The following is a 122236-nucleotide window of genomic DNA, read 5'->3' as shown; positions in this document are numbered from 1 at the left end:
CTTTAAAAAACGGTTGCTCCATATTTTATTATTGCAAGCAAATAGCAGAAAAAGAGCCTTTGTATTGCAAAATACAAAATTTAGTGCCTTCCCAAATATAAGGGGGAATCTAACAGTTCAAATGTTTATTGGGGTTGGGGGGGAGGGTGGAGGAGAGCTTAATATTCTTTCTCAGCCTTGCATACTAAACTGTATATAATCGTTATATTTAATAAGTAAACGCAATAAAATGTCAGCCCCTAAATTAACATGCATTTTTGGATTGCTAATTGTGTTCATTGCAAATTTGGGTCATTTTGCATGAGTGACTCTAATGTAGGGCTGAGATTGCCATATAGCGTAGTGGATTCCTGATTCCCTGTGCTAATCCTGAACTCAGTGATTGTGTCAGGTGCAGTTCTGTATGCTCCAGCAGCTGGCTCATCCTCATCAATGCAAATAAGGCAACTCCTACAATCAAAGCCTCGTGAGTCTAAAGCCTGATTGCTGAGGGCAGGCTAAAGCACTACACAGGCTCGCTTTCGAATCATACTGAACTGACAAGACAACTGTAATGTCCCTCCCGTTCAAAATCAGCCTTTATCAAACAAAACAAAAAAGAGATCCATCAATTTATGTGTGTACAAAATGCGGCTAGATTTTCTATGGATGTTAGCTGAAGGTGGGTAAAAATCCCCTGAACTATAATGAAGTCCACTTTGTCACAGGCATTAGCAATAATTAATGTAATATTCGAATGCCTAGCAAGAGAACAGGCAGCAAAAGGTTATAAACAGAATAGTTGCTTCCCACTTTTTCCAGGGAATTTTCTTAGGGACTAGTTCAAAGTGTGGGTCCATATCCATAGATATCTGTAGGTGTAAATACACAGGCAGAGTGAAAGAGTGCAATAAACGACTGCACTTTAAGGGGCGGTTTCTCTTTGGTCTAGACTCTGAATACACAACTTTAAAAGTTATGGGATTACTCTGCTCCATAACAGGCAAAATGCCAGTCAGACCCAAAGGGAAGAAAAAAAATAAAAACCCAAACGCACACAAACTAGCCACTCAGTCCCCAAATAGCGAACGCTGGTACACGTTCTTGTGCGAAAATGTAAGGGCAGATTCTGCCACTTTGACTCCCCCAGTAGAGCTTTACTCTGCAAATAACCACACTGATGGCATCGGAACAATTGGGCAAATATGGGGTGAGGGAGAGGGCTCGGGTCCTTAATCTCTAATTTCAATTTCCAAAAAGATCAGCGGATTGGGTTTTAAAATTAAACACCCCTGGTCCCTCTCTCCTTTTCTCTCTTTGCCTTAACCTCATAAATGAGTTATCGCACCACTTCGAAGAGCTGTGTGTGAGGCTACCTAATGGTGCACTAATTTGTATATTACACACTGGAGGAGTCTACGTTGTCCCTATTGGCCTGGCTTTTATTTTTAAATGTACAGCGTTTGAACAGTACAGTCCACGTTGGAATGGCAGGCTGGGGGCATGTATTTGACCGCTCTTTAAACATCGAGCCGATATCGGGACGTTTGAAAAGAAATATCCGGCTGTTTTGCTCCTTTTATTATTTAGTCCAATAGTGCAAAACAACACAAAACACAACAACAACTTTGAGAATTGGCCCTAAGCATGTCCCGACAAAGCCCCAAAGACAAACAACTCGTTGGCTAAGCCATTAAGGGGTCAGGAGACATGTAAAAACCTAAAGGCCACGCTGCTCTATCAGAATCAACACACATAAATACCAAACAGGCTAATGCAGGGGAAGTATTAGCCTCCCCAGTAGGATCCTATAAATCATCATAGCCAGGGCAAAGCTCCAGCCTGCAACCCCAGCGCTGTTGACTCCACGTTGAAAGTCAGCTGTAGATAACATCTGATGCTGAAAACTGGCCTTAAGTGGGGTAAAATGCATCCCATCCCCCTGCGGGTATAGAAATAAACATGTACATTAGAACTAATGTGTCTCCATCTCAAGTCATAGCAGGGGCTCTAAGGCAGTCCTTGCCGGTGGAACAGCCGTACACTGGGGAAGAAGGGTTACAACAAACGTTTCCCAGGCGCGCAAAGGGAAAGAGGTCCTCTTTCCCTCTCCTCTAGGCTAAGAAGGTGAAGAATGCTGTTTCTCTTCAGCTGGAGCAGACATCTCCTGCGTGAGTGGCTGGCTGTACACAACTCCTGCACCTGCTGGAGAAGTTCAGAGGAACCGATTCTTTGATCGGACACCTGAAATTACAGGGACTTTGACTAATAGCATCGGAAGACCAAAAAAACCAACCAACCAACCAAACAAACAAACAAAAAAAAACAAACACACGCGTGAAAATAAATCAGATCCACCTGTGATCCGAACTTTTCTAGCTGCTCCAAGTAACTGACTTTCACTTGCTCTGTCTCTCCCTCCCTAATAGGATTAACAGACATTTTCCTACAAGCAAATCAGAATTTGTCAAATCATCTGTGACAGTCGATTTGCTCATCTCCACATTCTTCTGGTACTGACACAGCACCATCCTCACACTGTTTAATCTTGGCTGATGCGGGGCATGTGCGAGGCAAACATTTGTCTTGTTAAAGCACTGTCACTCTCCTTAATTCTTTATATTTCTTTAAAACACCTCTTGGCAGACTGAGATCACTAGAGACCTAAGGTCTCCAGGATCTTGATGATGCAATGCCTATACTGTATTACTGCCATGAAAGGCTTCTTAATGTTCCTTGTAATCTGCTTTCTACTATGTCACAGGTCCAATAATCCTTTTGGTACGTCATATCCAAAGTAAATCCTCCTCCTACTCCCCCTGCGTCACGTGCTCTGTAATCGCCTCTCCCCTACATAGGCAACAGGATTTTTTTGAGTTGTAAATTCAATAGCCGTTCCCTCCAGGTTCAATAACTCATCCCTGCCCCCCCTCCCTGAGGCACAGCCATTACCGTTAGTAAGAAAAACTCCTCCACCAAACCCTCCTCTAGCCTTCATGTGATGTTTCAATAAGCTTTCTTCTCCTGCCTTAGCACCTACAAGGAAAACTGTTCTTCCCTAGTGGTTTCATGAGTCTGCCATTCTTACTGTACAGCTGCGGACGAAAGTGTGCTAATAAATAAATAAATAAATATAATAAATAAATATAAAATGACAACATAATGGTGAAATGGTGCAAACTCAGTGACATATTTAACATTTTTATTAAAGCTAATGTTAATATATATATATATATATATATATGTTGGTGAAAGAGTGTATGTACATCTGGGTATAGTGCTTAGATTATCCACAAATAGAAAGTTAGTTTTTAAAAGTCATATGATACATAGAGTACATAATCAGCAATAACCCAAATTTAGGTGAATAGATTTAACAATGCAGTTTAGATATTAGAATCCAAATACTCGGATACATCATTCATGAACACTTGTACAGAGATTTGGCTGTGGAAAGCAAAATATATCAATGAGTGGAGATTGTCTCTCAGTAATTGAGAATTAGGTTGGTTGTCCATTTAGAAAATATGCATCGGATGCATCCGATGAAGTGAGCTGTAGCTCACGAAAGCTTATGCTCAAATAAGTTTGTTAGTCTCTAAGGTGCCACAAGTCCTCCTCTTCTTTTTGTGAATACAGACTAACACCGCTGCTACTCTGAAACCTATAAATATGAGGTAATTTTAAGTGTGAACCATCAATTTTATTCTAACATTTGTAATTGTTGCTTTCATTTGTATATCTAACTTCATTTTAGAGCTCCAAAAATGACCTGATAAGTTTCAGCATTTCCCCAGACCTTTCCCTTGTTCTATAACAAGATATATTTTGTCTTGTACTTAACCCAATTGTAAGGCAAAAGACACCTTGGCTGACGTTAATGTAAAAATGGGAAGGTGATCATCCCATTTTTAAAACACCAACTCTTACCAATTCTACACTAGTAAATTCAGAAGAATCTTTCTTGCTACCCAATAGGTAATATCCAAAACAAAGCCATCTAATCACTTTAGTTTCCCATTGTTATCTGATTTTCTGCTCATACACTGTATAGGCAGATGGCTAATCAGCAAACATATACATTTAAAAGAATATGGTGGGGGAGATGGTTGTAAAATATTTACTCAAGTAAGCACTCAGCTATAGTAATGACTGTTTTAAAATATTCATATTATATAAATGTGAGTTGAAGTTGACAGTAAATATGGATCAGACATATCAAAAGGCAACATGTCATTTTACTCCCATGTTAAGTCTGACATTCAGAAGAAGGCCATTGTTTGCTCTGTTTAGATTCATTTTCTTATAGAAAATTAATTTTTAAAAAGTATACTGCAATGATGATTGAACATGACAGAGGAAGAGAGAAAGAGAGAGTTTTAAGAGCTCCGTGCCCATAAGAGATTGTGACTGAATTCCCAGGACTACTGTTTGATTTGTTACAATAATTAGTGCTTAGTTATTAGGTCTCTTCTTGCTTTTTTCAGGCCATTAGAACGAAAGATAAATGGAGGAATGAGGTCTAGTGCTATAATGATCTTAGAGCATAATGGAAGCATCAGGAAAGTGCTGTTGCTGAAAAACTTACATGAGTTTTTTAAGTGATGCACTATTAATAAGTGTTATATAAGCATTCATGCAGATGTAAAGATCAAAAATACTCAGGAGAGGTGGACAAAAAGAAGAAAACAGAATTTTAAAATGCTGTGTGATAACTGTCTCAGCTGTGTGTGTCCAGTTGTTTTCAAACAAAACATCTCCTCACTCCTGTAAGTTTGTTATACTGAGCCTGAGGTATGTAAATCAGATACCATTTACCAGGGCACCCAATATGATTTACAACGTTTATAAAAGTGGCAACATTGTATAAAAATGGCATCACTGTAACCACAGGTCTGCTCCCTGGATGAAATTCCACTTCAGTAGAGAGGGCCTGTACATCCTTTAAGACCCCAACAGGAGCTGCATGCAGGAAAATGGGCAGTGGACACAAACCACTGGGTATGTGATGTGAAGGTGCTGGTGGCTACTATTCCCATCCAGAGGCTGGAATAGCCACTTGGGAGTTCTGCACATTAACCCCACTCCCTGGTTGTCAGCTGGGGAATGGATTTAATTTCCCCAGTTCTTCAGCCTACAGCCCAATTCCTTAGACTTTATGTGGGTAGATTGTATTACAGCCTATGTGTTCACAATTATATCTGCTTTCATTAGTGATTAAAATAAGTTTTTATTACTTTTTGTTCCTGTTCACATTGTTGTATTTAACTAGTACCAGGATTTTCAAGGCTATTTTGAACTTATATTCCACAATTGGCAGCTAACTTGGGTACATAGGTTTGCACAAGGGACTTGGTTTTCTTTTTTTCTGTATCCATACTTGAAATATTTATTAAACATTTACAAAAGGGTGGATCCAGTTACATTTAGACATACATACACCTGGGAGAACAGAAAAGTAGGAAGAAAAAATCCCTTTCAGCTTTTTGACAGCAGAAGGCTCAGGATTCTGCAGTCTGAGACTTAGCTGCTCTCTTTCTCTTCTCACCAGGTCAGCAATTGGCATGACTGGTCATATTGTTTGGGTTGCAGCTGTGAAACCAGTCTTTTCTCCTTTTCCTCACCAGTTTTCCTATACTAGGATCAGGTTGGGTTCATTTCTTACAGCCAGAATACAGCCCTCTAGTCATTTGGAATAGTCAATCAAACTTGAAGTCCTGAAAAAGTAAAAATGATAGGACATAAATGGTAAAAAGAAAAGAAAGAGGGATGCACAGCAGAATCCCCTGATTTAGTTGGGGATTGGTCCTGCTTTGAGCATGGGGTTGGACTAGATGACCTCCTGAGGTCTCTTCCAACCCTGATATTCTATGATTCTGTGAATAGGGTTGGACTTTTACAGGAGACAGGAACAGGTGCTATTACTGAGGTACCATGGGACAAACTGGTTGGCTAATCCTAGTCTTTCTTTCTTTAGCCTGGTGAGTCACAGTCCGGAAAAGTCTTTTTCACCCCAGTGCTGAAAGGCATTCTTTTTCACTGAAAGTCTGTTCTGCTCAAATCCCAAAGTTCAAACAACAGTGCCTTGTTTAACCAAAAATATCCAACCAAAGTAAATTTATGATTACTATAAATGCAGATAATGTCTTTGTGAGAATTCTAAAGAACCTTCCAAACGGGTTGTATAACAGTTACCCATTTGATCAGGATCCTAGAAAATTTCCAAATAAGCCAGTTTCTAGGTCTAAACATACATAATCACACATTTATTTAGCTCCATCTTACCCTTCTTTAATAAAAAAATTATGTACTGTAGTGTATAGTATCCCTTTAATAACCTATGAGTCATCTAGTGGTCCTCCCTGTGTTTTGTGTTTCAGAAGCCTCCAGAATCCTGCCAGAGCAGCACTGTATATATGTAGTTAGACCTTACATGTTATATATATTTGTTAAACACGGTAATTTGGACACCCTGTACCCCTGTGGTTTCTTCATATAAAGTAAGTTGTGTAAAAAGCAGAGGACACAATGTCCCATGTTTATAGATTAAAATAAACTTTTGTTGAAATCTTAAAATATGTTGGGGTTTTAACACAGCAGCATGACTGAGCCAACATAATTGTGGGAGAATAAACTGGATTCTATTCCTTCTCATATAGCAACAGAATTGTTTACTAAATTGCTATGAGTTACACTTGTGCAAACCCACTGAAGATAATGAGACTGAATAGATGTCAATCAGGACATAATTGGAAGAGAGGGGGTGGCACAGATATAGTTGAGGGCATAACATGAGCAGCAAATCCTTTATTATTGGTGAAGGAAAGAACCCAGCTTGATTCTTAGAGGTCGGGTATGCAGGGTTAGGAAGTAGAGAAAAACAATATAATATATTATATTATTATTATTTTATTATTATTTATTTACTAATTATTTATGGTAACAGGTAGGAGCCCCATTAATGGTCTAGGACCCCATTGTACTTGGTGCTGTACAAACACAGACCAAAAAGATGCTCCCTGCACAATTAATATGGAAATCAGTAAGAGACAACAAATATGGGTCCCCACAATGCCATTTTTACAGTCACTTTCCAAACAACTGCACCTTTAAGAAAGTGAGTTTTTAACTATCATTCTGGGGAAACGTATGATGTTTACAAAAAAAAAAAAACAACAACAAAAAACCCCACAACGATCTACATTTATTTCAAACAACTCAGAATAATAGGTCTGATTTATTTATAAAATTAATATTATAGTTAAAAAAGGGGGGAAAAAACACGTATTTAGGCCAAGAGTTTCAGAAGTGACTAGTGATTTGGGGTTCTGGCTCTAACACTGGCTTCCCGTATGACTTTGAACAAGTCACTTAATAACTCTGTGCCTCAGTTGTCCAATCTGTACAGTGGATAAAATAATATTTTTATACCTTAGCTTAACCGTGGCTTTAAGTCACAACCATAGCTAGGTGGAGGAACTCCTGCCTTAAACAGTGGCCCTTTGTGTAGGTTGCTGTGTCACCCTTTGAACAGGTATAACATGTTTTCTGTCTTCTCCATAGAGCCAGCTCAGCTTGCTGGTACAGGGTACAAGGCAAAGGTTTGATCCTTTTGGAGAGGCTGGTGTCTGTAGTGGTGCTAGCTTGGCACATCTCTTTTACTCAGGGACCAAAACAGGTGCCTAATGTCATGCTGCTAAATCCATATTTAGGCACCTAAATAAGTGGCCAGATTTTCAAAAGTGCTGAGCACCCTGCTGCATTAATTTGATGTCTAAATATGGACATAGGAGCGTAACTTTAGGCGCCCATTTTTGAAATTTTTGGCCAGGCATTCAAGGACTGCAACTTGCTCAGTCTGTGCACAGGAGGAGGAGGGGGAAAGTTCCTTGTACCTTCTTACCCAGTTGCAAATCTGTGTAAGACCAGACATGGACTTGCCCTTACCATTTGTAAAGCATATTAAGACTATTGGATGGAAGGTGCTATGTAATTTCTAACGATTTATGATTATTCTTACAAGATTAAGTAGAACAGTGTTAATTTATCAGTGTACTATTTAATAGGTTTAAAATATATTTGATAAAAATGTTTAAGAAAAAAATGCTATTTACAATATATACTAATCATTTGTATGCTCTGTATATTAAAACCTAATGCTCAAATGAACTTAGAAGAACTGTTTGTATGGTGGAAAATATACTATCAGGAATATTTTTAAAAATCTGTCAAGTATATTTCCTTAAATTTTACATTAGAGTTCCTTTAAATCTCAATGAGACAAGAGGGTGTGATTGAAAGCATTCAAAATGTAAGGGTCCTGTTACCCCGCATTGTGTATTCCTAGTTAACACCAAAACAATGACTGTTTTTGCATCGTTTACCAGAAGCCAGATTATCAGATTAATTGATCTCTTCTTTGCATACCAGAAAAACTAATGCTAACTCTGCCTCTATGACACTTCTTATTATATTAGGATGGTGTAGTTCTTCATATTTTTACCTTAGGGCTACTCTGGCATCACACTAAGGCACACCAAGGCATCGTTAAAAGCACTCAACAGATGCCTTGTTATGCTCGACTTTTTAATTTGAACCTTGACTACATTTATTTTAGACACTTTTGACCCATATTCATCTCTAAAGTAACTGTTGAAGTCAGTGGATTAACATCAGGGGCAAAATTTGGTCCTTTGTGTCAACATTCCGATTTCTTCATAATCAATTTGCATCAAGATGTTTTCAAGGTTTTCACTACTTTAAATAGGGTGAATAGTTACTCATATAAATAGCAGGTGTGCGCACATGCACATATAGAGAGATTGATTAATAAGTACAAAGAACAAAACTCCTCAATAGCTTTTATTGTATGATCACAGAATATCATTTACAGCTAATGCCACTGAAGCAATGACAGACTTTACTGCTGGGTATAAACAATACATAATGAGCATCTGAGGGACACTGAATAATTCCCATTAGTGAGGGAAGACCTTCATAATTCACATGTTGGTTTACCACTTCAGTTTATTAACTCTTACTCATTAGATAGCAACTGTATCCTCCGCTGCAACAATTGTTAACTTTTTTAGATTCCAAAGCAAAAGGGGATTTTTCTGAGGGGAGGATTTCACATATGATTGTGATGCTTCCTGGGGATACCCAGGGTTGTAAAGCACCTGATTACTACCAGCCCTTAGCGTGAGGAAGCCTTGATTGTGCCTGCAAGGACAACCTCACTGACTCCACCAGCCACAGGCAACACAAGCACTCCCCTTTCGGCCTACTTATGCTCCACTGCACCTCTTCAGGTAGGCAATAGGCACACTCCAGCCCCCAAACTGTCCAAGCATCCCCCTGGAGTGCCCACTCCTGTTCCACTGGACACACACTGAATTCACATATCTGCTGTTCCCAAAGGAACAGTACAACACAGCTTACCAGTTTTACCTCAAGACCATTGCTCTGCTCAACTCACAGTGCTTACATTTGTTTATAGTGAAATCAGCATTAAGTTTATTTATCAAAGAACAGAGATTCATGTAATAGCATGTAAGTAGAAATATTGGAAACAATTGGTGACATATACAATAAAATCATAACAAACCTTCCAGAGCCTTGGGTTGAGAAGCAAGGCATGCTCCTTGTCTCATGAAGATTAGCTCACCTAAAGTCTTTCTCCCAGCACTTAACAACCAGGCCAGTTCTAATCCTCTGTTCCTAAGACAAGCATACTCATGGCTTGTCCACTAGATGAAGCTTACAGTGCAACTTTTTGCATTCTCCTAATATACCAGACTAAGGGCATGGCTACACTTGCGAGTTAGAGCGCATTAAAGCAGCCCAGTACGCTCTAACTCATGACCCGTCCACACTGGCAAGGCACATAGAGCGCTCTGACTCTGCGGCTAGAGCGCTCCTGGTACTCCACCTCAGCGAGTGGAATAATATTTGATGCGCCCCCGCTGGAGTGCTGCGGCACCAGTGTGGATGCCCTGGTCTGTTAGCACACTCTGATCGGCCTCCAGAAGTGTCCCACAAGTCCTGTTCTAGCCACTCTGGTCATCACTTTGAATTCTACTGCCCTGCCCTCAGGTGACCAACTGTCAGACCTGCCCTTTAAATTCTCTGGGAATTTTGAAAATCCCCTTCCTGTTTGCTCAGCCAGGCGTGGAGTGCTCTCAGCAAATCTTTCCAGGTGACCATGCCTCCACACGCCAAGCGATCCCCAGTATGGAGCAATGGTGAGGTGCTGGACCTCATCAGTGTTTGGGGGGAGGAAGCTGTCCAGTCCCAGCTGCGCTCCAGCTGTAGGAATTACGATACCTTGGGGCAGAGATGAAGGGACATGATGGAAAGGGGCCATGACCGGGATGCTCTGCAGAGCAGGGTTAAAGTGAAGAAGCTGCAGAATGCCTACAGCAAAGCCCGTGAGGCAAACAGCCACTCCGGTGCTGCCCCTGCGACTTGCCATTTCTACAAAGAGCTGGATTCTTGGGGGTGACCCCACCTCCACTCTAAGTACCACCATGGACACTTCAGAGCCCAGTTCAACAAGGTAGGAGGAGGAGGAGCAAAGCAGGAGCGAGGGTGCTGAGGCAGAGGAAGACACCCCAGAATCCCTAGATGCATGCACCCAGGAGCTGTTCTCAAGCCAGGAGGAAGGTAAGCCAGTTGCAGTGGCTGGTGCTTGGGGAAGGACAAACACCAGAGGAGGTTCCCAGTAAGCAGCTTTTATTTTGGGAAGGAAGTTATTCGGTGTGGGCTCTTGGGGCGAGGAGGGTTAGGGCTGCATGCATGTCTAGATGCGGAATAGGTCATTGATGTGCTTTCTCACATCGCACTAATCAGCCTTAGTGATCTCTTCAAAGGTCTCATCCAGAACTTGGGAAATGAGCTTGCACAGGTTTCTCAGGAGAGCCACTGTGGTCCTTGCCCCAGTAAAGCTAACTTGTCTGCGCCATGGTGCCGTGAGGGGCAGGCGGACCATTGCTGCACACAGGCAAGCTGCATATGGGCCAGGGCAGAAGCTGCATTGCAGTAGAAGACCTCCCTTGCTTCCCAGGTCACCCTCAGCAGCGAGATATCTTCCAGGATGAACTCCTGTGGAAAATGTGGGGACAGTGTTCAGTATAGGGGCTCCCTGAGGCTGTTGGCTATCCGCAAGGCACAGAAACCCAGAGGACAGTACAGCCGTGAAACAATCAGTCACGCTTGACCCTGTGCTTAGTCACCATTTGGGGGATCCCGTGGGTTATGTGCACTCACTTTGGGATGGGCAAATTATGCTATTGTGTAGACTGTGTCTCCTACCTCTTGCCTGACTAGAATCTGTTTACCACCTTCTGGTGACCAGCCTATACTTCTATACCTTAAGAACACAGTTTTCAGTATAGATACATAATTTTTTTCATAATATCCTTACATACATTTTGCAATGATCATAGAATCATAGAATATAAGGGTTGGAAGGGACCCCAGAAGGTCATCTAGTCCAACCCCCTGCTCGAAGCAGGACCAATTCCCAGTTAAATCATCCCAGCCAGGGCTTTGTCAAGCATGACCTTAAAAACCTCTAAGGAAGGAGATTCTACCACCTCCCTAGGTAACGCATTCCAGTGTTTCACCACCCTCTTAGTGAAAAAGTTTTTCCTAATATCCAATCTAAACCTCCCCCACTGCAGCTTGAGACCATTACTCCTCGTTCTGTCATCTGCTACCATTGAGAACAGTCTAGAGCCATCCTCTTTGGAACCCCCTTTCAGGTAGTTGAAAGCAGCTATCAAATCCCCCCTCATTCTTCTCTTCTGCAGGCTAAACAATTCCAGCTCCCTCAGCCTCTCCTCATAACTCATGTGTTCCAGACCCCTAATCATTTTTGTTGCCCTTCGCTGGACTCTCTCCAATTTATCCACATCCTTCTTGTAGTGTGGGGCCCAAAACTGGACACAGTACTCCAGATGAGGCCTCACCAATGTCGAATAGAGGGGAACGATCACGTCCCTCGATCTGCTCGCTATGCCCCTACTTATACATCCCAAAATGCCATTGGCCTTCTTGGCAACAAGGGCACACTGCTGACTCATATCCAGCTTCTCGTCCACTGTCACCCCTAGGTCCTTTTCCGCAGAACTGCTGCCTAGCCATTCGGTCCCTAGTCTGTAGCTGTGCATTGGGTTCTTCTGTCCTAAGTGCAGGACCCTGCACTTATCCTTATTGAACCTCATCAGATTTCTTTTGGCCCAATCCTCCAATTTGTCTAGGTCCTTCTGTATCCTATCCCTCCCCTCCAGCGTATCTACCACTCCTCCCAGTTTAGTATCATCCGCAAATTTGCTGAGAGTGCAATCCACACCATCCTCCAGATCATTTATGAAGATATTGAACAAAACCGGCCCCAGGACCGACCCTTGGGGCACTCCACTTGATACCGGCTGCCAACTAGACATGGAGCCATTGATAACTACCCGTTGAGCCTGACAATCTAGCCAGCTTTCTACCCACCTTATAGTGCATTCTTCCAGCCCATATTTCCTTAACTTGCTGACAAGAATACTGTGGGAGACGGTGTCAAAAGCTTTGCTAAAGTCAAGAAACAATACATCCACTGCTTTCCCTTCATCCACAGGACCAGTAATCTCATCATAAAAGGCGATTAGATTAGTCAGGCATGACCTTCCCTTGGTGAATCCATGCTGGCTGTTCCTGATCACTTTCCTCTCATGCAAGTGCTTCAGGATTGATTCTTTGAGGACCTGCTCCATGATTTTTCCAGGGACTGAGGTGAGGCTGACTGGCCTGTAGTTCCCAGGATCCTCCTTCTTCCCTTTTTTAAAGATTGGCACTACATTAGCCTTTTTCCAATCATCCGGGACTTCCCCCGTTCGCCACGAGTTTTCAAGGATAATGGCCAATGGCTCTGCAATCACAGCCGCCAATTCCTTCAGCACTCTCGGATGCAACTCGTCCGGCCCCATGGACTTGTGCACGTCCAGCTTTTCTAAATAGTCCCTAACCACCTCTATCTCCACAGAGGGCTGGCCATCTCTTCCCCATTTTGCGATGCCCAGCGCAGCAGTCTGGGAGCTGACCTTGTTAGTGAAAACAGAGGCAAAAAAAGCATTGAGTACATTAGCTTTTTCCACATCCTCTGTCACTAGGTTGCCTCCCTCATTCAGTAAGGGGCCCACACTTTCCTTGGCTTTCTTCTTGTTGCCAACATACCTGAAGAAACCCTTCTTGTTACTCTTGACATCTCTGGCTAGCTGCAGCTCTAGGTGCGATTTGGCCCTCCTGATATCATTCCTACATGCCCGAGCAATATTTTTATACTCTTCCCTGGTCATATGTCCAACCGTCCACTTCTTGTAAGCCTCTTTTTTATGTTTAAGATCCGCTAGGATTTCACCATTAAGCCAAGCTGGTCGCCTGCCATATTTACTATTCTTTCGACTCATCGGGATGGTTTGTCCCTGTAACCTCAACAGGGATTCCTTAAAATACAGCCAGCTCTCCTGGACTCCTTTCCCCTTCAAGTTAGTCCCCCAGGGGATCCTGGCCATCCGTTCCCTGAGGGAGTCATGATGATGATGACCAGCAGACTATGGGTTCTCAGTAGAGATTTCACATGCTAGCCTTTGCTAACTATTATGTAGACATCAAACCCCTATGCACCCCTTATTCCATCTGCCAACTGGCACCAAAGGGTCCCTGGGTCACAGTGATTTACATGCACAGTGATTAACATGCATGAGTAATGGGGTGTGGTAAAGCTATTGAATTGGGCTTGGGGGCAGCCTAGGCAAAAGAAAAATAAGTGACTGCTTGGGATTCCACATGTTTGGGTGTCACCTTCATTTCTGTGCTCTTGTTCATGAGCCAGCCCTATCTCTTCCTCAGATGGGAGAGAGAGAGGCATAGGAAATTCACCACCGGATCTTGATCTCCCCCTCCGACAGAGATACTAGAGTGGGTGGAAACTTTTCTCCTGACCCTCGGCATCCCCTCTGGCACTGTTGGACTTGAACAAGAGGAAAGTCACTGCCTGATCCCCACCCACTCACAGTTATTCATCCTGGGAGCACCACAAATCCACATTCTGGTGTGGAATGCAGAAGCACGTGCATGGATTACAAATAGGGGAAAGAGATTTCCTATTTACTAGTATTATAATAGGTTTTAATGTAATTTCTTTACTGTAGAGTTTACTTAAGGATATTCATAAACGTGAAGGGACAGAATATTCTTGGGCAGTAAAGCTTTGTTGTTGCTGCTGTTTTTGTTGTATAGAGAGAATCAGTAGAAGGTAAGTAATAATATGTCCAAGTGCTTGGAATACATATTTTTGGATGCCTCAGGAATGCAAACACTGACTAGGCCTATGGCACTTTTGCAGAGCTTTTGAAGAATGCTGCTGTCAGGTTGTTAACTTGCTCCCAAGCCTCAGAACGCACTGTAGTTTCTTTGTTCATTACACTAGTTCCCTGTGAAGCAGTGGATTGATTTTAAAATTCTGTTTCTGACCTATAAGACCTTCAATGGTCCAGCTCCTGCAAACCTACATAAGCTCTTTTCCCCACTTGCACTGCAGATATGAGTTCATTGTTCACCATATGCTATTAGCTCTAACACTGAAAGAGCAAAGAACTTTACATTTTGTGCTATATGTATCTGGAACACTTTGCCAATTTGTAGTCTTCTCACTCATGATAAGATCTTCACATAGGAATAGCACACTGGAAAACTGCAGCCTATGCTCGCCTGTGGCTAATATAATTAAATTCTGATTGTTCCTTCAACACCAGCTTTAAAGCACTTTAATGTATCTTAAAACAAAGTAAGTGAAAACTGAAGAAAATATCAAAACCGTGCAGTTTTATTTAAAAAGATGCATAAAACAAGATTTATTGTTAAAATTCATTTTAGTTTTTAGTGGTTAAGCCAAATCATAACACACCACAGGCCTTTCAGTTCTACCTACACTGCTCAGCAAGAATGCACTTTCTGCTGAACAACTTGATTCTTAGAGCACAAAGGAAATACGTTTTCACCATCAGAGGTAAATTTCAAGTTAGCTTCTTTGTACAAAATAACAGTAGCCATTTGAAAAGGGACATACAATGGGTACAGTTAGGACTGTTACCTGCCCTGTTTTAAGTAGCAAACTTGGAGTCCACAGTTTGATCATGTGTCCATTGTCCTCTCATGTGGAAAGAATATGTTTTATATACTTAGTGTGTAATATTTTTGTGTGTGTCATACGTGTAGGAACTAATATATGAGAGAGGCTATTTTCATAGATGATTCATTATATTAACGTATAATTCCAATGTGGATTTAACAAAATTACTAGGTTGTTTTTCTCTGGAAGTAGACAGAATAGAAAATTATTATTTTAAAATAGCATCCAAGAGGGCCAGTCAGGAATCTGGATACCATTCTGCTAAGTATTACACAAACATGCAGGAAAAAGAATCCAGCGGGTTTGCAATCGTACAATCCTGGCTTTATGACATGATGAAACAGATGGATGAAAGAGGCAAACTGGTCGGAGAACAGTGAGGGGAGTACAAGGTAACCAAAAAACAAGTGTACTTTTGCATATAGTCTCAGTTAGGTAAACAAAACAAAAAGTCTTACCTTCCTAAGTAAAAATAAATTATTTATGTTCTTTAACACAACATAATGAAGCAGTGTTTTAAAATAAGTAAACTCTCCAAGCCCAAGTACATGTGATTTTTCATGTAAGTATGTTGGAAAAATGTCTGGTTTACACAGTGGATTCAAAATGGTTCACTGAAAGAGAAGAAATTCAAAACTTCTGACCCCGAAACTCACCCCACCTACCAAAAAAATGAACAACCAACCAACACCTTTTAATAATTTAACAGAATAAATCTTAATAGTTTTTAAACCATTTTGTTTCATGTTTTCTTGAATGTCCAATCACCTTTTAAGCAATATTCTTATGTTCTCCAGCTGTTAGGTTGGAAACCAGCCAACAAAATGAAGAGATATCACATATGGGAATGGAACTTGTTCTAGTCATTCTCCTAAAGCAGAAGAATGGAAATATGGATTTCAGGCTTTTATCTTGATTCTGCTATTAATTTACTCCCTGATCCTGTAAAGGCTATATATGCAAATATCTCCATTAATTTGTGTGCTAAATCTAATACATAGACAACATACATATTTTGATGCTGTCAGATAAGTATCCTTTATTAATGATGTATGACCCCATACATGCGATGCCTACACTAAGAAGGAAAAGAGCAAAAGTGAGAAGAAACTCCCCAGTTTGACTAGAGTACCAAAAGTGAAATATTTCCACTGGTGATAACTAATCTTGCTGTAAACAATATATATTTTCACATAAATATGATCATGATACAGATTTACTTTTAAATATGTACAAAGAAAAATAGGAGAAACTTGTTTTTCATTGTTTTATATGTAAACATAAAATTAAATGAACTTTCACAGAAAAATAAATTATATATATGCACAGAAATTTTCATAAATGTTAATAATTTTTTCAGTGTTTGGTTTGTGCAGCCATTCCATTATGGATAGTGGGAAAGGGTTACCCACTGGTTCAGGTACTACTGTAGGATTTGGGAAACCTGGGTTCCAGACCCTGCTTCATAGAATCACAGAATATCAGGCTTGGAAGGGACCTCAGGAGGTCATCTAGTCCAACCCCCTGCTCAAAGCAGGACCAATCCCCAACTAAATCATCCCAGCCAGGGCTTTGTCAAGCCTGACCTTAAAAACCTCAAAGGAAGGAGATTCCACCACCTCCCTAGATAACGCATTCCAGTTCTTCACCACCCTCCTAGTGAAAAAGTTTTTCCTAATATCCAACCTAAACCTCCCCCACTGCAACTTCAGACCATTACTCCTTGTCCTGTCATCTGCTACCACTGAGAACAGTCTAGATCTATCCTCTTTGGAACCCCCTTTCAGGTAGTTGAAAGCAGCTATCAAATCCCCCCTCATTCGTCTCTTCTGCAGACTAAACAATCCCAGTTCCCTCAGCCTCTCCTCATAAGTCATGTGTTCCAGGCCCCTAATCATTTTGTTGCCCTCCACTGGACACTTTCCAATTTGTCCACATCCTTCCTGTAGTTTTGGGGCCCAAAACTGGACACAGTACTCCAGATGAGGCCTCACCAATGTCGAATAAAGGGGAAAGATCACATCCCTTGATCTGCTGACAATGCCCCCACTTATACAGCCCAAAATCCTGTTAGCCTTCTTGGCAACAAGGGCACACTGTTAAATCATATCCAGTTTCTCGTCCACTGTAACCTCTAGGTCCTTTTCTGCAAAACTGCTGCCTAGCCATTCGGTCCTTAGCCTGTAGCGGTGCATGGGATTCTTCCGTCCTAAGTGCAGGACTCTGCACTTGTCCTTGTTGAACCTCATCAGATTTCTTTTGGCCCAATCCTCTAATTGGTCTAGGTCCCTCTGTATCCTATCCTTACCCTCCAACGTATCCTATCCCTACCCTACTCCTCCCAGTTTAGTGTCATCTGCAAACTTGCTGAGGGTGCAGTCCACGCCATCCTCCAGATCATTAATGAAGATATTGAACAAAACCGGCCTCAGGACTTGGGTCACTCCACTTGATACCGGCTGCCAACTAGACATGGAGCCATTGATCACTACCCGTTGAGCCCGACGATCTAAATAGCTTTCTATCCACCTTATAGTCCATTCATCCAGCCCATACTTCTTTAACTGGCAAGAATGCTGTGGGAGACCGTGTCAAAAGCTTTTCTAAAGTCAAGGAATAACATGTCCACTGCTTTCCCCTCATTCACAGAGCCAATTATCTTGTCATAGAAGACAATTAGATTAGTCAGGCATGACTTGCCCTTGGTGAATCTATGCTGACTGTTCTTGATCACTTTCCTCTCCTCTAAGTGCTTCAGAATTGATTCCTTGAGGATCTGCTCCATGATTTTTCCAAGGACTGAGGTGAGGCTGATTGGCCTGTAGTTCCCTGGATCCTCCTCCTTCCCTTTTTTAAAGATGGGCACTACATTAGCCTTTTTCCAGTCGTCTGGGACCTCCCCCGATTGCCAGGAGTTTTCAAAGATAATGGCCAATGGCTCTGCAATCACATCTGCCAACTCCTTTAGCACTCTCGGATGCAGTGCATCCAGCCCCATGGACTTGTGCTCATCCAGCTTTTCTAAATAGTTCCAAACCACTTCTTTTTCCACAGAGGGCTGGTCACCTCCTCTCCATGCTGTGCTGCCCAGCGCAGTAGTCTGGGAGCTGACCTTGTTCGTGAAGACAGAGGCAAAAAACAGCATTGAGTACAATAGCTTTTTCCACATCCTCTGTCACTAGGTTGCCTCCCTCATTAGTAAGGGGCCCACACTTTCCTTGACTTTCTTCTTATTGCTAACATACCCGAAGAAACCCTTCTTGTTACTCTTAGCATCTCTTGCTGGCTGCAACTCCAAGTGTGATTTGGCCTTCCTGATTTCACTCCTGTATGCCTGAGCAATATTTTTATACTCCTCCCTGGTCATTTGTCCAATGTTCCACTTCACTAGACTTCTTGTTTAACTTTCGGTAAGTTACAGAGACTCTCTGTGCCTCAGGTAGGTAAGAATAGTGCCTTACCTTAGATGGGTGTTGTGATGACAAATACATTAAAGACTGTGAGATGCACGGATTCTATGGTAATAGGGGCTAAATCGGTACCATGGATAGATTGGAATTGATGTACGTGAAGTGATACTCTTCAAAAGCTTGGGAGTTAGAGATGGGAAACTGTGGTCTACTGCCAGTAATTATTTCTTCTATAATGCCCAAACAAGAAAATATATCTTTTAAAAATTTCTATGACCTGATAATGGCAGCAAGACTTAGGATTTCTACAAATTTGGAAAAATAATGACTAACTACTAGAGAGGTATGTTCCTTTTCTTCACACAAATCTAGTACTATCTTTTCACAGGCATAATGAACATAGCTGTGGGCATGATGAGAGGGTCTTTAAGTTGTCCTTCTGTGTATTCTGCAAGACTTGTATGATCTCACATTGTGTGATAGGTCTTATCCTAGCCTAGACTACTACATCAACATCCAGGATCACACCCAGCATTTTGAAAGACTTGGGATCTCTGATTCTTTCCAATATGTCATCCTGCAATTTCCCCCCAACGTTTTATCATACCAAGGAACTACATTATTTTTAGCTGGTGGCATTTTAAGTATAGCCTTGACTTCTGCTGGATCTGCCTCACATCCTTTGTCAATCATGTGCTCTAAGCAGCATAGGACGGTTTGTCATAGAATGCATATTTCTCTATCACTACTCCAATGACTTCAATTGCCTTATATTAACCTTATATTGTGGTTGTCTTCTTTGGATTTCTCAAACTGTCATCCATACAAATTTCCATTAGAAAATTTCTGGGAGATTTTGATGCTATTTGGGAGGCAACATAAGCAGGATCTTCCAAATAAGGTTATAAAAGGTGTCAGGTAGAAAGTGGAGTGGAATGTGCCAAAATCTGCTAACTGCTTCTAGAAAGAATATTGTAATATTGCTGAGATTTTGTCTTCCATAGCAGCTAACTGCTGCAACAATATTTTTCTCACTAGAAGCAGTTTCCTTCCTTTCTGTACCATTGATACTCTATCTACACAGCAAACATGTTAGACTACCCAGTTACAAAATGGATATGTGCTAACCATGTGTAACCATGCCTTAGTGGGTCACAACTGAGAATGCCATATTCAGGATGAACTGCTGAGAAATAGGGCAAACACAACCGAAAACTGGTGGTTATTCTTTTATAAGGTATACCAAACCAGCCACAAAATTAAACTCCTGTTTCACCACACTGGCTAACAAGAAAACATAAAGGCAGTTTCCTCAGGCATTCCAGTTCCTATATCACCACCAAAACCACTGGATTCAGAGATGAGTGGTTCTTTACAACCAGTCTCATCAAATAAAAAGTTCTTCTGATCCCAAAGGACCAGCCACACACCCAGGTCAATATATAACTTTGATCTTACCCAAAAATCACGCTGATGCCAAGCTTTTAGTATCTAAAATCTAAAGGTTATTTATAAAGAGTTAAAATTGTTTAAAGGAATTAATTACATATGGTAATGGCAAAGTTCTTGGTTCAGGCTTGTAATAATGATGGAATAAAGTGCTGGCTTAAGTCAAGTCTCTGGAATACATCCACAGCTTGGATGGGTCATTCAGTCCTTTGTTCAGAGCTTCAGTTTGTAGCAAAAAGAAAGGGAGTACTTGTGACACCTTAGAGACTAACAAATTTATTTGAGCATAAGCTTTCGTGAGCTACAGCTCACTTCATCGGATGCATTCAGTGGAAAATACAGTAGGGAGATTTATATACATAGAGAACATGAAACTATGGGTGTTACCATACACACTGTAATGAGAGTGATCAGGTAAGGTGAGCTATTACCAGCGGGGGGGCGGGGGGGAAGGACCTTTTGTAGTCATAATCAAGGTGGGCCATTTCCAGCAGTTGACAAGAACATCTGAGGAACAGTGGTGGGCGGGGGGGGGGAGGGAATAAACACGGGGAAATATTTTTACTTTGTGTAATGACACATCCACTCCCAGTCTTTATTCAAGCCTAAGTTAATTGTATCCAGTTTGGAAATTAATTCCAATTCAGCAGTCTCTTGTTCTGAAGTTTTTTTGTTGAAGAATTGCAACTTTTAGGTCTGTAACTGAGTGACCAAAGAGACTGAAGTGTTCTCCGACTGGTTTTTGAATGTTATAATTCTTGACGACTGATTTGTGTCCCTTTATTCTTTTACGTAGAGACTGTCCAGTTTGATGTACATGTACAGAGGGGCATTGCTGGCACATGATGGCATATATCACATTGGTAGACGCGCAGGTGAACAAGCCTCTGATAGTGTGGCTGATGTGATTAGGCCCTATGATGGTGTCCAGTAATGACTGATACCAGCTGTTTCAGAAAAAAGTGCAAGATAAGTGACTGTAAAGGATGTTATTTCCTAATCCTAGACAATTAGGCCTTGTCAACCCTAGCATGAGTCTGAAAATTTCCCACTGAGACAACTCTACAGGTTCTAGAAAAAACACTAGTATAGACAGAACACAGGTGCTTTTACCAGTGTAATTTAATACTCCATGGTACAATCTTCCTGAGCTCACTTGCAAAGTTCCTACTCAGGCCATATTTAAGTCCCTCTTAAAGATGACTTCTACACGGTGCCTACATTGCATATAGTTGACTTGTGTGTCTGTGTGTTGCCTGTTATTCTACATCCTTTAATCACCATTAATTGGAATAAAAATATTTTAGAAGGAATATAAAGCTTCATGTTTTAGAGTATAAACCAACCTCCAAGATATTTTTCATTCTGTTTAATGTAACTATGGATGGTCTCATTATCAATGCCTAATCATTTCTTAAATCGTCACAAGCTCTTACCAGCAGGATCTTGTGGCAGAGAGTTCCTTAAATTAATTATGCATTTTGTTAAAAAATATTTTAGCAGTTTAAAATATGTTGCTTTTCAATTTAATTGTTTTTATATTATGAATGAGAGTCACATCTTTTCAGTTAGTACATACCTTTTGTATTTTGGTAACTTGAGGTCTTTTTCCTTCTTCCCTTTTTGATTAATGCCTTGAGATAAATTATTTTAAAATGTTACAACCTCTAAAACTGTCAGTGGTTTTACCATTTTAAGTCTGTTGCAATACATAATTTAAGTAACTTTTAACAAATTTGTTATCCAAAAGTTACGAACTTAAAATTTAAATATGCCAGAACTATCTTGACTTAGCCCCTGATTTTACATCTGAATGAAGTTCCAATGAAATCTTTTTTCATAATGTTGAGTTGGGTTTTTTGGTTGCTGTGTGTTTAAAAAAAAAAATTCAGAATGTCTGTTTGAGTCTCCATGATGATTGCTAGAATGTCACTAAATTTTCTGATATATGTGAGAATTTGAGTTTTTGAAATATCTTGCTGTTGTTCCCCACTTTTGGGAGTCTCTGCAGGCAATTTACGTTAATCTTTATACAGACAGATGTACATAAACAGAAAATGTTTTCTTTAAAGACACCATTCATGCAGAATTCACATTCTGGATTCTCAGCTTCAAGAGTGGGAATCCTGTGTCATGGTATCAAAGAAGCAGAGCTACTAGCAATTATTTCCCCTTTATTATTTCAATTACAGTTTGTCAATGTGGGTGTGCTCTCCTGGGAAGGGTTTCTTGGGGCCAGGTGTAGGTGTGAAGGCATGTTCTGTTGGGACAGCATGGAAGCAAAGGGAGCACACATTGATTTGGTGGGCTAAGCTGAATGAACAAGAACAAAGTGAACCCATGCTGTCTTCTAGGACTAGTTTAAGATAGGAGTGAGGTTGGTGCATGTAGGCTGCCTTCAGGGCAGATAGCAGAGTGCATGTATTCTCTTGTGTGTGTACGGGTGGGATGAGGAAACTCCAGAATACCAATACAATGGGCACATGTTCTCTTTCTCAGGTATTTGTGGGAAGCTTTCAGCCTGGGGGGTGGTGGTGCAGCTATTTCCAGACCAGAGGGTGGTGGCCATGAACACTCTGTATTGGGAATATGGGGAAAGGACTACTTTCAGGCCAAGGAGGAGTGAGCTGCCTTGTATGTGTGTCAGGGTGACATTTCCAGGCCAGGTGATGGTGGACACATTTTTTTCTTGTGTGTGGGGGAATGGGTCTAGACATCTCATGCACTCTTGTTTCTGTGTAGTAGGGTTGTTTCCAGACTGGAAGGTGGTTGGTGAGTTCATTCTCTCATGTGCACTATACAATTGCTTCCAGACCAGATGGCAGATAGTGCATGTTCTCTTGTGTGTGAGATAGGCCTGCTTCCAGGCTGAATGAGTGTGAGAAGCTATAGTTCTCACAGTTCCGTTGGGGAAAAGTATTATATACTAACTCCAATTTCCAACCAGCACAAAATATTCTGCTCCCAAAACTCTCTCTTCCAGTAAACAGATATAAAAACTCCTGGTTCTGAAGCATCACCTGCAATGGCGAACAAGGGGATTGTCCTAGTACACGGTGGCCGAGACCACACCCTGTGGGTAATGCACATCCCTACAGCAGTGTGCGCTTGCGGTGAGTAGACGGACTTCAAGGCGAGGGGCACGGATTCTTGGGGGCAAAAACATACAGAGGTGGCTATGTGCCGGGGAGACGAAGAACGTGACTGTAGCAGGTGTGAGGGCGATCATGCTGAGGGACAGAATTACTAGGTGCTGGGTGATTGCCTGCGGTGGGGGCATGACGCTGGATCACCTCACGTTAGCACAGATCGGAGCAGATCGCTACGGAGGTGCAAGCGAAATGCAGAGGGACTAAGCCCGCGCGCCCTTCTGTATGGCCTGAGGGGCGGGCAGCAGGTCCCTCTGGGGCTGGCGTGGGGAGCAGACGGGTTGGTTGGGAGGGCGGCGTGACGTATGCACAGCGTGGCGCCACAGGAGCCGGTGCACGTGCAGGGCGGTTGTACTGGGCTCCCCGGCTCCCAACGAACAACATGCAGCTGCCTCCTCCCCCCGCCCCGAGCAGGGCTCACCGGCCGCCCCTGCGCCACAAGCAGAGAACTGCAGCCGCGAGAGCCGCCGCTGGGTCCACCAGCTTCGGGTCCCTGCCGCGCCGAGCCCCGCCCCACAGGGGACCACACAAGCGGCTTTTGTCACCCGAAAACACCCGCGCCACTTCCGGGTTCAGCAGCTTTCACAAGATGTCTGCCGTTCTTAGCGCGCATGCTTAAGAGAAGGCCGGTGGGCTTCACGGCGGCGCAGGCGCACAAGCGGCACCTCCCATCCCCCCCACCGTGCCCTCCCCTGTTCTCCGAGTCGCGGCTTGTGACAGTGACCTCAGTGCCTCAGGCTCGGCTGCCCTAGCCTCGCCCCTGACCCTCCCGCCGGAGAACGATCCGAACAGGCGGCCCAGCTCCAGCCCCGACACCTCTTCTCCCGATCCGGCCTCCCAGAGCCGGCCGGCTCCGCTTAGCCACCTGCGCTCACTGCCCCAGACCCTCCTCTGCAGCCCGCCCGCCCTCACGCGGGCCCGCCGGGCACGGGTGGGAGGGTAACGGGGTAGAAGGTGTTGGGAGCTCGGGTGGGCGCCCTAAATCATTCCGTCCCTTGCGGCGTGGGGTCTCTGGTGCTGACCTCCCGTGTCACGTGAATGGGGTCCCGCCGCCACCGCCGCCCTGAGCTGTCTGCGGCGTAGGCTGGCCCGGCCGCGCCTGACGGAAAGAAGCAGGCAGAGCTGCTGCTGTTGTCCGGGGCAGGCGGCTGTGCAGCCTGCCTGCGTGTTGTCCGCCGCCCGGGCGAGGCGAGAGTGTCTGTAGAGCTGGCGCGGGGTGGAGTGCGGGCTCCAGTTTGTGCAGGCAATTGGCTTAGCCGCTCTAAGGGTCCTTGGGCAGTGGGGTCCTGGCGTGACCTTTGTGAGGTGTCAGGCGGGCAGAAGCTGGTGCGGGGCTGGTGTCTGCCGGGGTGCCTGGCTTGCTGCGTGCCGAGACCCCCCACCTAACCGTCGGCAGCTGCCTGTGCGGGGCACACGCGGATTTATGTGCTCGGAGCGGGGAGAGGCTGGGCGGCTGGAGTGGCAGCGGGAGGCGGCAGCAACATGGTGAGCGACGGGGAGGGCACTGGGGGCCCCGCTGGGCGCCCCGGGAACACGGGGGCTGCGTTCAGGTAGCGCAATGGGCTAGCGGCGCCTGGCCCGGGGGTTCGGCTGGTGACTCCTGTGGGGGCCTTAGTGTCTCGCGCGGGGTCCCAGCTGCGTGTGGGCTCGTGGCGTGCGCGGGGAAGGAGGCTTGTGTCCGCTGCGGGTGCCGCAGCCTGCCGGTGGGAAGGGGTTGGGGTGAGAGGCTCCTCGGTCTGTGTTTCTGCTGGGTTTGGCGGGGTCCCCCCTCAGCCTAGTTCCCGAGCGTGGGGCAGAAATGGTCGGGTAGGTAGCTGCGTATTCCGTCTCCGAGCCAAGGGAGAAGTGATTTTCTTCACTATCGCGGCGCATTTCTCCTGGGGTTTGAGGGTGTTATCCCGGACATGATCTCGCCAGCTGTGCCTGCAACTCTTCGGCGTGGGGGGAGCATCAGGTTAACTCTTGGTGGCCAGGATTGACCCCAACATGCTAATGAATTGCTGGGAGCTGGTGTATGTTCTCGCTGGCGTTTCTTCATCCACCCACTGTAAGTAACTAATGGGGCACCCAAGGTTATTGAACTTAAATGTAATGCATTTGGTTTTGTTTCTTAGACTTAAAAGTAATAGCAGGCGTGGCCAAGGAAAAAAAATGGATAGGCATGGGGGCTTGAAAACAAACTAAATTGATTCAGAATTGATCTAGTTTTGGTAGTGCACTCCCAGAAGTAAACTTAAACTGAGCTAAGCTTTTTTTAACTGTAAACAAGGAATGTGCTAGGTGTTTGCACCTGTGTAACTAGTGACATTTAAGATCAATTGAGTTACACAAATGCAACTTTTCTTGTAAAGACCAGGACTGAAAAGGAATGCAGTAAATATTTTGATATTTGTTTAGAGAGAGGAATCTAAAGCATCTTTTATACAAAAAGAAAAGGAGTACTTGTGGCACCTTAGAGACTAACCAATTTATTTGAGCATGAGCTTTCGTGAGCATACAGAAACTGATTTTTTTATTTGTAAAGATTCAAAGAAAAAACAATGGTATGTAAGCATGACTCAAACAGTTCAGCTTACAGAGCCCAGGCATAAGGATTTCTATTAAATGGTTTTGAGCTGTAAAGCAGCAGTTCTCAACCAGGGGTCCAAGGCCTCCTGGGGTGCTGGGAGCAGATTTCAGGGGGTCTGCCAAGCAGGGCTGGCATTAGACTTATCGGGGCCTAGGGCAAAAAGCCAAAGCCATACTGCCCTGAGCCCTGCTATCCAGGGCTGAAGCCAAAGCTTAGCTTTGTGGGGCTCCATGCAGTTGCCTTGCTTGCTATCCCCTAATGCAGGCTCTAGCATTTATATGCAGAAAAAGTTGTTATGGAACAAGAGGGCTGTGGAGTTTTTATAGCATATTGGGGGGGGGGGGGGCGTGGCTTAGAAAGAAAAAGATTGAGAACCCCTGCAGTAGAGTATTCTGGTAAATGACGTGCAGAAGAACATCTTTACTTTATTTTTATTATTTTCATTGTTCTGTGGGTCACAAGAAATAGCTTATAAAAACCTGTGGGCTTGTTAACATACTAAAAATGAGACTTCTGAAATAATTCTGGAATACTTGTTTTGAGAATTCAGATCTTTGAATCACGATTGGTAGCAGACATCTTGATATTGCCAAGAGAGGAGTAACAACTTATAATAGATTTTTATGCATATTCAACATTCTAGTTTTAGCAGCTCAAACATCTGATATAGTTTGAAAAATTTTCATAGTCCAAAAAGAGAGCTGCAGCTAAGAGAGCCAAATGGATCATGAGTTAGTAACTGGTTGACTATCATTGTTGGAGCGTATTGCAGTTTAGTTTGTATAATTTAGGCTCTCAAATCATCACTGTGGTATTCCAAGGTAAATTTAATCCTCTTCCCTTCCAAAACACCCCTAAAACCGTAGTGTTTTCGTTGTATAGAGACCCTTAAGGTATGTTTATGCTAGACTTTTGTGCTTTGAGTGACTTGATCACTTCGTTCACATATGGGGGATATGTCCATGCAAGCCTTCACAAACATTAAGTACCCTGAGTTAATTGTCAGTGAAAAGTCTGGTGAAGACAGGCTCTTAATGTAAGGCTATGGCTATGCCTTTCTTGCTGAAAGTGTGTGTTTACAGTGAGATAATGAATGTTAGCTATCTTGTTATAAAATCCTGGTAGAGCAGGGGTGGGCAAACTGCTGGCTGGATCGGGCACCTCAGGGCTTTGGATCCTGCCCATGGGATTGCCCCCCGTGGTGCTGCAGGCCCCGCGCCGCTCTCAGAATTGGCTGGCACCCGGGCTGTGGGGGAGCAGAGGACTCTGTGCGTTGCCCTTGCCTCCCGGCACTGCCCCCTGCAGCTTCTAGTGTCTGGAAACAGGGAACCGTGGCCAATGGGAGCTTTGGGGGAGGTACCTGGAGGCGTGGCAAGGGCAGCGCGCGGAGCCCTGTGCCCGCCCTCCCTCCCTCAGGAGCTGCGCAGGGCTGTGGTTCCGACCGCTTCCCAGAGCGGTGCGGCTTGGGGCCAGGGCAGGTATGCAGAGATCCTGCCCTGGCCCCGGTGTGTGCCGCTGCCACCCCAGAGCCGCTTTAGGTAAGTGGTGCTGAGCCGGAGACCGAACCGCTCCTGCACTCCATACCCCAACTCCCTGCCTGCACCTTGCACCCCTCCTGCACCCCAAATCCCTGCCCTGAGCCCCCTCCGCAGTCTGCACCCCTTCTCTGCCCCAGTCCCTTGCCTTGGGCCCGTTCCTGCAAACTGCACCCCCTCCCATACTCCCTCCTGCACCCCAATCCACTGCCCCGACCCTGCATACAATTTCCCCACCCAAATGTGGCATTTGGCCCAAAAAGTTTGCCCACCCCTGTGGTAGAGAAAAGGCTTTGTACTTTTACGTTGATATAGGTAGGCAGGATCAACCCCAGATGGGAGTGTGTAGGGTTAACTTTGACTAGTTACACTGAGGTTAAAAAGTACAGTCTTGTCTCCCCTAAGATTTTACATTGATTTAGCTGTGTGATGGAATGGCAACTGTCCATCTTAAAAAACAATGGCGTAAGCATTGTAAACACTTAAAAAGTCCAATTCTAAAGTCATAGTAGCTTGCCACAGATAATGCAGGCATAAGGCCAGGGCCAGAAGAAGAAGCTGGTACGCTATTAGTGCTCGAAGCCTGCTACGTTTTTCATCTCTCCACTTTCCTCTCTGTCAACTACCTATCTTCAGCATTTTTGACTCTCTGGTGCAGTACAGCCCTCCATTGTAGCCTGTTGCTTATCTGCATCTTCTATTTCTGAGGTAATTCTGCCCCCCAAAAATTAAAAATTCTGCGCACAATATTCTAAAATCCTGTAAAATTCTGCATATTTTAATTATCAGTATAACGCTGTCATAAATATAAAGGGAAGGGTAAACACCTTTAAATCCCTTCTGGCCAGAGGAAAAACCCTTTCACCTGTAAAGGGTTAAGAAGCTAAGATAACCTCGCTGGCACCTGACCAAAATGACCACCAATGAGGAGACAAGATACTTTGAAAGCTGGCGGGGACAAAGGTCTTGTCTGTCTGTGTGATGCTTTTGCTGGGACCAGAGCAGGAATGCAGGTCAGAACTCCTGTAAAAAGTCAGTAAGCAGTCTAGTTAGATATGCGTTAGATTCTGTTTTGTTTAAATGGCTGTAGAGTTCAGAGTGGGGAAGGAACCTTGACAAATACAAATACTATAACAATATAATCACACCATTTTCAATTATTTGCTGACGAAATACATTACCAAAATAATTGAATATGGTGTGACTATATTGTTATAGTGTTTGTTATTTTGACAATTAAAATATGCAGAACTTTCCAGAATTTAAAATTTTTAAATTTTTTGTTGCAGAATCCCCTCAAGTGTACCAGGATTCTATGTGGGAGCTTGATGCGGGGTTCTGGGTGCAGGGGGAATGGGACTCAACAGGGGAGTCCAGGTGAAGGTGATAGGGCTCAGTGGGGGAGGTGGGCTGGGAGACTGGGGCTTGGGGTGGCAGGGTCAGGTTGCAGATAGCTGGGGCTCAGTGGGGTGGGGGGCTTCTGATGCAGGGGGTGAGGCTCAGTGGGGTAGAGATTTGGGGGACTTGGTGAGGGGATTCTGGATGTGGGGGGTGCTCCTTAAGCAGAAAGAGCTTGGTGGGGGGAGTTCTGGGTACATGGGTGGGAGGTGGGGTAATTGTACAGGAAGCTGCTCCCCCTGTCTGCCCAACCCCAGTGCATCTGGACCCCCTCTCCATGGTGAAGAGCTTCCTGCAGCCAGGGGAAGTTTCTGGGGCTTGATCTGACTTAGCCCTGGCTGCTCTGTGTACAGGGAAGAGGGAACTCGGTCTCTGTCCTCCCCTCCCCTCTGTGGCGGGGGGTGCCCCGCCCCAGCTGGGACTAACCTTCCTAGGTGGCTGGGGCATCCCCAGATTCCCCTTCCTCCAGTGTTTTACCTCTCCCCCTGGCTGCTGAGCTGCCAGGGAGGGGTGAGTGAGTACTGGTGCAGCTTCTCTTTGCTTCCCCATAGAAACCATTTTCTGCAAGGAAGCAAAGAAAATCTTCAGGGGGTGCATTTTTCTACTGCACTACAGTAGCGCAGAATTTCCCTAGGAGTAATCTTCCCAGCTTGCAGTGTTGACACTGAAAGTATTCAAATTTCTCTTGCAGCCATCCTTGACATTGAACCTAGGGTGGCCTAATGATGTTGGAGCATCTGCAAGTTCTCCATACAGGAGACCTTTGGAATGTGTCCGTCGTGTCCACCGGGCACAGATGATCAAGCCAAGGACATGTCTGTGTCTGAGACTTGGTAATTTTGCTTTCTCAGGTACTTCAGTGTTAGAAACTTTGGTTTCCCACATGATATTTGGAATGCAGGATGGAAGGTGGCTAGCCTTTTCTTACCTCTACCATAGGTGGTCCAAGTCTCTCCACTATGCAACAGCATGCTCAAAATGAATGTCTGGTACACCCATATCTTGATGCTCAATGTTGGTTTTCTTTTATCCCACATACACTGGATAAGTTGGTCGAAAGTGGTGGCTGCCTTTTTGATGCAAGAATTAAATGCGTCATCTAGATACGTTATCCAGTACAACAGATCCTAGATAGTAGAACTTGAGCATGAATTTTACTCTGGTGCTGCTAGTTAGTAAAACCTCTGGTGCAGTCAACACACATTGTGCCATAATCATGATCGTCTTTAGATTGATCCTTTGTTCAAATTAATCACAAATGAGTTAATTATCGATGTAAAAATGCACAAAGACATAGCCATAGTCATGTTAGAGAAACTTGGTAGGGAATCCAATATAGTTGTATTTTTTTTTTTTTACAGGCAAGAAGAATGAGTTGGTTTTATAACACTGGCCATGTCTAGAGAATTTTACTTATAATTGCTAACTACTATTACTGGTTCAGCTGTACTGGTGTGAGTACTGCTGAAAACTCTAGCATAGGCAAAGCTTTGGCTTTTGTAAAAATTCTTTGTTTATGCTAGGTCCAACTACAGAGAATTTTTTGGTAAAATTTCATTGTGTAGATATGGCCCACCTTACATAACTATATTTTTAAATGAAATTATTCTTGTCATGTGGGCAGAGGGAGGAAGAGAGTCTTAAGTAGCGTGATTGCTGATCAGTCACCTAGACTTGCTGAAAATTGTAGCTAAAAAAATAGCAGAGGTGTGAGTTTTTTCCTCCCTCATTCCATTTTTGACAGTCATCTGCGGAACTCCGCCACTTGGTACCAATTCATGTCAATGAGAAGTTTACGTGAGGCGTTGTCTATATTCAGGCGTGGTGTACACGCACATTTTGTACCTGTATAACTCTTAGGAGTGTGATTTCTTTATTCTTTTAAATAGCTGTACTGTTACAATTCCTAGTGTGGATGTAGTTACACTGATGTACAGCAACTTATAGTGGTATATATTATTCCTCTTCTTTTACGGGAATAAGTTATACTGGTATGAGCAGATTTATAGCTGTATAATTGCATCAGCTGTAGGGCATTGTTCTGCTGTAATTATAGGTAAAGCAGTAAACTTTTTGTGCGGATTAGTCCTCAGAGTTGTACTGGTTTAAATAAAGTGAGATTTTTTTTGAACAGATGTGGTTAAAAAGATATACATTTTAATATGTTAAGTCTTGAGCCTAGTTGGGACTGTTAAAAACTTCAGGCTCAAAACTAGAAAATATGACTTCACATAGAATAGCCAGTTACTATAGTTGTTTGGTGTAAATATTTGGATTAAAATATTTTGACATGTTAAATAATTTAAAATCACTTTTAAAATAGGACACTGCAGGCAACTTTTGACATTGCCAGAAACTGAGTATCTACTGCATATAGAAAATATGGTTTAAAAAAAAAACAGTTTAAATTTTAGCAGTTTTTCTTGCAAACATTTTCACATATTCTATTCTTAATTGAATAAGAATTAAACTTTGATTTACTTTGTATTAGGAAAGATGTTAATTTGCACAATAGGTCTTGTAAAACACTTTGCCTTTACAGTGTTTACAAATTCAGATGACACTTGCAGTGCTTATTGATTTGCATAATATTGAGTTGAGATTATTGCTGGGTAGCTTTATTCACATAGGATTACAGAAACATGAAAGTTGTCACTTAAAGCAGTAAATGAAGCTTTACCATTTTTTGCTTATGCTTTCCTCTTTTTTGAGCTTGGCTTTTCTAAAGGGATGAGAATTGAATGCTGCTTCAGAAGGTTGTAAAATGCTTGCACCACTCTTAAGGGCTTATCGAGGCTGTAGTTTGGAACTGTATTTGAAATAGATGCAGAATATTGGGGCAGGGAAATAATAGCTTGTGTCCATTTAACATGGTTCCTAATCATAGTAGTCTTTTTCTCTTTCTGCCTAGGTTCTAGTGTATATTATGTGGTTGTTACCCAATCCAGAGTCTGAAAAACTTTTACCAGGTGTCTGTTAAACAGTAAACTAAAGCTATTAGCCAGAGGCCACTATGAAAGATGCAGGGGAAGGAGGTATGGCTGTGAAGTCCAGTGTAGTGGTGGAAAGCCCAGTATGTCCCATTTTTCACACCTAGCAGCTGCAAAGGGTCAAGGATGCTCTCCTTGGACTCTGCTTGGAAACTTAGTGTTTCATATCATCATCCAAGCTGGTCAATGTCTGAGTAATTTGGGAGATTGGGAACCACTTCCTCTTGCAGCTGCTGGAATGGAGGAGGAGAGCAACTTTTTTCTCACTTTCCCAGCACCTCAAAGCCACCTGCCTGAGGGGTTTCTCAGCTATGATACCTTTTTCCTCTGGTTTTTTTTGGGTTGTACTTTCCAGATTCAGTGTCTAGGAGGAGAGTTAAGTTTACTTGATGCTTGACAGTTTCCTGTTTGCTCTTAGGGCTCTGAATAGCATTGGTGAAACAGTTTTTTGCTAGCTTTGCTTTTCTAGGGTGTGTCCACCCAAGAACTCTTTGTATAGTTTTTCTAGTTTAGTATCAATGCAGCTGCAACAGTGGAAAGCACTGGTGTAGAGACAGACTAGCTAATAATACCTCTATTAGTGCTTAACAGCCTGCGCAAAAGTCCTAGTGTAGACAAAGTCTGAGTGTTGAGAGCTGTATAAAAAGGTACTAGAGATTTGCTCACAGAAGTGGGAAGATAGTGCCCCATCCATGTTTTTGAAAGAGATCTTTGTAATCACAAAGACTAGAAATTTAACTTTTTAATAAAATGAAAGCTTTAAATACTTTAGAAATCGATAGCTTCAGCCATCCCCATCTACATGTTCACTAGGGATGCTTTTTGCTTTCATTTAGCATGACTGAGTGGGCACTTTAGATTTAATTACTAAATGTCAAAACTTAATCTGGTTTCTTTCCATTATAGCTGGGTTAGGCTTTCTGGACTAGTTCTCCCTGTGGCAGGTGATTCCAAAATGCATTGTACTATGTGTTAGTGATTATGAGGGTCCTTCCAGTGCTCACTGGGTTAGTTGCTTCAGTGATGATGTAACATGTATAATAGAAAGTACTTCGGCTTTGGCCGGAGGATAACCGTAGAGTCCACTTAATTGTTAGCATCCGCTTTTGCAAGAGAGCTTTCATTTCACAACATAGGTTGCCTGTATGCTCAGATGGCCTTGAGTGAACATCTAGAGCAAAACTCTATTTATTTCTTATAATACGAACAGCCAATTTATAAATAGAATTGTGGAAAAACTTAGTAAATTATGAATCACCTGCGAGTCTAGGAGAATATAAAAGCATTCAAGACCTGATACAAAAGTCCAGAACAATAACCTCTTTTGGTGGGTGGGGGAGGATCGCTTGCCATTTGTATGATAAACTTGGGGCATATCTACGCTTAATAAAATGCTACAGCACCACTGGTGTGTGCTTCACTGTAGACACTACCTACGCCAACAGAAAGAGTTCTTCCATTGGCATAGGTAATCCACCTCGCTGGGAGGCGGTAGCTAGGTGAATGGAAGAATTCTTCCATCAACCCTATGCTGTCTACCCTGGGAGTTAGGTTGACTTAACTACATCGCTCAAGGGTATGGATTTTTCATAACCTTGAGCAAAGTAGTTAAGTCAACTTAATTTTCTAGTGTAAACCAGGCCTTGGGGTTGAATATTAAACTGTTCTCCGTCCCCCAGATACTCAGAGGAGCTCATGGCCATCAATGGAGTGTGTATCTGGCAAAAATGGGGGAATGCATGGGGTTCATCAGTCCCTGGAAAACTCCAATATTGGCTAAAATGGAATTGATACTCAGGTTGATTGTTGTAAATTAACAATTTTAATCTTGTTTTGCATTTGTACTTTTTAGTTATTTTCCTAAAGAAAAGTTTTTCAGAGATTCCAAGGCTGGAAGAGATTGTGATCATCTAATCTGAACTCCTGTATAATACAGGCCAAAGAACTTCCCCAAAATAATTCCTAGAGTATAACTTTTAAAAACATTCAACCTTGTTTTCAAAATTTAATGACGGAGAGTCCACCATAACCCTTGAGAAAATATTCCAGTGGTTAATTACCTTCACTTATTTCCTTACATATGCCTTATTTCCAGTCTGAATTTGTCTAGATTCAACTCCCAGCCTGTGGATCATAGTATAGCTTTCTCTGATAGAATGAAGAACCCATTATTAAATATTTGTTCCTCCTGTAGATACTTGTCACCCCTTAATCTTCTCTTTGTTAAGCTAAACATATTGAGCTCTTTTAGTCTATCACTGTAAGGCATGTTTTCTAACTGTTTGATCATTCTCATGGCTCTTCGCTAAATCATCTGCAATTATCAACATCTTTATTTAATTGTGGCTACCAGAACTGGACACAGTACTCAAGCAGTGATTGCACCAGTGTCACATATAGAGGTAAAATAGCCTCTCTGCTCCCACTGTGGCTTCCCCTCCTCATGTATCTCAGGATCGCTTTAGCTCATTTGGCCACCGCATCACACTCTGGGAGCCCATGTTCATCTGATTATCCACCATGACCCCCAAATCTTTTTCAGTCACTGCTTTCCAGGATAGAGTCCTCCATCTTTTGTTCCTACATGTACATGTTTCCATTTAGTCCTATTAAAATGCATATTGTTTGCTTGTGCGCAGTTGACGAAGCAGTACAGATGGCTCTGAATCAGTGACCGGTCCGCTCTTCATTGTTTACCACTCCCCCAATTTTGGTGTCATCTGTAGACTGTATCAGTGAAGATATGTTTTCTTCCAGGTCATTGATAAAAATGTTAAATAGCATAGGGCCAAGAATCAATCCTTGTTGGAAACACACCCTCTTGATGGTCATTGTTTGTTTACAGTGATATTTTAAGACCTACCAGTTAGCCAGTTTTTATTCTGTTTAATGTTTGCCATGTTAATTTTATATTTTGTTTTTCATCAAATGTTGCATGGTACCAAGTCAAAACACCTTACAGAAAGCTAGGTATATTACATCAATACGGTTACCTTTATCAACCAAATTTATAATCTCATCTAAAAAAGGTATCAAGTTAGTTTGATTTCAGAGTAGCAGCCGTGTTAGTCTGTATCCGCAAAAAGAAAAGGAGGACTTGTGGCACCTTAGAGACTAACAAGTTAGTTTGAGAGACTCTATTTTCCATATACCCATGTTGATTATATGAGCCTCCTTTAATTCCTTATTAATCAAGTCCCATATCAGATGCTCCATTATCTTTCCCGGGATTGCTGTCAGGCCTATAATTACCCAGGTCATCCTGTTGACTCTTTTTAAAACTTGGCACAATAGTCTTTCTTCCCATCATGTGGAACTTCACCTGTCTTCCAGGACTTATTGAAAATCAACATTAATTGTCCAGCAAGCTCCTCAGCTCCTTCTTAAAAAAAAAAAAAAAAAAACCCTCTTGGATGCAGATTATCTGGACTTGCTGATTTAAAAATGTCTAATTTTAGTAACTTCTGTTTAACGTCCTCCAAAGTTACTAGGGGAATAGAAAGTGTGTTATCACCATAGGATTAGATTATCTAATTTATTTTTCCTCCAATACAGAACTGAAATATTTATTAATAATGAAGAGTTCATTGATAATTCTACCATTTCCATCTAGTAATGGAATACCATTGTTTAGTATTCTTTTTGTTCTTAATATATTTTAAAAACTCTTTATTGTCTTTAACTGTGTTGGCTGTAGACTTCTCCTTGTGTCTTTGGGCTTCCCTTCCCAATTTTCTGTCATTCCTAACTTCTGATTTATAAACATTACTGTCTACTTTCTCTTTCTTCCACATTTGTTATATATTTTTATTTTTTATAGCTGCTTTCACTTCCCCTCTAAACTAGTTCAGCTTTCTTCCTGTCTGTCCGGTTAAGCAGCAAAGCCTTCTTTCTGAAATGTGGGATTGACTCTTTGGGCACTTAGTGAAGTGTTCTTAAATGATTTCCAATTATCATTCTGACTGTTCTGATGCAAATTTTCATCCAGCTGGTTTTACTTATAGTTGTTTTCAGCTTTGTGAAATTGACCCTATTAAAGCACCAAGTATATATACCACTGGTCTAGACTTTATTATGCTTGCACATTATAAATGTGATCAAGTCATGCTTGCTTATATCTAAGCTACCATTAACGTTTAGTTCTGTGTTCAGTTTTCCTTTATATGTTAGGACACACTCTAATAAAGAATTCTCCTGTGTTGTCTACTGCACTTACTGAATTAGGAAATTGTCCTCTATAATGTTTAGAAAGTCCAAGGATGTTTTACTATTGGTAACGAGACTTCCAGCATATGTCACGCCAATTGAAGTCCCCCATGATTATGCAGTTTTTTTCCTATGCATTGTAGATAGATAGATTTGTAAGGAGGCAGTCATTCTGTTCCCTGTTGTGATTTGGTGGTCAGTAGCAGACACCATTTAATATCTCATCTTGTGCTTTATCTGTTAGGACATTGATCCATAAGCATTCAAGATAATTTTCTTCCGAGTTATCAGTGACTTGGAAACAGGTAATACCATTTTTGACATCTAATTTTTATTTGCTGGTAACATTAAAACATGTTGATTTGCAACTCGGTTTAGCTTTTACACTAAATCTGTGGCTTCTTTTTGCTAACCAGGTGCATGCACTATACTTATACACATTTATTTAAGCAATTATAGCTTAACTTACATTTATTTAGCTTCTTAAATCTTGCATTTTTTATTATGTTAGAAAATGATGAATGATGCATTTCTTATTTACTGGATGATTAATTCTTAACTTGTGATTTGTGTTCAGCTTTATCCAGATGGAAACTGAATACAATTAAAAATGCACAAAAACCTCAATTTAAAATTGCTTTATTAGTTAAATAAAACTACCTTAAATGCCTGGATACATAAGAAAAAAGTTGATCAAAAAGTTTTTCAAAACTTGCTTTTCCTTTAAAACTGATTTATTAAATGAAGGAAGCTTTAGCTATAGTTGGTGAATTGAACTGATGGTTTCTAGTCACCATGTCCTTCAGGACTTTAGAAGTAGTAGATCTCATCTTCTCACACCTACTTCTTATCATAGATTGGAAGCAAACAAGCTTTTCTGCTCTTTCAACTCCCAGTTGGTTTCTTAATTTTGAATGAACTCATCATTGAAATAAACTAGTTGAATAAACTGAAATGAAAAGAATATGCAGAAGAGGCTACTGCTATCCCAAGCTTCATCAGATTCTGGTTCCAGGTGCTTAGCCAGTGACTTACATCAGATCAGTAGTTTTACTTATTAAAACTTTGGCAGCAAACATGTACTGCTTAATAGAATTTTTAAAAAAAATAATTTAAATGATTTTAATAGATTATTGTAAATTTAGGCTTCAACATAGGTTGTCATAATTTCAAATGTAATTTTAAATAGGTACATTTTCTGAAATCTGTATTTAATTTAAATAAAAAATCATCCTATTTTTATCCACACCCGTGCCCAGAGCCCCAGGACTTTGGAGAGGGAGCAAGGTGGTGCTCTTTTACTTTGGTGATACAGTGTATTAAATAGTTTACAAAGGTGTCTGCACGAGATGCAAGAGGACAGCAGAATCCCTTTCTTCCCCAACTCTCTCTATGGAAAGCTTCCACAGTGGTGTGTGGAGGAGGAGCAGGTGGTGGTGGTGATGAGATCAGTGGGAAGCAGGGAGCACTATTCTGTGGGTCTAGAGGGGTGGCAGACTTCAGATAGGAAGTGGCTGCAAACATTTTCAAATGTCTGAGCCTGTTGGTGGTATATGCATATGCATCAGAGAACTCTGAGCTTGCAGATCCCTTACAGATTCTGTTCATGCTCCCAGGTTCTTTGTCTTACGCAACAGTAGAGACAAGAAAGCAACAAAAACCAGGAAAACTTGGTTGTTAAAAGGGAATGTTCAGGGGCCCTAAGTGGCAGTTACCTTTCTCAAAATTAGATTTATTAACACTTAATATATACAGAAATTAAATTTCCTTTAAAGACAGTCTTACTAAACCTACTTGCCAGATATAAATCATATGACTTTGACTTGCAGATGTTCTGTGAGGTTAATGCCTACATGAAAGTGTCCCCTCTAAGGCATTATATTTTCTCTAATTATCACTGTCTCTGTCTTCCTTGTCCTTCCTACCTGGTGCTCAGTGACCTATGCACACATTAATTTTGGGTTGCTATTACACACTGAGTAATATTTGATTTGTACTTTAATATAAGAAAAGACCCTCTGAGCTTTTCTAAGATGCAAGCTCCAGCATACACGTGTACATATTAATGTTGTACTGTACATACAGAAAAGTACAACTTTATAACAGTAGGCACATGGGTAGTTGTGATTACTGTTCCAGATTGACCAAGAATTGCACACATCTTAGGCCATTTCTACACTTAAGGCGCAACAGTGTAAACATGACCTATGCTGGTGGGAAGGGTTCCCCTATCAGCTTAGGGAATCTACTTCCCTAAGAGGCAGTAGCTAGGTCAACAGAAGAATTCACAGCCCTGAGAGAAATAGCTATACCAATGTAAGTTCCTAGTGTAGATCAGGTCTTATTTTTGTCTCATCCATGGAATATATTCCGCTTTTTAGTTCTTTGCAAAAGGGTCTGGCATTTTCTCTGTTTGTAGAACACCTAGCACACTAGGGTCCCAACATGGTTGGCCTCTAAGTGCTACTGGAATATAAATGTTAAATGCTAGTACATCCCATTCAAAATAAAATATGATGCTTCTGAGTCAGTATTACATATGACCATATACTGCCTCTGTTTCCTCCCCACCTTGAACTGAACAGAAGGGAAGTAATTTTTAATTTGGAAATGTCCTGTCCCTTGTCAGATGGCATTTCAGTCCCCGTCCTTTCCCCCATCACATCTAACTTTCGGCTGCCCTAAATATTGTTGCATCATTGGGACTGGAAAAGATATAGGGTATTGCACTGCATTCTACTAAGAGCCTTGGTGGCTTTGAAAATGCAGCACAATGCTTGTGTTTTTTACAACTCACTTGAAAGTTTTTCAGCTTTTTTTTTTTGTGGGTTTGCAAGTATAGTTAAAGTAAATGTATGTTCTGAATTAAACTTCAAAGAAGACTCTTGTGCATTTGCTTCAGAATCTTATTTCTGAGACTTGTGGATTTACAAAGAGTTTCTTATTGAATTTGTATTTCTAGGGATGAGACTAAGTTTGCTATGGATCCCACTAGCCAGTTTCTCAGGAATATAGTGGTCTTCATGTTTGGCAGTCTGTGGGTATCCGTGTTAATTCTCAGTCAAGGTCCTGATCTTGCAAACAATTATTTTATGAGCTTAATTTTAAGCATGTAAGTAGTTCACTGACTTCAGTGGAATTGCCTATGTTTAAAGTTAAGTGTTTGCAGGATCTGGTCTTCAGGTACAAACCCAAACATGTATGTTTGAGATCAAAAGGAAAAAATCCTACATTGTTCTTGTCTGAAAATGACCTTGGACAAAGTCAATACAGAGATGTTGAAATGGAGCCTTGGCATACAACTATTAACTTTGGTGATCTTTACTTAATATGCTTTCATTTGATTCTTATCTAATACTTATTTAATCCAACCGCACTCTATAAAGTAAGGATATAGAAATGTCTTTTTGAGAGTACTTCGAGAACTCATGTGTTAGGTAAGTATTTATCTATAACATTTTATTTTATTTCATTTCATTTGTAAACATAGCACAATTATCTGTCTGAGATAAGTGATGCAGGTGTTTTGCAACTTTATCTGAATTATTCATTCTTTACTTCTGTTCACTTTGTTTTTAACTTATCAAAGTTTTATGTACCTTTTGCAATAGTAAGGATGTGAAAGTCATGATCTCTAGAATACACTTTGTTCTACCTTCCCTCCCCCCCCTTTTTTTTCCCCTCAACCTTTGAGGTCCTTCAAGAATAGGAGGCCGCATCAGGAACCTTGAAGCATCTTGTCTGTGCTAGGACTGTGTTTTACTAAAACTTCCCACTCTTGCCCACATGAGTTCAGCTTCATTGTTAAGAGCGCTTGTGTAAATGATGCACTGGCAACTACTAGCATTTTAAACGTTTAAGACAATGTGGTAAAAATTCCCATGCCCTGTCTACCCTGCTACTTAACATAGGTGACAGCACTAGCACTGAAAAACACATACACATTTTCCCAGCTGAATTCCACCTGTCATTAAAGGGACTGTTAATGAAAGGTGTGCTATATCCTGTGCAAGCAAAAGAAACTTTATTGTTCCTAGCTACACGGCTCACAATGGTCGATGACATTTAATTTTAGAATATTGGCTTTTGAAGTCGGGAATAGGGAGCAATACAAATTTAGTGAGGTGAAAAGTGGTGTATGATTTGTATGAGAAATAGTTCAAATATCTGAAACTAGATTGATCTAGAGAACAGGTGCAATACTTATAGTGGGACTATAAACTTTCCCACTCTATCCTGCCATGGTGCCTTAAATCTGATTTTTGAAAGGACCATTTCTATGGCTCAAAAAGTAGTTCAGTTTCCATTCCTATTCAGTTTTTGGTGTCTCTGCTGCCTGTCAATTGTAGTGGCAGTTTTGTGATTTGGGTTCTGTTTGCTGGATATCTGATTCAGACTCATTTCACATATGCCTCTGAGCAGCTGTAAGATGTTAACAACTTTCTGTCACCATTGACCTGGTCTGGGTTTGTATCAGTGATCTGAAGCTGAAAGGCTCTGTAGGCACGATGATCAAATTCCTGAAAAATCGTGCTGTCACTTGGAGTACAGAGTTGAAATTATTTTTTAAAAGGTAGTGAGGAGAGAGAGAGAGAGAACAGCTCAGATATAAATTAGTATTGAAGCAGTGGTTTTTGTTGACCAATTCTGAATCTACATGTAGTTTTCTGAACGGATTATTACAGTGTAAGGTCTCCTCCCTATAAGGTCTCTCTTTGTATAGAATTTTATTTTCCAAATGTTCTTACCTTTCAGAAATTGATACTGCTTCTGAATTTTGAGCATTTTTGTTTATAGTATTTGTTTGCTTGTATGGCACACATGCAGTTTATTGGGGGGTTAATGTATATTTATGGAATAAAATGTAAATAACTTCACAGCGTGTCTTTCAACTATTGAGTGGTTGGCTTGTATGTAAAATGTACCACAGTTATATTGCAGAAAGGTCACAAAGATTAGAATGAAGTGCTGCATAATGGTTGTGCTAGCTTCCACATTGGACTTAAAGGGAAAAATATTCTTTGTCCGTAAATGGGACTGGGAATGTTTTTTTTATTTTTCTTAGCTTCTTTTTATATTAGAAATTCAGATCTTGTCTGCCCCAGGAGACTTTAGGGAACATCTTTTCTGAGAAAATGTACCTTTTTTTTTTTTTCCCTTCTGTATCAGTGCTTAAAAATGCTGGCATTCTTACTACAGTATAGCTTTTACCTGCAAAGAGAGACTTGCAAATTTTGTTGGTTTAGAAGATAAATCCTGTGATGAATGGAGAACTAGTAAAACAACATCCCAAGTCAGTGAAAGAAACAATTGAGAGGAAAGGATTTTTACTCAGGTTATTTCACTTGTGCTTGCTTTAACACTTTCAATTACCAATTAATATGGGCAAAAGTAGAATGGTAAGATATACAATGTTCTATATAAGTTCTCCCCTGATGCTGTGCTTGTTATGCTGCTTCACAGATTTAAGGGGGAACGCCTTTCAAGTAATTTTCAAGGGCCTCATGGCTTCTTTATTGAAATACCAGGATTTTTTTCAACATATTGAAACATGATCCTCTAAGTTAAACCACTGAATGCAGTGTCACTAGTAGTGGTATTGTGAAATGGTGAGAAGTAAACTGCAATCTGTGTGGCAGCATGACATTAAAGTCACAAACTTTGTATTTTTGGGTACTGCTGAGTGAAATCTTAAGATTTAAAAAATGGTTGCAAGTAATAACATCTTGTCCATAATAAATCGTGGAAAAATGTCTGGCATGATACGGTGCCCAAGATTGAAAATCACTCTCTCATTGCTGAAAGCCTTTCTGTGTTACAGATCTTTACCAAGATTACAATTGTGAAAAAGCATAGCTCAAATACAACAACCTGAGTGAAGAATAAATTATACAAGTTTTAGTTATTTATATAAAATCTTACCCCAAACTGGCGAAAGTAGAACTTGAAAGGCCATAACCCATGACTGTTCTCAATCTATTAAAGCTTTAAAAGGTGACTGGTAAAGGATTTGTTTTTAAATAGGATGTGTATCCTTTTTGGGTTTTGTGATGTATAAAGGTTGCCTGCAAAGCTTTTTTCAAAATAAATAAAATATGCTTCTTTCTCTAGAAATATCTGGAACAGAGACAAACAAATATACCTTTATGCGTACACATAATTTTGGGAGGCTCTCAAACCATACCACGGGGCTTTATAAAATAGTTAGGTGAACTGTCCACAAATTAGATCAAGACAGTCATGTTACACCATGCTGAATAGCGACACACACAGGAACTATTTGCTAGCCATGTTGTGTGAGGGTATTATGTAAGCCTTTGCTTTACTGTATTTTACACACATAATCCAGAAAGATATTCAGAATACAAAAGAAAATTTAAATTTGGAGTTTGTGAGTTTGGAGTGAACCATATAGTATTACTTTTAATGCCCCAAAACACACCATGCAATGGTGAGGCTTGATATAGGATGTTTCTTTGTAGTTTTTTTCCATTTGAGAAATAAAGCATTCAACTGGTATGGAAGGTGTTTTGGTGAGTTCTGGGGAAAGAGGAACTCCATTTGCACAGTCAATGACAATAATTCCTGATCATGTACATAATGGACTCAAATAACCTTAGTAGGTTTGGTGATGTCTCATAACAATAACTTTACTAAGGAGATGAGTTTGTGTGGATGTGAGAACCGACACCCAAATTTACTGATACCTTCTAAGCACCTAAGACCACCAACTGGACCTGTATGTTATGTGAAAACTACAGACTGCCTTGTTTTCATGAGGATTTTACCTCTTATTAGTTAGCTTGTGTTAGCTAACTTGGGTTGAAAACGTACTTTTTTTTCCCAGTAAGGAAAAGGCCTCAAAGGCAATGGGTGCAGGGGTGAGGGAGAAGACTGCCGCTTAGCCCACTGCCAGTTTGGGGTTCCATCCGCCGGCTCCTGCCAGCCAGGGTCCCGGCTGCCGGCCCCGCTCAGCCCGCTGCCGGTCTGGGATCCCGGCCCTGCCCACGTAGAGTGGGTACCTACCTTCTCCTTGGTTCTAGCCCATTCTCTTCCTCTCTCTTTGCACTGAGCTGAGGGTGGGAGTGCACTGAGCACAGGGCTGGGGGTGAAGGAGCAGGCTGGGGGTTGGGGTGTAGGGTCTGGCCAGGAGCTAGAATGAGGGAGGGGGCTCAGGGTTGGGGCAGGAGGTTTGGGTGTGGAGCGCTTACCTGGGCAGCTCCCATTTGGTGCGAGGGGTGCAGTTGGGAATGTGGGGTGGGGGGTGCAGGAGCTCCCATTTGGTGCTCAGGGTGGGGGTGGGAATGTGGGGGGTGCAAGAGTCAGGGCATGGGGTGTGGGGGCGCTGGGGTATGTGAGGAGGGTGCAGGAGTAAGGCCAGAGGGTTGGGGGTTTGGGCTATGGTCCTGGGATTGCTCGCAGCCCACTGCCCAGAGCAGCTCATGGCAGGGGGCTGTAGGGGATATGCCCTGATTTCACCCCCCCTTCCCCAAGGCCCCGCCTCCACCTCCTCCCCGGAGCAGCGAGTGCGCTGTGGCTCGGCTTCTCTCCCGCTTCCCCGTAAGGGCCATCAGCTGATCAGCGGGAGGGAGAGGAGGAGGGGCAGGAACCCAGCACGGCAGGGGAGGGGGGAACTTGCCTGCCCTGCAGCAGCAGCTGGCAGGACCAAGCTTCTTCACCCTGCCCCTGGGGGGGCGGGGGGGCAGAGAAGAGCGGGCTGGGGCGGGCAGGATTTTTAATGGCACACTGCCGCTTGTTGGAGTCCCAGCTGCCGGCCTCACTCAGCCCGCTGCTGGCCTGGGTTCGGCAGCGGGCTGAGCGGGGCCGGCGGCTGGGACTTGGCAGGTAGCAGCGTGCCATTAAAAATTGGCTCGTGTGTCGTAGGTTGCCGACCCCCTGGTCTGGAAGCTACGGGATTGCACGTTCTTAGGGTTAGCAGAATGTGGCAATACCAGGGTTCTTCAAGTATAAGCTTGCAGAATTTGGTTTGCTAGGATGATCCTTAGCTTTCCCGGACTGTGCCAGGTACTGATAGGTGGCATGACGAGAACACTGATCCATTGCCACTCTACTCAAGCAGTACGACTCAACTGATGACCTGGACAAGGCTGACCACTTATTTGAAGCTTTGTGCTCGCTGAGCCAGACGAAAGGAAATGACCAAGTACCTGGACTTTACTTGTTCCAGCCAGAAATGCTGGAGTTTTACTTTGTTGCCTTGGAATAGCCCAGCAACCACCAAAACCAAGCCAATCATCTGAGAGTAGCCATTCACCTGCTTCGCATGGGGAAAGACACACCTGGAAAAAGAAATGAATAGTTGAGTCCGGAGTGAGTGGGAAGGTCAAATCCAGCAGTACAAATCCAGAGCTTGCTCTGAACTTTTCGCAGTTCCAGAGCGCTATATAACATCAAGTCTGGTACCACTGTTTGCTATGATAACATCCTTCCAGAGTTCCTGAAACATCTTGGCCCATGTGTCCGCTCTTGGCTGGCTCAGTTCTTCACAAGGGTCACCAATGAAGGAAGACTGCCGAAAATCTGGCGCATGTTAAGTTATTGGCCTCCCAAAACCTGGTAAAGACCCAAACATAACATCAAGCTATCTCCTGATATTGCCGCTTTCTCTGTCTCTCAAGGTTCTAGAGAGCCTAATGTTACAGTGAATAACACCAGAGGTGGAGAACATTTTGAAGGGCGATCAAGCATTCATTCAATGTGGTCTAAGCACATGCAATCAAGTACTTGCTCTAACCACATTAATCAAAAACGGTTTTCAAAGAAATCTGAAAACAGGTGCTATTTTCCTTGACCTCCCTGCAGCGTATGATATGGTGTGGCACACGAGTCTACTTCTTAAAATATCAAGAGTCCTCCCACCCTGGGTTACTGATGCCATTGAACTGCTCCTCTGAGACAGATGGTTCAGGATGCATGTGGGTGAGAAACCAAGTGCTTGGAAGAAAACAAATGAACAGGTTATGCTAGGGGTCTGTTCTAGCCCCGACCTTTTTAGTCTATACATCAATGACCTGCCACCAACCCAATTGTGGGAGCTCATCTATGCAGACAACATATGCTGCGGGCTACCAGGCTCAGACTTTCTCTGCACTGGAGAAAACCCGACAGACGATGCTGCCAAGCTGGCCAACTATAGCAAGACATGGCACCTTCTGCCAAGCACCAGCAAGACAGTCTCTAGCACATTCTGTCTCCACCAAACCACTGCTAAAAGGGAACTAACGTCATAACGAATGGCCGGAAGCTGAAGCATGAAGTGAACCCTGTTTACTGAGGCGTGACTCTTGACCTTTGCTGCTGCCTTGTTCAGGTGACTTTTGCATGTCAGCATTCAGTCAATACATGCAACAACCTTCACAGCAAACTGGCAGGTTCTTCATGGGGAGCAGATGCACCAGCCCTATGGACCTCAGTCCTTGGCATGTCAAATTCAATAGTAGAGTACTATGCGCCAGTATGGAGTCGGTCAGCACACATCAAACTTGTTGACGTGCAACTCGACTCAACAATGTGCATCATCACAGGAACTCTCTGACCAACTCATCTTTCATGGCTTCTAGTTCTGAGCCACATTGCTCCCCTTTACATCACAAGGGAGATTGCAGTTGGCAAACTGCTTGAGAAGGTATGTGCCAACCCAAGTTTGCCCTTGTTCAGTGACCTTTTAAGTCCATCATCTGCACGTCTTTCATCACAACACCTACTATGGTTGAGGCTGCCACGCCATGATCTAACAGAGTCCTTGTGACAGGAAGACTGACGGTTAACATTATCCGCCAGTCAGTTCCTCATCACAGACCCTAATGCTCACCTGCCCAGTTTTGACCTGCCACATCATTAGTGGCCCCTTTTTAGCCAATTCTGGACTGGGCAAGGCCTCTGTGCGTCAGCGAGCACCTTTGGGGTCTTTGAGGCAATCCAAGCGGTGTAGATCAAACCATGATACACGTTGTCAAGGGGTGCCGGCTAATCAAATTCAGCAGTGGTCTCTGAGGGCTACATTTGGCCACTAAGAACGCTATTGCTTGGCTCAGCAAATATGCAAACGCTAAATAAGCAAGTTGATACACCAGACCCTCGCTTTAGCTCGCGTCGCTATAGCACAGATTCGCGTATAGCGCGGTTGTGGTGATGGATCCCAAATTTAAATATTTAAATTGGGATCCATGGCAACGCGTCCCCCGCGTTAAAGCGGGACTGCGCATGGATCCCGAACCCTGGGCTATAGCAAAGGTCTGGAGTATACTCCTATCATAATATTGAACTCATTAATATTTGATTTTACAAGCTTTGGAGCGTGCTGTAGGGTGTTCAAGAACAGAACTGGAATTACAATTTGTAAAGCATTTCAATTTTTAGTGTAGATGAACTTTAAGGAAAAGAGTTGTATCGCGTGAAAGTTGCATCGAGTGAAATTTAATAATAAAAAAAAAACTTTTGTGATCTTATTTGAATTTTTGTTCAGATAGCAAGTGAGCAAAATTTGGTCAAGGACAAGGGATAAGAAGACATTATTAATCTTGCCAAAGAGTTACGGGCTGTGTGGTCAGAGTTTTAGACTTTAAGTTGTGCGACCCCCCCCATTACAATCTTGCTTTTTTCTTTCCTTTCTCCACCTATACCATAAATTGTCAAAATTCCATCATGATTTTAATTTATCCCTTGAATCATTAAAGTTGGGAACAACTGCTTTATGCTGCTTGAAAGCTGAAGTTCCAGCTTTGTCTTAAAAATATTATAGATCGTTAGCTCTAGAAGGTTTGTAAAGTATCAGCTGTTAAAATCATGTCAGAATTGAAGAAAGCACAAAAAGCAAGATGGTAATCTATGACATAATTTTGAGGTCTGATATTTTGTGAAATGTCACGGCCAGAAATAAATTGCTTGTACCACTAGAAAGCAGAGAAATCCCTGCTTTCTTGGATACATTTCTAGCACTAAGGATCAGAGGTGGATTTACCATGAAACAAAGAGTGCGGTGGCACTGGGCCCCCAATGACGGGGACCCTCAAAATGCAGGACAAATCTCATCTGACAACTTGCCCTTGAGTCCCTGCAGCAGGGCTCAGGCAGGCAAGCTGCTTGCATACCGTGGCCAGTGGCCCCACGCTGCTCCCGGAAGCCGACGGCTGCTGGCACATCTCTGCATGCCCCTGGCTGGGTGGGGGGAGGCGGCTCCACGTGCTGCCCCCACCCTAGGCAGTGCATGAGACCCGCTACCCTGCCCGCCACACCCGAAGGGGCGTGCAGAGATGTGCCAGCAGCAGGACTAAGGCAGCTCCCTGCCTGCGTTGCCTCCCTTCCTCCACACCGCTTGTGGAAGCGGCCGGCATGTCCCTGCAGTCCCTAGGGGGGTGTGTGTCTGTGTGTTGCCCCCACCCTGAGCGCTGACTCCGCAACTCCCATTTGCTGGGAGCTGCAGCCAATGGGAGCTGTGTGACTGGTGCCTGCAGGCAGTGGCTTGCAGAGATCTCCCCCCCCCCCCCCACCCTCCGAGGGGTGTGCCGATCGCTTTGGGAGCTGTGCCACCCAAGGTAAGTGCCATCCCATGACCTCTTCTGCACCCCAGCCCAGAGCCCGCACCCCACACCCAAACTTCCTCCAAGATTCTGCCCCAATCAAGGTATCTCACTGTACTGTCATTTACTTCCTATTATTTATAATATAGGAGGAGGATGAAGAAAAAAAAATGAAAAACGGGGGGTGGGGGAGATAAGAGAGAGTGTTCCTTTGCTTGTCTGGATCCCGAGTGGGGGAGGGGTGTGTATGAAAATGAAGCTGTGCACAGGGCCCGCTAACCCTAAGTCCGCCACTGCTAAGGACTCATGAGCTGTCAGACAGGACACTTATTACTGGTCCCATGGCCTAACAGTGCCTTTTTTAGAACAGGTCTAGGATTGAATGTAGCAAGTCTCAGATCATTCAATAAAACTGATGTAGTAAGCCTCTCGTTTAAAAAACAACAACAAAAACAAACCTTCATTAGACTTCTTATGAAAGGTTGCTTTTAAAATATAAAAGGTCTGTACTTTAGGGTTTTTACATATACTGACTTGACTTATTCCTCCACAGGGTGTGATAGGTGTACAGCTCGTGGTTACCATGGTGATGGCTAGTGTCATACAGAAGATCATACCTCACTATTCTCTAGCTCGTTGGCTTCTCTGTAGTGGCAGGTAAGATAAGAAACAATGAATTGCTACAGTATATATGGATGTGGTGACACTTGGTATAGAGTCTAGAAATCGGAAAATTAAACTAATCAGGAAAGGTTTCAACCATTTCCAGCAGAATGCAACTACTTGCATCGTTTGCACCATATGTAGAAAATTATAATATTGTGACATCAGACTGAAAATATAATGAAATTCTCATTGTAAAGGAACTATGTTAAGGTTCGCAAAAAGAAAAGGAGTACTTGTGGCACCTTAGAGATTAACAAATTTATTTGAGCATAAGCTTTCGTGAGCTATAGCTCACTTCATCGGATGCATTCAGTGTTAAGGTTGTTATACAGTTAAGCATGCTGTTGGTTGGCTGACATTTTTTTCTTTTTTAAGAGAGATGAGCTGTACAGCACTTTCTAATATTAAGATACAGCTTAGTTCTTGCTCTCCCATAGTGATCAACTTTTCTCTGCAATGACTCCGTGTACCTAGTGGTTCCACTCTTGTTTTACCTTGCATATAAGCAGTATTTAGAAATTTTACCAAAAATCCTATTTTCTGACTACTTCATAGGGCAAGATTTGTGTAAATTTCAATATACTGCTCCCTCACAACAATAGATCAAACAGACATAATGTGTTGCAAAGGGAGCATTCCCAGAATGATTTTCCATAACTAACTAAAAACAGCAGCTACTGTGAATATAAATCTTTCTTACATTTTAGAAAACTGTAGTTGGTTTATTCTTCCAAAGAAACTCTACATCATTAGAAAATGCTATACTGTTTCTCATAGAGGGCATTTTCCAGATTTTAACAATAACCTTCTAAGTTATTAGTAAAGTCCCAAATCATCACTTTTTTTCAGTGATTTCTGAAGTACACTTGGATTATGTGTACATTCTCCAGGCATCTTACCAGTATTTCTACATGATTTTCCACTACCATTTTCTTCTGCAGTTTAGGGTTACCTCCCCTTTAAAAAGAAACCCATTTCCATCCTGTTACAAGGTGGGGTTGTGGGAATTGATTAGGTTAGGAGTTGTTTGAGTATAAGATGGTGCCAACCCCTGTCCTTGAAAAATAACTGGAGGTCCCAAAGTGTACATATTTATATATTGATATTTGAGAATGGCCTGTTTAGCTTGTATGCATATTGGGAGCTGTTGAGTTTCAAGGAAGAGAGGGGAATGATGGTAATTTGCAGGTAGATAACCTAAATTTAAATGGAACTGCTAAACTTTTGTCTGTGCAAGGTCTCTCATTGCTGGGCATTATCTGCAGCATATTAAGCATCAGAGCAGCACAGGTTTGAGTGCTCTAAAAATAATTAATGAACTCTTTCATCTTCACTTGAAAAAGGAATTGCCAACACCATTTATCTCTAACAGGTGTGTGTTGAGTTTTTTGAGTTTTAAGATGTTAAAATGGCATTCTTTTCCTCCCTTTCCTATGTTCCCTTAAAAAACAAAATACAAACACAGGAGGAGAAGGGTGGGGGAGTTTCTAGAACAAATAAGTGTCCAAAACCCAAGACCTGGTAGTAATGGGGGATCTTTAAATACACACACATCAGTTGGAAAGTAATGTGCAAAACACACAGTCCAAAAAGAACTTGGAATGTGTTTGGGACATTTTATTTAAGAAGGTGGGGAAAAATAACAGGAGATCAGCTTTATGAGACAATTCTGACTAATGGGGAGGAATTGGTTGAGAATCTGAGGGTGGAAGGCTACTTGGGTGAAAGTGATGTCAAAATGATAGTTCATGATTCTAAATAAAGGAAGGAGTGAGAGCAGCAGAATAAGGACAATGGACTTCAGAAAAGCAGACTTTGACATGGGTCCCATAGGAAGGAAACCTAAGGAGGAAGGGAGTTCAGGAGAGATGACAGTTTCTGAGAGACAGTATTAAAGGCACAATAGCAAACTATACCAATGCAGAGAAAAGACAGGAAGAACAGTAAGAGACCAATATAGCTGTATCTGTAGCTCTTTCATGACCAGAAAATCAAGAAGTGGCAACAAGGACAAATTGGTAAGGATGAGAATAAAAGAATAGCTATATCATGTAGGGACAAAATCAGAAAGGCTAAGGGACAAAGAGTTCAACTAGTAAGGGATATAAATGGAAATAAGAAGATGCTCTATAAATACATTAGAGGTAAGGGAAAGGCAAAGGATGGTCTAGGTCCATTAATTAATGGGAAAAGAGACTAATAACGGATGATGCAAAGAAAGTTGAAGTGTTAAATGCCTATTTTGAGTCAGTCTTCACTGAAAAGGTTAACTGTGACCAGATGCTTAACACAATTAATATTAACCAAGGGGAAGGAACATAGGCCAAATTAGGGAAGGAACACGTTAAAGAATATTTCAATAAATTAATGTATTCAGATCAGCAGCACTTGACAAAATTCACCCTAGAGTACTTAAGGACAATAAGCAATCTAAGAATCATTAGTGATGATTTTTAAGAGCTCATGAAAGATGGATGAGGTCCCAGAGGATTGGAGAAGGGCAAACATAGTACTTATCTTTAAAAAGGGGAAAGAGGAGGACCTTGTAAATTATAGACCAGTCAACCAGATACCCATAAAGATACCAGAACAAATTATTAAAAAAATCAATTTGTAAGTACCTAGAAGATAATTGAGTGATAATTACTAGACCACATGGATTTGTCAAGAACAAATCAAGCCAAAACAACCTAGTTTTCTTCTTTCACAGGGTTACTGGCCTATTGGATAAGGGGGAAGCTGTAGATAGGATATATGTTGATTTTAGTAAGGCTTTTGATGCAGTCGCACATGACATTCCCACAAGCAAACTAGGGAAATGTGGTCTAGATGAAATTGCTATAAGATGGGTGTACAACTGTTGAAAAACCATTCTCACAGAATAGTTCTCAGTGATTCATTTCAAACTGGGAGGACACTTTTAGTGGGGGTCCCACAGAAAACTGCCCTTTGTCTGGTACTATTCAGTATTTTTATTAATCATAGAATATCAGGGTTGGAAGGGACCTCAGGAGGTCATCTAGTCCAACCCCCTGCTCAAAGCAGGACTGATCCCGAACTAAATCACCCAAGCCAGGGCTTTGTCAAGCCTGACCTTAAAAACTTCTAAGGAAGGAGATTCCACCACCTCCCTAGGTAATGCATTCCAGTGCTTCACCACCCTCCTACTGAAATAGTTTTTCTTAATATCCAGCCTAAACCTCCCCCACTGCAGCTTGAGACCATTACTCCTTGTTCTGTCATCTGCTACCACTGAGAGCAATCTAGATCCATCCTCTTTGGAACCCCCTTTCAGGTAGTTGAAAGCAGCTATCAAATCCCCCCCTCATTCTTCTCTTCTGTAGACTAAACAATCCCAGTTCCCTCAGCCTCTCCTCATAAGTTATGTGTTCCAGTCCCCTAATCATTTTTGTTGCCCTCCCCTGGACACTTTCCAATTTGTCCACATCCTTCTTGTAGTGTGAGGCCCAAAACTGGACACAGTACTCCAGATAAGGCCTCACCAATGTCGAATAGAGGGGAACGATCATGTCCCTCGATCTGCTGGCAATGCCCCTACTTATACATCCCAAAATGCCATTGTCCTTCTTGGCAACAAGGGCACACTGTTGACTCATATCCAGCTTCTCGTCCACTGTAACCCCTAGGTCCTTTTCTGCAGAACTGCTGCCTAGCCATTCGGTCCCTAGTCTGTAGCGGTGCATGGGATTCTTCCGTCCTAAGTGCAGGACTCTGTACTTGTCCTTGTTGAACCTCATCAGATTTCTTTTGGCCCAATCTTCTAATTTGTCTACAGCCCTCTGTATCCTATCCCTACCCTCCAGCGTATCTACTTCTCCTCCTAATTTAGTGTCATCTGCAAACTTGCTGAGGGTTCAATCCACGCCATCCTCCAGATCATTAATGAAGATATTGAACAAAACTGGCCCGAGGTCCGACCCTTGGGGCACTCCGCTTGATACCAGCTGCCAACTAGACTTGGAGCTTGACAGTCTAGCCAACTTTCTGTCCACCTTATAGTCCATTCATGCAGTCCATACGTCTTTAACTTACTGGCAAGAATACTATGGGAGACCGTGTCAAAAGCTTTGCTAAAGTCAAGGAATAACATGTCCACTGCTTTCCCCTCCTCCACAGAGCCAGTTATCTCGTCATAGAAGGCAATTAGATTAGTCAGGCATGACTTGCCCTTGGTGAATCCATGCTGACTGTTCCTGATCACTTTCCTCTCCTCTAAGTGCTTCAGAATTGATTCCTTGAGGACCTGCTCCATGATTTTTCCAGGGACTGAGGTGAGGCTGACTGGTCTGTAGTTCCCAAGATCCTCCTTCTTCCCTTTTTTAAAGATTGGCACTACATTAGCCTTTTTCCAGTCATCCGGGACCTCCCCCGATCGCCATGAGTTTTCAAAGATAATGGCCAATGGCTCTGCAATCACATCCGCCAACTCCTTTAGCACTCTTGGGTGCAGTGCATCCGGCCCCATAGACTTGTTCTCGTCCAGTTTTTCTAAATGGTCCCGAACCACTTCTTTCTCCACAGAGGGCTGATCACCTTCTCCCCATGTTTTGCTGCTCAGTGCAGCAGTCTGGGAGCTGACCTTGTTCATGAAGACAGAGACCAAAAAAAGCATTGAGTAAATTAGCTTTTTCCACATCCTCTGTTACTAGGTTGCCTCCCTCATTCAGTAAGGGGCCCACACTTTCTTTGACTTTCTTCTTGTTGCTAACATTAATGACTTGAAGTGCACAGTGGAGAATACACTTATTAAATTTGTGAATGGCATGAAGCTGGGATGGGTTACAAGCACCTTGAAGGACAGGATTAGAATACAAAATGATCTTGATAAGTTGGAGAGTTGGTCTGAAAGGGATGTGATGAAATTCAGTGATAAGTGCAAAGTACTACACTTAGGAAGGAAAAATCAGATGCACAAGTACAAAATGGGCAATAGTTGGCTAGGCAGTAGTACTGCAGAAAAGGATCTGGGCATTTATAGTGTATCACAAAGAGAATGATGCTCAATATGATGCTGTTGCAAATGAAGCAAATGTCATTCCTGCGGTATATTAACTGGGAGATAACCATTCCTCTCTCTTGAATGCTGGGAGGCCTCAGATGGGGGGTGTGTGTGTGTTCAGTATTGGGTACCAAACCAAAAGAAAGAAATGGAAAAATTGGAGAGTGTCCAGAGGAGAGCAACAAAAATAAGAGGTTTAGAGAACCTGATCTGTGAGGAAAGGTTGAAAAAAGTTGGATACATGTAGTCTAGAGAAGAAAATATTTTGGGGGGTGGGGGACAGGACGTAAGTCTTCAAATATGTGAAAGGTCGTCATAAAGAGAATGGTGGTCAGTTGTTCTCCATGTCTGCGGGCAGGAGAAGAAGTGATTTGGCTTAGCTTGCAGCAAGTGTGCTTTAGGTTAATATCAGAAAAACCTTTCTGACTAAAAGATAGTTAAGCTTAACTGTGGGCTTAAATAAATTAGATCTACAAGTATATTAATATTTGAACAGGAATTGATTTTCGTCAGTTTTCTTCGTTAATTACTGTCATAAAAATCCCATGTGGAATTCCAAGGGCAACATATAGTTGTGAAGCCCTGCTGTGATAGGCATGTATAGGACACATGGATCTTGAGAGGTGTGTAGTGGGGGGTATTGATGATTGTCGCAGTGGAGATGTGTGCGCAGCTTTTGGGTCTGTTATGACAGAGTCTGGTGCCGCTTTGAGTTGTGGGGTGTATGTCCATCCAGTGCACTAAATGCCCCAATAACAACTATATGGGTGAAACCAGACAGTCACTACACTCTTGAATTAACTCCTACAGAAAAATGATAAAAGACAAAAACAAAACAAAACAAAAAAAAAACCTTATCACCTGTGGGTGAATACTTTTCACAAAATGATCACACTTTATCTGACTTCTCAGTTTTCATCCTCAAAGGAAACCTGAACAACACTTTCAAAAGATGAGCCTGGGAACTTAAATTAATAACTGCTAGATACCAAAAATCATGAACTCAATAGACTCACTGGATTTATGGTTCAATACAACAATCTAGAACTTACTAACCCTCCTTTTTCCTATGATTGCACGAGTGTTAACTGCCCATTTCATCTTGAATGGTCCTCTACAACATTAGCTCCTTATGCTAAACAATCTGTTCCACCTTGTATTTAGTTGTGACAATGAGTACCTTTCACAGACCTGAAGAAGAATTCTGTGTAGTATGAAAGCTTGTCTCTTTCATCAAATAAAAGATATTACCTTACCCACTTCATTTCTCTAATATCCTGGGAACAACACGGCTACAACAACACTGCAATTTATTTTCATAGTATTCATTCCCAAAGTAAATTCAAGAAATATTCTTCCTTCTGTCAAGCAGTAAAGTCCAATCCTTAGGAGCACTGACAGTCTTAGGGAAGAGAAGTCATGTTTCTTGTATTGAGATTTGCCAGGCAGCTGCATGAGCACTGGTATATTCGTTCATCCATATTTTATATATTGGTTAATCCAGTATTTTAACCGTGGCCATTTTTTTTGGCAGAAGTCAATACTGTAGTGCCCCAGGAAAGATAGAGTATATATAATATACTTGGTTTTAGATGTCCATATTTAAAGAATGCTTCTGCTTCCCACCCTAGAGGCACATAGCTATGAAAATCCCATTGTAATGGATCTGCAGACCTGAGCACAATAAAGAATAGGAAAAATTGTCCATATTTTTTTTTCTTTTTTTTTCTTTCTTCAAATAATGAGGTCCACAGATCCGGCCTGCTCTGTAGACAAATTGCATCATCCAGAATAGAGATGGAAATTGACATGCAGTGATATGGCATTGTTTTCATTCGGGGAATTTCCCATGCCCAGCAGTAGGAGAAATTGTTGTCTTTACCTCGTATTTTTAACACAAGCCGTAATTTAGGAAAGTAGACTTAAATTATTCTGACTGGAAGTTGCCTCAACTAAGGGGAACTTCAGGGGGCAGGCCATTCCCTTGCTGTCAGTGACCAACCAATCTGATTCTGGCCCCTAATTACAAGCAGGCTGAAATACCTGTTGTAACAGATCTGTGGACCTTATTACTTTAAGAAAAGAAACTTTAAGGTAAGTGCAGATATATTTTCCCATTGTGGTGTTTTCTTTAATACCTAGGCTCTCCTACCTACCAGCCTCAACATTTCAGAATGAAAATGTGACTGATGTATCAGCTCACCACCTGACTGAGAAGGAACTCTTGTGTAAACTCTCTTGTTTTTGGAACTGAAGGACCTAGGGTTCTAGTCAGTTACATCCTATCTGGCATAGAAGATAGGGCCACCTGAGGAGTTGGCCAGCTCCATCTTCTCCATACTTTCTGCAATAGCTCTTCCAGAGTAACTCCCACATGTAGACAATTTAGTCTGGAGTAAAAGTGACTTCATTCTGGAATAATTACTCATTTTCTGAGAGGAGTAATCATTTTCAAAATAGTGTCCACACAGGGGAGTTATTCCAGAGTAATGACTGTCATAGCTATTCCAATTTCTTCCATTTAGACAAGGCCTTAATTGCTGTATTTGTAATGTCAGTTTAAACCAGTTCAGTGTTTTAATGTGTAAGGGAGCTTTTCTTGTAAAATTTAAGACTGTCAATGCATTCTCTTATGAATTTAGGATCTGAGCAACATAAGTACTTGTGTGTGTTTGGAAAGTTTTTTCTGTTCACCTCAAAAAGAAATGAAGGCTTAGCTGTAAACGTTTCAGGGTTCAGTTTCCTGCCACTCCCCCGCTCCCAAACACAGAGATAAAGTATTTGCTTGAGAAGCAGCAAGTAGCAGATGCTTTAATATGTAACTTCTAACTCTCACTTAAATATGAGAGTTTAATTGCTCTTTTTTGTTTTGTTTTTTTAACTTAAAATTTCTCTTTTAGTTTACGATGGTATCAGCATCCCACTGAAGAAGAATTACGAATTCTTGCAGGGAAGCAACAAAGGGGGAAAAGCAAAAAAGATAGGTAAATTTTTATTTACTAATCTTAAGCACTTTAACACACTACATGCAATGACTTATTTCCCACCGGATTTTTGCCAAGACATTCTTTTCAATGCCAGGATATAATTTTGTAATATAATGTGTAGGGCACTGCTTGAGAGCAAGGTGTGCTGCCATTTGCCTTCTACTTCTGTTTTTAACCTACTTGAAATGTATTTTTAATGAGCTTTGAAAGTGTTTGGTTCAGTCTTTAGTTTAAAAAAAGCTCAAATGTGAATTCTTTTTTAAAAAGAATTCTGTCAACACAGCCTTTCCTCATAGTATCCGTCTCAAATTTGTTGTTGCATTTCAGCATACCATTTACTTTGTTTGCTGCAAATATGCATTGAATTTGGAGTTTCAGATATTCTCTAGTAACTAAAAGGAAACTCGTTTTAATGTTTCGTTACCAGAGCTATTATCTTATCATTCACAAACTACATCTCTGATCTATTCTCCAGATGTGAAAGCAGTCTGTCTGTTTTATTGCTTAGCTTAACCTTCTGACTTGTGTTGACATTCAACTTGACAATCTGTTCACGCAGAAGTTTGAAAATAAAGATTAACAATTTATGCAATATTACCTCCAACTTTTACAGCTCTAATGTTTAAACTTCTGTCATCAATAAGCCCTTCTCTCATTTCTTGATTTTATTTCAACAAATTAGAGCAAAAATAATTAAAGGTATAAACTAAGTAATATATCAATATTGATAAGTATTCATATGAATAGCTATCAATCATTGATTCAGACTTACTAGTAATCTGAAAAATTCTTACACCAAAACTTTCAAGGTTTGTGTTAATATTGCTGAACTGTATATCCCACCAATGCAAACCATAAAAAGCAAGACAAGAAGCAGCTAAGTGACTCAATACCCATCTAGTGTCCAATCATCAGTAGTCTTTCTCAACCTGAAGACCTTCCACAGCCTGCATATTTACACTCTCATTTAGAAGTCGTCATGCAGTTTCAGCTCTGACAGGAAATATAATACACCAGTATGTGCATATGCTACAAGCTTGTTTTATTTTCTATATAAAAATTGCTACTAAATTTAGTAGCAATCAGTAATATAGTTCACCTAGTCACAAAACTTTCTTGAAACATGGAAAAAATATCTTGCAGTCACCATTTGAAATTTGACAGTGTCTATCGTATTTACACTAATAAAATTGACATACTGTATAACTTATGAAAGTCACACCAACCTTATAATAATCATCAGAACATATGAATATATAACCAATAAATGTGGCTGCATGTTTTCTCTAGGATGAAGGGAGTGATGTGAGCTGTGGGTGGCGGAACTTAAGAGAAGCTGACAGTAGTAGTGTAGAAGGGGTATTCAATGGCTTTACTGCTTCTTTCTTTGCTTTTTATGGTTTGTTGGTGAGAGATGTAATTTAGCAACCTTTAATTCAAAGTTAAGTCTTTTTTGAAATGGAATATACCAATCATTTCTTCAGAGGTGCTATAGTTCCTTTTTTGTTTTAAGAACAAAAACACACACACACACACAACACAGCTTAAGGGTAGGAAGTGGTAGTGCCGTTGAATTTATATGAATATGATTGCTAGACTGCTTAAGTGTTCTTCATGCCAGAGGGTGCTGCCTTATTTGAGTAAGTGAAATGTGGAACTGGTGGTGAGGAACTGAAAGGAAGCTAAATCTTCTGGGCCTTTCCAGTGTCCCTTGAAGTTAAGGACTCTGCTCCAGAGAACCCCAGAATGTTGCAAAATGTAGCAACTGCACATTTCAAATATAGTAGGGCAAATTCAGGAAGATGTTTAAAAGTAGGACTGGAAGGAGGGGTTCAGGACTTCCTGTCTTGAGGAAGTGTTCCTTGAAAACAGATTTAGGTCAAACTTTTAACTGACTGGTCTGTTTTAGCCTATGCTGCAATTTAGTATCTGATGCACTAGATTATGATCTATAAGTATTGCTATAAAGTTCTTCTGTTTCTGAATAACTTATTCTGTACTAAAATACTTGAGTATAGTGAATATAGAGCTAACTGGCTCTTTCCACTTGAGAAACCCCAAAAAGCATAGGAATAATTGAAGAGACATGAATAGAAAGTATTTTCGAAGGCATTATTTTTCCTGTTCAAGTGAAATCTGTTGAATTCAATATTGTTTTGTAATGTATAGCATAGTGAAAGGTTTCCCTTTTTATTACACTTTTAAAAAAATGTCGTCTTTGGTGCTTATACCTTTCTATAATGTGTTAATTGTTTTTTTGCTTCATTCTGATGTTTAATGGGTTTTTTTTTAGAAACCTAATATTCTTCTTCGATTGATTGCTCATGTGCATTCCAATAGGTGTGTACACATGCCGCATGCACGATCGTCAGAAGGCTTTTCCCCTCACGGTATTCGTCGGATCAGCTGTGGAGACTCCTGGAGTGGCGCCTTTATGGCAGTGTAAATACATCCCTGCTGACCCACTACCTGCTCAATTCCTTCTTACTGCCAGTGACAGTCGTTAGAGCAGCTCAGTCTCTTGCATTCTCAAGTGCCTACCTAGTGGTTCACTTTTCTTAGTTGTGTGTGTGTGTTCATTATATATTAGTTTGTATATTAGTTGGACTTACTTCGGGGGGCTTCTTCCCCCCCCACCCCCGGCCTAGTTTCCCCAGGCACCGGGGCATGCCCCGGTCTCGGGTTTAAGGTGTGCGAGACGTGTGTGAAACCTATACCCACAGGTGATCCACACGCTGCCTGTTTCAAGTGTTTAGGAGAGGGCCATCAGACAGATAAGTGCCCAATTTGCGGGAGCTTCAGACCTGGACTAAGAGAGCGGACTATCGTTTGAAGCTCCTCCTGATGGAGTCGGCCCTCTGCCCGCAGCTGGCACCGGAAGCGGCACCAGCATCATCGGTGCGCAGCGCCCCAGCCTCGGTGCATGATGTCCCGGCACCAAGGAAGGACTCCTCCAAGGAGCACCGGTGCCGCTCCCCAACCTGTAAGGCCAGCGCCACCAAGCGGCACCATTTGCAGTCCCCAGTGTTGCATAAGAAAAAGAACACAGACAGGGGTTGTTCCCCTGTTCAAAAGCTACAAGGGGACTCCAGCGGGGTGTGTCCCCTGGCGGGACACCCACGGTCTGGGCCTCAAGACCCTGCACTGTTGACTCTGGCCCCCATGGGAGGCCTGTCGAGTCTGGTGCTGATTGACTCCCTGTCTTGGGAGGATTTGGAGGAAGAGCTCGACCTTCCCTCCATGCTGGACATCTGCTAGGCAGCATGAGACCTCATTGCCATGATGGCACGGAGCCCGGCACCACAAGCCCAGGCACCGTCAGCGGCACCAGCTACAGCGTCTAGCCTGGCACCGCATGTGGCTCCAGCACCCTTTGTGGCACCGATGGCAGCATCGCCTCTGGTTCGTCATCGTGGCAAGCCTATGATGTTACGGTGCTGCTCACCATCTCCCCGGTACTGCTCCCCGGCACCGTCCGCCTCCGCCCCTCCCCATGGTGGGGCACAGACTACTGGTCTGAGTCAGACACCAAGTCTTCTGTCTCAACCGGGGACTCTGGTGGTTGATGTGGCCAACCACAAAGAGCGGCAAGGACAGCTGGGTCCCGCACCTAAGTCACGGGACGCTAAGAAGCTGGATCTTTTCAGCTGGAATGTCTATTTGACTGGGGGCCTCCAGCTTCGGGTGGCCAACTAGTAGGCGGTACTCAAGCGGTATGCTTTCAACTTTTGGAGATTGTTGGCAAAGTTCCAGGAGTTACTCCCGGCTGACTCGTGCAAGGAGTTTAGCATGCTCTGCGAGGAGAGCAGGGTCGTCTCCAGAACCTCCCTCCAGGTCCTATTAGACACAGCGGATTCGGCGTCATCCACCCTGGCCACCGCCATCACAATGAGGTGCAGTGCATGGCTCTAGGTCTCGGGGATACCCCTGAGGTCCAGAACACAATACAGGACCTCCCCTTTGACTGTGTGGGCCTGTTCGCCCAAAATATGGACTCTTGCCTGCATAGCCTTAAGGACTCGCAGGCGACTTTGGAGTCTTTGAGGTGCAAGGGTGTGGATCCCCCAAGAAAGCCTTTTAAGCCTCAGCCCCCATCCTGCTTCTACTCTGGGCCTCCTAGATGAGACTTGTCAAGGAGATGGGGCAGAAATAATAGGAGGCGCCCGCCACAGTCCTCCTCAGGCCAAGACCAGGATTTGGTCAAACAGCCCCCGGGCCCGAAGCCAAACTTTTGAAGATGCACCCGCAGACAGCGCATCAGTTTCTGTCTCGGATCCTTACCCCCTCCCTTTGTGAATCAACTCTTCTGCTTCTACCGTACTTGGTCCCAGATCATGTCAGATTGTTGGGTCTTCAGCACGGTCGGGGTGGGATATTCTATCCAATTCTGTTCCCTCCCACCCTCCTTCAGAGACCATGCTCACAAGCAACTCCTCTTGCAGGAGGTGCAATCGCTCCTCGCTCTAGGGGCAATAGAGGAGGTTCCTCAGGGGTATTCACCAAGTGTATGGCAGTCATGGCAGCCTTCCTCCGCAAACGTCAGGTGTGAGTATTCCGATACCTAGCCAACTGGCTCATCAAGGCCGAGTCCCAAGCATGGGCTGCAGAGCATATGTCCTTGGGCTGGGCCACATTCCACAGGCTGGGTCTCATACTGAACATGCCCAAATCCACGCGGGCCCCGACGCAGAGAATAGAATTCATAGGGGCTCTCTTGGACTCCACCCAGGCCAGAGCATTCCTGCTGGAGCTGCGCTTCCAAGCACTCACGGACATTATTGAGAACCTTCGCCCATTTCCCACAACCACAGCCAGAAATTGCATGAAACTATTGGGACATATGGCAGCCTGCACATATGTGGTACAGCATACCAGGTTACGCCTTCGGCCCCTCCAGTCATGGTTGGCGTGGGTGCACAGTCTGGGCAGGGACCGCTGGACATGATAGTTACTCTCCCCCATTGCATCCTCAAGTCTCACCACTGGTGGCCACAACCACAAGTTGTTTGTGCGGGAGTACCCTTTGCCAAACCCCATCCTACATCACAAATGCCTCGGCAGTCAGTTGGGGAGCACGCCTGGGCAGTCTCAGAACCCAAGCTTATGGTCCCACACAGAACTGCATATCAATGTAAGGGAGCTAAGGGCGGTTCATCTGGCATGCCAAGCATTCCAGGCCTGCCTGCAGGGCACAATTGTGTCGGTGCTGATGGACAACACTGCAGCAATATTTTATATAAATAGGGTGATGCTCTCTCCTCTCCTCTGTGCCAGGAAGCCCTTGAACTGTGGGATTTTTGCATCACCCAGTCGATGCACCTAGAGGTGTCACACTAGGAATGCAAAAGGAGCTTCAGCCGCTCGTTTCACAGCCACGAATGGGCCCTCTGGCCAGACATTGCACACTTGATTTTCCAGAAGTGGGGCTCTCCCCACATAAACCTGTTTGCGAAGTGGAGCAACAGGAAGTGCCAGTAGTTCTGCTCCTTCCTGAACCACAGCGTAGACTCCATCGCGGACGTCTTTCATGGACAAGTCACCTGCTTTACGCATTCCCTCCCTTCCGTCTCATACACAGAGTCTTCCTCAAGACTCGCTGAGATGGTGCTTCCTAGATCATCCTAGCTCCAGCATGGCCCCACCAGCACTGCTTCACAATGCTGTTGAACCTCTCAGTTGACAGACTAGTGGCACTTCCTGTATGTCCAACCCTAATCACACAGGGTCACGGCCGCCTGCAACACCCCAGTCTGGAGTCCCTCCACCTCATGGCGTGGAAACTCCATGGCTGACCCCTCTTGAACTTCAGTGTTTGGACCCAGTGAGAGAGGTCCTGCTGGAAAGTAGGAAACCCTCCACTCGTGCCACGTACCTGTCAAAGTGGAAGCGTTTTTCCATTTGGTTTTGGCAAAGGGGAACCGAACCACAGCTAGCTCCAACTTCGCTTACTTTGGACTACCTGTTATACCTCAAGCAGCAGGGGTTAGCAGTATCATCTCTAAGGGTACACCTTGCTGCCTTTTTGGCTTTTCAACCGGGGCAACAGGTGGGTCAGTGTTCGGTAATCCCATGGTGGGCAGGTTCCTTAGGGGCTTAGACAGGCTTTATCCCTAGGTATGACGGCCTGTTCCCCAGTGGGACCTCAACCTGGTCCTGTCCACACTCATGGGGCCCCATTCGAGCCCAGGGCAACCTGCCCTCCGTCCTATCTCTCCTGGAAGGTGGCCTTTCTGGTGGCCATAACTTTGGCCAGAAGGGTATAAGGCTCAGAGCTCTGACTTCCAAACCACCCTATTCAGTCTTTTATAAAGACAAAGTGCAGCTGTGCCCTCACCCTGCGTTTCTGCCAAAGGTAGTCTCCCAGTTTCATGTGAACCAAGACCTATTTTTACCTGTGTTCTTCCCTAAACCCCATGCCAGTAGCAGGGAGTGCATGTTCTATTCCCTGGATGTTAGGCGTGCCGTAGCATTCTACATTGAGCTCACGAAGCCATTTCATAAATCACCACAGCTCTTTATTGCAATCGCAGAAAGGATGAGGGGGGGCCCTGCCATCTCATCCCAGCACATTTCATCATGGATCATAGATTAGAATATCAGGGTTGGGAGGGACCTCAGGAGGTCATCTAGTCCAACCCCCTGCTCACGTTCTATATCAGGACTTGCTATGACCTGGCAAAAATTCCAGCCCCTTCAATTACGGCGCACTCCACGAGAGCACAGGCGTCGTCCGTAGCATTCCTGGCGCAGGTCCCTATCCAGGACTTATGCAAGGCACCAACACCATCCACACCTTCACGTCACACTACGCCATTACCCAGCAAGCGAGGGATGATGCAGCCTTTGGCAGGGTAGTCCTGCACTCAGCAAGCAGGTGAACTCCGACCCCTCCCCCAGGGAAACTGCTTGGAACTCACCTATTGGAATGCACATGAACAACCACTCTAAGAAGAAAAAACGGTTACCTACCTCTCGTAACTATTGTTCTTTGAGATGTGTTGCTCAGGTCCATTCCAAATCCCGCCCACCTCTCCTCTGTTGGAGTATTCCAGCAAGAAGGAACTGAGCAGGCGACGAGTCGGCAGGGACCTATATACACTTCACAGCTCACCCGACGTGTACCGCTAAGGGAAAAACCTTCCGACAATCATGCACGTGGCGCGCGCACGTACCTGTTGAAAGGGACATGAGAAACGCATCTCGAAGAACAATAGTTACGAAAGGTAGGTAACAGGTTTTTTCAGGTTTCAGAGTAGCAGCCGTGTTAGTTTGTATCCGCAAAAAGAAAAGGAGTACTTGGGGCACCTTAGAGACTAACAAATTTATTTGAGCATAAGCTTTTGTGAGCTACAGCTCGCTTACTCCTTTTAGTTTTTTTCAGAGTCTCCAAATTCTTCTGTTTTGATGATCTTACGGTGTTTAGTAGATGTTACCCCCAAACTACTGTCTCCCTTTAAAAAACAAAATGCTCTTATGCTGGCATGATTTGAAGGCCTCAGTTCTTACTCTGTGATGAGCATGATCTTTAAAACTTGGAGCTAAGCCCCTACAGAAGTGGAAATATTCAGTATATATATGCATGTGTGTCCTTTTTGTTGTAAGGAAACTACAGAAATGATGCTTAAAATCTAGACAAAGCTTGAAGAAATAGGATGCAGGAGGAATTTTTTAAATCTTGCTGGGGTAAGGAAACAGTTTTCTTGGCCAGTATGTCCTCACCAGCAAAGTGTATTGGACAACCCTTTGTTCGGGGTGAAAGTAACTTAAGGGACTTACCAGTACGCAGGGCAGCCAGGGTTCTGAGTGGGGGCTCAACTGGAAGGGGTGAGGTCTCAGGCAGAAGGGGCAGGGCTGGGGCCAGACTCCCCAGGCCAGCCCTTCAGCGTGGCCAGGCTGTGATTTAAAGGGCCCGGGGTTCCAGGCTGCTGCTGCCAGAGCTACCCTAGGGCTCCAGCAGTGATTTAAAGGGCTGGAGCTCCGGGCCCTTTAAATCGCTGCCGGAGCCCTGGGGCTCCTGGCCACTGCTACCACTATCCCAGGGCTCTGGCGGCGATTTAAAGGGCCAGGGGCTCCAGCTGCGGTAGTGGCGGCCGGGAGCCCTGGGCCCTTTAAATCATCGCCGGAGCTCCATGGTAGTGGTAGCAGCAGTGGCAGCCAGGAGCCCCGGGTCCTTTTAAATTGCGGGGCCCTGGGGAAGCTGGGCCTTTTGGCCCCCCTCATCAGTGGTCCTGCCGGTATGGTTGGCTGTGTACCGGCTCTTACTGGTTGGCTGTATCAGACCGTACCGGCTTACTTTCACCTCTGCCTTTGTTTCTTTCTGTTGCAGCTAGTTAGGGACTTCCTGTGTAGGAACAAGATGGAATGGCATCAGCTGGTAGGAGTCCAGGGAAGAGGTTAACACAGTAATTCCTTTTCCTTACCCCGGAGCCTCCACCTTACAAAAAATGTATTCTCTGATCCGTCTCCTGTGTAGCTCTATCCCGTAGTCAACTGGCCTCCCAGTTGAGGCTGTTTACATCCCACAGATCCTTTCTCCTAGACCTGTGGTCCCCAACGCGGTGCCTGTGGGCACCATGGCGTCCGCTGAGACACATTTGTGCGCTCGCAGGACACCGCACCGCCGACATGCTGCCACCGAGCACGGCCACTGGAGAACTGCCTGCCGAAATGCTGCCGAGAAGCATTGCCGTTTCTCGGCAGCATTTTGGCGGCGGCGTTTGTTGCTGCTGCCGCTTCTTGGCAGTACTTTGGCGGCTGGTTCTCTGGCGGCCGCGCTCGGCAGTGGCATTTTGGTGGCGGGGTGTCCGGTGCCTGCCACAGTCTTCTGGGAATAGCAATAAGCTATTCCCACAGAAAGGTTGGGGACCACTGTCCTAGATTTTAAGTGTAGATCTACACAGAAAATATTTTTTACTTTAAGTTAAGAAAATTTACACATTGCCAGTTACTTTTCAAACAGCCTGATCTGCAAACTCAACCAGGTATCTGAAAGTCTGGCCTGTGCATACAGTTTGTACAGGACACATTATGTCCTCATTTGCACCTGTTTCACAGGTAGGCAGAATTTTGAATGAGGGCAAAACTTGGACACGGTTGGCCTTGCAATTGGAGGTTAGTTAATCTTGCTGCTGATATACAAGCCAGGAAAGAATATGACATTGATATAGCTATGCTGTGTCTGCAGTTATAAGGATAATAAGCAGAGTAAGGTTTTACTAAAATAAGCAGGTATGACTGAGTGTAGAACAGTTGTTTAGAGGAGTAGAAAAATGTCTTAAACTTGTTTTTATTTGGTAGTTAACAGGAGAACTGGTGTGGCAGGGATCTACGTCATCTGATGAGCTGGATTGTACTTGCCAAACATTGCAGTGTATGTGTATGTTGGGGTGGTGGGGGGGAATAAAACCTAGGGCAGCGAGTCTCAGAACCTGGGTCTACAGACTCAAGCTTGTGTTATGGCGCTAAAAATAGCAGTGCAGACATTCCCACTTAAGCTCTGAAGCCCAGCCTGCTTGCCGGATATCGGAGCCTGATCTCTGGCTTGAGCGGGAACATCTCCGCTGCTGTTTTTAGTGCTGTAGACCCAGGCTCTGAGATTTGGTGCTGCAAGGTGGTTTTTTTTTTTTTTTTTTTTGCAGTGTAGATGTAAGCTCTCAGGCTTCAAGACTGCAGAGAGCTGTGGTCCCAGTCAGTGTTTGTATGTATTTGTTCAGATATTAATAGACTGTTGAAACCAAATGTTTCCTCTCTTCTTATTCAGCTAGACCACTTATGTCCTGGGCTGCTGATCCACCCTCTCTTCCAACAACACCAGTTATCTTCAAAGCTGGATAACTGATCATTAATTCCAGTAAATATTTCTCAGCAACTTACAAACTCCAGCTGATGACAGGTGGTATTCTCCCAGCACGACTTCAACATTGCTTTCTGTCAGTCTCCAGCTGAGATGCCTGAGCCTCCGCTTCAAAGTCTCAGATTGGCATTGCTTGATAATTTAGACGTGCATACACAATCAGAATAGTATTTCAAACTTTGACATGGTAAAGCTAACAAACACGCTCATCTCAATTATTATAATGGTGTGTAGAATTTAACTCCAGTTACATTTTTATATATAAAAACTTCAAATATGAAAAATGTTCGTATAACAACTTTTAAAGAGATTACTATGTAAAACAAGGTAATGTTTTAATAGTGAATAGATTTTTGATTAGTTGTGTGCATGGCTTTTTCAGAAAATATAATGGTCATATTGAAAATAAACCCCTAACCATTCCTAAGGATATTGATCTTCATCTGGAAACAAAGTCAGTTACTGAAGTGGACACTTTAGGTAAGATAAATTATTGTAATTGGTTGAATGTTATCCCAGATATATTCTGTGATTACAATATGTTCTTTTCTATCAAGTACATATAATTTGTGATATATACTGGAATATTTTTATGGCTAATGAGAATGTAAAAATGCAACTCATTACAAGGAAGGAAATTAGCTGAAAAGCAAGAAGTAAAACTCTTCTCTCGTTCCTTGCTTGATATCTCAATATCTGCATAAAAGAGAAGAATGGGTGAGAGGAATCCAGCATAACAGATATATATTGCTACAACAGACATCTCTAGCAATGTAAGAGGACACTGGAAAGGATCAGATCATACACAATGTACTTGAAAACGTGACAAAATATGGTTGTATGCTCCTGTAGGAAGATGAGATGATTGGTGGATGTGAAAAATAAACTTTACAGATAAAACCACTAGAAGTACATGGGCACTGTGGTGGTGGGGAAACCTAAACATCTCAGATATGACATTCTAAAGTAAAATATTTAGAAACTACAAGGAGATGCTAGAGAAACAAGCAGATGAAAATAACTCAAGTTTCTGGGATGGAGGCTGTGTCCCTAAAATATCAGGACCATGACATATAGCTGTTAATAGGCATATGTTGTGTTGAGAAGGAGGACCCCCACCGAGCTTAAATTGGCCATTACAGTGATTAAAATGCCAGAAGCCTTTGATTTAGTCTCTGAAGTTGTAAGGTGTGAAAGGGTTAGGGAAGGTTGGTGTGTGTTTTTTATATTTTAGAGTTAGGCGCTTCAATTTGATGCAGTTGCTAAAGTTCACAGGAGAGAAGTTTTCTCCATGCAAACCACCTAGTATGCAGGAAGCATGGCATACCAGTGGTTTCTAGCCAAATAATTTCAGATTATTTTGCAAGCCAGCAGAAACTATAAAATCCTGAAGAAGAAAAATCTTTTGATTTTATTAGAAGTTAGGGGGAGCAATTCCGCACAAAATGTTAAGCATACATTACAGGTTAAATTGTTAAGCACTCAGATTTAAAATTTAATGTAGGTAGAACCCAAACTATTTGGCGCTTTGTCTTGAATTACAGCTGGAAATAATTGGAAATCATTTCATATTTTGGAATTTAAGTGCAGGACTCTCCTTTCATAAAGCATCACTAAGCAAGTAGTGCATAAAACCTGAATACTAAATAATACTTCAACTTTGTGCATTAGATGAGGTCTCTGAATGGAATTCATGTGTTAGCCCTGTGTACTTTGTGTTACAATAATCCGGTCCAGAAGTGAAAAAGGCCTGGATAAATTATTAAGTACAGAAGAGCAAAAACACTGTTTTGCCACTGCTGCTACTTGGATATCTTAGATCTGCCTGGACATCAAGAAGCAGCAGTTGTAAGGACTTTAAGTATATTTTCTTTTAATCATGTGGTCCTCTTTCATTTTGTCATTGCTTGCCTTAAAAAAGTTTACTTAAGCTTTTGGTTCCTGAAAACCTTTATTTTTCAGCATTGCATTATTTTCCTGAATATCAGTGGTTGGTGGATTTCACAGTTGCAGCTACAGTGGTGTACTTGGTAACTGAAGCCTACTACAGTTTGATGAAGCCCTCACAGGAAATGAATATCAGCATAGTCTGGTGTCTGCTTGTTTTGGCTTTTGCCATGTATCCTTTGCTGTGTTCTTAAATCATTTTATTTATTTTTCAAATGATAACTTGTATCCCCCTGTAATTTGCAGATGGTAACAATGGATTGTTTATTGCAGAATTAACATTTGGAAAAGGATCCTGGATGTCAGTGGCATTATCAGTCTAGCTGTGTATTCTGTGTTCAATAGTTTGTTAATCTTAATACCAGATTGTATTTGAGTGCATGAATTTTACTTCATTTTTTTCTATAAAAGGGAAATGTTAATGCTGATTTATAAGTCTGCAATATCAGCCTCCTCACAATGTTGTATTTCTGAACTAACTTTGTTTTGCTGAACTATACAATCAAGGAGAAAAGATACAAAAAGGATTAAAAGGTGGTAGCAGAAATCTTTTGTGTTAATATGAGCAGTAAAGTACAGTACAGAACAATGTCCAGCTGCCATATAGACAAATATACTAATTGTTGCCTGAGGCAGGTCTGAAGGGGAATGTGACATTGAGAATAGGAATAGGAGGAGACACAGGGAGTCATTTGAAAGGTAACAGATTAGGAAGTGAGAAGGGGTGTAGACAGATGAGAGCAGAGAACTAAGTGGGGGTGGTATTGTACAGAACCTCCACGATAAAGAATTGAACATAATGTGGAAGTATAGTGAAAACTATGCAGAGGCATATAACATCAGAACAAACAGTTAGCTGCCTCTTTAGCTGGATATGTAGGAGACAGGAATGCATGAGGTAGGTAGTTGCAATAGTCAGTGAGAAATGACCAGGTTTCTACTTTTAGGGAATGGAGAAGAAACAGTTGACTTTAGAGATATGAGGTGATGAAGCACCTGGTTTACGTGAGAACCTGATTGTGAAGGGAGCATCCCCAGAGGTGAGTTAGAAGGCAGACTGAATGACTTCCTTGCTGTTCCAACATCTACTAGCCAAATATCGAAAGCTGCTCTGGTAGAATTAATACCAAAGATGGATACCCCATGAGAGTTCCTGTTGTGACCCATCCTTGGTATCAGGTAAAACTTTGGAGCCCTGATATTGAGTTAATGAGCTAGCACAACTTTTGCATCTGTACATGTCCTGCTCATCTATATCTGTTAATAGAATGTATGCCTTGATTGTACTGATAAGGTACCTGAAATAGCCTGAAAAAAGATGAGATCCAGAAAACGTTCTCAGTAAGTTACTAGTTGGATTGTCATACTTGGCTTTGGTAGCATGGTACTTGAAAAGCAGGGATTCAGCTAATGTAAAAATGATGTAATCTCATTTTGTTGTACCCTAAAATACCAATATTTGACTTATCTAATTTAGGTCTAATGCATATTCATGCAGGTTTTAAAATAGGCAAAATTACCTTGCTTCTTTCTTGGCAACATGTGCTCTAGAAGTATGAAACCATTTCCCTGGTTTTTAGGGAAGGAAGAAGAGGGAAACTAGTTGTGTACATACCTTACCTCAACTGGGAGAGCAGAGGTAAGGAAGAATAATGTACGTTTGTGCAGGTGGTTAAATCACATTATGAAAGAATGGAAAGTTTGGCAGCAGTCCACTTCAAAGACACCGTATTTCTCCACTGGCTTTCACACACTAAGGGAGACCTTGTTCAAGGCATGGTAGTGTCTTACTAGAAAGTAACTGGAAATTAGTGTCTAGTCCTCATGCAACTTAAATGATGCTGTAGCTAGTATATCAAGTAGTCTTTATTTATTGTTATAAATGATTTGGATATAAATCTTATTAATATAAATAACAGTTATATTGACTCAGTTTAAAGTCTACAGAAGATACCTATCCCAGGCTGTAGGTGCCCTGAGAGTATTTAAAAAAAAAAATACAATCCATGGTAGAAAATAACGTCACTACACATGTAACCCAACCCTTCTCCAGTGAAGGTAACAAAACTAATCATGTCCCTAATTCTGCAAGAACCTCTTTGCTCCATAGACCTCATCCTTCTCAGTACCTCAACCAAAAACACAGGTTTTACAGCACCCCCATAGGCTATATTTGAGCTATTGTAAATTGAAGGGGGGAGTGGATTTCAAAACTTGAGGAGCTTTCACATTGAAAGACTGGGAGCTTGTGATAGGACATTCTAAGGGAGTACCAGTTCATACTTTTCTGCTGATCATAATTGTGGAAGTATTGTATAGCCTACCTATCCCTTTCTGCCTTCCCCATTTAGGGCCTTAAGTCAAAATCAACACCTTAAACTCTATGTGGAAGCCAATAGGCAGCTAATGTAGTTAGTGTAAAAATAATTCAGGTGCTTGGGCAAAGATACACCCCTGAACATTTGGGTGGCTGCATTCTGGACTAGATTCATTTTCCAAATAGTTTTAAGGAGTAGCCCATGTGTATATATATTGGAGAAGTCAGAGGTGACAGGTGTGGATTATGATAGCATTTGAGAGAAATGGTTGCAACCTTCTGTTCAGATGCAGGTGATAAAACACAGACCTGGTTGCAACTTCCATTCCATCTATGAACAAGTGTAAAGCCAACAAAATCCCCAAGTTGCATTTATGGGAAACAGATGATGGACATGCATATTTTCAGTCTCAAAGGTGCAGACACAGCCATTACTGTATCTGTTGGGTATTTACCCCAACATTTCTCAGGTTTATCTGGATTGAGCCTCAGCCAACTTTTCCTCCTTGCCCCAGACTCACCCAAGCACTGAGAGAGGTTCTCTAATTGCACTCCGGATTGGATGAGATGGAAACAAAGAGCAGGCATCATCAGCATATTAAGCCCCTTAGTCCAAATTTCCTCTGTAGGCTTCCTAAAAGACCTCAAACACTGAACAAGAGGTGTGGCATAGAAGAAAGTTTCCAGGACCTGTACATTAAAGCTCATGAGGCAGAAGAGCTATTACCCTCTGGGTTCTCTTTAAGAGGAAAGAGTGAAGCCAGTAGTAGGAAGCACCTTCCAGTCCCATGAAGATCTGCAAGTGATTTGATAACTTCAGGGTTAGTGGAATTGCAGATGATGATAAATCTAATATCAGCATGGACACCTAGTCTTCATCCACTTCCCAGGGGAGATCATTGGTCCTTCTGTGTTGATCATACTCTTTGCCATAACCAAATCAAGATTGACACACATCCTCTCAGGGAATTTGCACTGCTAGGATAGTTGGACTACCCAACTAGTCCAACTTAAACTTACCTCAGCTCTCATACTAAATAGTATGTCTATCAGATCTAGCTCTAGAATAGGCGAATCCCTAGATTTTTAGGTTGGATGTAAAAAGCAGAGCTGCGCAACCTCCTCAACTGTCCACCTTCAGATCATGCTGCACTGACTAGCCAGCAGAAGCTAGCTGTGTCAGGATTGGCCAGCGTTTGTCATCTAGCTGAGTTTGTTATACATGAAAGGCACTGTGTTCTTCTTAAAATATTATGGTTTTTCAATGCGTAGTTAGCCACTGACTTAGCATTCTTTGTTTCATATTATTGAATGCAGTCTTTATCTTTCATTAAATCCGCCCAAGTGATAAAAAGCAAAACAAATGGCACTAAGATTAGATATTTCAATATAGATTTCTAGCAGATTTAAATCTTTTCCTGCCTTGTTTTCCTTTACTCACAAACAAAGGGACCAAGGATTTAAAGGCCTTGTAATTAAATTCCTTTTCTACAAACTTCCATATCTCTCAGCATCTGACAGCATTGCCACCCTCTTGGCTTGTCTATGGTGGTCAGTGAAGGAATGCTGCTGGACACCAGCATATAAGAACGGCCATTCTGGGTTAGACCAATGGTCCATCTGTCCTGACTCTGACAGTGGCCAGTGCCAATTGCTTCAGAGGGAATAAACAGAAAAGAGCAATTTTGAGTGATCCATCCCTCACTGTCCAGTCCCAGCTTCTGCTAGTTAGAGGTTTAGGGACACCTAAACACCTCTGAGGCAGAGTACAAAGGCTGTTGGGCGTGATCACCATCCTGTGTTGAACCCTGAACAGAGTCAACCAAATAATATCTCACCCCCAGATTGACCCCAGAAACCCACCCTGTTGAAAGCCTTTTTAAAGCTATGAGTCTAATTCCTGATGAAATCCACATTTAAAAAAAAATCTCCCTGGCCAGGATAAAGTCGTTGTCATAATTATTTTACTATCCTCCCCATGACATTGTCACGCTGAATCCCACCTGACCCTCCATCAGAGTTTAGGGAAATACGACATTTCCCAATGCTCTTGCTTTTTCCTGATCACAGATATCCAGACCCAGTGAAAAGCACCCCCATCACTCTGGAAGACATTATTGCCAGCAATAACTTAGTGCCATGCTGCTGAACTATTAGAAGTAACCTAACCAGGCAAGAGAGCCAAATTCTAGTCCCTTTCTGACCATGTGAGATGTTTTAAAATATTGTGACAAGCTTTCAAAAGAGAATATTTGGTGGAAATAATTATACCACAGTTGCATGAAACTCCAAGACAAAAATGAAGTTTTAAAATATTTAATGTATGGCTGTCTTACTATATCAGATTCCTAAGCTGATAATATTCTGCTTATAAGCCACATTGTTATATGCAAGCAAGCTGTGCTTTAGGAAGATTGTAAAACAAAACTGCTGACTGTAGGGGGTTTGGTTTGTAGTGGGTATGGTATTGAGATTTTTTTTAATTGAGCTATTCTTTCCCCCTTTATCTAGTTTTTTTAATACCACACATCAACATGTGATAGATCATATCTTAACATACTGCAATACATACTTTAAGGAACTGTTGTTTTAATACATAAGAAAATTATGTACAATAAATATTTTTGAATGCAATAAGTCTCTACACATTCTAATGTAATGTAGAAAGCAGCATATGACTGGAGTCCATTAAATGGAGCTCTCATGTCAACTGTTAAAATTGTACATCTGCAGTCAACCATTACAGTTGAGGAGTAGACTATATACAGTACTCTGCTTCTCTTCCTTTTTAAAAGATCTTAGCATGTGCATGGCTCTGCTTATCTGCAGAGTTTGCCTTCAGAAAGAGAATCTGGAAAATGCTTTTTATTTGGACTAGTGGATGGAAAAAAATGTAAAATTGCTGATTGCTTTCTGTAATAATTGTATAGATGGTCCTAAATTATCATTTGCCCACTTCTTCAGTGGTTGTGTATTGGCTATAAAGTAAACATCCACAAACTCTGAAGGAGTAAGACCAGATAGGATAGCATTGAAGCAGATGTTCAACATACATAAAGCCATACTCGGATTTAACAAAATGTGAGCAGATAGTTGTTCAGCATTGGATAGTTGCACATGTCAATACTTTGTGCATGGTCTTGCGTATTCATCAGTTTCTTATATAAAATGGATTTTATGATTTTTTTGGTTTCAGATAGTATCTCACTTAAGATTAGAAATTTTTTAATGTTGTAGTCTTAGAACTTCATGACTTTTTCTTCTTCTTTGTTAAGGTGAAACTTTTTTAAAACCAAAGCAAATCCTGAATGGGATGGGGAAAAGTTGAAATATTGGAAATGGTAGAAACAGCATTAAGGTTACTTGGGGTGGTATTTTACTTTTGACCTACCAATGAACATGTATTCCATCATGTATGGCATGCCTGTGTGCAAAGTATTAACAAGTGTCCCTCTTAAGCCAGTATTTTTGGCAGTTTATCCATACATTTTTGTATGTAGAAGCATGTTAAATCCCATATATTCTAGAAGTTTGTATATACCTTAAGAAATCTGCAGCAGCTTGCAGACATATAAATATGGCCACTGCAATTTATGTAACATGGTATATATCCAGTGCACAAGTGTATTACAAGGATTAATGTCTGTAGCTACAGGAAATCTGACCCCTAGGGATAGTAAAGGTAACTGGTTTATATGATGTAAGGCAACGCTTCACAAACTATAGAGTGAGCCTCCCAAGGGAGGTGTGAGCTGTGTGGGGTGTTTTGTTTTGTGTTTTGGTTTTTTTAAGAGCTCCGGCCCTCAGCCCTGAGTGGCTAGGGCTCGTGCAGACCATAAACACCTGGGCGGCAGGGATAAAGGGGACAGCCATAGCCCCACGGCTCAGGTTCCTTCTCCCTCGAACTCCCCAATCCCTCACCAGGAGGCAGCCCGCACTTAGGCTCTCTTCCCTCCCCTGCCCCCATTCCCTCACTGGGAGGCTCCCCCATCCCAGTCCCTCACCTGGAGGTGGTGGTAATCCGGGTGTCAGCCCTGGGGTGGAAGCAGCAGTGCAGAAGTGAGGGTGCCAATGGGGCACTAAGTCTGCTGTGAAAAGTGATATTGACGAATATCACTTTTCACATTGCCACCCTTACTTCTGTGATGCTGCTTGTGCAGCGCTGCCTTCAGAGCTGGGTAGCAGCATATGTACTTGTAGAGACGTAAATGACTACAGACACAAAGAAATGGGGCCCATTCAAATAAGTATGAGAACCAGTAATAAGGGAACTGTGTTGAGAAGGTGGATTGAGTTTTGCGTAGGTGTTGCTTTCTTGTCTTAGAATTCATTTGCACACCAAACACCAACATCTTGCCTCTAACTAGGAGGAATTGGGAGAGCGGTGTGTATATCTTATACGATTGTACATATATTGCGTAGACATTTTAGTGAGGGCTCACTGCCATTGCTGAAGTAGTGTTCAAAGTAAGGCTGTCTGATAATTTTGGATGGACAGTAATGGATGGTGTGGGATGAGAAACAGTTTGTACCTTTACTCTGTATTTCTCAACCTATTTACGTTTGTGAGTCGCATATGCAGTTGCCTGTATGTTGTGGGCTGCACCCACACAATATATATACTACCTGGTTGGCTATGAGGATGTCACATGGGATGCAGATATGTGCTGATTGGGCCGCAGGCGATTCACAAGTTGAGAACTGCTGTCTTAACTCTTCATTTTTCTGTTTTCCAAAGATTGTGTGTGTGTGTCTGTCTAATGTATCCCTTATCTTAAAAAAATCCTGTTTTATCACTGGAAAAAACACCACAACTTTTCTTCTAAGTTTTTTTTCTTCAAGTTCCTGATGTGTAATTCCAGCCTTAGTTTCAGTTTACAGCATTTTTTGTCTTGATGTTTCCTTACTGTGACAAAGTTCCTCCTCTGTCTTGGTGGGTCCTGCGGTTATTGGCAGTTTTGCTCGCCTGAGAGGTTCACGGCAGCCCTCAGTTTGGCCGCTTTCGTGGCTCAAATCTGCCATTCACTCAGTTAGCCTCATCACTGGCCAGCATGGGGAAAAGGAAGAAGAACAATCCCTGCAGTCTCTGCTGATCCACCTAGTGGATCAGGGAACAGGCCAGAGACTTTCCCATCCGGTGGAACCCACAGTCCAGGTCAACTCCTCCGGTATCAAGTAGGGAGTTGGGTGGATGGAGGGATGAGGGTATCCAGGCCTGCCTTCTACTCCAGGTTCCAGCGGATTGCGGCTGTCTACAGCTACAACTCCCTCGGCTACTTCCCCATGGCCTCCTCCCAACACCTTGTTTATTCTTACCACAGGACCTTCCTCCTGATGTCTGGTAATGCTTGTACTTCTCAGTCTTCCAGTAGTACGCCTTGTCACACTCAACTTCTTGCTCCTCGCAGACACACCACAAACTGAAGTGAGCTCCTTTTTAAAACCCAGGTGCCCTGATTAGCCTGCCTTAATTGATTCTAGCAGCTCTTTGATTGGCTGCAGGTGTTCTAATCAGCCTGTCTGCCTTAATTGTTTCCAGAAAGTTCCTGATTGTTCTGGAACCTTCTCTGTTACCTTACCCATGGAAAAGGGACCCACTTAACTTGGGGCTAATATATCTCCCTTCTATCACTCTCCTGTAGCCATCTGGCCCGACCCTGTCACATAACTTTTGGAGATTTTTTTATATATTAAGAGACTCCTGTGATAGTCTATATATTACTGATTTCCTGAGATGGAATGTATGTGTCTCGACAGCTGTGAAATATTAATGTGATGTTCAGTTGTTGGGTTTAGTGTGCAAGTGCTGGGTGATGTTGGTGGCTTGTGATATACAGGAGGTCACACTAGATGATCTGATTATTCTTTCTGGCTTTAAACTCTGACCCTAAACCAAAAAACATGTTCCCATAAAGGGCTTTAGGACTTGAGTACTACCTGTGTCAGTATTCTGCCTCATCTATCCTCTTGTTTTCTACCAGAGTTTTGATATGAATGTGTTCAGGCTTTTACTCCTGAGGGCATTCCGCGCCCAAAAAATAAAAATTCTGTGAATTTTATTTGTTAAATAAAAGTGGAGGCTCCAGCATGGCATTGGGGAGCACAGGCCACTGGCTTCCCAGAGGTGGGAGATCACTCTGCAGCCCCCGCTCCCCTCCCAGGACACGGACCTAGTGGTGAGGCTTCACCCAACCCTGACACAGTGTAAGGACCAGGCCTGCCCCAGAAACACCCCAGTGCTCTGCCCCTCCATGTCAGGTGCACCAGGTGTGGGCAGGCAGGCTCAGCCCGGCTCAGCCCAGCAGGATCCAAGTGTGAAGGAGCTTAATGTGTGTGTGGAGGATCCAGGTGTGGGTTGAGAGGGTTCTGTGTGGGGCCATCTGGGTGTGGGTGGCTCTGGGGGATCCAGGTGCGGGGACGGATCTGGATGCACAGGGGCTTGTTAGGGGGTTCTGGATGCAACACTAATAGGACGCTTCAGAGGGGTCCAGGTAAAGGTGATTGGGGCTGGGTGTGGAGTAGGATGGGGCTGGGTGTGGAGTAGACCTCGGCATGGGGGGTCTGGGTGTGGGAGGCTCAGTGGGAGGGGTCTGAGTGTGGGGGGATAGAGTTCGGCGGGGGATCCATATGCTGGGGGAAGGGGACAATCCAGGTGCAGCTAGTTGGGGCTCGGTGAGGTGGGGATCTGGATGGCTCAGTGGGGTGGTCCAGGTGCAGGGGGGAATGAGGGTTCTGGGTGCGGGGGGGGGGGGTGAGGCTCTGTGGGAGGGTCTGGGAATGAGGGGGTCTGGATACACAGGGGTTGGGTGGATGGGGAAGCAGCTTCTTGTACATAGATCCCTCCCCCTGCAGCTGAGGAGCAATGGGTGCAGGAAGCTGGGGGGGGGGGTGTGAGTTTGCAGAGCTTCCTGCAGCTGAAGGAGGAATCTGGGGGTGGGTCAGACCCAGCCCCAGATGCTGTGCAGGGGAAGAGGAAGTCCCATCCTTCCCAGCCCAGCCGGGACTAGCATCTGAGCCTGGCGCAGAATAGCAGCCACGAGTCCCGCCACCTGGCCTACAGTGATATACCTCTCTGCCGGCTGCCAGGGGCACCTGAAACATACTGCTGGGGAAGGTCGCATTACTGCTTTTGTGGCTTCCCTTTGCTTCCCTGTCAGTCTGCTTCCCTGCAGAAAAATAAGAAATCTGCAGTGGACATAAATTCTGTGCATGCGCAGTGGTGCAGAATTCCCTCGGGAGTAAAGCTTTGTAATACCAGCATGCAACCTTACATAAACTAGTGTGTGAGAGAGACCTTAGAGCTCTCAGAGGTTCACCACAAATGGACTGAATAACCACCTGTTCATACCCAAAATTGTCTGCTATTGGACCTTCCTGCTGCTATATTAAATCAAATTGGAGTACTGTATATTATAATGTATACAACAGGTATAGGTTAATTTCCAGAGCTCACTGGTCTCCCACCTCTCCCTCCACTCCCCGACATGGACATTGCTACATGTAAATACCAACTATTGACCAAGTGAAAAGATTTAATCACATAGATAGCTAAGATTTCTACAGAAATACTTATATAGATAAATGCCCACTAAAATCTGACTTTAGGTTTCTTCTCTTGTAATTAGCAGATTTATATGTGGGAGTTCATTGCCAAAAATAGCAATAGTGAATTAGAATAATAACAAATCCTGCCCCAGAAAGGATTTTTAAAAGACCTCATATTTTCTTGGTTCTAGGAGTTAGGAAGTTTGCTCTGTAAGACAAAATGAATTAGCACTTACGGCAGGAGGTCTGCATTGACTGCTACTGCAGGTTAAGAGAAGGGGGAAAAACCCATTAGAGGAGGAAAAAATGATTGTTTGCATCAGTACTTTTCTGTATTTGCGTTTATGAAAATCTGTTAATAAGATTCTCTTCATTAGAGTGTAATTTGCAGAATGAGGCTAGTGAAATTAATAGTGTGTAGAACTAAAAAACATTCTAATTTTTACCTGAAAACCATGATACTCTGGCCTTTCGTGTTAGACTAACGCTTCACAAATGAAATTGAAGTTGTTAAATTCTGTAATTCCCAATAATAGCAAATATCTAAACTTTTACAGTTAGCCAGACTTCTTGTTTTGAATGAATTGTCAAGTTCTTGATTAATTCTAAATTCTGATTTTGTTAAAATGAATAGTAATTTTTTTAAAAGTCGCACAAATGGAGTTATTGAGTGTAGTCTGATGTCTTGTGGCAAGAAGAAATAATGAGTAACCATACTGGGCACCTAGAACTGGGTGTTGGTGCTTCATTTAATAACTGTATAGTTTTTCGCACAAAGGAAACAAGCAGTTAAATCAAGGTTCCTTAGACCCCCCCCTAAAATCTTTTACCCCACCTTAACTATGCTGTAGCACAAAGAAAATTTAAATCTGATTTAATTGAAGCTAGAGGGTTCCCCATGCATCGGGAGTATTCACGAAGTGGGGTGGAGCTGTAGGTTCCCACATCAGCACCGCCACTGCTTCCTGTATCTGGAGGGTGCATGGCCAGATTGCAGCAGTGATCCCTGCTTGCCAGCAGGGCCCATAGGGGCCTCTGGCAGGCAGATTATAGTATAGTTCCACTCCAGTTTACATGAGGGGCCAGTGCAAGCACAGAATGGCCCTATGACCAGGGAACACACCATCAATTGCTCCAACAGCTCTCACCCAAAGAGTTAAATTGTCAGGTTTTATAAATATGCCCACAATTTATATTCTGAAGTACATAAAATCAACAGAAGGCAACATGGCCAATAAGGGGTTAATTCCAGAACAGCTTATTTTGTTTTGATGATAGGTGCTTTTTTTTCCTGTTTTGATGTTGAATGTTGGGTTTTACTAAGGATTAGGCAGTCAAAGATGCCAACCGAATCCTATGGAAATTGGATGTGATGACTGATCTGAAAGGTTTCCAGTTATTTGTTATAGGAGTTGTGATTCAGTGCAACAAGCAAATAGTAGCTTTTTATATAGTGGTGTAATAGAATCCTAGAATATCAGGGTTGGAAGGGACCTCAGGAGGTCATCTAGTCCAACCCCCTGCTCAAAGCAGGGCCAATCCCCAATTTTTGCCTCAGCTCCCTTAATGGCCTCCTCAAGGATTGAGCTCACAACCCTGGGTTTAGCAGGCCAGTGCTCAAACCACTGAGCCATCCCTCCCCCCATATAGTATAGATACACTATATCTATACTATACACTCTAATAGATGTATAGCATAAACTTCTGAACAGAAAACCATTCCATGTGTACTTTTTGGTTTCTCAACAGAAACTTAGTCTTGAATGAACAATAAATTTCAAGAGTTTAAAATATAATGATAGACATCCCCAGTAAGTTATCACACAGTTGGCAACCGAGATTGAGTTTCATTTCAGGAAGATCTTTTATTGCCTGTTAGCCGAAGAGAAAAATGAAGCTTTTAATCGCCAGATAGACTGAGGAAGATTCACTGACAGTCTGTACCTCGGAGGCAGCAGTCAGAAGGCCTGCTGAACCACCTGGCCCTTATCACACTAGTATTTAATATTTTTGAGAGGATGTGGGATTCACTGTAAGCAGTAACATTTTCATCTTTGTCAAAACTCAATATGTTTTGAGTAGTATGTTTTTGTTCATAGAATCTTAGGGTTGGAAGAGACCTTAGGAGGTCATCTAGTCCAATCCCCTGCTCAAATTGTTCCTGTATTGTGTTTCAAATCTTGGCATACCACTAGTTGTAGGTGAGGATAATCAGTTACTTGTAGAGTGATGTATTTCATGATTCTGAAGACTGCTGTTCATACTGCCTTTTTTAAAAAACAAACAAAAAAACCACACCCCAAGGCTAGACACCTGATGACAATTTAGATGTAGCAATTTATAGCCAACACCCTTACAGATCCTACAAACTTAAAACTAAATCCCTAGCCGTGGGCTCGGGGGGTGGCCCAAGAGAGGGGAAAAAACTGGGGAACTGATCTTTCAGCAATAGCATCTATTAGGACAGTGAATGTGTCTCAATTTAAAATTACTAAGGAAATTCCCTAAAAAAATCTGATTGATTGGGACATCTTAAGACAAATAAGTTTTTTACAATACACAATTTACTTTTGCATGTTTTTTGTTTTTCCCTGGGCAACATGCTTTTAAATGGGGTCCCACACATAATCATGATGGTTGCAATGGTAGTTAACTGTGTGGTCAAAAATCGCTATTTTGCATTTTGGAAGCAGCTTGTCTTCATCTGTACAACCATAAAAGATGGCCTTTTAAGTAACTTAAGTTTCCTAATCCTTTAAGAAAAATCATTTCCCTTCCAAAAATGTCTTTGTATATTGTTGGGGGCAGCCTATCATGTTATGAGAACTCAGGAGCGAGACAGGTGACTCGTTACTTTTCACATGGTTTTTCTCTTGTCTCCTTAACTTGACTGGGTGGTGAAATGGGTGAACTTTAGTTAAGACATAATTAAGGTCTGAGAGTTGACTGGCATCAAATTTACACTCTGAGCAAGAAGCTATTTCCGGATAGAAATAGGATGCAGTGACTAGTTTGCTCTTCTACTTTTCTTTTTTTAGAGTACATGTGCAGACATTTCAGCAAAATAAATGTATTTTTGTGTTCTGTGTAAGGTATTGATTAACTTTGGTATCATAGCAATGTAATAAGTTAGTGTGAAGGAATTCCCAAATTGCTATTTACTTAAGCCCCTTCAGTTCTACTTTAATAGAGTATATTGCATGGATTTTACACGTTTTTAATACCCCATGTGACTAAGTAATTAAAAAAATCTTATCAAAACTGCATAAAATGAAGAACATACAAATTACCACAAGTGACTGATACAAGTCAAGTGAGTGTGGGATATCACCATTTGTCATTCAGTGACTTGAGTATGGAAGTGGGAGTCAGGAGGTCTGGGTTTGATTCATGAGTCTGCCATTTACTACTTTATCACACTATGCCTCAGTTTTCCAGTCTATAAAAGTCAATGACACTTGCCTGTTTACATAAGGCACTTCAAAATATGTAGGTAAATACCAATGTACTGGTATTAAGTGTGTTATAATAATCCAGTAAGTGTGACTTTTAAATTTAAAATTTCAAGAGAATTTTTTTTCTCATATAAGGTATTTACACGCACACACATACAAGTGATCTTAAAATTTCACCAAACGTTTATTTATTGGTGAAATTTTAAGATCCCTTAGAAAGCCACTTGTTAAAGGGTATATTGTTCTAGTTATATACGTGTTAGTGAAATGCAGTGAAACATGCATTGACATAAAAGTAGTGAAGTGCAACACTTCACTGAACCCTCCATATTCTGTTATGAAAAAGTGTGTCTTCACCCAGAAGCACATATGCTATTCAAAAGGTTTCACTAAAATGAATTAAATAAAATAGATTGTTCTTAAAAATGCTTTTATAACCTTAAAAATATTGTACTAATATAAATGGTTATGGTGTTGTGTAATGGAAAAATGGGTTATGGCTTAGTTATTTCATGTTTTGTCTATGGCCTTTTTCTGTTCTAAATGGATAGCGTAGACTCATTGACACAACTATTTGTTTGAATATGGATTTGATATCTCCTGCACTTTAAAAATAAATTCAATTATAGTGGACTGCAGCTTGTAGTAATAAGAGGTATATCGTGAAATATTAATCTTAATCTATTGTGCAGTTATGTATCTAATTATATTTAGAAATGCATTTAAAAGGAGTAGTCGTCAATGAAAGTTTAAAAGCCGCTCGATAAAAGGTCAGGTGACCTATCAGATGTTCATATTTGTGGCGAGTTGGTTATATGAAAGAACTTTACCAGAGTGCATAAGGTACCTAGAATCTCTACCTCTCCCTTTTGAAATTCTCTTCTAGGTATTACTGACTTTGTTTCTAGTTTGCTAATAATTAACTTCTATAGTTGATAACTCCCAAACACATGATGATAAACTGCATAGTAATAAAAATGCTTACTCCTTATGTATAAAGTTATTGTTAATTGAATGCTGTTCTGTACTGTCCAGGTGGTCAGCATTTTTTTTTTTTTAAATACCAAAAAGTTTTCTCAAGGAATATTTGTCTTGTTTACCCTGATTTTTTTTTAAGAAAACTATATATAGGTCACTGCATTTTTATAGAATTTCCATTTCTATTCAGTGAGTAAAGTAAATTATTGGAAATAAGTAGGGTTTGTCCTCATAAGTACTAAGAAAGTGAAGCCTGATTGAGAGGGGACATGATTTTTTTTTTCACTACGACTACTTGAACTTTAACACTTGTGTAACTCAAAGGCTTAACAAACATCTGAGGAAAAGCTTTTGTGCTAAATATTCAACTTCCTCTTTTCAGTTAAGGATAGAGAAAGCTCCCAATCCACACCTCTGAGTCCTCCAAAAAAAGACCTCCAGGAAAAGAGGGATGACTAAACTAGACATCTTGATTTCTCCGAAGTAAAAAATACGCAAGGGATGAATAAAACTTTTGAGGTTTTTCCTATATAAAGAAGAAGCAAAAAGTGGGCACAAATCATTTCCTTCCCACAAATCATTAAATCTTGACCCTGTTGAAATCAATCGGAGTTTGTCGTTGACTTCAGTAGTCAGAATTTTGCCATTTAAGATTTTCTTAGTTAAACTTTAAGCCAGAGACTGGGATGTGCAACTACCACTAGGGGTTAGAATTGCATGTATTCATTTGCTGCTTTATAGGACATAATCTTGGCTATTTTGAATATTAGCATGACATATATTAAATCTTGAATTATAGCATTTGATAAATATTCTGCAATTATTTTTTTGTAAAATGTGTATTGGCTTGTAAGCTTCCATTTTTCCCAGAAGTATTAATTTGTAACAAGTTCTTTAATATAGAACAATATTTTAATTTTTGTAAAAAGATTGAATATTATTTTGGATATTTATGGCCATAAATCAAAACAAAAAATGATCAAATGGCATCTTTCCAAAATCCCATTTTGTCAAAAAATGTCAGTTGTATACTAAATGTTCCAACATTATGAAGCATAATTCTGGTTGTATCTGGTCTAATAAAAATATTGTATTGTTTGCAATTGCACATCTCAAACAAAGCCACAGTATGGGTTCCTAAAGTGTATGTAATAACTTCTTAGCCAACTTAAGGTATAATTCTTTTTATTCTACAGAATTCCTTTTCCTTGACTTTTCTTATGTAGCAAGATACTGTTCTCATTGACTACTCACTACTTCAAAGTAGAAGATGGTGGTGAAAGATCTCTCTGTGTCACCTTTGGCTTTTTTTTCTTTGTCAAAGCCATGGCAATCCTTATTGTAACTGAAAATTATCTAGAATTTGGACTTGAATCGGGTAATTTTATGACAATATTTATGAGCTCTGTTTACTTTCATGTCATGTATCAATATTAAACCTTCAGATATCTTTTTTTAAGAGTATCTGTTTTAAAACAAATTCTATTTTAGATATACTTTTGAATCTGCATCCCCAAATATCTTTTATTAAAAGTACATCTTGTGTAATTGCCTTGCTTTCCTTTAGAGTATTTTTCTGTGTAGGCTATTTGTTTTTGTTAACTATTTGTTTACCTTTTTTATTTTGAACCCCTTTTAACCTCACATGGTTAAGTGAGGCTCCTCTGATGCTGAAAAATTACTTATATTCTTAAAGAATTAATGTAAATTTTATTCATGTTCATGGAGTGCACAAATATCAAAGGGATGTTTTCAAAGACTACTCCTGCTAATAACCAAGTTTTATTGCATTGTGGCATGCTAATTAGCACATGAAAGAGCTAAACCAGACTTATGAAAACTTATTTAAAAGATGTTCTGTTTTCTAGCATTTTCTTTCAGGAGATATTCCGTGTTTGCACCATGATTTAAAAAATAAAATGTCTGTTTCTCTCTGCAGGGTTTTCAAATTTTTCAGAAAGTGCTGTGCAGTTTCTTGAAAAGCAAGGTTTGGAATCCCAGTAAGTTTCTAAAAAGTACACCTGTGTGCTTTACACTACTGTAATTTTTTTTTACCATACCACTTGTTTTTTGGTAGCGAGCGTTTGTCTCTTGATTATTCACTTGTGTGCTTTGGTCTTGTACTGTGTTTATTAATGTGAAAGAACTGGATCAATACGACTAATCCAGCTCTACATTCAAATTACTTGACATGTCTTGGTCTAATGCTTTTTGTTAGTTTTCTTTTTTTTTTTTAAATTCAAATCAGTCTTAGGTTAAACTATTAAATATTGTTCAAAATTACAAGCATTTTTCTCTGACTACTTCTTATACAACCACTTCATCTTAATATTATGTAAACTTCGACACACCTCTGAGGGTAAGTATTGTCCTCACTGTATAGATAAGGGGACTGAGAGGTGAAATGCTTTGCCAAGGGTTACAGATGGAGCCTGTGGCAAAGTTGACAGTAGAAGTCAGTTTTGGCTCCTAGTTCTGTGTTCAAGCTGTTGGATCATATTTGCACAAGAGGCAGTATGAAACATCTGCCTTAGGACCCCCAGGTTTTATGTGACTGACAAAGGCATATCCTATAATCAAAGTGATGTTGCTTACATACTCTATCACAATAACTATAAATAGTCCCTTTTGCAAGTAATATTTTAATCTGTGTTTTAAAATATTTAGAGGATGTCAGTCACACTTACCCTTATATGAAGTGAATTGTGATGGTTGTGGGAACATGACTTTGAATTTCTTTTGGGTATTAATTCTAAACTGCCATATTAATATAATATTTTTGGGAAGGGGTATCTGAGGACTCTGGGTCTTAACTAAATCAACCTTTAAAATAACCTACTGAACGTTTTGCATTTCCTAACCTGTGGTCTATCCTCCTTGTAAATTATTCTGATTGTGGTTTGCTAACTTTTTAATTAATTTTCCAGTTAGTGCCTGTCTGTCCTCATTCCCTTTTGAACTGCACTGCAGTGTCTTGGCAATTTACAGGCAGCGATTGCATGGTCATGACATCTCTTGGGAGTTGAATGAGATGGATTATGAATGCATCTACTGAAATTCTCTTGTATGGGTCCCCTAGACTCTATTATAATTTGTTGCCCCCTATTAATAGTAATCTCTATTTGTATTGCATCATTTAGGTCTTTGATTCTCGCATAATCCTGAAGACGGGGGTGCAAAAAGTTCAAATACTTGATTCTAGATTTTGTTTAAGTCCATTATACATTTATGAAAATATTGCATGGTTCAATAATAAAAAAAGTGGTCCTCTTGGGAGATAAGTGAATTAAAATTATCCATTTATCTAATGGTGATAGGTAACTAGAGTAACAGTAGTTTAATATATTTGAGTGCTACTTAGTGAGTAAAGGTTGAATGCAAGCAAAATAGCATAACTTAAAACAGTGGCTAATGTACTTTAGCTTTTCTCTATTGATCAGTTTGATCTTACAGGTCGGTCTCTCTCTCTCTCTCTCTCTCTCTCTCTCTCAACGTTGTTTGTTTGTTAACTATTTCTGCTAACTGTTTTTATTCCTTGACCTTCACATAGACTTCAATATGCAGGATTATTTTTTGTGTGTTTTACAGTTAATGATGTCTCTTTTTTACAGGTTATTTTCTGCATAGTACCAAATTTACAAAATATATTTCTTGGAAGATTGTTTGTATTTTTCTGCATAGAAGCTTTTTCTGGCCTTTTTTTTAAATGTACAGTCTGCATGGGCTTACTAGGTTTTTATTCTAAGTAGCTGAATCTATTGCTAGTAATTCTAGGCTCAGCCAGTCTTGGCATCCTAGCAAGATGGAGTTAAACTGCTTTCTTCAAAATCTTGAATGAATGCCTTTTTGCTGTTATTTTTTTAAAAAATAGTTAATTGTTGGGGGGATGGGATGAAGTGTTGAGGAAAAAACCTTTAAAATTTTTAAAAAAATAATTTCCCTTTTTTTAGGGGTCCTGTGTCTAAACTAACCTTCAAATTGTTCCTGGCTGTTCTTTGTTCACTTATTGGTGCTTTTTTGACATTCCCTGGCTTACGACTGGCTCAAATGCATCTGGATGCTCTGAATTTAGCAACAGGAAAAATAACACAGTAAGAGAAAATATATATACATAGATACATGCTGTTAAGTCTTTTGAATATCTTTTTTTATGTACAAAGAAGTAATACAATTCATTTCCAATGAGAAACTAGTGATTCGCTAGGACTTCCTCCCCCCATTTCCAAACTGCTTTCTCTAGTCTTCCAATAGGCCTGCCAGCTTCCTTTGCACCACCCATACCTTCCTACTCAACCTGTACTGTCCGTCACTAGATGACTGGAGAGCCAATAAAGGAACGTTCTTTTCTCCCCTTCTTGTATAGGAGCTTCACACTGATTGGCTCTCCTTCTCCACTTTGGTCACATTTTTGGCAGATTAGGAAATAGTGATGAAAAAAGGCACAGCTGCCAGTTTCAGATGTGCTCCGTTCCCTGAGTGCTTGGAAGATTAGGGGTAGGGTACAGAAAGAGAATAGTGTGGAGAGAAGTGTTTTCAGGAGGGCAATAAAGAAAGCAAAACAAAATCAAGCAGAAAAAACTAACCCCTAATTTTCAGTCTCTTTTAAACCTCTGACTGGAACTGCAATTTCATTTTATATTTGTTGCACCTTAAATACATTGTAATTAGGAAACCATGTAGGAAGAGCAAGTTCAAACTGCAGCAGGCATGGAGTAGCATCTTTTAAAATGATAAAAGAATAAAATCCAAGTGTCATTTTCAATAAGGTTGAATAGGTAAGTGGCTATTACTTGTGACGCTATTTATATATTCACAGGTATTTAATTGGGGAGAGGGAGTTGACACCAGATTAAAGCCACATTTTCAAATCTAGCTTCTTACCTAGATAGAGGCCCAAATTCAGAAATATTTTATTTAATACACTTTAAAAGTCCCTTCAGGTTTTCTGAGTACCTAATCCCCACTGACAATCCTGGACTGTAATATCCTAATATTTAATTATACTTGTTCTTGGTGACGTATAGAATAAAAAATCTTGTGTGGCTATTTTTAATGTTTAATTTTGATAGTCCTTTTAATTTTCTTTCAGCAGCACCATTTGTGTGTGTGTGTGTGTATTTTCTGTAGTTACCCATCCACCCCTTTTCCACGAATTGCTTTGAGTGCTTTCAGCCTTTCTCACACTACTCCAATGGACAAAAATGGATTCTTGCCACCCCTTTACACATTCTAGTCCACTAACCTAATGATGTGACTTAAATAAGCAGAAGAGCAGGTAAAAGCCTTTCACAAGCTACTGAACTGCTTTGAGCTGCTCCTTGATGCTGTAGTGTTCCCTAGCAACACTGCATAGCTAGCACTGCTTTTTTATTTCTGAACCAGTGATTTACTCAGACTGCATGATGAGATGCTTCTGAAAATACAAATACAGATGGTTTTAAGAGTCTTATTAGCAGTTTTTATTGAGTGACATCTGATATTTTTAGGATAAGTTTTTATTCACCTGGTTGTCTCCCCTATAGTATTGTAGCACTTCCTTTAGATATGGGAGTATGGGCAGTCTGGCTCAGCTAATATTGCATTGGTGCACTGGCACCAACACTTAATCCTATACCCACTGAAGTCGATGGAAATATTTCCATCGTACTTCAGTGGGTGCACAATCAAGCCCTTTTGAGGTTGTACTGATATTAACTTTATGAGAGGAACTGAGAATGGGCTTTATCTTCACAGAACACAGCTTCATTTAAAAAAACAAAAAAAAAGTTCATTCTTGTTTTGCACTCCCACAACTTGGTTTTTATTTTAACCATACAGTTTAATTTGCTGTGAATCCAATACCTTTAAAAGTAACTATTCTAGAAATGATCTACTATATTTCTTTTAACGTTTTCTCTCTGAGCGTCTATAATTGGATGCAAGTACCAAATTTCACTTTGAGTTAGTTAAGGTTCCCAATTAAGAAAATCTATACAAAATTGGGAAATTTGACTTGCCAGAAATGATAAATGTTTCCCTGATTTTGTGTGGATAACAAAAGCTTATCTTTTCAATAGTACAAAAATATTCAGATACATTCCTTATTTCACTTTCCACTAATGGAATTGAATATTTTCCATAATTATCAGTTTGAGATACTGAGTTCCTCGATTAAACATACATTATACCAATGTAGATATTTACAACAGTTGTCACTTACCATGTTGCTGTGTAACATGTGTTTCCTTATGGTTCATTAGAATACACTGAAATAGGAGTTTATTCAAAGTTGTGCACCTTTCACCACAGTATCTAATAATTATCATGAAATTGCACTGGCTAATTCTTTTGTTGTTAAAATCCCATAAGCATGCTGAAGAAAAAGAAAAAAAATCCCTATTTCCACTACTTTCTCATAGTTATTGAGAAACTCCCATATTATTTTTAGGCTTGGAAGGATTTGATTTTTATTGGTGTATGTCAGTAAACATTTATTTCAGCATACATACAAACTGAAAAAAAGATGTTTCCATCAATGATTGTTTGAAATTTACAGATAGGCAAAGTCAGAAAAGTGCTTCCTGAGTTTGAGCTTTATTTAAGGATATTTACTTTGTATATTTTTACATGTGATGTTGACAACTTCGTATTTTACAGTTGTCAAGCTTTAACTTTTTGACTCTCAACGTCTACTGGCATTAAATAATTTCCTGCCACTGTGAAAATTTAAATCTATAAAAATTGTTAAGAATGCTTAAAATTAAACAAGTATATTATCAGTCAAAAATATATTAAAAAAACAAATTCTGCCAAGCCTCATTATTTTCAACAATTTAGAGGTAGGAAAACCTGGATTACCAGTGTAATGATTGTATGTATTAAATATGTTTTTCCTTTTCTCTTTCCTTTCAGAACATTGCTGCATATAAACTTCTTGGCACCTTTACTTATGGTCTTATTGTGGGTAAAACCAATCACCAAGGACTACATTATGAACCCACCTCTGGGCAAAGAGAGCGTGCCTTTGTAAGGTTCCTTTTTAACATTTGTTCTGAAGTCTTAGGATCAGACTCTCACCCCCACTCTGTTCCATTTATGCCATGTAAAAGGGCTGAAGTGGCGTAAAGGGGCCTTAAAATCCCTGGTTCTGGCCATGGAAGGAATCCTTGGCTTAGACTCTGCAGAGATTCCAACATAGCCCTAGGAAGCTGGTATGGCATAGGCTGGGCTTGTTTTTCACTGTAGTATTTGTCAAGCTATAACTAGTGTTGTCCGAACTCTGTGCACACACAAGTGTCTAGCTTGAGTGATAAGTGGTGCTTTAAGCTTGAACAAGCTGGCCTATTACAGGGTATGGGTTGAAGGTCAAGTGCTGCTGACACCTGAGAGCTAGTCATGTAGTGGTGATGCAGCAGCTGAGTTAGCATAATTCATCAAACACTAATCCAATCACTCTAACAGAATTGCTGTGCTGCTAATCAAATAACTCTCTGTAGCTGGGGTGTTGTCTTGCAGTGTGGTCAGTAGAGTAGCTAACTTCCTTTGGGCAGGAGGTGTTCCTACACTGACAGAAAAACCCCTTCCGCAGTGTAGGCTGCATGTACGCTATGGGGTTATGCTGTGTCTCTGTGGTAGACATACCCTACATGTTTCCTGATTTGTGTATTGGAGAGAGTCTGCACAGTCACTTTATTTATTGAAGCTAAGTAATTCCTTTAATTTTTTTCAAAAATAATAATAATAATAAATAATAAAAACAACTAACTCGGTAAAAATAAGTTTGAATTTTTTTTACTGTTTCATTTCTAGAAATAAAAGCTGTCTAATAGCTGTGACCACTTTGTATGCCAAAGAAAGTTGCATTGGGAGTGAACTCAATAATTTAATTACAATTTGAGTTTTTGTACTTAAATCTTTAGTGTTTTTTTTAAATTTAGAAATAAATTATTGCGGTGACGTGGCATTTAACCTGGCTAGAGGGCCAAAGATGTAATTAGGCTATACTTCAGTTGATATTTTACAGATGTATAATGAGGATTCCAGATCTTAAAGCATTTGGAATGCATAGTTCTTATTTATTATTCTAGATTGCTTGAAATCGTCAATATTGACAGAACTTCCCAGTTTTTCCTGTTGCAACCACTTGGGTATTTATATAGGCCTAATGCTATGGCATGAGTAGGAAGTGTAAGGAACTAAGGGAGAAAGGAAAATTGTATAGTGCTTGCACATGAGCGCTATAAATAATTGTATTAAATATTTCCTTCAAGACATGTCAAGTTTTTTGTACAGATAATATAATGTAAACAGATATATAGCATTAAGTATAAGATGACTTTTGGAGACTATTACTATACTGTTTTGATCCACAGAATGTCAGAAGCAACATTTGATACGGTACGACTGTGGATAATTATCCTATTGTGCGCTTTACGGTTGGCCATGATGCGTCAACACCTGCAAGCCTACCTTAATTTAGCACAGAAATGTGTGGATCAGATGAAAAAGGAGGCTGGCAGAATAAGTACAGTTGATCTGCAGAAAATGGTAAGTAGAATGGAAGAAAAATGGTAAATGTATGAAGTGATTCGCACACGAATTTTAACATAGCTTGTTGGGCACAACACATTGCCCAGGCCTTGTACCTTTCCACAGGCTCAGAATTCACATCCAAAAATCATAAACTGAGAGGTTTCCTGAGTATGTTCTTTTACAAGAAGACTCCCATTGCAAGGGGAAAAACCCTCAAATTCAGAATATGCAGAGTTGAACTGATATTTTCCACACACCACAGCCACACAAACTAAACTGTGCTTCCTTTGCTCCATGTCCTAAGGAGTCCCTACAGGCAATCACAGTACTATACCTATCTCAACCTCTTTGTCCGGCATAATCTCTGGCAATCAGCTACTGTATTTCCAAGATGAATGGTGCGACACAGACTTCTGCAAAGGTCTGTGGAGTGTATTAATAAGTAGTGATTTGGACTTATGGTGGGCACAGAGGAAATGGGTGGCTTTGTTAGGAGAAGCAAGGGTGCTGTTATAGTCCCACTTCCACAGAGGCAAAGGTAAGGTTGTATGACTGTATACTGTGCTAAATGTGTGGAGATCCTTGAACTGTGAAAGGAACTATATACAAAATAGTATAAATTAAAAAAAAAAAACTCTTCCATTTTAAAGAGCTGAACGATATGGCAATTTTGTAAGTGTCTCAAAAAATGTACTCGCCTGCATGGACAAGTACTTGTCCATCTTGTTACCATGATACAACTGAATAATTATTTCTTTTTAGCAGTCAAATTACTGTGGCCAAATAAGTGGATAGAAATGTGTAAGGCCACTGTGTAACTATTTGGGAGGGATATGATAAAGAAAAGAACCAGAAAACAACCCTATAATCATGTAAAGCTAGGCCTCTGTCTTTTTTTCTATGCTTATCTGTCTTCCTCTATGGGTAGAAGGAATGTGAACTGTGTGTAACCTGTACTCCCCACTTTGGGGAAAGAATTCCTTATACAGATAAGCCTCCATGTTTATACCTACCCCAGAACTTCAAACAGACTGGGTTAACCGGCTTGAACTGGAAGAGATCACACTGTATGTTGAACCAGGCTATAAAAGCCCATCTCTGTTCTTTGTTCGGGGCTTCACCATTTTCCTCTGTAAAGGAATTGGTGAGCCCTTCAGCTGTCGTACTTGCTAGCATTAAAGTGCCTCACTTTATCAAAGAGCCAAAACTCTGTGTTTTGTTTGGCTAATACAGAAGTCCAGGGAAGGCTACCTTCCTAACCCTAGACGGGAGGGGAAACCTTTTTCCCTAACAGGCTCATTTTGCAGAGAAGTACGGAGTGTAACATGTTAGTCAGTCTCATGGGAGATGTGATATGGAAAGTGTCATATAGCACAAAAATGCACTTGTCTGTTTTAGGTTTTTCAGTAATAGTACTTATCACAATGACCATTAGTGTAGTATCTGTGTCACCAGTGAAATATTAAGGGGCTTCGAAGGGGATTTCTAGCCAATATTTTTTAGTCAGAAACATGGTGACTAATGTGGGGCTTCAGGATTAAGGTGGATTTATTCACAGGGCTCTTCTCACAGTCAATACCAGAATGAGTCCAGTTGTTGCTGTTAGGAACCTTGATGTTCTCTTTAATCAGCATCTTTCTGCACCCATGTTTCTCGTGTTATCTGGAAAATGCAACATCTTCTAAATATCTCAGTTAACTATAAGTTTTGTAATTTTCATATTGCAAAAGCCTATTCCATACAATGCCCTCTATTTCAGTCTTCCAAAATCCTCCTTTTCAGTCAGTTCAAAGCCACTGAACAAAATCAGTTTTTGTTTTATCTGACTATTTGTGTATCACCTCCTCTCTCTTTGGTCTTCTGTTGCTGTGACCAGGAAATGATCCTTCAAATCCTTTTCCTTTATAGGTTGCTACTTTTCTGTTTGATCATATTCTTTCAAAGGGGGAGCAGTCATCTTATTATGCTTTGGTTTCGTGGTCATCATACTTCCTCTTCGGTATCCAGTGTTTTGGAACTCTCTTCCCCATACTGTCTTTTTGACATTTTTTCATCTCAAAACCCTTCCCTCTTTTCAGTGCTATTTTAAAGAATTCCATGCCTTTTCATCCTCTAGGCAAGGCCAATATTTTGTTCTCACTTAAGACGTATAGTTGACTTTTTCATTGCTGATTTTGTTTTTTTTGACTTCGTCCTCTTATTTTTCCCCTAAAATAAGTCAACAGTTATATGTAATGTAACAGTAGTGATTAAGAGAGGAGGACCCACTCCCTGTGAAGAAATAAAATTTAAAAGTGGAGTCCAATAAAACATAATCTGAAGTGAAGATTCTTTACGTGAATTCTGTTAACCAGTTAAATTAACCACGGAGCTTCTATTCGTATTTCTCATTTTTCTGACCATTTTCATTTACTAATATCTCACATTGTTAAACAAAAGCACCTAAATCCCATTTCCCAAAAGGGACTTAGACCGGGGTGGGCAAACTATGGCCCATCAGACGTTTTTATCTGGCTCTCGAGCTCCTTCCAAGGGAGCAGGGTCGGGGGCTTGCCCTGCTCCGCCTGCCCGGTGCTCTCCAGCCGCTGATTCAAAATTCCCTTGATGAGCACCATCCTCTGGCACACAGAGCCACACTGCGCAGGCACATCTTCACCCCGCCTCTATGCAGCAGCACACCCAATCCCCTCCCAGTCTCCTGTGGCCCCACCCTTGAGAGCCTCGAAACCACTCGGGGACCACACCCATCCCAGCTAGGGTACTTCTGCCTGTGGCGGTGCCTGGTATGGCCACCTTGGTGTCACTGCCAGCAGAGCCACTAGGAGTCCCCAGTACCACCCATGTAGAGCCCCCCCCGCTCCGCGCCACACCCCATGAGTGCCTCCTCCCTCCCCCCCTTGGTAACATCCTCTATAGAGCCCATCCATGCTACGCCCCAAAGAGTTCCCCTCCTCCACCATGTGTTCATGGCCCGCCATACAATTTCCATACCCAGATGTGGCCCTCAGGCCATAAAGTGTGCCCACCCTGACTTAGATCCTTAGGAGCCAAAGTCTTATTGAAAGACAGTGGGACTTAAGCATTTGCCTAAGTCACTTTTGAAAATGAGACGTAGGCTTCTGAGTCACTCCAGCACTTTTGAAAATTTTTATCCAAAGTACATTAGTTTTGAGACTACTTTTTAACAAACTTCTAGTGTATAGAAATGCAGATAATTGAATTATAGCAATTTTTTTTAGAAAAAGTGAGATGAATGGGTTTTTTTAACTTTGCCTTTTGCAAGGAAATAACTAGTAATGTGCTCTTTAAATATTATGAAATTTTTATTAAGTCTGAAATTCTTCATGAAAAGTCTTTTTGAAGACAGTACTTTAGACGCTAAAAATCTGGTGGGAAAAATCTTTAGAATGAAGCTTCTCTCATAAAGATCACATTTCTTTAAGCTGCTCTGTTTTACTGACCATTGTATTTAAATGTTTGCTATGATCATTCATAACATGTCAGCTATGTTGAGAATTTTTGCACACTAAGTCACTCATAAGGATTTTGTTGGTTTCAGGTGGCCCGAGTATTTTATTACCTTTGTGTAATTGCATTGCAGTATGTGGCACCTCTGGTAATGCTGCTTCATACAACTCTGCTTTTGAAAACATTAGGTAAGCAAAATTTGATAAATGAAAACAGTGCATATGTTTACAAAAAAATTTCTAGTCCTATTATGAAAGGCTTTTATCATTTTATATCTGTCCATTAAAAGAAAGCATGTGTAACCAATAATATACAGAGATGTTTTCTGGTCATTTAAAACAGTAGCTTTAAGACAACTCTGTCTTCTTTCTGATTTTAAGACACCTGTTAACCAGATGTTAATTCCTATTTGTGATTGATATTCCAACAAGGCAACTATTTAGTATAACAAATTAAGATGTTTTATGTATATTGAAACATGGATTTTTTTGTTAGCTTTTTACATTTTATAAACAATTATGCTTTATATATCATTTTATGGAAATCTGTTACATTCATTTTAGAAGATTTCATTAAGTCTTAAAACATCCTTAAAACTGCATGGACTTCTTGAACACTATTTGTAAATGAGGCATGGGTTTTGTTCTTGTATTAAAAAGACTAGAGCAAAACCAGACATCATGAAGGATATGTCTTTCACTGTCTTACCAGATCTACTGTAGTGAAATTAGGGAGTTGATATCAGGCATGTTGCAATTTCATATTTAGAAAGTTATTTAGAAATAATTTTCTATTTCTAATATGTCGAGGATACTGTTGCTACATTTATAGATTTGACTAAAGTAAAAGGAGTTGGAATCTAGTTGCTTCATTTATTATCTTACTTTTAACAGGTAATTATTCCTGGGGCATCTATCCAGAATCTAGCTCTGACTTTCCAGTGGAGAACAGACCACTTCCCAGTTCAGTTTACTCTGACTCTCCATCTGCTGATGGAAAGATGAAGGTAACTGTAGTACAAATAACAATGGCATTGGGCAGCCTAAAGAACATTTTCACTCCTCTCCTATTCCGAGGACTCCTGTCTTTTCTCACTTGGTGGATTGCTGCTTGCCTCTTCTCCACAAGCCTTTTTGGGCTTTTCTATCACCAGTATCTGACTGTGGCATGAATAATCAGCTCACAAAGGAAATGTATGAAATTAACTTCTCAGTTCAAACCCATGTACCCCAGAGGGGCTGAAGAAAAAAATGGAAGAATGCACACGTGAATTAAAAACACATATCAAGTTTTATTCTTAAATGCTTCCTCTGTATTCTCAGGGTGAATATTATGTTTAAAATCACAAGTGGGTTTAACTTTTGTTACCGAATGGTAGGTAACTAACTGCTGAATTATGATATTGGAACTGTGACTAACTTTTTTGAGTGGCTGATATTGGAGGGCTAGTTAAAAGAGTAGCGCCTGTGGGTACCTTGCTTTCCATTAACACTAAGCCACCCTCAAAACTTTGTATACTGCTTCAGTCGTTGACTGATGACTCTTAGTGGTATTGAGGTACAGGTAACACTCATGGTGGCTGCCTAGTTAAACAATCTTGAAACTGAGCCATACAATGAGGAGAGAAAATAATTTCTGTTGGAACGATATTGATCACTTTTCTGTTTGAAAAGCAAAAAAAATCCAACAGGACAAAAGAAATACTGTATATTACAGTGAAGAAAGCTATGTAATATTTGAATTTAGGGTAGGAACAAATGCATGGACTCTGCAAGTATTGCTGCTGAAGAAATGCAGGAATGCTCATGTGTAAGAAGAATATTATAAAATATATATATTGTTTCAATCCCTGCAGCCATTTTAAAATAATGAATGGCCATATAAACCCTTGCAAGTACAGTATTGGTGCTACTGTTGATCCACAGATTCCATTTGGGTCTTTTAAATTTCATTTTTCCAGGTAATAGATAAATTCCATTGAATTCACAAAATATTTGGAATAGATTATCAACACTGATCAAACTGTTTAAAAAGAATAACTATAATCCTGCTGAGTGTGTATGTATCTGTAAGTATATATAAATATATATTATATATTAAATATATAATATATATGGAGTCTATAAAAATAAATATTGAATCTTTAAGTTTGCTGAATGTATGTTACAGGGCAGTGGGACAGGGACATATATGTACCTAATAAGTTCAAGTTCTCTTTTTGAATGAAAATTAATTTTTTTTTTTTTTTGAAAATTCAGCTGGAAGGGCTATTTTTTGGTGCCTCTACAAAGGTATTTAACTTTAATAAAGAACCTTTGAGTTTTATTGAAAGAGATTGACCCAGAATCTTATCTTTCCTGCTCTGTGTGATCTTTGTTTGTTAGTCTAATGTGAGGTTACCCCGCTGATGTAGAAATATTGAACATCTTTTAGTCTCAGAAATATATTTTCTGTACATAAGTTTTAAAACGTATAGTAAGGAGGAGTAAAGTATTAATTTGACAAGTTTTGTTCAGTTTGAATAACAGTTCCTAAGTGGAGTATTTTGAGAACAAATTAGAAGGACAGCTTTTTTTTTTTTCAGTTGCTTTGTGTATACTGTAATCAGAAATGCAGGATTGGGAATTAATGTGGGGTAACTTTTTTTTAAAATTTTACTTTAAAAAAAAAAAAGTGCACTGCAGAAAGATATCTCAGTGTTTAGTATGAGAAAGTAATATTAGCCTTACATAGAAAATATGGGTAATGGTTTTGGGTTTCTTTGAATTATTTGTGTAAAACTTGGAATATAGTAAACAAATGGAAAGACTGTTACAAAATGCTTAATTTAAATGTTCTAAATCTGTGGTATGGGAAAACAAAGCATCAAAGAATACTGAAAATTAAGGATTTTAGATAATTATCCATTCTTCTCTCTCCATCAAATAGTTTTGAAAGCATTCAAAAATATTTTAGCTCATTTTCTGTTACCATAATAAGGTTTATATACCACTACTTCTCACCTGCATCCCCCACTGCACGCACACGCCCTCTTAAATATCCTGACAAACCTCTTAGATCCTGCCAGTTACCGTAGGAGTATAGTACTTCATAGCTAACAGTGCTGTAAACTTCGCTTATACCCTAATTTTTAATAGGTGATAGTGGCAACCACTATCTGAATGGCCTAAAGAATATTTGACTTCATAGATTCAAAACTTGAAACATTCCTATGAAAAATGCCCTTTCAGATGATTGACAGATAGGTCCAGCAATACTGGACCGGCCCATTTGCTGGGTGTGTGTTGTATATGATTAGCAATGAAAGAATAAGGTAGCCTTATTCTTAGGGCCCTACCAAATTCATGGTCCATTTTGGTCAATATCAGGGTTATAGGATTTTAAAAATCAGTCAGTTTGTCTTACTGACTGATCAAACTGATATACCTGGAGAATTGACTTTGATAAATCAAGAAACAGCTTGATTGTCTTTCTATCTTTGTTCTGATTACCATTTCTAGCCATTGCTTCTTGAATGTTGCATCCAACCCTGTGGTCCTGCAGGTTTCCGGTTGGCTATGGGTGGAAGATATTCTCTCTTCAGTGACTTTCATTGACTTAGAATCTTGCATAATCCATGGGACTTCTTCTACAAAACCTATCTAGGTCAGAAAATCTTTCTGACATGGGGGAAATGGACAAAAAAGAAGTAAAAAAGGACATTACTATAGTGATGAGTATGGTATAAAATAGGTCTGTTGACCTATAGTTGAATGGCATCTTCATGAGCAAATGAATAACCTGTTTTGTGCTTCATATTAAGTCATTTCTAGTTATCTTTTACCCTTGTGTATCTGTCTGCCATTCTCAACAGTAACCTATAAAGGAAAAAGTAGGTTTGTGCTCTTTTTTGTTGTTGTTGCATCTTTATTATGTATAAAGAAGGCTTATGGGGTATGGACTTTGGCAGGAGTTCTCCTTCTTTACATTAAAAAAAAATAAGGTTTTCTTCGTTTCTCTTGGAGGATTATATGGATAGCTGCAGAAAACTAATAGGTTTCAGAAATACAAAGCAAGTAATTCCCTGACTGAGAGAAAGCAGTTTTTAGTCAGGCTGCTTAAAATGTTGTGTGGCTTTCTTCACAAATTACCTCTTTCTGAGAAAAAGAACTGGGAGATAAGATGTCTTTGGTAAAGATTCAACAGCCCTGTCCATTCAGTTAAGAAGATGTGGCTTGTGAGCCAAAGGACTTGACTAGAGAGTGTGATTTTTTTAAAACCCACTATTTTAACTAAATTGAAGTTTTTGTCTTAATTGAGTTTGTGGCTTATTTCAGTTTAACTTGATCTGTTTATTTTTTACAAGATTAAACTAAACTGAAATAAGAATAGCAAACCACAAACTTGCACAAGTTTAACTAAATTGGTTAAAATAATATCTTTTTAGTTAAATGGGTGTGTCTAGACCAGGCTTGAGACCTCTGAGTTCTCATCAAAAAGTAGGGAAGATCAGCTGTGACATTCCTGATAGGAACTCTTTTTAAGCTTAGAAATGTTTTTTATACATCATAGGAAAGGAGAAAAAGTCATAAACCAGCATTTTTCACTTTGCAGGGTACCTTGGAGTGCCTTTTGGGCTGTACTATCATCATGTGTATATTTCAGTAATTGAAGAGGTCTTTGGGATTTCCCAGCTGCCCAAAAGTTTGCAGTTGTTTGCAACCACAAATTCTGTGTCCTCTTTTTCTCTCTCTTTTTTTTTTTTTTAAACCTCTTTCTTACATAAGAATCAATTGGTACAACAAAGGAAAAGGGCATTTGGTATCAGTGAGAGAGAATGAACAGCATTATATGGAAGAAGAGCTGCCTTAGAAGATTCATTGCTTAAACCCAGTGTTACATAACATCAATCCTTTATTCAAAGGAGATGGAGAACTTGTGAATAGGAATTACACACTTATGCCCTAATTATAAAGTCAAACTTACCTAGAAGCAAGCAGTGTGCCATGAAGATACGTGTTAGCTGTCTAAACCACAACGCTCAACTTCTGAGTATATAGTATGGTTATTGAATACAGAAAATCCTAGCTAATCTCATCCAAACACCTGTCTGTCTCTCTTTACGTCAGCCACCCATGGGCGCAGAATTCACCATTGCTAATTGAGGTCTTAGGTTTAATATTTTTAAATAAACTTATGACTATGAAAATTGTCCTCATAGATAACAATATTGTGAAGTTAGTGGTGCCATAAAATGGAAGCCCTTACACCTTTTTATTCTCAAAGACCCTTAGTGTTATACTTTTCCCTTTTAAGCATTAGCTCACTTTCCATAGAGGAACTTTGTGTTATGCGAACCAATAGCCCCCAAATTTAGTACTGCACATAGTCTATTGCCATTGCTTTTTTCCCCCCACAAAGCTCCTAAACATTTTACTCATGCTTGAAGAACAATGTCCATAGTAAAAATAGAAATAATGAATGAAAATACTCAAAGGCCAAAGGAGCTGAAGTGTTTTATCTTAAGGAAATGTTCCTAAGTCAGAGTGGGATCTTAATAAAAGGAAGAGAGCAGATTACTAGTGTTCTGAATTTTAAGATGAACATTTACTATAAAATAACAAATAAACTGTTATTTTAATCTACAGCTTAAATCCCCCCAAAGAAGTATTAAGGGCAAAATCTTGGGCTCTCTGATAAAGGCGTACTCTCCGTAGAGTACAAGTGTTACAGAAATATTGGATACACTGTCCTGTTGTTGGGCAAGATGGCTTAGGACAGCCAGTCACGCTGTACAGTGACATGCAGGTTGCTTCTCCTTTGAAAAGCATCAGCATGCCCACCAGTAGTACAGCACCACACAGTGTTGCCACCTAGTTGTCATTCCCAGCGTGAGGTGGGATGGGAAAAGCCTCCCGAAGTGGTTCTTACTCACTAGCATGCCCACATTGCACCAGTCAGGATTTTGCTGTAAGGCTTCCTTGCTGCAGTCTGCTCAAATTTTTTACAAGGAAGTTTAAATTTCGCTTTTCCACAAAGTCTCTAACTTTTGAGGCGATTTGCTGAAGCCCAGAGAAAAGTAAACCACAAACCAAGTCTTTTTTGAAATCTCCCATTATTGGTTGTCAGGTGAATAATGATGTACTGGCCATTGTTTTGAGAACCAGTATATATGTATTTTTATACCTTTGTTGTAACAGTGTTTTTAATGTTTTTAAGTTTTAATGTTTTTAAGTTTATTTGTAATCCTGATGCCATGGAACATGTCCTCGTGTTTATTCATGTCAGTGCCTCCAATTAGATCAACTGTTTCTACATGTTGATTCTTGTTTAAACTTGAAGCCCAGATTGATAAATTTATAACAAGTATAAGCTTAATAAGTATATACTTATATAATAATATATATTAAGTATATACTTAATTAAGAAGTATAATTTATAACAAGTACAACTCGGTATCAGTCTGTAAATGCCAAACAGTTCTTTAGGTTTAGATTCCCATTATTCAAAATCAGGAAATGGAAGAAGCTGAGATCTGTAATATCTCTTAACAACACAGTATGTTCATGACTTTGGTATAACATTCGTGGGGGAATCCTGTGCTAAAAAATTTAAAATTCTGTGCAGAATATTTTAAAATATTGCATATTTTGTCAAAATAATGCCATATGACCATGTCAGTTTCAATTATTTTGGTAATTTATTTAAACTACAATACAATGCATGGAGAAAGGAAGTAGGGAGTGTTGGAGGAGATCCCCAAATTCCCTTTGTCTAATCATATGTCGCTAGGTTTGACCTTTTTAGTTCTAGTTATTAGTCAACAAATATATGCATCCGTATGCTCAGTATTACATCGTAGGCAACTGAAGAGCACGTGAAGGCTGGGAATTCAAACTCACAATTTATATTAGCTACTGACCATTTCCAGAAAGGCCGACAGTAAACAGTTCTTGGAGCACATTTTGATAGGAAAATTTTTCAGTCCAAACATTTTGAGCAGTTCTAATCACTAAAGCACCATAAGCATTGATAAGGCTGTTTTATGCTCCTGAGGGGAATTCACTAAGAATGGGAACAGTTCACTAACAATGATGGGAACAACTAAGCTGGCAGGCTGCTACATTCTGCTCTGAGGGGACAGAGTCTACCTCACACATACCTCCAAACACCCAGAAGCCCTACCCCTCCACATGGGATGCACCACAATAGCGAGTGAGAGGGACAAAGTCTCTTTTGCTTGCATGCCTGCACACCCAGCCCCCACTCTCTCACAGTGATTTACATCTCCACTGGCTGCTCCAGGTACCCAAGCCAACATGCCCAAGGGGCGAGTGACTGCTCTTGCAGCTTCCCTTTGCTTCCCTGTCAAAAGTCATTTTTCTGCAGGAAAGCAAAACATTTTTGCGGGGGATATGAATTGTACACGTGCACAGTGGCACAGAATCCCTCCAGGAGCACAAGTAGTAAACCTCCTGTAGCATTTAAAGAAGCAACTTTTCGAAAAGTCTTACTGGTTGGCCATTTTCAATTACTTTGTGTGATAGTTTTGCTGTATTTTTGAAACCTGATTTATGATGTTTTATGCTTATAAAACCAGGCTTTGCCCTAATTTTCAGTATTCTTTGTAACTTTGTTTACCTCTTATGTACTATTGTCTTATGTACTTCAAAAGCAGATGGGTATTTACAATATTTTTCATAAAAGGTAAAACAAAGAAAAGTATACCAAAAATTCCTTTTTGTAAATCTGATTCTTACATGTGTAAACATGGTGTGCCAACAAAAACTGTATTTCTCCTGTTTCTGGTTTTCCTGTCTTAACTAAAGTGGAATATGGGCATGATTTATCTTGCATTGTCATAATATGAGTAGATAAACATTTTTGAGAACATTTATCTGTGGCAGAAATGTGGGGGAGGGGAACCCGCTTTTATCCTAGTATATCATTCCCTTTTAAGTATAAGGACATATTTGTACTTAAAAATACTATTACATTGTTTAGGCCCAGAATTTCACTGAAGTTAAAATTGTTGTAAACTGTAAATTATTGCAAACTGTACATGTCTCCAGACTGTAAATATTTTTTAAATCTATCATAGTTACTGGGAACTTTAAAAATTAATATTTTATGTATAACCTGACAATTGTTGCTCTGTTGCTACTGAAATAGCTTTTGTTAGCAAAGGGTACATAGATCAACACATCCTGTTCCTAGAACTATGCTGGCATTGACAATATTGATGCTCACAAAGCAAATTATCTGTAACAGACTGTGACCAAGAGATGAAAAATCTTTATTTGCCCATGGAAAAGGTCAAAATTTACGGGAAACTTCCAAGTCCCCCTCTCTAGATTAGGGTAGGTTTTCAAAAATTTCCCACTTACACTTTGAGTTCCACCATCTTGGCAAGATTAAGCACCTTCATTTGATTGTCTACCAGTTATCACTGTTTTAAAACACCATATTGATTAGAGCTGCTCTGAGCAAAGTTACATGACGTGGTGCTTTAAAATCAGGCACACCACCTATGCTGTACTGCAGAAGGCTCCCAAAAGTTGATAACATAGTGGAACCTAACTGGTATTGGCAAAGTTGCATCATTTAAAAAAAAAAAAAAACAACCCCAAAAACCAGAGGATAAGGGTACAATATTACCAATGTCTACACAAAGAACAAACTCCATCTTCTGTGCATGCAAGGTGTTACTAAAGTGCCTGGACCTGCACATCCTAGAGCAGATACTAGGAATGACATTTTCAAGCAGACATTTTCTAAAGTTGTGCACATGCCTTTGTGCTTCTCTTGGTAGGTATGCATACCTAGAAGATAGCCTGCATTTTCTTAAAAAGAGATCAGCCAGTCTGTAAAAACTTGCCATGGGAATTTAATTTTAACTCATTGAAATATGTGTGTGTATATGTATAGATGGATGATGTGGAAAAATAAATTCTCATGGCTAATATTTTAACTCTATATACCTTTTTATTTCCAATAAGTTTATTTTTTGCTTTTATTGCATAAATATTCCAAGAATTCTGCCTTCCCTTTACTGTATTTGTAAGAACACCTCAGTTCTTCTTACACTTTCACACTTTTTCCATACTTGAGATTAAAGAAATTACAATTCTGTACCGTTAGGACTGTCTGCAATGGAATGGTTGACTTTGAAAGAAGTTTAACACCTGCTTTGCTACAAGTTTATAGTTTGAGCTCCAGTCCTGCAAGGACTTACGTATTTAACTTGATCTCAATGGGACTATTCATGAGCATTAATGAGATCAAACCTAGAATACAAAAGAGCAGGAATTACTTGGACGTATGGAGCTGAACATAATGGATCCAAAACAGGAGACCAGTGTTAACTGTTGTACAGTTTTTTAAATTTTGTATTTTTAATAACAGCCTTATGTACTGTTGAATGCTTTTGTTAGGACAGTGGGCTGCCAGCTTGACTTTTAACTATCTTTTATAAGAATTTGCATGCTTTAAATTTTAAGATTAAAAAACTCTATCAAACATGATCAGTCTGATTCAGCAGAAAAAAAGTGATGAAATAAACATTTTTAGATGCCTAGTCTGGAGGTAATTATTCTGCATGTTACCTGTAAAGTGCTTGTAACTTGAACTGTTTGCATTGAATTAAGTCTGTACCAAAGGAAGCACTCCTTAAAGGAAGCCTTATAGTGTGAGCTTTTAGCTCTAAAAAATGGCTTTAGCAATTAGTATATTTAATGTATATAGCACATGGTTTGGGGAAAACTTGTTCCTGTAAGCTACTATACATTAGGTTTTTTTACACTGTGTGTAAGAAATTATGTTGCTTATTGCTGCTAATGGTTTATCTGGAGAATTTAAGATGATTTTCTATCTTGCTTGAAAAGTGTTAGCATGTGTCAGGCAGCATTTTCCTAATGTTGATGAACATAGTAATAAAGCTCACTAAGTTTCGATGTTAATTTAATAAAATTCTGTGAAATACAAAGATTATGCTTTTTGAGCTCCCCAGTTGTCATTCGGTGAAAAATTTGTAATTTATGATTGTGGTTGATTATACAAACATAAAATAAAATTATGCGCTAAAAGAGAACGTATATTGGCTAAAGTACTAGTGGGGTTACCACAGTGACTGCAGGGAAAGCTGTTGATAAACTGCTGTATGTGGACTCACTTCAATCAATCTTGTTTGGCTCTTCATTGCCAGGGGTATTGTGAAGGACAAAAGTCTAAGTGAGTTTGAAAAAAAATTGGTAACATTCATAGAGGATAGGTCAATCAATAGCTGATGGCCAAGATGGTCAGAGACACAAACCCCATGCTCTGGGTGTGTGACTGCCAGAAACTGGGACAGGATGTCAGAGGGGTGTATCATTCAATGAATTACCGTTATGTTCATTCCCTGTGAAGCATCTGGCACTGGCCCCTGTTAGAAGACAGGATGATGGGCTAGATGGACCATTAGTTTTGACCTGCTGTGGTCATTCTTATGTTCTTAATCTGCTTGCCTTTTTAAAGCTTTAATTCAAATGAGGGATTTAATGTTTGATGCAATGTTGGTGGTTTAGAATTTGCTAAGTGTAATAGAAGTGTTCTAATCTTTAGTTAGCATATGTCTTGCTTTTATGCACTGAAACCTTTTAAACTGTTTGTTTATACAACATATACTGGGCTGCAGTATAATTGCCATTATTTTATACAGTGCTGCCCAAATCAGAAATAAGGCAACTTTTAAAACCAAAGGTCAATAAATGTTTCATTCTTAAATTTGATTTTGTATATTTATACATCTTAAAATTATACTAGTTACTGGTTCTGCAAATTTGTGCAAAACTGACTTCCAAGGAACTATTTGACAACCTAATTAACTGAATAGCGCTAGTCAAAATGTTTAATTGATTTAGCTTTGTTAAAAAAAAATCCCACAAACACCTTGATTTTTGTGTGAAAGTGTTTTGAAAACATATTTTAGAAACTTTAAAGGAAGAAATGTAGCAGACATGTAATGTGTTAGTTCAATTTGTGTGTGGGAGGGAGGTTAATTACTACTGTGTGACTTGATTGGTAAGCATAGGCCTTGTCTGCACAATTTTTGCTCCAGTATAATTGTCGGGGTAATTTTTTTTTAAATCAGTATAGTTAAACTGATACAACACCTAGTGTGGGTGCAGTTGTACTTGAATAAATGTGCTTATACCTGCATAGCTTGTTGCACTTCCTATTTGGGAATGAGCTATCCTGGGATAACCACATTGATACCAGTATAGGTGCATCCACACTGGGGGGATTTTAGTGCTTTTATGCTGGTATAGCTAAAGCAGGACCACTCTTGTGTGCAGATGAGGCTTTAGTCATGTGAGTAACAGTCCTACAACTGGCTCTGTGCAATTGCAAAGATCTGCCCACAGAGAGCCGGTTGCAGCATCAGACTCACAGAGAGACTTTTTCATAGATTCTAAGGTTGGAGGAGATCATTGTGATCATCTAGTCTGACCTCTGTATAGCACAGGCAATAAGTCCCGCAAAATAATTACTAGAATATATCTTTCAGGAAAACACCAAAGTTTGTTTTAAAAATTGTCAGTGATGGAGAATCAACCACAATCCTTGATAAACTGTTCCATTGGTTGGTTGGTCTCACTGTTAAATATTTACACCCTTATTTCCAGTCTGAATTTGTCTAGATTCAACTTTCAGCCATTGGATTGTGTTTATGCCTTTCTCTGCTAGAGTGACAAGCCCATTATTACATATTTGTTCACTGTGTAGGTACTTAGAGACTGTAATTAAGTCACTCTTAACTTTCTCTTTAAGATAAAAGAACAGGAGTACTTGTGGCACCTTAGAGACTAACAAATTTATTCAAGCATAAGCTTTCGTGGGCTACAGCCCACTTCATCGGATGCATAGAATGGAACATATAGTAAGAAGATATATAAATATAGATATAGATACAGAGAAGGTGGAAGTTGCCATGCAAACTGTAAGAGGCTAATTAATTAAGATGAGCTATTATCAGCAGGAGAAAAAACTTTTGTAGTGAGAATCAAGATGGCCCCTTTAGACAGTTGACAAGAAAGTGTAAGCTCCTCTGGTCATCAACTCTGGTGGGTGGAGACATGCATCTCTTCCTTCCTTGCCTTCGCTGTGTTATCCCCAGCAATAGGCAGTCTGCCTGACCAGGACTGCTTTCTTTCTTTTTCTGAATCAGTTAAGTGTTGTTGCACACAGTTATAAATTACTACACAGTTAAAGTAAAAAATGTTAGAGAGAAAACATTAAAAACAATAAAAGAGCCTACATACATGCTAATAAACTCACCAGAGATCTGGTAACTTACCTCAACTGTAGCGTAAGTAAGGGATTTTCAGAGGCAAAGCTCTTTCTGGGCTTCAGCCTTCTGGGTGGTGGAACGTGTCCTTTCAATGGGTGTCTTAAATCATGCACCTGTTTTTATTTCCTTTTTACTAAAGGCATCTTGTCTCATTGATGGTGCGGTCCCTGTGAAGCAGTATAGCTACTGTGTAGTAGGAAGAGAGCCTGAGACATAAACCCTTGTATCAGAGACCTGATATGAGGCTCACAGAATCTGGCAAGAAACAGGGCTGATATTGCAAAAATGCACATTCTTAAGAAGTGCTACTCTCAGAGTGTCCACGCAAACACCTCCTGATATCAAGTGGTACCAGAACATTTTAATATTAAGGATGGCACAAAAACATTCCTCAAGGATAACACCCTGACCATTCCTAAAAGATAAGGTCAGGATGACAGTACGTGATAGAGATGTTTTGATTGAACCAGCATGTACAAAATGATGGGTGATAACTAGTGATCTTAGGAGGCAGTAACTAACTCTGTGAAAGGGGCAGTACTAACTTGTTTGTATCGGGGTGTGATCAGGTCACTCAGGGTGAACTGCAAAGAATGGGGCAGACAATCCCCAAAGCTGGTTGATATTCCAATACGTAGATTTACCAAGCCAGCACAAAACAGCTTCTATAATACCTCACTGGTTACCCAGAAGCCAACAACACACCTCCCTTAAAGTAACCCAGCCTTAGGTCTCCACCCAGACACCTAAGTCAAATGTGATGAGGATTGCTGAAAATTCTATTCATCATATAAAAAAGTTCTACCAATTCCAAAGGATTGGACACATTACCTCTCAGGTTAATGAATACAGTGGAGTCTCATCTTACGCAGGGGTTAGGTTCTAAAGTCAGCGCGTAAGGCAAAAATTGCCTATAGTCAAAATTACCCTTGAAAATCTCTTAAATCGCCCATAAAGTACAGTATACTGTACCTGGTTTTGTGTATACTACCCTGTACAGTAATATGTATAATGTATACAGTAATGTACAGTATATAATAGTACCTATGCAAAATATAATTTTACAGTACTGTATTTTTAATTACTGGGGTAATTACAGAGAGTCGTCAGGGCTTGATGTCGATCCAGGAGACGGAGATGACAGAGAGCTTGGGTGACGAAGAGCAAGTTGTAGACGAAGTGGTTGGCTTTGGTTCAGCTTGAGAGGTTGATTGAGTATGTTCATCTGCTGCTTCCTTGAAAAACATGGTGATCAGCAACTGTCACTGTTGTCTCTTGAGCTGCTCGAACATTTCTTGATACGGTCTCAAATGGTCCGTATTAGTATGTGTGATTTTTGAGGCTTCGTTCCACAGAGGGATAATATTCAGAAATTAAATCAAGTGTTTTGCTGCTTAGGACACTTCTGCAAATTTATGAAGATTCCAACTTGCTGGCTCTTCCTGTTCGTTGTCATCATCTTCGTCTTCTGTAGACTATTTTGTCAGTTCCTCTAACTGTTCGTTAGTCAATGTTTCTCTATGGCTCTCAATTAATTCTTCAATTTCTTCCTCAAGGATGTCGACGAAGCCATCGCCACCCACTTGCCTGGCCACCTGAACAATGCGTTTCACTTCTTTGTCAATGGTCGGGAAACCCTTAAAATCATGCACACATTCTTTCCATAGGTTTCGCCAACATGCATTGACTGTTTCAGGCTTGATTGCATCCATTGCCTGTTTAATATAAGTGATGCAACTGGCAATGTTGAAGGACTTCCAACACTCCATCACATTAAGATTGGGATCAGCATCCATAGTGCTACGTATTCGTGAGAAAGTAAGCCTTATGTACATGGCCTTGAAACAGTGAATCACACCTTGGTTGAGAGGATGGAGGTGGTATTGAGGGGGAGAAAGACTACTTCAACGTAGTTATGCGCAAACCAGAGTGTTGCAGGGTGGCGAGGAGCATTGCCTATGATCAGGAACACTTTAAAGTCAAGTCCTTTCTCTTCGAGGTACCACTTTTCCTCCGGAATGAAACACCTGTGGAGCCAATCCAGAAATAATGCTGCCGTCACCCAAGCCTTTTTATTTGATTGCCAGAACACAGGCAGGAGATTTTTGTTCTTGCCTTTTAGGGCATGGGGATTTTCAGCCCTGTAGAGCAAGCCCGGCATTTATTAAATGCCCAGCCACATTGCCACAAAACAACACAGTCACACGGTCTTTAGCTGCTTTGCAGCCAGGGGCTGGTCTTTCTGATTTCAAAGTATAAGTGCGGTTGGGCATTTTTTTTCTAGAAGACCTCAGTCTCTTCAGCATTAAAAACTTGTTCTGGAAGATAGCCTTTTCTACTATGATTTTCTTTAATTGTTCGGGGTAGGCTTTTGCTGCCTATTCAATGGCAAATGCAGCTTCACCAGCAGTCTGCACGTTTTTGAGGTTGAAGCGGTTCCTAAAACTGTTAAGCCAACCTTGGCTGGTTTTGAATTCCTTCTCATCAGAAGGCTGTCCCTCTTCAGCAGGAGGTTTGAACAGCGCATAGAGGCTAAGAGCCTTTTCTCGTAACATGTTGCCATCGATAGGCACACGTTTACAGTTCAGGTCTTCTAGCCATAAGTTTAATGCCTTTTCAGTCTTCACTAAAGTCTTATCACGCAGCTGGCTCGTCATCTTAGCTAGCAGTCACTGGAACACTTGATGCAACGGCTTGATGAATTTCTCTCAAATCTTGATGGCACGGATGCTAGATTCATTGTGGCCATATTTACGCGCCGTGTTGGAGACTGACATACTGTCTCTCAATAAGTCCAACACAGCCAGTTTTTCCTCCAGCATTGGAACAGATTGCTGTTTCTTCAGTTGAGCACCAGATGAAGTAGTTGGCTTGCGTTTAGGGGCCATGTTGTACAAAAAATACATACAGTATCTTTAAACACTAGAATCACACTCAGCACAGCGAGATGCTCACACTATGAGAGAGATGCAGGAATTGAGACCGACTAAGGGAACAGCAGATTCACGTCTCCCATCTCACACTCACTTCAGGGCATACACTTATTGAGTGGAATGGTGGGCAGAATCGCCCACGCTATTTACAGATATCTTGTTGTTTTTCTTTTTTTTGCCAAACGCGTATAGTTGAACTAGTGTAAGTTAAATGCACATATGATGCAACTCACCTGTATTTCAGATCTTACCCAAATACATGCTTACAGCCAATTCTTATTAACTAAACTAAAATTTATTCAAGAAAAGAGAGAGAGTATTGTTTAAAAGATCAGTATACAAACAGACATGAACACAATTCTTGAGGTTCAGATTCATATCAGAGATGGTGAGCTTTGTAGTTGCAAAGAGTTCTTTCAGGAATAGTTCATAGGTTGTAGTCCAAAGTTTATATTCAGGGTGATCCAGTCAGGACTGGGATCTCAGTCCTCATGGCTTAGGCTTCCCCTGCATGAAGTCTCAAGCAGATCTGAGATGACAGGATCAGGGCCTAAGGGTCTTTTATACAGTTTCAGGCCCTCTTGTGACAGCTTGTAGTCCTTTGGCGAACAATAGGCACTTATGGGGACTTTGAAGTGGACCCATTTCCTAAGCATTGTGGGTAATTATACAGATTAATGTAAGGCAATTGCCTGTTTTTCCACCATTCTCAGATGATTTGCTGTACATTTCAAAGACACATGAATACAGCAATATCCTATGTTTATCGTTCATTTAAATGTTAGGGTGTCCTTTTGATCTTTTAATTAATAGCTATAGTGAGACACAGGAACTGTCTGTTTACATGGCTAATCATTAAACAAGATACAAGTAAATACATACAATTAATATCACCTTTAATTTCCATCAATATAGGTTTGCATGTCAAAGTTCTAGCTTATCTAACATGTTTCCAAAGGTTGACTCTGGGTCAATTAGCCTGCAAGCTGCTTATCCCTTTCTGGCTATGTGTCACACGGGATATCTCAGAGGGAGTATCTTTGGCCAGCCTAGGGAGCAGTGGTAGAAAGCCCTGCCACTGACTGAGCTGCGTCCATTGTCACGAGTATATATGTCTTAGTATTCTCATAGAGTCTGCCATGTGCTATTGCCAAGCTTCGTCAACAATAAACCTGGCTGGGTGCCTTCACTAAAAACCACGTCTGGATATATTGGGCAGTTTAATTACGGTCTGCTATCTGCACAGAGCTGGGACTGCACATTGAATGAACACATGTAGCCAATATCTGACCACAGCTACAGTGTGGGATTTGGTTTCCAGGTCCCTGGATCAATTTTGTGTTCATGGCTTGAGTCTGAGCACAGTACTCTGCAGCTGAGTAACACAGGGTGAGACTCGTTGCTTGGAGTGTTTTGGGGCATCTCCCCATTTCGTGCTGGCCAGTTTCTAGAGTACACAATTCCTGGAGTTCACTTGCTTTTTCAGCTTCTGGATGTGTTCTTTGAATATCCGTGTTCAGTCGAATCTGACCTCTATGGTACACTCAGTGTTCATAGAGCTCCAGGATTATACCATCCAACAATATCTGGAGCTTTTGCTTAGCCTGATGTTTCAGGTGAAAGATGCATATTTGTATATTACTAAGGTTGGCATTCAGGTACCATGTGCAATAGTATTCTTCAGGTAAACTCAGAGAGCTGTGTCCAACTCTTTCCAATTAGGTGACAATGCAAAGATCGTTTGCATAAATGAATCTTTCTGAGGAAATTATAGTAGGTCATTTTGTGTAGACATTAAACTACAAGTGTGATAGCACTGAACCTCGGGGCAGTCTTTTCCACTGAGTATGCCATTGACTTTTCTGCCCAGTGATTGTGGAGCAGGGAGGTGACCTAGATCATGTTGCTATTTCTCTAAATTCTTGCCAGTTTCAGTAGAAGTGCATGGTCATTCACATTGTTGTAAGCCGCTCAGCAAACATAGCACCTGTAATCTTGCAGATTTCGAAGTCATCATTATTGTATCAAGTTAGATTTACAATTTGATCACAGCATGAACTGGTTTGCCCAGCTGCCCTTCCTCTACTGGTGCCAGTCTAATTATCATCTGCTCCTATAACTTACACATTGAGCAGAGTAAGGATATTGGGCAGTAATTCTATGGTTTCATTCATTACACATGAGTGTATAGACTGGGAGGCAGAAAAATGAAATTCTGTAGGATCAAGCATTATTGCTATTGCAGAAATCTCCAAATTCCTACTATGTTCTACAACTTCTTGAGGTGGACTTTTTTTGTGCGTGCACAAAATCAGATCCCCAACCCCTATGTTCCCCTCATACTTAGAATGTGATTGTGGAGTTTGCAGTTTAGTAAGGATGGTTTCCTTGGCCTGCATGGATTGTTTTATGCAATGTTCTGAATCTATTGTGTTCACTTAATTACTCATCTCTTTAAAAATATCAAATATTTATTACAAACTGCAAGTAACTAGTTTCAGAGTAACAGCCATGTTAGTCTGTATTCGCAAAAAGAAAAGGAGTACTTATGCACCTTGTTAGTCTCTAAGGTGCCACAAGTACTCCTTTTCTTTTTGCAAGTAACTAGATTCTGTAACAGATGTAAATTGAAAGTGGCTTGGGAACAATGGTACTTTGGAAAAGTTACAGAAACATACGCTCTCCTTCATATTGAACATTTTCATTTACTTTTCTTACCTTTTCACATCCGAATTAGTTCATGTCAAGCTTCTGAAGTTGTGAAATAAAAGTATTGAAATGGTCAGGACATCGACATGCTAGTGTGTTGCTTACATGGAATTAAATTTTGACAAAAGATGGTTTGTTTCAAGAATCCTAATTTTCATCTTTCTTCTGATTCTTCTAATCAACAGAGTAAAAAATTGCAGAAGGTTTATTTCTGTGTTCTATGTGATGGGGTTATCAAATCCTGAGAAAATAACTATGAAACATTTGTATTTGAAAGGTTTACCATATACTTAATAAAAATAGAATTGTTAAAATATTGAAAGAAATTTTGTCTACCAGTTATCTATTTTAAAGCTTGTTCTGCTGTATATGAAAGTGTGAATGGTGAAATTTAAAACACTTATTCACTTATGGTTTAATATTCTATACTCAAAATAAAAATGCCAAGCAACAGCATCAGTCTCAAAATTTGAGAGGCAGCAACACGCAAGATTGTTCTAATATTGTTGTAAGCTAAACGTAGTAAAAACCTGAACACTGATTTGGGGGGCGGGAGAAGATGGAGGATATGCTTAAAATTAGTGATGTGCTTAAAATTAGTCATGTGCTCAAGTATCTTGCAGAATTGGAGCCTGGAGCATAACTGGCTATTACACATTACCTCCAGCTATAAGCTGTACATTTTTTTTTATTTCTACAAAGAAGCCCATAATATGGAGAAGGTTTCACTTAAGTGTCAGTCCCAACAGTCAATACAACAGCATCAGGGTACATATAGCAGCTTCATAAGTCTGCTATTATAAACTGGGTCACTGAAAAACTGGTTCCAAACTGTGTGTATTTTGTCCCTTGTATAAGTCTGTCTGATAGTATAGATTTATAAAGTGCCTTTCATCCCAAAGAGTCTCAGAGCAGTTACCTGAGTGTGCATATATGAATCATGCCCCCGCCAAGATAATGCATACATCTTTGGGATGGAACAATGCACAGTAGCACAACCCGGAAGAGCAAGAAGTAAAGAAGAAGAACGTAGGTAATTGAGGCTGCAGGGAGAATTAGAACAGAATGCAGATGCCTAAATAGGAATTAGCCCCATCATCCTAGCCGAATACCCATATTCTTATGGGATGTGACAAAGGCCTTTTAATAACTAAGTTGTCAGGATCTCAGTCTTACACCTCCTCTAGAAGCCTGCACTGACAACACTACTTTTCCCCCAGCATCAAACGTAACCCAAAGGGAAGAGTGCTGTCTACTGAATACCACACTCTTCTCCCTCTGGCACCTTGGCCTTTCATGGCCTTTTACTCCCCTCCAAGCACTAACTAGGCTTCACTCAGCTTCAGAGCGATATAGAGCTGATGTACCTTAAATCACAATGACGTATAATGTTCTTAGCCCAAATGTTATATTTAAAGGGACACAGTCAAAGAATTAGTTCTGTGCAACACCTGCTATAACAAGTAACATTTAAGATTACTAAAAAAGAAAAGGAGTACTTGTGGCACCTTAGAGACTAACCAATTTATTTGAGCATGAGCATCCAAAGTGTATGGGCTATCACCAGCAGGAGAGTGAATTTGTGTGGGGGGGTGGAGGGTGAGAACCTGGATTTGTGCTGGAAATGGCCCAACCTGATGATCACTTTAGATAAGCTATTACCAGCAGGACAGTGGGGTGGGAGGAGGTATTGTTTCATATTCTCTGTGTGTATATAAAGTCTGCTGCAGTTTCCACGGTATGCATCCGATGAAGTGAGCTGTAGCTCACGAAAGCTCATGCTCAAATAAATTGGTTAGTCTCTAAGGTGCCACAAGGACTCCTTTTCTTTTTGCGAATACAGACTAACACGGCTGTTACTCTGAAACCTGTCATTTAAGATTACTGCAACTGCAAAGTTAGATTATTTTTTTTTGGTGTGTATTTGACAGCAATTTGTGTACAGTCCATTTCACTGTTTCCCCCCAGTACAGTCGGTTGATACTGTATAGTTGGTCAGATTCATTTTTGCTTTGGTGTGGGTATTTTGCACAGTTGTTTGCAGTGTTTTTGTAGCTGTGCTGGTTCCAGGACATTAGAGAGACAAGGTGGATGAAATAATATCTTTTTGTAGGACCAACTTCTGGTCCTATAAATAGACAAGCTTTCCAGCTACACAGAGCTCTTTTGCAGCTCTGGGAAAGATAACCAGTGTCACAGCTGAATACAAGGTGGAACAGATTATTTAGCATAAGTAGTTAACATGTATTGTAAGAGACCATTCAAAGTGAGGTGGCCTGTTAACACCTCTGCAGGACAAAAAAGAGGGGTTAGTAGGTTACAGATTGCTATAAGAAGCCATAAATCCAGTGTTTTTATTAGGTCCATGATATTTAGAGTCTAGGAAAGTTATGAATTTAAGCTTCCAGGCTCGTCTTTTGAAGGTATTGTGCAGATCGCCTTTGTGGATAAGGACTGAGAGATCAGATATGGAATGATCACTTTGTGAAAAGTGTTCACCCATGGGTGATGTGGTGGTTTTGTCTTTAATCATTTTTCTGTGAGAGTTCATTCAAGAGCATAATGATTGTCTTGTTTCAACCACACAGTTGTTGTTGGGGCATTTAGTACACTGGATGAGGTATACCGCATGTTGTGATAGGCATGTGTATGTAAGTGGGAGAATGGTCCCACTATTGTGGGGGAATTTGCTTGGGTTCTATATTACCCTGATGTAATCAGATAGCAAAAGGATTTGACTCCCCACCCTAACTCCCTTTACCCAGATGCTTGGCTCACCTCAAGGACTCCTCTTCCACACTCTCTTGTGTGGCAGAGTCCTCATAACCCCAATAAGGCTGGGGACAGGATTCCTAGTTTCGTGATGGGTTACATAGGACAGGGGCTAGTGTGTCCCCATTCCTCACTGACCACTTCCCTGACCGAGTGATCACTACATTGAATTTAAACTAAATACAATTTATTAAACAGCAACTGTAAAAACCCAAACACAACAAAGGAAAAATGGAAAAGGTTAAAAGAAGAATGAACCCCGCCTTATGGTTATGGGAAACATCATGAATAGTAGTCTCTGGAACTTAAGAAAAATACAGTCTATTCCTTAAATATCCTAGGCCTCCTTCCCAGGACCTGGCTGTGTTGCAGTGATACTGTGGGTAAGACACCTGCTTTGGTAGTGGCTACATACCCTTAGGTTCTAGGTGGCAAGACCCTTCTCCCCAGTATCAACCATCCCAGCAGGTTCATGCACCCCTGCCCCTCCAAGTCCAGCCTTCGGGGCTTTCTTGTCTGGTGACATCTCCCTGTACTGGGCCCTTTCTGCCCAGGGTCCCCAGGTGCTCACCACACTCAGCTCCAGTATTGGGGCGTGGCCAGCCTTCCACTAGTCCAGCTCTGGTCCCACGGGTCTCCCCAGAGCTCAGTCTTGGCTCACCATCGATGCTGCTGGTCTCTACTGCTCTAGCTCCCTGGCTCTGGGCAGCTTCTCTGTCTCCAGCTCCGCTCAGCTCAGCCTTGGAGCTGCTTCTTTGGCTCCTCTGGTTCTGGCCCTTTGTTCTCTTCTCCCCCATGCCCCCGCTTAGCTCTGGCCTGCTGCATTTTCCTTTGCTCTGCTCTAATCTGCCTTGGCAGCCACTGCTCACATGGAGGGTGGGCCTTGATGGGCTCTTGATTCCCTCATTGGCCTGCCTGCCCTGTCAATTTGACTGACTTGAACTGCTGGCCTCTCTCCATAGGCCCTGAGGACTCTCAGTCTCAGGATCCTCTTCAGCCCTTCCCCTTTCTCCTGGTATTGGGAAAGGGCCAGCCCAAAAATCCCAGTAAGTTTACATGTAAGATCCATGGATCTTAAAAGGTGTGTTGTTGGGGATGGGGGGTTGTTGATCATCATAGCAGTGGAGCTATGTCTACAGGTTTTGCATCTGTTGTTTGGGCAGGGTCTCGTGACGCTTTGAGTTGGTTTGTTCTCATCTGTGGGGAGCTTGCTTCTGCTGATGAGTTTGGCAAGGCTGGGAGGTTGTTTGAAGGCCAGAAGAGGTGGTTCAGGAAAAAATTATTTCAGGACCTAGTCACCACTGAGTCTAGCTTGTAATTGTTTAATGATACCCCATATGGGTACCGTGTGGAGTGGTAGGTGACAACTATGGGGGAGGAGGCAGGTTGCTCCATTTAAGCAGGTTCTCTCAGGGTATTTAGGGGTGGTCCCTTCCATGATGCAATCTACTTCTTTGGTGGAGTGCCCTTGTTTGGTGAAGGTGATTTTAAGTGTGTTAAGGTGTATATTCCAGACTTTCTTCTTGGAGCATATTCTGTGTTATTTGAGTGCCTGGCTGGAGATAACCGATTTCTTGGTATGTTTGGGGTGGTTACTGGATTTGTGAAAGTAGATGTGATGTTCTAAGGGTTTCTTGCATATAGTTGCCTGTGGGGTTCCCTTGCTGAAGCTGACCGTGCAGTGCAGGAAGTTGATGTTCGTTGGGAATGTTCTAGTGAGAATTTGGGTGAATGGTAGTTGAAGTTGTGGAAATCTATGGGGGAGTCTAGGTCATATGTCCAGAGAATGAAAATATTGTCTTTGTATCTCAGGTATCTCATTGGTTGGTCTCATTGACATAGTCATCATGGTTGAAGACTACAGTGGCACCCGTTTATCCAATAGCTGGTAGCTGGATTTCAGGGACTGTATAGCTGTCTTCTCAGCAGGGAAGAGACTGTGGTGGGTGTGTTTAAGGATTTCAGTCAATTTTTTTTCCTGAATCAATCAATGTAATGATCAAATGTGTGGTTTTGTCCACTCTGGGGTGTCCAGTAAGGGGATTCTTTTTTTCTTATGATTGTCAGTGGGGATTTGGTAGCTGTGAATGGTGTCATTGTTGTGAAATAATTCTGTGAAGCAGAGTAAGCAAAATAATTCTTCTAGTTCTCCACATGTTAGTATGTTATATGGTTCTGTGATAGGGCAGAAGTTCAGTCTCTGGAGAGTAGTCGTGATAAAGTGATGATGTTGGGGTGTCAAGTAGTGTCCATGTGGTGGGTCCTGGTGTCGTGGTTTCTCTACAGAGGTGTTCTGTAGGTGTGGAGTTGTTGTAGTTGGTTCCACTTTTTGTTTTTGTGTTGGATAGCTGTGATTAGAGTTTTTAATAGTTGCTGTGGGTTTCTTGCATGATCTTCAGGTAGGTTTCCTGATTTTTTTTTTTTCCCCCCTCCTTCCAGTGTGTGGAAGTATGTGATGAGTTCTAGTTGGAGGTGGTCTCTTCTGGAGCATGAGGGGTGCAGATGATTCCTCAGTTTCTCCTTCTATGAGTACCTTTCCCAGACTTGAAGAAGAGTTCTGTATAATCTCAAAAGCTTGTCTTTCTCACCTAAAGGAGTTGGTCCAATAAAAAATACTACCTCACCTACCTTCTCTATTTCATATCATGTCAGGCGGAAAAGGAAATGGTTATTTAACTCAAAGACTGGCAGTGGAACTCATGGGCATGTGTAATATCTGAAACCTTTTACCTTTGTTTCAACCAAATTGACTAGATTTCATGTTGAGTGTCCCTTTAAGGATGAAGTGCACACAATAACTAGCCATAATTGGCTAATTGCTGGCTGTTACCTGGTGTAAAATGTTATCTGGAAGAGAATGAGGGAGAAAAAATATGGTAGAAGGTGAACACTTTGAAAATAGACTATGCTGTTGTATATGAGAGGTTACCACTATGCAAATGAATTTTTCTTCAGGAAGTTTTAAAATAATGAAATCACTTTAATGTATTTCTAGCAGGTCAGTCAATTTAAAAAAAAATGTTTAAAATTAAGTTTGCACTGACCCTGAATCAGAAATGTAAATAGTATTAGGTTTGTGGGTAAATATCAGTATCTGATTTTATAGCTGGAGAAACGTGTGGAGAGAGGTTTAGGCCAAAGTTTTCAAACCTTGGTATCTGAAGTTAGCCTCTTAAAGCCATATTTGGGCATCTATAAAAGTAACCTGAACTTCAAAGGTGCTGATCAGTTGCAGCTCTCATAGAGTTCTTATGTGCTTATGTTAGAGTTCAAAGTGAAGGAGACAGACCAGACATCTGTGCCCCCTCATCCCAAAAGTTCTCACAAACAGCAGCTCAAGTCAGATAAGTGTCCCTGTGGGACAAACGTGGGATTTATTTACATTAACGCTACGTTCTAAAGCTGAACACAGAAGAAGCATCCTTTGGTAAGAAGCGCTCTAAACAGCGGTCTCCAAATGCATTAAAACTACTGATTTTAGGCAAGGGAGAACATTCCTCTTCCTCCTAAATTTTTCTTTTTCACTTGCCACATCCCCGGTGACTTGGACTCCCCTCCTGCCCAGATATTCTCCAAATATATATGCATTCCATTGGGCCAATGCACATACTTGTCCCAGTTAGATAAAGAATTATTGGAATTGGGAGGGCAAGGCTATTCCATACCATAGTAATGCCTTCCTGCCCATTTCCTCTCCTATGCTGTTAGGATTTTCTTTATAGAGATTTGAGAGAACTGCAATTCCTTAATCTTGTGGAAAGTGTGGGTTGAGCGTGCACACATGAAGACCCCTCTTTCATGATGCTGCTAAACTGTCTGGAGATGCCTGCAGAATGTCATTTGATTGGGCTGCCGGTCCTCATGTTTAAGAGCATCTTCCCCAAACCACCTATTCTGGTCCTGCTTCCTCCTGTTTTTCATTTTAACTTGTGTTTATAGTAATGTGAACACCCATCTGAAACCAGTTTTTACTCCATCTATCTCTCTGGCACTTGAGATTTTTTCTCTTACTGTCGTGTGCACAGAACCCCAGTAATGTAAACAGGCAGTTCAGGCATGCCCATCAATGCATGATTGCATAGACCCATTTGAATCAAAAGGAAAGGATTCTGATTAATTTTAATAAAGGAAGAGAAATCTTAATTGAAGTGTTGGCAATTTAGTGACAGGTTTATCATGTCATTTGATGCAAATAAATAGTTACAAAATTAGTGTGAAATACGTAGTTTGAACTCGGTTACAAAAAAATGAAAGTAAGCACATTTAAAAATTGATTAGAACTGCATGACGCTGTTCTCCAGAGATTTGAACTCTTGAGCATATGCCCTCCAAGCTATCTTACTTATTGCTTTTTTGCCCATTTAGTTTGCAACTGGATCACCTTGCTCATTTTTGCTGACCTAGTTTATCTGATTACTTTAACTATGTCAGAAGTTTCTTCTGCAATTCTGGCAAGGCAGCTCGGTATCATCTCTATTTCAGAGCCACTGGGCAAAGACAAACTTGTATGCCAAACTGTGCTGTGGTTTTGTAATGTGTGCCAATGAGAGACTGATGGGTTTTGGGATCAGGCCTACAGAGAATAGATTGTTACAACTGGTGACAGAAATCTGAATTTCAGTGTCAAAGTTAATGTGCTAGTGTTAACCTACTGTACCACCTATATCCTGGTGGTTTTGATGAATTTGAAAAGGAATATATTTTCAGTGTAAGGAAGGTAGTTGTATTAAAATTAGATATTCATAAACTGAGGCCTGAGGTCCACCAGCTTTTTTGTGTAATGCACAATTATCACATCTGCACATGCAAATCATTTAAAACAAACATTTACAAAGGACAGAATTGCATATATGTGCGCAGTAATTATGCATGCAAAAGAAGGTGGATATATCTGCAGAAATGTATATGGACTTCAGTTATGAACACCTGTACTAGACAATTCAATACTGCTCCCTACTGTGTGGTGTGCATAATGAAAAATGATTAATTTAATATATACTAGTATGTCTTAGTACACACATCATTTTACAGTTCCGTGTATACCTTTTCTCTTGCCCTCACTACCAACACAAAACACTTGTACTATTAAGGGGAACATACCTGCAGGTTCACTTAACCCCATTCCTGTTTCTCTTCTTGTTCATGGGATGGCTGTTTAAAAGGCCATCAGATGATCACTTAGCCAGCCTGGCATAAAATAGTTTTATATAAAAACATCATAGAATTTTGGTTACATGGGGACGTAGAAAATAGATTTCTTTCCTTTGTGTCCCTATGACCATTTTTTGCACATGGCAAACAACAAAAACAAGGTGTGTGGGGGGAATACAGAACAATTTCACACCCGAGAGTGAACAGGCTGATTACTGTCATTTTGATGATGTGCCTTTTCTATATTTGCAGTGGTTAAGAAAGAGTATATGGGTTGGAGCACGAGCACTTTAGAGCGATTCAAAATTATTGAAAAGCTACAAATTTTATAAAGTGCTTCAATTTGTTACTGACTTAAGCAGCACTGTAGCAGTTCAGCAGAGCTTTTAGTACAGTCATATGCACTGCCTATAAATGTTCTCATAATCTTCCCAGGTTTGTCTTCTCTACATGCGCTGGCTGTGAATGTTCCTACCTATAAGATTCCTTTGCCAAGACCATCACCTATGCAGGGTCCCTACATGACACACAGGTATCATTCTGACATGGGGTGAGGGGGAGGGGAAATACCAACTCTATCCTTATAAAGTCAACCTAATTTTGTTGTTGGGTTTAGCCAGGTTAAAAACAAGTCATCACTTCCTTCAGAGAGGGAGAAAGCTTTTGATATTCCAAAAGCTAATTATCATGTTTTTAAAGGCTTTTGAGACATTTTGTTGGATAGTGTTGAAAAAATGTGTGCCTTTTAAAATGAGTCAAGACACCTGAAAGTGTCTATCTCCCCTTAGTATCCATAGTCTTTACAGCAGCTAAATCACATGGGCACGAGTTCACTTGCCCTTGCATATTTTATATAAAATCACCACTGCATTGCATAAATTGCTGAATTTAAACTGATCCTCTATTTTAGATGTTCTTTACAAACTCTCACCACCTTCTTCCATCACTTGCTTGTCCTTGTGTTATTTTGGCATAAGTTATTTGGTTTTGGTGTATAGCTCTTTTCCTGGCTATCCATCCCTATTGCCTTTTTGTAAGTGACATGAAAATAGTTCTCAAAATGCTTCAGTCCACTTGGTGGTGACAGCAAATGGCTGCCCATCTAGAAAAGGAGTGGAAGCCAAGCCAAATGTGGAGGAACTGGTTGAAAGGGGATACTGATATTGTGACATTTTCTACTCTAAAATAAATAGAGCCTCCCCACAAAACCATAAGGAAGTGTTAGCTATGTCCTATCTACAGTATATCATAAACACTACAGCTCATGTATATATTACTCATGAGTAGAAGAGCAAATATTCCTAATAAATATTTTATTCTAAATTTTCTATTTTCTGCAAACAAATTGCAATTTTCTTAGATTTATTTGTTCAAAATTATTTAACAGCTTGTCATTAGTATCATTTACTCTGCTTTTTGAAATCACATGATAGTCTGAGTTAATGTATGTAAACTATAATCAAATTTCTGGTATAAAGCTTCGTGGTAAGTGGAATTAAAACTCACTTTGTGTGAATATTTGTGCGGGAGTATTTAAAATTCACTTTGCATGGGTATTCAAGGAAAGCAAACAAGGAATGAAATCCTGTCTCCATTTATTTCAGTGAGGCCAGGATCTCCCCCAAAGGGCATGAAAATGGCTGAAGAAAGTTCATTAAATGTTGAACCAATATTCATATAAATTTTGCATCAGTATTCACCCAGCTCTTCACATAATTATGAGTCTAATGCAGTCATCTCTTCAGAGCACTCATCAGGAATGCCTTAATAAGTGAATATATTATCACATACTTCATATACTGTACTTTTTATACAGTTTTAAAATACTGGAAATAAAGCATCGATGGCCTGATTTTCAGACATGCTGAGAATCTCCAGCTTCCACTGAAGTGAAAAGGAATGGCCAGTCATAAGTACTTCTGAAAACTGAGCCATTTAATGACTAACTAGGGGTAGGGGTGAAAGTAATAATAAATTCTTACTGGTACGGGGGCTGGCTCTGGCCCCCGGAAGGAGTGGGGCTTCGGGCAGAAGGGGTGGGGCTGTGAGGGTCATCCTCCCCCAGCCAGCCTATCCACACTGGCCCCTGCCACCCAGGGCTCCAGCCACTGCAGCACTTTAAGGAGGGTCCTTTGCCATGGCAGCACTTTAAGGACCCTCAAAGTGCTGCCCTGGCAATGCTTTAATGTTGCTGCCCCTTCCCTGCTC

General features: G+C 41.0%; 1 protein-coding gene across 4 annotated transcripts; it reads left to right on the top strand.

Moving 5' to 3' along the window:
• The first annotated feature begins 24161 nt into the window (after positions 1 to 24161).
• Positions 24162 to 104119, top strand: TMEM161B (transmembrane protein 161B). 4 transcript variants are annotated; one of them, XM_048849442.2, is made up of 13 exons: positions 24162 to 24653; positions 36111 to 36171; positions 47960 to 48063; positions 55993 to 56076; positions 66315 to 66412; positions 67895 to 68051; positions 83401 to 83552; positions 84114 to 84174; positions 86125 to 86265; positions 89066 to 89179; positions 90526 to 90700; positions 94245 to 94341; positions 95047 to 104119. In XM_048849442.2, the coding sequence occupies exons 3-13, from the start codon at positions 47990 to 47992 to the stop codon at positions 95322 to 95324; spliced, it is 1431 nt and encodes a 476-aa protein (XP_048705399.1). In that variant the 5' UTR covers positions 24162 to 24653; positions 36111 to 36171; positions 47960 to 47989; the 3' UTR covers positions 95325 to 104119. The 4 variants fall into 4 exon arrangements, with proteins under 4 accessions (XP_048705399.1, XP_048705398.1, XP_048705397.1 ...); XM_048849441.2 differs by lacking the exon at positions 36111 to 36171 and having other exon boundaries at positions 24164 to 24653; XM_048849440.2 differs by lacking the exons at positions 24162 to 24653; positions 36111 to 36171 and adding an exon at positions 24701 to 25215.
• The last annotated feature ends 18117 nt before the right edge of the window (positions 104120 to 122236 follow it).

Source organism: Caretta caretta, chromosome 5 (assembly GCF_965140235.1).
Source record: "Caretta caretta isolate rCarCar2 chromosome 5, rCarCar1.hap1, whole genome shotgun sequence".
NCBI classification, from domain to species: domain Eukaryota; kingdom Metazoa; phylum Chordata; order Testudines; family Cheloniidae; genus Caretta; species Caretta caretta.
This window is presented reverse-complemented; position numbering and strand designations above follow the sequence as displayed.

What these genes read in the sequence shown, in the direction of transcription:
- TMEM161B (XM_048849440.2), top strand. Translation starts at nt 25,183, where the DNA reads ATGTTCTCGCTGGCGTTTCTTCATCCACCCACT. An exon ending in CTTGTTTTGGCTTTTGCCAT is followed by an intron (nt 68,052 to 83,400) that starts GTATCCTTTGCT and finishes TTTCTTATGTAG; the next exon opens with CAAGATACTGTTCTCATTGA. An exon ending in AAGCAAGGTTTGGAATCCCA is followed by an intron (nt 84,175 to 86,124) that starts GTAAGTTTCTAA and finishes CCCTTTTTTTAG; the next exon opens with GGGTCCTGTGTCTAAACTAA.